Below are 142349 nucleotides of genomic sequence, written 5' to 3' on the forward strand. Positions count from 1 at the left end.
CTGTCTCAGAGTGGGTTTGTTAAGATGATGAAGTGCAGTAGGTCTGACTCTAATATAACAACAGTCTTCCTTATAGGAAGAAGAGAGCATGAAGAGAGATGGCCTTGGGAAAACATAGACACTCAGGGCAAAGACCAGGTGATGACAGAGGTAGAGGCTGGGGTGACACAGCAGAAAAACAAGAAGCATGTAAGACTGTCAATGCCTGGTAAAATGAAACAAAGAAGCATTCCCTTCCCTACAGGCTCCCATGGGCTCCGATTGACACCTTGATTTTGGACTAATGACCCCCATGGCTACAAGCAAACCAATGCCTGTGAGTTTACATCATCAACTTTGTGGTGCCTTTGTCAGCACCTCCTGGTAAACAAATGCAATAATGCTTTCCATAATTTGGTAGGTTTGTTGTTACTCTTAATAAAGCCTACATTTTATGCATTTGGAACCCTCTTTCAATTTTAAAAGCAAAGTGGGGGAAAGAAAATTTAATGACTGATATTTTTTATTATAAATCACCTTAGATGATGTTATGTAACAGGAGTTACAAAAATCATAGCTGATAGGGACTCTGAAATTCAAAACACAGCTATAGGGGTCTCTCTAGAGTCCTGGGTCACTCTATTTGCTGAGATATAGCTGTGTCCTAACCCTGTACTAACTTCCTCTTCACTTCTAGCAAAGGGCCTCCTGTTCTGCCACTCATACACCCTCTCCTTCCATCACTATGCCCTAGTTATTTTCAGTCTCATTGCCTCAAAGCTTTCCTCTCTATATATGACATTCTTTCATTTATTCTTTCATCAATCATTTCCAGAGCATGGCTCTGGGATCAGGCAATGAACTCAAGAGGGAAAAAATAAATAGGGGCCATCCTTGCCCACAGGGAGTTCACCGTCTAGTGAAGCAGAAAGATAAGAAAGTTCATTAGAGTGCAAGAAATGACTTGATAGGTATAGACTGTCAGGGGTCTATACAGAGTCGGCTGTGAGAGCATGGGGCTAAGCCCCTCACACAGACTTAGAAGAGTGGGGACTAGGAAAGCAGAAGTGTGTGCAAGTCCAGCAGAGAGAGAAGGGGGACAGGGAAAGAGAGAGAGAGAATTTGAACATAAAGGAAGAAACTCTTTGCAGATCCAGAAATGCAACTATGGTGAATTTGTAGGAACCTTGAGATTGAACTGGGGGATGATGGGTAAAAGCTACATTAATGGAACCCTGTAAGGAGCCTTGTAACCAGGCAGGCAAAGGCCTGGCTGGAGGGAGATTAGGAAGGAGGTTACAACCAGGCAGGCAAAGGCCTGGCTAAAGAAAGATTAAAGGCCCACTATGCTGCCCTTGTAGATAAGAGTGAGAATTTGTGGAGTGAGGCAAAGTGTGATTAGCACGATTTAGTGAACTATTTAAGGACCAGCTCAGAACTGGGAATTTTAGAGTGTACCAGGACTCTAAAGAGGAGGAGCTCTCCTCCACTAACCTGAGACAACCAGTCCATCAAGCTGAGTGCCACTGAGCCTGATTCCATGACTCCATGTCCTCAGGAGACTCGCAGGCCTGAATCCAGAGGAGAGGAAGTCCCAGAAGTCCCCAAGTCGAACCTGCTGGCCGCTGCAGGAGAGGTACCCGCTGCTGTGAGCCTATTGTCTGTGGTTCTTAAGAATGTTTGCTTATGCTTGTGTGTTGCTTTGACATAAGTGTGAAGTAAAACTTATATACTCAAAACCAATTCGCTAAGTTTGTCATTCCTCCCAAGTCAAAACCTGGTAAGGGCTCGAGACAAACCCAGAGGCCCACAGACCATAAAGCAACAAAAGAAGGTAAAAGACAACAAAATAAGAGTTCTGAACTTGAATCTGCACACAGGAGAATATGTAAGAGAATTAAAGCCGTTTGCTAGAAATATTATCCTAGGAGTTGTAAAGTATAAAATGGGGTCCTCATGCTTAGGTTCCAGTGACAGCCTTCTACTGTGTCGCAGATGGCCATTGTCTCAATGTTAAGTTCACATGCCAAAAAGGTGAGAATGGTCCCTGGGGTCCTTTTATATGAGCACTAAGCCCATTTATGAGGAGTCCAAACTCATGACCTAGCTAACTTCAGAGCCCTACCTCCTAGTGCCATCACATCACACAGAAGTTAGAAGTCCAACATGTGTGGGGTTGTCATCAGGCACATTCAGGCACTTGAACTACCTACACATTTCCCCATCAATAAGTGCTCAATATGCACAAATATTTAGACCTTGATATATGCCAAGTTCTATTCCAAGTACTTTAGATGGGTTATTTAATTAAACATCACAATAGCTCTATGAGTTCTTACCAACATCACCATTTCATGAATACAGAAACTGAAAGCCTAACATAGTCTTTTGAGACTTTCTCTTAATGATGGAAACATTAAAAAGTAGAGTCACCAGTTGTAGGGGATGCTGTAGCCATGCCTGCTTAGGGGCTGGCTACAGGCCTGACCACGCTCTGTAAGTAAGGCTTTTCCCTATTAAATTCCCTTGTATTTTTACCTGGCTCCGGATTTGTAATTTCCCACATTAACCAGTTGCTAAGCAAATGGGCCAGAGGACAGGAATGACTTACCAAGGTCAATGAGGTCTATGTATGGATTATCTACAAGGTCTGAGGGTTCTATACTTTAGGGGAAAAAACCCATTCCTTAAGAGAAACACCTCTTCTGCACTGTTTTCTTGCAGTGCTTCCCCTGGCACCAGTTCCTGGCAGCTGATTGAATACATTAAATCAGCCAACAGGAAAAAGCCAAACTCTATTAGTCACTCTGTAAAAATGCTAAGACTATTTATTTATTATGAGTTATTCATAAACATCAAGACAAGACTATAATTTAGCACCACCTGCAATGATTCCTGAAAGTAGCAATATTTTATCAGGACGATCTGATTAATTAACCTGTTCAAACAGAACTCCAAACCAGGTGACAGGGGTATATTCATCTTAATCTCAAAGACATCCTTTTTGACCCATCAAAGAGGAACAAACCAGCTCATCTCAGAGAGTCAATTAAAACTATCAGATGTATACATTGCATCCATTCAAGAACTGCTGATGATCTATTAATATTTCCTTTTAAAAAAAACTAAACAAAGTATTTAAAACTTTACCATCTCAGTCACATATGTTCAAAAATATTGAACTAGAATCCATGGTGGCAGAAGTCCCTGACTTGTCCCCAATGGATTTCCCTGGATGTAGAGACTTGGGCATCCAACACCTGGAAAGAAATATGAACGGATCTCTAGGGCACTGTGAGTGTGTTCAGGGTATTTAGTGTCAGAACTGTGTTCTCTTTGTGAAATTTCAGACTATGCATACTTTTCCCTACATAATATACATGCTATGTGTCAATAAAAATTATCAAAAATGAAGAGATATCTAAAAGGAAGAACTCATATACTCAACTGAAGTATCAACTGGAGATTTAACTAAAGATGCCACTATTCCAACAATTCTAAGTCCCAAGGACCAAAGAATGGGCAACTCATGTTATACAAGTCTCGGTAGACTTACTCATAAAGTAAGAATCAAATCTGTTTCATATGCAGATAAAATGTGACTATATAAAAGGTACTAAATTCCTATGTACATGTATGTATGTATACATAAGTGGAAATATTTGAGCATCACTGGCCTTTTGTTTGATAATCTGTAGTATATGAGAGAAGAGTAATCCCCCAAGATAGGGTAATTCTGTTAAGTATATATGCATATATATGGAAGTTTATAAATGGTAAGTTTCTATATTTGTTTTCAAACACCCTAGTGTTCTCTATCTCCTCTTCATTCCTACCCTCTCATTCCTCTCCTCACTTAAACTTTTGCTCCTTCATACCATCTGTGTTCTACTATCCACCTTTAAAAATTCCTCCTTTAAAAATCATTCTTTACTCTCCTAAGGTAGCCCCTTTGTAGTTTTCTGTCTTCTACAGGTACTCCAAATTAAGCCCACAAATTTAAAGATTTAAAGATAGGATCCATACATGAGAGAGAGCATGAGTGTTTTGTCTGTCTTGAGTCTCAGCTACTTACCATACTCAGCATGATTTTTTCAAGGTTCATTCATTTCATACAAATTTTATACATTTATTTTTTTCTTTATAAAACTCCATTGTGTGTATATACCATATTTTATCCATTCTGAACCTGCTAGAGGAAAAACTGGGCGGATTCTTCCACATACAGGCACTTGTAAGGAGTTTCTGAATAGGACTCCAGTAGTGCAAGAAATAAGATCAAAGAATCCACAAAAGAGATCTCATGAAACTAAACTGCCTCTGAACAACAAAAGGAACAATCAATCCAGTAAAGAGGCAGCACAAAGAATGGGAAAAATCTTTGCTAGATACATGGCTGACAGAAGATTAGTGTCTGGAATATACAAAGAACTCAAAAACCTTCTAAAAAATCAAGAAAACAAATAACCCTATTGGAAAATGGTTGGTGGAACTGAGCAGAAATGTTCACAAAAGAGATAGAAATGGCTACAAATGTTTAAATGGTGTCCAACATCCTTATCCAGCAGGGAAATGCAAATGAAAACTACTCTGAGATTTCATCGTGCCCCAGAGTGGCCAATATCAGTAAAATGAATGGCAACAAATACTGGCATGAGTATGGGAAAAAGGGAAACCCTAACCCATTGATGATGGGAGTACAAACTGGCTCTGTTACTATGGAAATCAGTGTGGAGCTTCCTCAAAAATGTAGAAATAGATTCTCCACATCACTGAGCTCTACCACTTCTGAGCATATTTCCAAATGACTCTATACCCTACTACAGAGATAACTGTTGTTAATAGTCATTCTGCTCTATTCACAACAGTTAGTAAATGGAATCAGGCTAGATGTCCATCAACTGATGAATGGATTTTTAATACATTTTCTGAAATTAGTGGATTTCCCAGCCACTCCCCAGGAAGTAAGTTAACAGATGAAGGGAAACAGAAAGAGGAGCTTTCTGTCTCTGGATAAGATGTCCCACAGTTGTCTGTTGAACACATGCATCCTTCATTTTCACCTACAACTACTTTCCAGCTGATTTACTCTAATGATCAACTATTTTAGTTAAATGGTTTATGTGACTCAGAAATTTTCAAGATCTGTGACCAAGTCTGCCCTCATTGGGCTTCCTGGCTGGTGGCTGTGAAAAGCTATGTTGGCAGATGAGCATACCAGATCCTTCACTGAGGAGTCATGGCATTAAGTGTAATGAGACTGTTCTTCTGTAATTTTTCTATCCCCTTGGCCAGTTGTATCACAGCACACTATTGAATCCAGAACTCTGACAAGCAATCATACAGAGTGAAACGGTTCCTCCAAAGCAAGTGTTAACATTGGTTACAGAGGCCACATGTGTGATCCAGGAACAGCAATCCTCAAAGGACCCTCATTCACACTAGGAACGCTTGAGCCCCAATTCAGGTGGCAAAAAATACATGAGGAAAAAAGACAGCTCCAAGGAACTCAGAGGAGGAAGACAGCAGGAAAGTAGGAGTGTGCAGAAAGACTGAAATAAAGGGAATGATGCTCTCTTGAATGACTAGATTATGGTCGCTGTTTGCCTTAGTTGGGGTTTTTATTGCTGCTTCAACAAAACACCATGACCAAAGAGCAAGTTGGGGAGGAAAGGGTTTATTTGGCTTACGCTTTCAAATTGCTTTTCATTACTAAAGCAAGTCAGGCTAGGAACTCAAATACAGCAGCATCCTGGAGGCAGGAACTGACACAGAAGCCATGGAGGAGTGGTACTTACTGGCTTGCTTCTCATGGCTTGCTCAATCTGCTTTCTTATAAAACCCAGGACCACCAGCCCAGGGATGGCACCACCCATCATGGGCTAGATTCTCCCACATTGGTCACTAATTGAGAGAATGCCTTACAGCTGGATCTCATGAAGACCTTTGCTCAACCCTGGCTCCTTCCTCTCTGATGACTCTAGCTTGTGTCAAGTTGACCCAAATACTAGCCACTACAACTGACACCTTGCCAACTTGACACACAAGTACATCACTATTAAGTCACAACCTTTCCTTTCTTATTCATCCCCAATATCTAAATAACTTTAAAAGTTCCACAATCTTTGTGAATTCAAATACAATTAAAACCAGTCCCTTTAAAATAGCCAATCTCTTTTAAAATCTGGTCTTTGAAAATTTGAAGTCTCAAACCTACACAGATACAAAAGAATTGGAATAACCGCCTGTATCTTATCAGACCACCAAGCTTTAAAGTTAGAAATCAACAACAACACAAATTTCAGAAACCCTAGAAAATAATGGAAATTAAATAATGTGCAATTGAACCATTCCAGGGTCAAGGAAGAAATAAAAAAAAGAAATTAAAGACTTCCTAGAATTCAATAAGAATGAAGACACAACATACCCAAACCTATGGGAAACTTTGAAAGCAGTCCTAAAAGGAAAGTTCATAGAGCTAAGTGTCCACATGAAGAAACAGGAGAACAGTCACAATAGAGAAATAACAGCGCAACTGAAAGCTCTAGAACAAAAGGAAGCAAACACTCCCTGGAGGAGTAGACACAAGGAAATAATCAAATTGAGGGCTGAAATCAATAAAGTGGAAACTAGAAGAATAATACAAAGAATCCATATAACAAAGAGTTGGTTCTTCGAGAAAATCAAAATCAACAATATAGACAAACCTTTATCCAAACTTACCAAACAGTGGAGAGTGAACATGCAAATTAATAAAATCAGGAATGAAAAGGGGGACATAACAACAGAAACAGAGAAAATCCAGAGAATCATCAGGTCATACTTCGGAAACCTGTATTCCTCAAAATTCGAAAATCTAAAGGAAATGGACAATTTTCTGGATAGATATCACTTACCAAAATTAAATCAAGAACAGATAAGCAATTTAAACAGACCTATAACCCTTAATGAAATACAAGCAGTCATCAAAAATCTACTAACCAAAAAAAGCCCAGGGCCAGATGGATTCACTGCAGAATTCTACCAGAAATTCAAAGGAGACCTAATACCAGTACTCCTCAAATTGTTTCACACAATAAAAGCAAAATGGACATTTCCAAGCTCTTTTTATGAGGCTACAATTACCTTGGTACCCAAGCCACAAAAAGACAAAAGAAAAAAAGAGAATTACAGACCAATATCCCTCATGTACATCGACACAAAAAATATCCAACAAAATACTGGCAAATCGAATCCACAAATACATCAGAGAAATCATCCACCATGATCAAGTTGGCTTTATCCCAGGAATGCAGGGATGGTTCAACTTATGAAAATCCATCAATGTTATCCACCATATAAACAAACTGAAATAGAAAAACCACATGATCATCTCACTAGATGCTGGAAAAGCCTTTGATAAAATCCAACACCCCTTCATGACAAATGTCTTGGAGAGATCAGGAATAACAGGAACATATTTAAACATGATAAAAGAAATATACACCAAACCAACAGCCAACATCAAACTAAATGGAGAGAAACTCAAGGTGATTCCTCTAAAATCAGGGACAAGACCTGGCTGCCCACTCTCTCCATATCTCTTCAATATTGTACTTGAAGTCCTAGCTAGAGCAATAAGACAACAAAAGGAGATAAAGGGGATACAAATTGGAAAGGAAGACTCAAACTTTCACTATTTGCAGATGATATGATAGTTTACATAAGTGACCTGAAAAACTCTATCAGGGAACTCCTACAGCTGATAAACACCTTCAGTAAAGTGGCAGGATACAAGATTAACTCAAAAAAAAAATCAGTAGCCCTACTATATACAGAAGATAAATGTACTGAGAAAGAAATCAGAGAAACATCACCTTTTACAATAGCAACTAACAAAATAAAATATCTTGGGGTAACACTAACCAAAAAAAATGAGAAAGACCTGTTTAGTAAGAACTTTGAGTCTTTAAAGAAAGAAATTAAAGAATATACCAGAAAATGGAAAGATTTCCCATGCTCTTGGATAGGTAGGATCAACATAGTAAAAAGGGCAATCTTGCCAAAAGCAATCTACAGATTCAATGCAATCCCCATCAAAATCCCAGCACAATTCTTCACAGACCTTGAAAGAACAGTACTCAACTTCACATGGAAAAACAAAAAACCTAGGATAGCCAAAACAACCCTGTACAATAGAGAAACTTCTGGAGGCATCACCATCCCTGATTCAAGCTCTATTATAGAGCCATAGTTCTGAAAACAGCTTGGTATTGGCACAAAAATAGACAGGTTGACCAATGGAATCCAAATGAAAATCTTGATATTAACCCACATACCTATGAACACCTGATTTTTGACAAAAAAAAAAAAACTAAATTTATACAATGGAAAAAAGAAAGCGTCTTCAACAAATGGTGCTGGCATAACTGGGTGCTGGCATGTAGAAGACTGCAGATTGATCCATATCTATCACCATGCACTAAACTTAAGTCCAAATGTATCAAAGACCTCAACATAAATTCATCCACACTGAACCTCCTAGAAGAGAAGGTAGGTGGCACCTGTGAACAAATTGGTACAGGAGATCGCTTTCTGAACATAACCAGTTGCTCAAACATTGAGATGACAATTAATAAATGGGACGTCCTGAAACTGAGAAGTTTCTGTAAAGCAAAGGACACAGTCAGCAAGACAAAACGCCAGCCCATAGAATGGGAAAAAATATTCACCAACCCCACATCTGAAAGAGGGCTGATCACCAAAATATACAATGAACTCAGGAAACTAGCTACCAAAACACCAAACAATGCAATTAAAAGATGGAGTGCAGAACTAAATAGAGAATTCTCAACAGAGGAATCCAAAATGGCTGAAAGACACTTGAGAAAGTGCTCGACATCTTTAGCCATCAGGGAAATGCAACTCAAAACCACTCTGAGATACTCCTGTCAGAATGGCTAAAATCAATAACATTAATGACAATCTATGCTGGAGAGGATGTGGAAAAAGAGGAACTTTCCTCCATTGCTGGTGGGAGTGCAAACTTGTACAACCATTTTGGAAATCAGTATGGTAGTTTCTCAGGAAAATGGGAATCAGTCTACCTCAAGATCTTGGGCATATACCTGAAGAATGCACACTCATACAATAAGGACATATGTTCAACTATGTTCATAGTAGCATTATTTGTAATAGCCAGAAACTGGCAGCAACCTAGATGCCTCTCAACTGAAGAATGGATAGAGAAAATGTGGTATATCTACAATGGAGTACTACTCAGTGGAAAAAAGCAATGGATTTTGAAATTCGCAGGCAAATGGATGGAACTAGAAGAAGCCATCCTCAGTGAGGTAACCCAATCACAAAAAGATAAATATCGTATTTTGATTTTTAGACATAGAGCAAAGGATCACTAGCCTACATTCCACACTGCCAGAGGAGCTAGGAAACAGGGAGGACCCCAAGAGAAGATTGCATAGTCCCTCGAAGAAGGGGATGGAGACAAGAACCCCTGACCAAATTGGATCCCTGGGTCAGCGAAAGGAAGGAGAGTCTTCATCCAGTTGCTGTTCGAAGCAGCAACAGACACCCTAGCTAAGCACTGAACCATACTACTGGAATTCAGTTGTGGAGAGGGAGGAGGGTTGAGCAAAGGAGCCAAGATGGGGATGGAGAGACCTGCAGAAACAGTGGACCTGACCTACTGATAGAATGGAGACCCTTGTTATAAAGCTGGGAAAACAGCATTGTACCAAACCAATCCCTCTGAATGTGGGTGCCAGCTAGGAGCCCAAGACAGTCTATGGGACCTCTAACAGTGGAGCCACTCTTTATCCCTAAATCACAAATGGGACTTTGGAAGCCCATTCCCTATGGATGGATACGATTGCAGCCCAGATACAGCCAGGAGGGTCTAGATCCTCCTCCAAACAATATGACAGACTTTGAAGGTAGAGGGCCTCACTACTCCCTGGGGAGGAGTCGGGGGGGGGGGTTGGGTTGGGTTGGGTGGGAGGAGGGGAGGGCGAGGGAATGGGGGGATGGGGGGATGGATGTGTAAATATGAGTAATTTAAAATAATAAAATTTTTTAAAAAAAGAAAGAAAATTTGAAGTCTCTCAACTGTGGGCTCCAGTAAAATACCTTCTTACTTCAAAGGGGAGAAATCAGGGCGCAGTCACAATCAAATCAAAGCAAAACCAAATTCCAATCATACAATGCCTGGGAATCAACTCACAATCTTTTGGAGTCCTCCAAGAGCTTGGGTCACTCCTCTCACTCTGTGCTCTGCAGCACACACAGCTTTTTTCTAGACTCCAGCTGGCTCCACTCCATATCTGCTGCTGTTCTTGGTGGTCATCCCATGGCACTGGCATCTCCAAAGCACTGGACTCTTCTGCTGCAACTGGGCTGCACTTTCACCAGGAGCCTCTCAGAGGCTCTCTTCATGGTGCCAAGCCTCAACTTGGCACCTTGACCCCTTCAGTCCTCAGTCTTCAACTGCTACTGAGGCTGCACCTTCATCAGTGGCCTCTCCTGGCCTCCCACAATGCTAAGCCTCCGCTGTTCTCTCTGACACCTTCATGCCTTCAAAACCAGCACTACCTGCTGACTCTTACACAATAACAAGTGTGGTTGCCAGCATGAGATACAACCATGGCTGCCTTTGGAACACAGTTTCTCTGTGTTCTCAGGAAAACATTTTCCAGAAGATTTCACCTTAGTGATTCTGGTCTCTTCTTAATCACTGATAATTTCTTAGCTCCAACCAATCAGCATCAAGTATCCCAGAAAAAAAAATTTCACTTTAGTGGTCTGGTATCTTGTTAACCACAGCTGATTCTTCAGCCCCAGCTAACCAGAACCACAGATTCTTAATTCAAAATAACAAATGGCCCTGGCAGAGTCTTTAACCTTCCTTTTGAAACTTCACAAGCCAGGCCTCCATCTTCTGCACTGCTCTCAACATTCTCTTCCAAATTCCTAAAGAACATCCTACAGACTCTCAACACTCAATGGTTCTTCTGGCCCAAAGTTCCAAAGTCCTTCCACAATCTTCCCTGCAACATAGTCATGTCAGCCACAGTAATACCCCACTACAACGGTACAAATTTGTCTTAGTTATGGATTCTATTGCTTTTTGGACAAAACATCATGGCCAAAGAGCAAGTTGAGGAGGCAAGAGTTTATTTGGCTTATACTTCCATATTTCTATTCATTATTGAAGGAAGTCAGGACAGGAACTCAAACAGGGCAGGATCCTGGAGGCAGGAACTAATGGTGAGACAGTGGAGGAGGAGTACTGCTGACTGGTTTGCTTCCCATGGCTTGCTCAGTTTTCTTTCTTATAAAACCCAGAACCATCAGCCCCAGGACAGCACCACCCACCAAGGACTTCCCCCTCCATCGATCACTAATTGAGAAAATGCTTTACAGATGGATCTCACAGAGTCATTGCCCCTGCCCCATCTAAAGGCTCAGCTGATGTTTGTATCATGTTGACACACAAAACTTGCCAGTATACTTGTTGTCCTCAAGCATTGTGGTGGTTTGAAGGAGAATGGCCCCCAATGGCTCATATATTTGAATGTTTGGTTTCCAGTTAGTAGGCCTGTTTGGGAAGGATTAGGAGGTGTGGCCTTGTTGAATGAGGTGTGACACTGGGCATGCTTTGAGGTTTTAAAAGCCCATGACATTGCCAGTTCGAGAACTCTTTCTCTGTCTATATTTTCTCTGTTTTCTCTGTCTTTGTTCTCTCTCTCTCTCTCTCTCTCTCTCTCTCTCTCTCTCTCTCTCTCTCTCTCTCTCTGCCTTGAGGTTGTTGTCTTAACATGTATGCTCTTAACTACTGCCTTCCTTCTGCTGTGATCCTCCACATAATATTTATGGACTCACCCTCTGAGACTGTAAGCAAGTCCCATAATTAAGTGTTTTCTTTCATAAGTTGCATTGGTCACATTAATAGAAAAAGAGCACAGACAAACATTAAGCATGATTTTTTTGTTTCTGCAAAAATCATTAATATAAGCAAGCTGAGAATACTGTTGGCTCCTCTACCATATGCTTAGCCCAAACCTATCTGCACTGTAGTCTTCATGATGACACATTGTGCCAAAACAAAGTGGAAACCTGGAAGTGGAAGCCTTGGCAAATAGTGAGAGTATGTGGACAAAAATACTCTCTTTTCTGGTTTCACTGAAGCTAGCTTGGTTGGCAATAAAACAGCCATAAGTTCCTGGACCCTGCAGCTAGCAGAGTTCTCAGAATGCTTCATATGCAGAAGATTGTGTCCTTACTGAGGACAATTGTGCTGGGGTCTCAAGCACTTTGACAAGTCTCATAAAGGATGTAGTATTCTTTCAATAGCAATGCCAAGATATTTCACTAATCTGCATCAGGATTTTCATACCTGATAAAGAACTTCACAATTGTAGTTTGCAACCTATAAGTGAAATCAATTGACTGTCACTCAACCAGCATTTCCCCTTAAATGAGACAGACAGGACAAGAAAATATCAGAGCATTGGATACAGACAGAAGAATTATCTCATGAAATATTTATTCATGGCTCTGAGATCTACTTATGTATGTATGTGCCTACGTATGCATACGATGTGTTATGAATATGTACAATGGGTTATAATACAAAATGTCTTACAACGAGTTACCACCATTAAAAAAGGCCATTAGTGCAATCATTGCCCTCATACTGTAAGAACACTGCAGTCCAAGAAGCAAAGTAACATAGTTAGTTAGTGGTAATGTTATAATTACAATGTAGTCCCCCACTTTTTATCGATTATCTGGCACTTAAGCAATTCTTCAAAACCAAACTTACACCTGCCTTCTACCTCTACAAGCGGCACATTCCTGCCTAGGGCTTGTTTAAAGATGCATTTTTAGTAATTCCATTCATAATCTTAAACAAAGTTCTAAGCTAAATAGTAATGCTGACCTTTGTTGAGCTCTATGCCAGACAGATGGGGAGCCTGAGGCAAAACATCAAGGTGCTTAGTTGTTTGTCTTGTAAATTTCCTCACTAAATGTGACAGAAGGGAATATAGCTGGAAGGTCCATGAATGTTTATTAAAGAAGGTATGTGTTAAGACAGCATTGCTGATAAACCACACATGTAGTCCCATTTGCTCCTTTATGATATAATTCTCTTGTAGGCACAGCTTAAGGGTTTCTTTTTTTCTCTTAAAAGGAAAAAAAAAAAAAACCTTACTTCAGCTACAATGATGATGACCATACCCACAACTGATGAGATCTACCCTAAATAATAATAGCATGACCCTCAAGGTTCAAATTTCTTTTAAATTGCATAGAATTCATTCAAGAGATTGGAATCAAAGGAGAAAGATATACAAACAAAAATTCTAATATTTTCAATTAATCTGTGTGCTAGGAAAGGTTACCAAAGAGGAGAAAAAAGAATAATGGTTTTCTTCTCCTTCCCCTCTTCCTCCTTCTTTAAATATTTAACAAGTAATTGTACAAGAAGCTTCAAAATACTTAAATTTAACTCTGAGCCTTCAAGAAAATATTTATGCTCATGTTTCTGAAGATAAATCCTCTAAAACAATAGCCAGCACACAGGAAAGTGCATTCTGACAGGTATTTCAAAGAAAGGCATTTTATTTTTGTTTTGGTTTTATTCCCTAGGGAAAGTCTGTGAGACATTATATTTCTTGGAAGATTTCTCTTCCCTGGGGCATTCCACATATACACAATAATAAAATGAAACAGATACTATCCAAAGTATAAGGAGGGTGTGGACAGAATGGATCAGAATCCAATGGCACCAGCTTGAGTGTTAGGAAAGCTTTCCACTGTAGTGCCCCAATCCACTGAGTTTATGTTGTGACCAGAGGAAAGAATGGCCTACTACAATTCCTAACCTTTGCAGATGACAAAGTGACTAGATTAATATGTCAGAGAGAAGACATTGCATAAATCCGGCACCAATGCATCTCCAATGAAAGAACATTCTGATTTAACCAATATCTTTCTTGCAAATATTTTAACTTTGTTACTTGTGGCATTCATAATAATAATAATATTAATAATAATAATAATAATAATAGCACATATTTCTGAATTACTTACTTATGCCCGTCATTGTTCTAAGGACCTTGCATGTCTTAACTCACTCAATTCTCACTGTTAGTGGATAAAATAGACGAAGGTAAGCTCTAAACGATGGAAGATTTCTATCTTCTCTAGCTCCACCATGTAAAATTGTATCTGCTACGTGCATAATAGATGTTCACTGAATGTTTGCTGTTGAAACTCTCCACTATACAGAGGACAAAAGTGAAACATAGAGAAGTCTCTGGTCCAAGGCCATCTTAGTTACATTTTCCTTTGCTGTGATTAAATAGCTTGGCTACAGTGACTTCAGGAAGAACATGTTTACTCTGCCTCCTAGTTTAAGAATACAATCCATCCTGATGGGAAAGTGCTGGCAGCAGGAGCTCCAAGCAGCTACTCACACTGTATCCACCAGGATAAGTACAAAGTGAATGAGAGAAAGAAGGCTTGTACTCAGCTCATGTTCTCTCTATCCAGCCTGGTGCCCTAGCCCATTGCATGGTACCCCTCACATTGAGGGCAGGTCTCCCTACCTCAAAGAAAGTAATCTAGATATTCCTTCACACACAACAGAGACTAGTCTCCCATTTGTCTCATCCATCAAGTTGACAGTCAGGCTTAACCATCATGTGTAGATGTTGAAAAATCAGTTAACAACTCAGACGTACGGGCTGATGGTGGTATTCAGTGGACTCAGTGGTGATTGGGAGCTAGATATTTCCTGGTGGTATGTGCTCTGCAGCACACACCCTTTCAATACTTGATGGTTTCTAATTTAAGAGGTCTCATTACAGAAAATTATGAAAGTTAGGAAAAAAGATTTCTTTTCTTCAATAGGCACAGTTAGCATTTCAGAGTGGTTCCACATCTCTGAATAAATTCCTATGGTTTAATTACTGGGTTAAAATGAATGAACTCAAAGATATATTTTTGGAATTGACAAGACACAGCCTTCCTGTTCTTATTAAAAAGCAGGCCCAGCTCATTGTGATTTCAAATTGCCATTTCAGTAGCAGCTAACGAAGTTGAATGATCCTCATAAGTTTATTAGCTGTCCAAATTTATTCTTTTGGAAAGTGTCTATTCATTTTGATTTTTTGAGAAGTTTCTACACAAGTACTCTATTTACATCGCTTCCACCCTTCCCCCTCTCCCTTCCAACTCCTCCCATGTCCTGCACTTTCTCTCAAATTCATGACCACTTCTATAATCATTTGTTACATACATGTATAGACCCCCAAAAAAATCTCCTGAATTCATTTAGAATTGTTCATGTTCATTTAATGCTGACCACCTGAGATTGGATAACCTATCAATAAGGAAAATAATCCCTAGAAACAAACTGACTGCCCTCTCACGGCAGCCACTGGTTGCCTATAACTCTTCCTCTAGGCATAGGTCCTTGGCAATTTTCCCCCTTCCTCACTAGCTTGTTGACATGTGTCCTCGTTAAGCAGGTTGTGTTTAGATAACTGAGCTTTCATGGGTATGCAACCCCATCCTATTCAGAAGACACTATCTCTCAGAAGAGAGCATCCTGTTGTGGCTCCTACACTCTTTCTACCCTCTCTTCAATAAAATCCCCTGAGCCTAAAGAATAGGACTTACATTATAGATGTAGAAAGTGGGACTGGGCATCACACAATCACATGGGCTCTTCACCATGACAAGCTGGAGATCTATGTAGTAGCCTCCATCTTCTGCAAAAAGAAGCATCCTTAATGATGGGTAAGTATTAGAATAAAGTTAGGAGCAGTATTTATTCAGGAAAGTGGTAGAAGCAGGCTCTCCTCTAGGAGTAGTTGGTTATGTTTACATAGCAGGCATGAATTTTCTCCTATTGAGCAGGCCTTAAGTCTAATTAAACAGCTTTTTGTTGCCCATAAAATGAAAATGCCACTAACACACCATTGGGAATATCTTGCCAAGGCAATCACGCCTGTGGCGAACAAGCTTTACAGCTGGGTAGGACTACTGGTTGCTTTTCTCCCTTGGCAGCTTACACAGCTCCTTCTGGTACTATAAGAGATTAGTCCTCAGGGAGGAGGTGTTCAGGTCCACCTCAGCTCAATTTCTCTAAGTTCTGTGTCTGAAGTGTGTGGTGTCAGCATTAGGGTCTCATCTTCAAGTCCCTGTAGGCACTTTGTGTCTGAAATGAAACTCTAGCATATGGAGTGGAAGTTAATTTCCGGTTGAACTCTTGATCAAATTTAGTTGATTTCAGGTCAGTTCAGAGAGTTAAATCCATCCTTCAGTTACTCTGTGTTGATTACTTTCCATAGAGACTGGGGTTGATTCCAAACCACTTGTAACTGGTGTGATAGGTGCTTTAGTGGTTGGTATCAAAGCAAATCCCCTGTTGCAGCTCCTAGTTGAGGCTGGGAGTAGAAAAACAACACTAGGCAAGGGACCTGGTAGGTTCTCTGAAAATACATATTACTATGGCTGGGCCACATTCATATGATGCCGTCAGGTCTGGGGAAGCAGAAGTGGAATGAGAGTCCTGACTTAGATAAACCAAGAAAGCAGATAGAGGCAGCTCCTGATTGCACTTGGGTCTGGAGTGGTGACATGGGATGCTGATTTTCAGTCAGTCTCAGTAAAAGGGTACATAGATGCAACTCCAAACTCAGATTGAGCCTGGAAAGAGATGGTGTGGGAGGAAGAAACTATCTATTCATATTTTTTCTCTGTTTGTAAATTGGAGTTGATTTGACATTGAAGTCTTCTTAGATCATTATATATCCTGAATATCAATCTGTCAGTTTGCAATTTTTTTCGTTCTATAAATTGTCTTTAGTCTGTTGATTAATTGTTCCCTTTGTTGTACAGAAACTTTTGAGGTTGATGTAAATCTATTTGTCTATTTTTACTTTTATTAGCTATGTTTGGAGTGGCCTTTCTTATCCAAAACAAAACTCATTGCCTGAACAAGTGTTTCCTCTATGCTTGCTTCTTGATGTTTTATAGACTCACTTCTTACATTGAAAAGAAATTAATGCAAGATTAGAGAACACATGCCATGTCACCTGAGGCCAGGTGGGGATCAGAGGGTCATACTGCAATAGGGGCCATACAGACCTGAGTGGCCATAGTGACATCTGGCCCATGATGCAGCTGGGGGCCATGTCTGGGTCTGAGGCCCTACCAGAGCCAGGGTCTGTGTTGATGTTCCTGGCTCCTAATATTGTTGAAGGCCATGCCAATGCCAGGGGTCTGAGCCACCACCTGGAGCCATATTGGTGTCCAAGGGCCATGCTACCTTTGGAATCATGCCTCCAAGGGCCATGGTGACATCTGAGCCTGGGCTGATGACGAGACTATCTAAGTCCTACCACAGCCAGGGTCTGCATTGATGTCCATGGCCATGGTAACACCAAAGGCTACATAGATGCCACAAATTATGCCCATGTTAGTGTCTGAGAGTTGTGCTGACACCAGGACTATGCCGATCTCAGTGCTGTGCACTGCCACATGGGGCCATAGTGTCATGTGGGCCCAGGATGCTTGCTGCCTAGAGTCATGTGTGGGTCTATGGCCCAGTAGCAGTCAGGTTCAGAGTAGATATCCATGGCTCCTGTTACCACCGATGGCTGTGTGAAAGCCTGGGGTCTGGACAGCCACCTAGGACCATATTGGTTCCCAAAGGCCTTGCTAGCACCCAGTCCATACTGATCTGGGTGACTTGAACTGCAAGTAGGGCTATGGTGAGGTAAGGTGATGGAGACATCCCATTTAGGACTAAGTGTCCTGAGGTCTCTCACTCTGCACACTGTCTGGCTGTAAATATCTGTACCCATTTACTGCAGGAGGAAGTTTCTCTGATGAGGGCTGAGCAAGGCACTGAGCTATGAGTATGACACTCACAAGTGGGCCTTAGGTCAAATCAGACATTTGTTGGTTACTCCCACATGCTTTGTGACACCATTACCTTAGCATATCTTATAATATGTATATCATTGTTGATCAAAGGTTCTGTGCTGGCTTGGTGTTTATGTTTCTCTTTTGGTAGAGTTGAGCATACATTTCTAATAGATATTTTATCATATATGTATATATCACTGTGCTAATATATTATGAACATTGTAAGCCATTTGCACAAAATAGATATATTTTAATGGGATGCAATCAATTTAAAAGTAAGTATGTGCCTATAAAAGATGATCTTCTCCCTAGAGAAATACACTTTAACTAGAAAGGAAAATGAGGAATGAGCCCATGAGATGCAAATGGAGGATCTGCAAATCCCCTGAAAAGCTCCTCAGGGGTGGGAGGAGGCTTTATGAGAGTGATACCTGCCAGTAAGGTAGCAGATTCAAGACACAGAAATCTGACTATCATCAAATGCCCAAAAGTGAAGTTGCAACCTCACCCTTTTCTTATTTGCCTGCTTCAAAGAGCTGGGCTTGACTGAAGGTGTATCACTCATCCTGCTCTTGATAAGTTTTTTTGTGATATCTTTGCATGTTTCCCATAATTTTTCTTTAAAATTTTGTAATCAGAATAATTTTACAGAAGCTGACAGTTAAACAGCCAATACATTATGATTCTAAGATTCAGTCCCAAAGCATGCATTCAAAATTCTATTATACTTGGTTATATTTTACTTTTAATGTTTAATAATTTCATCCTTACTTAAGATAAGCTTTTATATATCCTTTTGCATATACCCAAAGGAGTGTTGTACTTCCTGAGATACACACACCCCTTTTTAAAATTTTACTTTATTATTTTGTGTGTGGGTGTTTTGTGTGCATGTATGGCTGCGTACCACATGCATGCAATGCCCTGGAGACCACAAGATGTTGATCCTCTAGAACTGAAATTCTGGATGATTGTGAGTCATCATATGGGGGCTGGGAATTGAACCTGAGTCTTCTGCATGAACAACAAGTGCTCTAATCCACCAGACCATCTCTCCAGCCCCCACTTTCCCTTTCTATTGAGCTACTCTGTGTTTGTAATTATTACTCCTACTGCATTTTAGTCCCGACCATCAATATTTCCCTACAGTAGTTAAAAACTCTTTTTTTTTCCTGCACAATCTTGCCTTGTCTTGATAATTTTTCACACAAAAGCCAATAAAAGACAAGTAATGGATCCTAAATCACAAGTTTATTTCATATCATTCTCCCAAACCAGGAGAGATTATTCTTCCACAAAAAAGACAATTCAAAACAGAAATACTAAGTCATTAAATAATGAAAAGAGTAGCCAAGACAGGGACTGACGTGATCGTGATCGGCGTGTTCAGGGTGGTATGGAGGTCTGGGAAATCTATGTGGCCTCTGGTAGTGGATCAGTACTTACCCCTAGCAAAAGAATGGGCTTCGGGAGCCCACTCCACATGGAGACATACTCTCTCAGCCTAGACACAGGAGGAGAGTCTAGGCCCTGCTCCAAATGATATGACAGACTTTGAAGATTCCCCCATGGAAGGCCTCATCCTCCCCAGGGAGCAGAAGGGGTTTGGGATATGGGGTGGGGCTAAAAGAAGCTTGTTTCTAATTTAAAATTGGTCTAATTACAATTATTAAAAAATTCAAAAAAAGAAAAAGAAAGAAAATGAAGACAGGGACTGAAGATATGGCTCCAGAGATAATCGAACTTTTGAATTTGGAAATGGAAATGAAAAATGGGAATTTTGAATTTCATGCTCCAGATACATATGGTAGAAAGAGAAAGTCAATTCCCATGAATTGTCCACTGACTTCCACTGCATGCATACACACACAAACTCGCACATAAATACACATACACACACGAAATAAATGAATAAACATCTTAAGAAAACATACTAAACAGTCTTGAACAAAGAGGAAAACCTCTAAATGACTAATACCTTCCAATTATAAGACTTTCTTTTAGAGCTACAGTCAACAAGCAGAGTAGCACTAGCTAAAAATGATATTATAGCATGCCCACATGTATACACACATATGTATGCACTTAACCAGTGGAAGAAGATCTAAGTTCCAGAATGGAGACCTTAAAGCACAGTCAAGTAATTTATAACAAGAGTGAAAGCCAACTAAATAGGCAAGGAACATTACTTTCAACAAACAGTGCTGAAACTAGCTGCTCACAGCTAAGAAATCAGTTACACCCACCCACAAGTCATATATGAAAATTAACTCAAAATTAATGCAAATGTAAAAATAAAATTATACAATTCCTTAAAAGCTGGGAGGAAAGGGCATCCTCCTTCAGTGTTGATGAGAGTAAAAACTAATACAGCCACTCTGGAGATCAGTATGGAGAATTATTGAAAAAAATGAAAAATAAATTTACTCTAGGACCCAGCTATACTGTTCGTTAGCATATGCCCAAAGGATTCAACATACTACTCCACTGGTGCCTGCACAGCCACATTCAAGCCTGCTCTATTCATAATAGCTAGAAAATGAAAGTAGACTAAGATGCTCATCAGCTGATGAATAGATAGAGAAATGGGGTACCTATACACAATGGCATTCTATTCAACCAGAAAGAAAAATAAAATCATGGAAATTGCAGATAAAGGGATGGAACTGGAAAGTATTATTCTGGCTAATGTATAGATCCAGAAAGAAAAATGCTGTAAGTAAATAAATGGCATGAGTAAATCTCACTTATAATCTCACTTAAAATTGCACTGTATATACATGTAATATATTTAAATGGAGTTACACACATATAGTGTATATTTCTAATTTAAATAAAAAAGAAAAATAAATAAAAATAAAAAATAATCATCATTGAGTATGTATTTTAATTCTATGAAAAGATAGTGACAATTTGCTATAAATCTTAAAATAAACCCAGAAATCCCCACCCCAGATGGGGAACACAAGTAAAAAAAACAGATCAACATCCAGTGGGCTGAATTTTGCCTCCTTCTCTATTTTTTCATGAAACAAACCTAACTATATGCCCTCTAATATTCTATCATTTGATTTTCCTTTGACAAATATTTCTAAGAAGCTCCCTCTCCATGCTAATCAGCATCCTGGCTGGAAACAATCTGAACATTGAGATTAGCAATTAAAGGCTAATGCAATAATTTTATACCAGCTGGTAGATGCTGACCGACCATCATTAACAGCTTCTCCCTATCTCTTTAGCCAGGAGATTCCAATCTGTAGATAATTTGGATGGATGAGCCTGAGTTACTGGGTAATCCAATGATCCTAAATCTGGCAGTGCTAAAGAAATAATAGCAACATCCTCAAATGACTGGTAGTAATCTTTTCCAGTGTAAAGCATAGGCCTGAGAAATCCTTCCATGTTCACTCTTAGAGGGAATCCTCTGGAGGAAGGCCTGTCTAACCCAGAAAAGAGATGTGTTTATTCCTTCAAACAAGCTCTCTGGGGACAAGCAGCTGTCAATACAACTAACGTCTAACCTGCCCCAAATGGAGCAAAAAATCAATCCCTTTGCTTCCTATGCCCTTTAAGAGTGTGCTTAGAGCATTAAAACAGCCAATAAAAGATTGGAGATCGGCTGTGTTATTACATGTCAGCTGTTTGAGCTACATTTCATAATTATTTTAGTCACACTTGCAATAGCTACATACAAAGGTACCCTGGGGTACCACAGCATACAGGTGTCCACGGCATCAGGAAGCTTGTGAAGCCACAGAGTGAATGAAGTAGGCCAAGAAACCAGTTGTCTGTGTCAAAAGTTCCCTTCCCCTTTCCAGACTTTGATTAAAGTGTACCCAATTATAAACTACCCATGAATCTTCTAAGCACAAAGGGACTCCAGGGAAACAGCCCAGTATATATTTTACCTCTCAAATGCTGAATTATGTGTGCTTGTAAATTCTCAAAATTAAAAAAAAAAATTAGAAGCTAGAATAAGTTGAATAGTCCAAGCAAGTTTTATACACCTAGCCATTTCCTAAGGCAGAAGGGGTGGGAGGTGCTTGTTACATAATTCCAAACATCTGAACTTCCCATTCTGTCCCATTCATAAGAAATCTGGCACCCGTGGCCCATTGCTTACACTAGCTCAATGTGTGATATTTTACTTCTATATTATGTCTTTTCAGAGTCTTTTTGTCACCAACTCTACTTTTAGATGGAGGTGAGGTGTTGTCTTTTCTTTTTTAAAACAGAATTTAGAGCTTAGCCTCTGCAGGTGGGAGCTTCTTAGTGGTATTATAACAGAAGCACTCAGGTGCCCATGCTCCTTCTACCAGGGGATTCATCTCAGCTCTAATGCTCATCAGGAAGCTACATTTACGTCAGCCTCAGAGAAAACAAATGGTACATTTTGGGGAAAAAGAAAGACAGCAGTCCAAAGCTTTGAGAACAATTGGAGTATGGGGTGAAAGAGTAAGAACAAACAGCTAGTGCCCCTACTGTTGGGCTAATGATAGTGAAGAGATGATTTTTCAGACTCTGTGGAGGTAACTGACCCCGTTGGCAGATATACTCAATAAATAAAAGAATTCTTTTGTTCTCTACAAAAATAAGAATTAGTGGTTATGTCTACTGAGCATATAATATAAGCAAATCTCTAGGACAGTGGTTTTCAACCTTCCTAATGCTGTGACCCTTTAATACAGCTCCTAATGTTGTGGTGACCCCCCACCATCATAAAATCATAAAATGTGTCTTGTTGCTGCTTCATAACTAAAACTTTGCTGCTGTTATGAATCATAATGTAAATATTTTTGGAGCTAGAGGTATGCCAAATGGGCCATGACCCCACAGGTTGAGAACCTTTGCTCTAGAAAACAATTGTAGAGGATTAGGGGTTTTTAAGCTCTCAAGAGGATAACCATACTTTATGTAACAGAAGAAGATATGGCCAGACAAGACAGGAAAATGGACCTGTGTCTTCCTTTTCACTCCTCATTTTCTTAGTGAGAAAGAATTAGAAGTTTCAGATAGCACCTTACCATATCACAACTTGTTATAATAAACGCATGTGGTTTTCATTCTAATGTATAAGTTCGGTCATTGTGCGATAATATTATCTTCACAAGTTTCTGAATTAAAGGCTATCTCCAGATAGAGTGGGGGAGACATAAAAGTATGCCCAACGATTCTTACATTCCGCCGCCGCAGACTGACCTGGAACTAGGTGAGTGAGCTCCTGCCCACTCCCGACCCCAGACCAGAACACCCCACCACCCCCATCCCACCACCCCCGCTGAGCCTGCCGGCTTGGGCCAGACACGCCCAGAGAGGGAGGAGCCCCCTGCCCCACCAATCTGCTAGCACCCCATTCTTACATTCCGCCGCCGCAGACTGACCTGGAACTAGGTGAGTGAGCTCCTGCCCGCTCCCGACTCCAGGCCAGAACACCCCACCACCCCCATCCCACCACCCCCTCCTGAGCCTGCCGGCTTGGGCCAGACAAGCCCAGGCAGGGAGGAGCTCCCTGTGCCCCAAATCTGGTAGCACCCCACTCTTCCATTCCGCCGAACGACCAAGAAACTAGGAACTAGCGAGGAGACCACCAGGAGCGTCGAGATCATCTAGAGTTGTGGACATCGAATTCCTAGCCCCCACACACCACTGGGCCACAAGAGGAGATAGAGAGAACCCACCCGCACCCACTAAAAGGATATGGGGAGAAGACAGAATAAGATTTCACTCAACAACACAAAGACCAACATGACACCACCAGAACCTAGGGACTCCACTCCGGCAAGAGCTGAAAAGCCCAACACAGAGCATGAAGATGAGATGGACCTCAAAAATTATCTCAGCAAGTTGATAGAGACCTTTAAAGAGGAAACAAGAAAATCCCTTAAAGAAATAGAAGAGAAAACAAACAAAAAATTAAATGAATTGGAGGAAAAGACAAACCAAAAAATTCAAGAAATAAATAAATCTCTTAAAGAATCCAAAGAAAGCCAAGAAAAAACATCCAAGCAAGTGAAGGAAGCTCTTGAAATAGTTCAAAACATGAAAGCTGAAATACACACAATAAAGAAAACACAGAATGAGACCATGTTGGAAATGGAAAGGTTGGATAAACGATCAGGAACTAAAGATGTAAGTGTATCCAACAGGATTCAAGAGATGGAAGAGAGAATCTCAGCCACTGAAGACTCGCTAGAGGATATACATTCATCCACCAAAGAGAACCTCAAGTCCAACAAAACCCTAACACAAAATATCCAGGAAATATGGGACACCGTAAAAAGGCCAAACCTAAGAATAATAGGTGTAGAAGAAGGTGAAGAAATACTGCTCAAAGGTACAGAAAACATATTCAACAAAATCATAGAAGAAAACTTCCCCAACCTACAGAAGGATATGCCTATGAAAGTACAAGAAGCTTACAGGACACCAAACAGACTGGACCACAAAAAGAAGTCGCCCCGACACATAATAATCAAAACACCAAATCTACAGAATAAAGAGAAAATATTAAGAGCAGCAAAGGAAAAAGGCCAAGTAACATATAAAGGCAAACCAATCAGAATCACACCCGACTTCTCAATGGAAACTCTGAAAGCCAGAAGGTCTTGGATAGATACCCTACAAGCACTAAGGGAGCATGGATGTCAACCCAGACTACTGTACCCAGCAAAACTTTCAATCACTATAGATGGAGAAAACAAGATATTCCACGACAAAAACAGATTTAAACAATACATATCAACAAATCCAGCACTACAGAAGGCTCTGGAAGGAAAACTCCAACCCAACGAACATAACTACACTCACAAAAACACTGTCAGTAGTTAATCGAATTTCACCAAACACAAAAAGAAACAGAAGGGCAAAATCCACACGCAATGATACCACCAACAATAAATCCAAAACTAAGAAGAACCAATGAACAATGGACGTTAATATCCCTGAATGTCAATGGTCTTAACTTACCCATAAAAAGATACAGGCTAACAGAATGGATACGAAGACAGAATCCATCCTTCTGCTGTTTACAAGAAACACACCTCAAATTCAAAGACAGGCGATACCTCAGAGTAAAAGGATGGGAAAAGATTTTCCAATCAAATGGGCTCAAGAAACAAGCTGGGGTAGCAATACTAATATCTAACAAATTAGACTTTAAACTGAAAGCAATCAAAAGAGATAAAGAAGGGCATTTCATACTCATCACAGGAAAAGTCCATCAAGACGAAGTCTCAATCCTGAACATCTATGCCCCTAATACAAAAGCATCCACTTTTGTAAAAGAAACATTACTAAAGCTCAAACCACACATAAAACCACACACACTTATAGTAGGAGACTTCAACACCCCCCTTATACCACTGGACAGAACTACTAGACAGAAACTTAACAAAGAAACAAAGGATCTGAAAGAAGTTATGACACAACTGGGTTTAACAGATATCTATAGAACATTCCATCCAAACACAAAAGAATATACCTTCTTCTCAGCGCCACATGGAACCTTCTCAAAAATTGACCACATAGTTGGCAGCAAAGCAAACCTCCACAGGTACAAAAGTATTGAAATAACCCCCTGTATCTTATCAGACCACCATGCATTAAAGCTAGAATTCAACAGCAATACGAATTGCAGAAAACCTACATTTACGTGGAAAATGAATAACTCCCAATTGCACCATTCCTTGGTTGAGGAAGAAATAAAAAAAGAAATCAAAGACTTTCTAGAATTTAATGAGAATGTAGACACAACATACCCGAACTTATGGGACACCCTGAAAGCAGTGCTAAGAGGGAAGTTCATAGCACTAAGTGCTCACATGAAGAAACTGGAGGAAAGTCACATTAGAGAATTGACAGAACAACTGAAAGCTTTAGAGCAAGAGGAAGCAAACTCACCAAGGAGGAGTAGACGCCAGGAAATAATCAACCTGAGAGCCGAAATCAACAAAGTAGAAACTAGGAAAACAGTACAAAGAATCAATGAAACAAAGAGTTGGTTCTTTGAGAAGATCAACAAGATAGACAACCTCTAGCCAAACTAACCAAAAGGCAGAGAGAGAGCATGCTAATTAACAAAATCAGAAATGAAAAGGGAGACATAACAACGGACACTGAGGAAATCCAGAGAATCTTTAGGTCATACTTTGAAAACCTGTATTCCACAAAATTGGAAAACCTAAAGGAAATGGACAACTTTCTGGATAAATATCACTTACCAAAATTAAATCAAGATCAGATAGACAGTTTAAATCGAACTATAACCCCTAATGAGATAGAAGCAGTAATCAAAAGCCTCCCAACCAAAAAAAGCCCAGGGCCAGATGGCTTCACTGCAGAATTCTACCAGAAATTCAAACAAGAGCTAATTCCAGTACTCCTCAAACTGTTCCACACAATAGAAGCAGATGGGATATTGCCAAACTCTTTCTATGAGGCTACAATCACTTTGATACCCAAGCCTCACAAAGATATGACTAAGAAAGAGAACTACAGACCGATATCCCTCATGAACATCGATGCTAAAATACTCAATAAAATATTGGCCAACCGAATACAAGAACATATCAGAAAAATCATCCACCATGATCAAGTAGGCTTTATCCCAGGGATGCAAGGATGGTTCAACATACGAAAATCCATCAATGTAATCCACTATATAAACAAACTTAAAAAGAAAAACCACATGATCATCTCACTAGATGCTGAAAAAGCCTTTGACAAAATCCAACATCCCTTCATGATAAAGATCTTGGAGAGAACAGGAATAACAGGAACATATCTAAACATGATCAAGGCAATATATACCAAACCAATAGCCAACATCAAAGTAAATGGAGAGAAACTCAAAGCGTTTCCTCTAAAATCAGGAACAAGACAAGGCTGTCCACTCTCTCCATATCTCTTCAATATTGTACTTGAAGTTCTGGCTATAGCAATAAGACAAGAAAAGGGGATCAAAGGGATACAAATTGGAAAGGATGAAGTAAAACTTTCACTATTTGCAGACGACATGATAGTCTACATTAGTGACCCGAAAAACTCTACCAGGGAACTCCTACGGCTGATAAACACCTTCAGCAAGGTAGCAGGATACAAAATTAACTCAAAAAAATCAGTAGCCCTACTATACACAGATGATAAATCCAATGAGAAAGAAATCAGGGAAACATCACCTTTCACAATATCCACAAGCAACATAAAATACCTGGGGGTAACACTAACCAAAAAAGTGAAAGACCTGTACAATAAGAACTTTGAGACTTTAAAGAAAGAAATTAAAGAAGATACCAGAAAATGGAAAGATCTCCCATGCTCATGGATAGGTAGAATTAACATAGTAAAAATGGCAATCCTGCCAAAAGCAATCTACAGATTCAATGCAATCCCCATCAAAATCCCAACACAGTTTTTCACAGACATTGAAAGAACAATACTCAACTTTATATGGAAAAATAAAAAGCCCAGGATAGCCAAAACAACTCTTTACAATAAAGGATCTTCTGGAGGCATCACCATCCCCGACTTCAAGCTCTACTATAGAGCCATAGTTCTGAAAACAGCTTGGTATTGGCACAAAAATAGACTGATAGACCAATGGAATCGAATTGAAAACCCTGATATCGACCCACGCACCTATGGATACCTTATTTTTGACAAAGGTGCTAAATCTATACAATGGAAAAAAGACAGCATCTTCAACAAATGGTGCTGGTACAATTGGATTCGGACATGCAGAAAATTACAGATAGATCCATACCTGTCACCATGCACAAAACTTAAGTGCAAATGGATCAAAGATCTCAGCATAAATCCAACCACACTGAATCTTCTAGAAGAGAAAGTGGGAACTACCCTTGAACAAATTGGCACAGGAGACCACTTCCTGAACATTACGCCAGAAGCACAGACATTGAGGTCTGCAATTAATAAATGGGACCTCCTGAAACTGAGAAGCTTCTGCAAGGCAAAGGAAACAGTCAGTAGGATAAAACGACCACCCACAGAATGGGAAAAGATCTTCACCGATCCCACATCTGACAGAGGACTGATTTCCAAAATATATAAGGAGCTCAAGAAGCTAGCCACCAAAACACCAAACAACGAAATTAAAAAGTGGGGTGCAGAACTAAATAGGGAATTCTCAACAGAGGAATCTGAAATGGCTGAAAGACACTTAAAAAAGTGCTCAAAATCATTGGCCATCAGAGAAATGCAACTCAAAACAACTCTGAGATACCATCTCACGCCTGTCAGAATGGCTAAAATAAAAAACACCAATGACAATCTATGCTGGAGAGGATGTGGAGAAAAAGGAACACTCCTCCATTGCTGGTGGGAGTGCGATCTTGTAAGACCACTCTGGAAATCAGTATGGCGGTTGCTCAGAAAAATGGGAATCAGTGTACCTCAAGATCCAGCCATTCCTCTCTTGGGTATATACCCAAATAGGGCATGTACTTACAACAAGGACATATGTTCAACCATGTTCATAGCAGCATTGTTTGTAATAGCCAGAACCTGGAAACAACCTAGATGCCCCTCTATTGAAGAATGGATTGAGAAAATGTGGTACATTTATACAATGGAGTACTACTCAGCAGAAAAAAGCAATGGAATCTTGAAATTCGCAGGCAAATGGATGGAACTAGAGGAAACCATCCTGAGTGAGGTAACCCAGTCACAAAAAGACAAGCAAGGTATGTACTCACTGATATATGAATTTTAGACATAGAACAAAAGACTACCAGTATATAATGCTCTTCACCAAAGAAACTAGGAAACATGAAGGACTCTAAGGGTTAAATGGTCCCCAGGAATGGAAATGGCATGAACTCCCGAACTAATTGGGGGCATGAGGGTGGGGGGGGGAAGGAGCTGCTACAATAAGAGCAAGAGAAGAGGAGAAGAGGAGAGGAAATGGAGGGGCAGAAACATTGAGTTGGGGGAAGAATAGAGGAAAGAGAGCAAGATGAGAGAAACGATATCAGAGGGAGCCACTGTAGGCCCGAGAAGGGATCAGGAACCAGGGAGATCTCCAGAGACCTACAAGGATGACACGATCTGACAATCCAGGCAATGGTGGAGAGGATAACCTAAAAACCCTCCCCCTAAAATGAGATTGATGACTTCTCTTTATGCCATCCTAGAGCCCTCACCCAGTGGCTGATGGAAACAGAGACAGACATCCACAGATATACAATGAGCCGAAATCGGGAATTTAGTTGAAGAGAGGGAGGAATGAAGAACGAAGGGGTCTGTACTAGGATGGAGAAACCCACAGGAACTGTTGGCCTGAACAAGGGAGAGCACATCGACCCCAGATGCTGTCCAGGAGGCCTGTACAAGACTGATCCAGACCCCAGAACATAGATGTCAATAAGGAGGCCTCTGCACTCCAGGGAGCCTCTGGTAGTGGATTAGTATTTTTCCCTGGTGCAAGAAGGGACTTTGAGAGCCCATCCCATATGAAGGGTTACACTCTGGCCCTGGACACATGGGGAAGGGCCCAGGATCAGCATAGGAAGACTTGGTGGACTTTGCTGAGCTCCCGTTGAGGGCCCTACCCTGCCTGGGGAGTAGTGGGTGGATGGGGTTGGGGGGATGGGCTGGGGGTGGGGGAGAAAGTTTGGGGGTGAGGGGAGGGAGAGGGAGAAGGGACTTGAAATAAGCTTGTTCCCTAACTAGAACTAATAAAATAAAATAAAATTTAAAAAAAAAAAAAAAAGTATGCCCAACATAAAACACTCCATCTTGCAGGACCCCAGAGCCTACAGGGGAAGGACTAGCCAGCCACACAGAGAAGGCACTCTAGAAGCTCACCCACCTCCTAATGATGTGTTGGCAGATTTTCAACTGTCTGAGAGAACTCTTCATGAACTTCAGTAATTTAATGACAAAGATGTGGTTTTGATTCTTGTTTCAGAACAAAACCTATGAGGAAAAGGCCAACTTTTCAAACCCTGTTTGCTATAAGAACAAGCAAGGATCCTTATACTGGCCCAAGGAGTGACTTGCTTCATAAACAGAGCCAGCCTTGGTGATAAGTCACAAGCTCTGGGTAGCTGGAAAGTCGAAGCCTTGCAGTGGATAAGCCATAGTTCTGTTCTACTTATCCTGGGCTGCCTCTTCTCCCCCCCTCACCCCACCTCTGTACTCCCAGTTCTCCAGTTATTAATGTTCACACTTTCACAGGCAAAAAGTAATAACACTATGGTTATCTGATTCATTAGATGAACCATGTTACTGATCCACCTGTGAAATGAAATAATAGATTCGTATCTGGCAAGGTTTGTATAGCTGGTTTGCTCAAACCTAAGCTCCTGGACCTTTCTAAAAGGATGGAGAATTACATTGGTGAGCCTTCCAGGAAGTATGTGTAGAATCCTGTGAGGTGCTAGCTAGGCACTAGGTGCATGAAATGCCAAAAAATTTCCAGGCTTTGCCTTCTACAACCCTTACAGGAGCAATAAAAAGCAGTGTGCACTAAAGAAATACTTGTACCAAATAGACATATGAACAGAGGCTAAGAGTTCAAGGAAGCCAGTGAAGCAGGCAGATCTCCCGTGGTGGTTCATCAGTTCTAGCTGTTAGCTCCAGAACTATTTATATACTGTTACCCTGTGTTCCTTAGGAATGCATGCACTTTCTTTAGCATACTTTCACTATCTACAAGAATTGTAATAGCTCAAATCAAGCATAATGGCACCATTACTACAGGCTGAAGGGCCGTTTTTCTTGGTTTTATCCTTAGGCATCTCCACTATTAATCCAATATCCATGAAGTCTTTGGTTTCATGGTGATGTGAAGCAATAGAGTTATATATGTTGGTGGATGAATAGAAAGAAGTGATTCTAGATTGTAGACTTTGAGAAATTAGAATAAAATAGGAGAAATAAATGAGAGTGGTCAAGAGCTCTTTCAGAAATGTGTTAATAATGGACCCCAAACTACTATCTGTGCAATCATGGCTCAATTTATGTATTATATGTCATCTCAAAAATTGGATAGTGAATCAACATTTGAGCCGAATTCTATTTCAAATGTACCCCAAGGCAATTTAAAGAAATTATTTAGAAAATTTTCCTGTAAAGCAGGCACTCCTTTATAACGTGAATAATAATGTCCTGGTTTTATAGCTTGTAAGTTAGAGTTTTATCATGTTTGGGTAATAAAAGGCAAAGCGCACATCATATTTTATGTTTTTAAAAAACAGAATAGTAGTTGAGAAATCACAGTATCCTGCCATGTTTTGTATGCATTTTAGTCATTAGATTCAAGAGATCCATAGTTCTAGTTTGGGGTAAGCTTACACTGAATAAACTAGTGTTCCAGAAATAGCTAGGTGAGGAAAAGGGCCAAGTCTGCTCTAGAAAAGCCTAGTTAAAAAAAAAAAAAAAAAGATCATGTCAGACAACATTAAAGCACACACCCTGATTTGAGTTGTCAGTGTGAAGCATGGCGTTCCATGTATCTAGAAGTTCCCAAGAATTAAAGTCTAAGAATCTGGCTCATGAATCATACTGAAATACATTCAAGTGTGTGCACTGTGTAGTCTATCAGCAACTTGAGTGGCCTGTTGAATAATGTTAAATAGCCAAACCTCATCAATGAAAGGGAAAGACAAAGAAGGTGAGCTCTGCTGGGCTCTTCATTCTGCTCTTTGCTGGGGAGGCTCTGTTCAGAGCAAAAAAATCATCTACCATACCACTTCTGGCTTAGACTTTACATTTTGAAACATAGTGAAAAAAGCAGGCAATGTGGGAAATGGTCAACGGTTTTAGCTTTATCTCATGCAAGATTGTTCCACTGAGCCACAATACGCTCCCACTTTCAACAGCATTAATGCAGGACTCTGACTCCTCTTCTCTTGAGGTGTCTCTGGAACAATTCTGAGGTGCTAGAAATGTAAAGTTTCCCTTTGAACTGAGGCTAGGGGATTACATAAGCCCCAGGAGACCTGAGCTCTAAGCCTGCAATTGACTTTGAAACTATGAGACCTAGTTCTATATTTTTAGAAACACATGTTCACATGCTTCCTAGAAAATTTTCTATATGCAGTGCACCAATTTTTTTAAAGCTGTAGCACAAACAAAAGCATAAAAAGAACTTGTCTCTATGTGGGCCTCAGGATAATCTCTAGACCTTGAGTTTCTCGGCTGGTAACCAGTAGGCTGTAATACTTTTACCTCATGTTGCTATTTTAAGGTTTCCCACTCCAATGATTTAGAGAACTCCTTAAAACCACAAATCACCCATATGTTCTCCAGGATTTAACTTCCAATCAATAGAAATCAGTCAGCAAAAAGGATACTCAAAATCAAAATATTGCTACTTAGAAATTGCAGATAGCTCTTCTGCAAACTAGAAAAAAAAAAAACATGTTGAAGAGGAAAAAAGCCTGTGTATCAAAATTCTTGTTCCAGAGATACATCACACCAAAGTAGGATATGAAAACAAAAATTCATATAGGATAATCCTCTATATATTTCTTCTTAAAATTTTTCTTATGGTAACCATTTTATGCATCAAAGAAAAACTAGGGCACTTAAAGCCATTCTTTTTCCCATTTTTTATTGATTCTTTGTGAATTTCACATCATGCATTCCAATCCCACTCATTTCCCTGTCCTTCCATGTCTACCCTCTACCCTTATAACCTCCCCACAAAAGAAAATAGGAAATATTTTTTTAAAAGTCTTGCTATGGAAGCTGCAGGTTGGTGTATTACACAGTATACCCTTTTGTCCAACTAGCGTTACTTATAAATGTTCATTGCAATGAGTCATTTCTGGTTCAAAACTTCTGGCTTCTGCTACTGCTACACCTAGCCCGCTACTTGCCATGAGAAAGGAGAGAGACAACACTTATGGCTCCAAAGATTTTACTAAATCACCACATAAGTGGGTCACTGATCTATCAGGTCTTCAGGACATGGCTTGGGAGACTTTTTCTTCCTGACAACCCCAGGCATGGGCAGAAGTGGAGTTCATAAGCAGAAAAATCACAAATATTTGTTGCCAAATTGCAAGTACAGTTCTCACCAATCAGGATTTAGAGATTAGGGGCTTCCTTGAATGTTCCATCTCTGTCAACCCATGTACAATGCAAGCCTTTCAGTCCAACCAATCAGATTCATTTGTTCCTTCTCTTGTTAGGGGCAGCCATAATGTTTCTAGAGAACTAATGATGCATAGCTTAACGACTACTTCTATGGTTTAGGGAGGAGATTATTCATCCATTGGAAAGATCTCAGGTCCCCTAGAGCTTGGGAACCTGAACTTTATTTCACACTACAGGTATGAAGTCAAAATGGCAGTACTTAAGCCAAGGTGCTTTTGCCTGCTCCCTTTACTACACCATCAATAATGGACCATCATCGAGACTCCTCTCAGATATCCTTCTATTGTGCTGAGTCATGGAGATCATGCAGCTTTGGTTCTGCAGGACAGACCCCTTCACATACTCCAGCAAATCATAGATTGGGTAGATGTTGGGGTGGGCCAGCTCAAAGCCCTGGATCTGGGTGGTAACTGAGTTGGTCAACTAGCTCAAGGGGCAGGATCCTGAGTGCTGCATTCTGAGTGCTGCATTCATTAAGGGACAAGGCCATCTCTCCTTCATCCACATCACCATCAGAGCCATTTTGTGGAAGCTGGTAAGGGGTTGGTCCAGCTCAGCACACAACTCGGACATAAACATGGCCTCAGACGTCATCTCAGACCACAGACATCAACACAGACCTCTGCTGCAGAGGGGCCATGGACCCAGATGTGGCCCTTAGTGGCAACACAGGTCCAGATATCACCATGGCCTCAGATGGCAGTACAGGCCCCTCACATCAGGCTGTTCCTCCTCTCCCTAAAACCATTCTTAATATTAAATACTCTTTTGGACCATAGAACCTATTTAAAGGTAAGCACAAGTAACATTACTATAATAATATGCTTATGTGTTTAAGTTAAGTACCAGCACTATGTATTAATATGCTCCAGATGCTTCCAAATATTGGAGAAAGATACAGGAATATAGTTTTTGGAGACATTTTACTAATACTATTTCCTTTGTGTAATACATAATCTACAAAGGTTTTGAACAGTGCAAAATGATTGTCATTTCAGGATTGCTATTCTATTTCTCAAAACAGAAATTTGCCCTCAACTTGAGGCCTATCTTCATGGAACTAGGAAAGGATGTTGATTCCATCTTATTCGACATCATGTTCATGCTGGAAATCCACAGCTAGGTATGTGTTTCAGGGCAGGTGGGCAGCTCTACAGACATACAAGACATAAAAGGGAAAATCCTTTATTTTTGAGGAATGATGGTTTAATTCATTCAGACTGTTCTCTATCCCAGATAGTCTTAAGGTCTTGCAAAGATAAGGGCTGCCTATAAAAACTAGAAGATTTATTTTCAATATTGCTTTGGGAGCAAAAGAAACTGCCCTAGAACCAAGGAGACATGACCTGAAGTTGGGGAATGATGGCCCTCATATCATTTTCCAATACAACATGGTAGTGTCACATCAAGGAACCCAGACATGAAGTAGTTCTGGCAATCTCATTGTTTTACAGCAAGGCAATAGCTGCAAGGTGCTAAAGAGCTATGTTGGCAGGCTTCAGATGTCAAGAACAAATATTGGTACTTATTGTAGTGGTCAACAGCAACAGTCAGGCCCCATCACAAAGTCTGGCAGAATGTGTCAGGATATGTTCTGAAAGAAAGTTAAATGAGAAAGTCTTGTCTGGCTGCTGTGGAGCCCTACAAATATTTGGCTGTTGAAGATACCAAAGATGTTAGGTGGGAAATAGCCCTAATATAATATACAGATAGATATAATTTATGTGTAAGGTGATATATAAACTATGTGTAATACATTGTTTTTATAAGCAAAATGATAAATAAAATCATAAAAGTAAATTGACATATCTGAAAAAGGTGTTACATCAGACTCTAATATACTACCCTCTTCCTAAGCAACTCTAGTTTGTGTCAAGAGTACCAAAAACTAATCAGCACAGAGGCTAAATAGGAGGTGTGACCCACTGTATTAACTTTCATCAATTGGTGTGTCTGCTCAAAACCCCAAAGCAAAATTCCAGGACTACTTCTAAGATGTGAGGATAGGTCACAATGTTGTTAGCCAGGAGAACAGAAGAGACAGAACCTCCCAGAGACATAAGGAAACAAGGCAACGAGAGGCAGCAATGCAAAACCAGATCACAAAGAAATATCCCACAGGTGCCAGACACCCTTGCAGATCTGAAATGGGATGCTGGCATTGGAGCATCTGGGATGTTGTTGAGGGTTGTATCAGTGATGGGGATGAGCACCACCTGGGGAGGATAATGGGGTAAAGGGGAGAAGTTAAAATGAGCACAATGAGGGTACACAATACCCTCATGAAATTCCCAGTGTGTTATCCAACATGTTGCCATAGTAGCCAAAGGATCTCAACATCCTGCCTGCTTAGAATGTCCTCAACTTTTTTCCCCCTTCTTTCATTCATTCCCCACACCAGCCCCACCAGGCCTCAGTCTTAATAGATCTTTGATAGCATCATGAAAGAAGCTAGGAAATTTTCAAAATCGAAAGACAAAGGCTGAAGGGCATAATGCAATCAAAAGGATGGGTGCAGCCTCAAACCAAGGATTTTATTCTCCAAAAGAAACAGAAGGGGGAGGCAGATAAAGGGAGGTGAAATGACAGCAGGCCTCTCTCCCTCATCCAACCATGAAGCTTTGAAAGAACAGTGGGAGGGGACAACCCTCTAGGTTCAGACAGAAAAGGTAAAAAGCATCACATTTGAAAACATCACTGCTAGTCCTAAGTTTCAAATTAGAGCTGCCTTTGATTGCAAATGTTTAAACTTATATTAAAGGGAAATGGGCATCAAGGGGATTGCTTCTGAAGCCAGGCTCAGCATGAAGTAATAGGACAGTTCCCTCATTAGAATGAAATAGGGACAAAGCTATGATGGAAACCTTAAGGATCCAGTACTAACACCCTAGTGTTGCCATTTTTGACACTGCACTGACCCCTAGAGGCTCTCCCTCTCATTCACAGTGCACTCTGGCACTCCGGCTAGTAGAAAATAGAAACACAGAATCATGTGTAGGGTTGCTCTGCTTTCCTACAATCAAAGTGGGTGTGAAGAGTAGAAAATGGAGCAAACCCCTATCTCACTGAGTGCTAGCAATTAAAACAAAGTTAATAGAAGTAAACTTTGTGAATTTCTCATACGCTGAACACCAGCAGTTAAGCCTACTACAGTATTAATCAGACGGATTGAAATGAGCACTTGCATTTTAAATGTGTTTCTTTGATTCCCAGCCTTCTGTGACAGCTGAGACCTCTGGCCAGCTGCCAAGCACTCAGACCCTTCCCAGTATTGGGAAGGCAGTGGGAAGCCGTGGTACTCTCGGAAACATATTGCTTTGTCATCTACCACCATGTTGCTTGATTTTTTTTTTTTAAGACAAGAGGGCACAGAATCACCAAAATGCTCAGCTATTATATGCTGTTTAAACATAACACCATGTGGGCAATCACACTGTATCATTGCTACTGAGGGGCTGGGGTGTCGCATCAAGACTTCGCAAGAATCTTGATGGAACAAGTAAACTCTTGATTTTGAATTCTCAGACCACCCAGGCATCTGTGCCCATGCAAAGAGAGCAGAGAGGGAAACACACATGGAACATTGGGAGAGCTGGAACTCTCACTGTACTAGGGAGATATGGGAACAATCCTTTAATGGGAGTATATTTTCAAGGTGACTGTAAGAGTTTAAGCTTCTTGTAGCAGAACAATAAAAGGTCCAAAAAGGTTTGGAGCATAGGCTCTGAAATTCTGACAGTCTGCATCTGCAGCAGAAACGTTGCAGCCTTGCTGTCTGGATAAAGAAGAATGGGGATGTATATCAAGTCTTTGGAGGAAATAAACATCTCAAAGGCAATGGCACCATACTCCCTAAACATCACACACAGGCTCTTTTATTATTAAGCGCCCTGATCTCCCTAAAGAAGTCCTGTTCTTCTGAGACATATCTAGCTTTAAAGTGGTTTTTCTTGTGCGTCTGGCCCTTGGCTAGGGGATAACTAATTGGAAATTGGGTAGATGAACTCCTCAAAGAGAGGCCAAGTGCCATGAAGAGTTCATAGGGTCAGTGGAAGAAGTCAGATGGTGTCTGGGCTCTTCCCTCCCAAATTGTCTTCGTCTGAACATGAAGGGGTGCCAATGAGACTCCTAATCAATTTCTCTCTGGGTAGTTAGTGACAGTATCCCCAGGAAGAGAGCTACTCTAAAGTGTTCTCCTCCACAGTGGTAATCGTTAGCATCTCAAACACAGTTAGACTCTGCAGAGGAAGACACTGAATTTATTGAAAATTGTTGAGCCTGAGAAATAAATCTCAGGTAAATCTCTTTATCCCTGTGAACTCTGTATAAAGTACTTTTAAACCTATATTCTACAATGGCCAAATATTCTTCTTTTTTTTCTAAATAAGTGCCCACAAGAAGAAAGGGTTATATATAATGTAGACAGTTGATTTGATAACAAAGAATTAAAACATATGATGTAGTTAGAGAACCACTATGGTTAGCCAGTTGCCTACTTAGTGGGAATCACAGTTATGCCTTTGACATTGGCCCAAGCACTATTTATCAGGAAGTTCAGGCCATCCTTACCACTAATGATCTAGCCATTGATTAGGGAGCAATCTGACTTAATGGATGAGTTAGCTGAAATAATTGGATTGACAATTTCCATAGGTAAGTTCACTCACACACCATCTTGTGACCATTAGGATGTCAGATTCAAAGAGCAGCATAATTATTTACAAAATATTCCAATTTCCAACTGCAGTTGTCACACAGAAAGCATGGCAAGAACCTAAGCAAAAGAAATCCATAAATATATAAGCCCTATTGAACGATCCACCTCACTGCTGGCAATCTTCTCTTTAAGACACTCACATTCCCATTGACTTAAGGAGCCTTGCTACAGTCTCTGGGTAGACAGAAATATAATGCTTATGCCTTAAAGGACATCTGCTCACCCACTTTAAAAGTATCAGATCGAACACTAACTGTAAGATTTCATGGATACATGAAATTTTTGATAAACTCATAGTAGAAAGCAAATTTCTTAAAATTCCAAAATTAAGATATTTGGACTTTGGTTTGTGTTTCATTAGTTAGGCATTCTTTGCTCAGGGGATAGAGGCACTTCTTGCTCCACTTGGCATTAGCAGGTAAAAGCAAAAAGAGAGAAGGCACAGAGGAGGGCACATGAGCAAGTGTCCCCACCCCAGCTCGCTGCAGGTGGAGTTACTCCTTTAATGTAGACCTTTGATCTAGAAATGGCAGTGTGTTGTATTTAAAGAGGCCTTGAGACCATCCTACAATCTGTCAGTGTTCAAGGGAGTTTGAATGCAGGACCCCCAAACTCTAAGGCTATTAAAGCCCGTTCCCCTATGACTGAATATTTTCATATATCTGCATACATTCCCAGTGTAATGTTATCGTGTCTAGATTAATCCCAACCCAGTGCAATGTAAATGTAACATAGACAGTGGTCTTACTGTATTATTTAGGGAATCTCTACAAGAAAAATGTCTGTAACATAGACATGATTTTTTTTTTGTAAACCCACAGGTACAAAACTATGGGTACAGAGAGGCAATGATCTTCCAAAGCCTAAGGGAAAGTAAACTGTCCAAGAATGCTTTTTCATCCCCTTCAAAATATTGGGTCAATATAAAATGGTTCTGGCATAGTAGAAAGCCTGATAAAGTGTTAAAGATTGGTATTCGTGTTGTTGAAGTATTAATGATTTGTATTCAGTTCAGAGGCAATTACCATTTTCCATAATCTCCGGTCAGACAGAAAGGTTTAGTTTAGGGGGTGTGATTATACAAAACAAAGTTATTGACAGAGTGAATGTGGGCGGTAGAAACACTACCAGCAGAGGTGATATGCCTCTACTGCCATAGCTTTCACATTGCTCTTCAGTAGATGCTGGGGGTTAAAATGTAAGTTATATCAACAACTGTGAAGATCATTGATTACATGGATGCAAATAGCTTGCCTAAGTTCTCTTACGTGAGAAGAGAAAGTGGAGTCAGTGGAGATTAGGAGTTAGGGGTCTGTCTCTGCCATTTATCAACTTTGTTGTCTAAGTTATTTAAGTTTGTGTGCACTCATTCCCATCTGTAAATGTCACCTCTCCACAGCTGCTCTATGGGCAGTAAGTTCATATTTAAAATATACTTAAAATAGTAGCTGATACATTGGAAGATCTGTACAGTACTTTATATAGGTGCATTGAATCCAAACACATTGAAGTGCTTACTTAGGTGTGTGTACATGTGTGCACATGTATATACATGCATGTTGAGGCTGAAGGATGACTCCAGGTATTGTTCCTCAGAAGACATACACTCTGGTTTTTAAGAGATGGTTGGTTCCTCACTGACATGGAACTCATAGAGGTAGCTCAGCTAGCTGATCAAAGGGCCCTGGGCATCTTTCCCACTCTAACAACCTGGGACTAGATCATCAACATGAACCAGCATACCTTGACTTTTACTTGGTTCTGATGATTGAATTTTCCTCATGCATGCACAGCAAGAACATTCTTCTATAAGGAAGACATTGTCACATGAACAATAACAAAAAAACTGTATAAGCATATTGTTCCATCCTCTGTTACTATAATCAAATACCTTAGGCTGACAGCTTACAAAGAAAACTGTTTGTTTAGCTCACAGTTTAAAATCTAAAACATATGACACTGACTCTCATAAAGATACTTTGCATTCACTACATCACAGCTGATTCCATCATGAAAGAGACCTGTGATGGAGGGGAGATGGTAATGTGTGTGTGTGTGTGTGTGTGTGTGTGTGTGTGTGTGTGTGTGTGTGTGTGTGTGATCTTATTTCTCTCTTCTCATAAAGGGGCCTCCATCCTGATGACCAATCCAAATCAACTGCTGAGGGTCTCACCTCTGAACACCATAACCAGTTTATCTTTCCACCCTGTTAATACCTCACAATGAGAATTAAACTTCACTGTGAATCTCTGAGGAGCCAAACCATATTCAAGCCATGGCAATTGAGCATTAAGGCCTATGTCCTTGAGTGTGAAAAAAAAATGTGGGCACAATGTAGAACACAGTAAATCCTGACATGTGCTTTTAGTATGTTTATGGAACTCAAAGAGTCCATTGACTCTAGATAAAAAAAATCTTTGTGTTAAATTGAAATTATATGTAGTCAAAATATGCTGACACGATGAACTTTATTGCAAATTCCAACAATGTCACCAACTAAGATATGGTATCAAGTATATAGGATATTAAAAGCTAGATTGGATTGCCAAAAGTGAATACGGTTCTAAACCCCCATCTGGATTCAGAGACAGAAACTTCAGAAGTAAGTACAAATGAAGTCATTGAAGAGTGTTAACCTGACTTTTATCCTTAGCTGATAAGCACGTAAAACCAGATAGCATCAGAGCAAAAACCATGTGCGAAAGCACAAGGGGGATGTCTTAGGGTTTCTATTGCTGTGAAGAAATACCATACCCACAGCAACAAACATTTAATTGGGTCTGGCTTTCTTATGGGTCAGAGGTTTGGCCCACTATCGTCATGGCAGAAAGCAAGGCAGAATTCTGGCAGATATGGTGCTGGAGCTGAAAGTCATTATGTCTTTATCCAAGGCACCAGAAGTGAACTGAGACAATGGGCATGGCTTGAGCATATGAGACCTCAAAGCTTACCTCCACAGTAAGCTACTTCCTCCAGTAAGGCCACACCTACTCCAACAAAGCCACACCTCCTAATAGTGCTACTCCCTTTGGGGACCATATTCCTTCAAACCACCACAGAGGAGAAGGCCACTTGCAATCCAAGGAGAGGTCTCAGAGCCATCCCACTGACCCAGTGAGCTTGAACTCCCAGCCCTCAGAACTGTGATGATACAAATGCCTGTCTTTCAGCAGCTCTAGGAAATTAATGCTTAGAGTAGCAGAGACAGTGGAAGCAGTCACTGCATTTTTTTGGAATGGCAGCAAAAAAAGGTGAAGATCTTTGCTTTGTACTTGATGTCAAGCTATCAGAAAGCCAGGATGAAGCAGTGAATTCTACCAATTGCTATCACGAATTGTACCTTTTAACTTTCTTTTAAAATGCTATAGCCTATGAAGCACTGAAATATTATAGCTTTGATACTTGTGAGTATCCTAGTGAGCTAGTAATAAATACAGACCTTTTTGTAGCCAGACGTTATGCAACTGTGTAAGAGGGACATTTTCATAGGCAAAAACACACAAAGATGAATAACATAGATGTGAGTACTTATGTATGGAAGAAACTGCAGCTGGCCTTTGTCAAGTCTGGTCAGAAGCAGAAGTTGTGTGTTTCCTGTACAATGTTTGTGTCATCGCCATATATAAGGGAAGGTAGGATCTATGAAATATGAATGCTAACAGCACATTGATTCAGGAAATCATAGCTCAGTTCTCTGAGCAAATGTTGTTGCTTTTCCTGTCTGAGAACACATCTTGAAATTAAGCCTTTTGTGTTGCAGAGCTAATGGGAAAACAAGAGGACAAAGAAGGGAAGAGGAATGAAGAGAGACGGAGCCCCTGATCCATCATTATACTCAAGAGCCACATGTGAACACTGGAGAAGACTGAGGACAGGCTGTCTGAATGAGTGCTAAATTTCAATAGATCCACGCAAAGGTTGTATTAGAAATTGAGCGGTGACTTCCCCCTGGTTCCTGAAGCATATTTCATTTTAAGTATTTAGTGGACGTTGATGAATGAGCTTGCAGTGCTCACCTTAAATTCTCCTCAGTAAAAAACCAATTCAGAAACTAGCTTGCTTTTACTTTTTAATATTATTCTTAGAAAGAATACAACATCCAGGGAAGATGTGAAATTGATGACTTATTCTCAAGAGTCTGGGAAGGTTTCCATTTGTCCTGCCTGGGTCATTGCCTCAGCTTGGCACATCTAAACCTGACTTATCTGACAGCTAGCAAAAAAGGAGGTAATGATGCTTTTTTCTCTGACCAGACTAGAAAAAGTGAAGCACTGAAGAAATCAAGCAAGCCACTGTAGGAAAGATGTATGATGAAATTAAAAAAAAAAAAAAAAATCCTATCTCCTAAGTTACCTAAGTATGGTGCATTGCAACATGGAACTGTTGTCCTTGTTTTCTTTGAAGCTTTGACATGAGGCTTGGTTTACACATGTTGTTTCTTTATCTTTTAAATAATTAGATAAAAGCTGAGAAGCCATTGATAACTCACGGCAGCTAGAAAAGGAAGTTATTCTATGGAGTTGTAGCCATGTTGCCCAGGCTCCACCAGGTGGCGCCACACTCAAGTGTGTAGAGGCAGTGCTAAAAGGGACACAGTGAGGGTGTGTGTGTGTGTGTGTGTGTGTGTGTGTGTGTGTGTGTGTGTGTGTGTGTGTGTGTGTGTGTGTTCAAATGAAACAGAATAAGTTAGGATGGAGATGAGTTTGCTTCCCCTAAAGGAGTTGGATGGAGTTGGGGAATCCTGGGTGGATATGGTCATAATACCATGTGTATGAAACTCTAGAGGAATAAATAAAAAAGAATACTTCCATGCCAAGTCCATTTTCTCACTATTAGAAAGAAACCTTTTCCTCATCCTAGTCCTCCTCTTCTCAGTCTCCATTCCCACTGACTAAAGGTCAACCATACTTCTCTCTCATTTAGGGACTTAAACAAGAATGTTGCCAAGAAGGCTACTCTCTCACTTGAACACAGCCCACTTTTCTCTAAGACAACAGTGACTCCCCCAGGTGATTATTTTGGCAGGAAGCTATTCTGATTCCCAGAGAGCTAACAGAAAACATAGCATAATGAAAATGAACCCTGGCAACACACTGCCCAGTTTCAAGCCCTTGACGCTCTGCCTGCCAGCTGTGTGGTTCCAGTAAACTAGGGCTCAGTGTCCTTATCTGCAAAAACCAGACGAGCAGTAGCTCTTTTGGGTCACTATGAGTTTACACTGAGACTATACAGATGTTTGACACTATTAATTAGAGTGTAGTAAGCTAGTCTCTGGAAGTTCCTGAGCTCAGACATGGCTGGGGTGTCTTGTCGTGGAAACAGACAGTCAATGGAACAGAAACAGGAAAGAGAGCAATGCCCAGCTTGGATGCATTTGATCTGTGTCACTTCCCAGACAGGAAGACCCTGTCACTGCAGAGGTCACTTCCCTTTCTCAGTACATTTTTTAATGAAATGACAGTGTGGCCCTATACTATTCATGTCCCTTTCTTTTACTTGTAGCTTCATACAAAATTCTTAAATTAGCTCTTTTGAAAAAAAAAACCGCATTCAGTTCAGTGATATTTTATTTTCTAGATCAGTCTGACAACTTCCTATGATTTAGGATCATAGAGAAAACAATCAAATTTCAGCATTGTTTTTTCCTTATGTGTTAACTGCAAACCTTTGTCATCACAAAAGAATAAGAAATTAAAACTGAAATGTATGTGGTAAGGAATATTCTCTCAGGACTTGTAAGTTCCACATTTGATGGCCATAAGAAAGATCTATCCGGAGGGTGAACACAAAATGAGAAAGACCAAACACCGTTTCTCAACTCATTCAGAAAACTCCAGATCAGCTGCATATAGCCGGTCTGTCTGTGGTATAGCAGATGGCTTAACACAGGGCCCACCTGCCCCTATTTACTTAATTCTGAATCACCAAGAAATTCTAAACACAACTGATGAAGCCCCAAGATAAGAAAAGGGTCACTTTGTGGCAAGGGCAGAGGGTGAGAGTACTGAAATAGACTACTGGGAAGGGGAGGAGTGAGGGGGAGGGGTTTGGGCATTTTGGGGTCAGGTAAAAACCTGGTGCCACGAAATCTGCCAAGAATCTATTGGGAAGATTCCAGCTTAGACTCCTAGCAATAGCAGATACATGATGTGAACTGGCCATCTTCTGTGACCAGATTGGTGCCTAGCCCAATTGTCATCAGAGAGATTTCATCCAGAAACTGATAGAAAAAACATGCAGACCCACAGCCAAACATTAGGCAGAGTTCAGTGAATCCTGCAGAAGAGGGGGAGGAAGGATTGTAGGGGCCATGGGTCAAGAACACACACACACACAAAAAAAAAAAAAAAAAAAAAAAAAAAAAAAAAAACTCACAGAGCCAACTGACCTGGGCTCATAGGGATTCATAGTGATTTAACTGACAATCAAGGAGCCTGTATGGAGCTGAACTAGGCCCTCTGCATATATGTTACAGTTGTAGCTTGGTTCTCTTATGGAACTCCTAACAGTGGGAACAGGGACTGTCTATGACTCTTTTACAGAACTTTTGGACCCTACTCCTCATACTGGGTTGCCTTGCCCAGCCTAAATACATGGGGAGGTGGTTAGTCTCACTGCAACTTGATATGCTGTGGTTTCCTTATACCCATGAGCAAACACCCACCCCAAAATTATTGTACCTAATGCCCAGATCTAAGTTACAGAGCATTAGTGGCACAAAACCCAAAGGTGAGAGAGGATCAGACTTCAACAGAGAAAGGGTTGTAAGGCATCGATCTGATTATTGTATTTCAAGCAAACAGAAGTAGGAAGAATCTGAGACGAAGTCAGTGCAGGCGGAAAGGCTTGGGAGGGGAAAGAGGAGCCCTCAGAGTTGTGGGTCTCCCAGCATGCCTGTCCCTTCCCAACCCTCCCCAGCCATATTCAATCACCAGCCTCTAGGATGCATCAGTCATCCTTGCCCTGGGGTACCTGATTTCTGGATGTTTGTTAAGAATTTGGTTCAGACACTAAGTCTCTGAAAATGGTCCTAACAGTAAGTCCTTTCACTCAGTAACGGGGTGGCAGTCCCCCAATGGTTCCTGGCCATGATGATGGGAAGTGGCCTTTGTTTATGGAGTCATTTCCTGTTTTCATGGCTGTCTCTAACACAATCCTCAGTATAAATTAAGGTTAATGAATGCAACACGAAAGCATAATGTGGGACGGTTAAATTGCCTCTGTGTGTAGTTGACTTACGGGGAATCTGATATATATATATATATATATATATATATATATATATATATATATTCAAGCTTTTCCTTTGTTTGATCCTCTTAGCAATAAATCAACCTTCCAGAATATATTAATATTAGTTGTGGTAAAATATAATATAGTAATGACTTTTATTAGATGAATGGAGTGAACATCTTTGGGGGAGGTGGGTCGAGATAGGGTTTTTCTGTGTAGCCCTAACTGTCCTGGAACTTGCTTTTGTAAGCCAGGCTGGCCTCAAACTCACTGAGATCCATGTGCCTCTGCCTCCCAACTGCTGGGATTAAAGGTGTGCACCACCACTGACACCGGACTTGGAGTGAACTAACACACTAATTAATCTCAAATACAATGTGGTGAGTAACAGAAGCTAAATACATATATACACAGCCTGATTCCATTTAGATGACATTCCAGGGGAAGTACAACAGGAAGTTGGACAAGTCTGTGAGGCAGGAAATGGGTAGACAAAATAGCATGAGAAGGTTCTGGAAGGGGTAAACAGCCATGTGTAGTCACAGTGGAGAGCAAATGACTACTTGTCAGCACTCAGAACTGAGAATCAATCCCCCAGAGTCTTAGTCTATAATTTTAAAAGTAAATACACATTTTTCAAGTCAGAACAAATGGTGTTTTGCCCCCTCAGGTAGACAAGAGGACTTTAGAACTCTGCACCCACATACCCCTAAACACTTCAGAGATTAACATTTATAAAGACAAAATAACATGCTCAGACATTGCCAAGAAGCCTTTAAATGAAACACTCTGGGACAGAGTTCATCTTAACTGACATTTGCCAGGCATTGTAGAAGTCTCAGCAATATGCCTGGCCTCAGTCCACTCGATGGGGCAATAAAGAGCCTCACCCTTCTTCCCCAACTGTAATAACCAAAAATGTTTGGGTGTTGCCCAACCTCCCCTCAGAGGGAGGGAACAAGTGCCCTAGATTAAGAATCACTATTTTAGACTGAACTTTGGAAATATTTTATATAGTTAGAGGTATCAAACTGTGTCGTATGTTTTAAAGGAAACTGGTGAGTTTTCTAGGACAGTGGGTAGGGAGAAGAGAGTGGAGAAAGATTGATTCTGACTTTGATGCTGACTTTGGAACCTCAGGCCTTCCCATGTGCAATTACTCCAAAGTATAGCTTTGCCATAATATCTAAATATTAGCTTTTTATCAACAGCGAGGCCCCTAGGAGCCAATAATAATAATAATTTTTTGTGTTAGCACAGCCAATCTGATAATAAAATCCTTATCACAAAATGGGGTCGCATGCCTTTAATCCCAGCACTTGGGCAGCAGAGACAGGAGATTTCTGTGAGTTCAAGACCAACCTGGTCTACAAAGTGAGTTCCAGGACAGGCTCCAAAGCTGCACAGAGAATCCCTATCTCTCAAAAAAAAAAAATTAAAAAATTGTCTAAAAATGTGCCTTGGCCAAGGAGAGGGCTGGCTTTTGTTGTTGGCTTCTTGGCGGGGAGGAGCAATGGTGCTAGCGCCTGTCTAATGACACTATTTTTTCAGGTGGGGCCTAAGCACAGTGAATTTTAGAATGAGCCAACCATATCTCAGAGTAACACTGTAGTCATCAGCCACTTGAGAAAGACAAACTACCTGGTTTATGGTGAGACTCTGAGTTCATGGTAACAGTCAACCTGGACACAAAATTCAATTACATGAGCCATCAGTCCCTCAGTTAACATTTTCTACACAGAGAAGCCACAGTGAGAAAACACTACAGGCCACAGCTTAAGTGACCTCTCCTGGTTCACACTGGCCCACATGGATCTCTCCAGTACCAGTTGAGTATTAGTTCTCACAGAGGATAGTGGAGTGCCCCCAAAACCTCATAGATGCTCCTTGCTGTGTCTCCTTGGTGGGTGCCCATCTGTACTCAATCTCAGTAATACACTGCAACTATAAACATGATACTTTTTAGTGGAATATTTTCAATCCATATAGAAACCTGTCAAGTTGAGTTGGCTTTGAAAATTCCCTGGACTTGAAATTGGTGGCAAAGGGAAGATGGTCTTATACTCGCCTGTATCTTCAAGTTTTCAAATGGCAAGTCCTAAAGGAATTTACAACATTGTTCATATAAGAAACACTTGGAGATCTGTCAAATGTTGTCACATCCAATGTGACAGGAAGACTCATGCTGCTGAGGAGGGACCGATGGAGGAGAGATGCATTTGGCAAGCTATTTGAAAAGGGAATGCAGCGCCTTTGGGCTTAAAAAAAAAAAAATGTAGGGCTTGGGCAGAGTGAAGAAAGGGAGGTATTTCTACAAATAAATGATGAAATATAGAAGCACAGTGGTGAGGAAAATTTGGCACAAAAGAACAGTTAAGCACCTCAAAAGAGAAGATGGAAACAGGTGCTGTGGTTGACTCCCCAACTGCCACATCACACCCATGATTAATCTCAGCCATCAGGGTAGTTCCAACCCCCTTTCTCAGTGACTGGCTTGGCAGTGAGCATGTTTCCCAATTCTAGCCAATGAGATACAAAGAAGTGGGGACAGCAAGGTGTTTGAGAAATTAATTCAGTGCTAACACAAAAAGATTAAAAGCTGTAAGAATGAGCCAGGAGAGTGGACAATGTAAAGAGTATATGATATGAGAGAGAGCTGGTGACAAAAACAGAAACTGGAGGCAAGCCTGTCAGGGGTGGCACAAACCTTTAATCCCAGTACTCAGGAGGCAGAGGCAGGCGGATCTCTGTGAGTCTGAGGCCAGCCTGGTCTCCAGAGTGAGTTCCAGGACAGCCAGGGATACAGAGGGAGAGGAAGGAGAGGGAGAAGGAGAGAGAGGGGAGAAGAAAGAGAGAAAAGAAAAATTGGAGGCAGAAGTGCAGATGATGTCATCACTGCATTCCAGGCAGGGGTTAACACTGCCCTGTGTGTGAGCAGCAGCTGTGAACAGCTGTGAAGTCATGACAATTAGAAGCTTTCCTGTTGCCAATTAGAGTTCAAAACTGAGCCTTCAGTTCATGTGGCAGTTAGCTCTTGTTTTCTTAAGAAAGCCTAAAGCTGTGTATGCGAGCAACAGTTATTTAGAAACAGTATGCAAAATATTGTTAGGATTGGAGCGAGGACTTAAAGAGGTCATTGGGAACACGGGCTTCTGCTGACCTTTCATGCACGTGTCTTGATTTTGGTCACACAGGAAAAGATGAGAATTTTTTTGTTTTTATTTGGAAATAGGAGCTAAGTTTAGCTTGGTGCATTTGAATTAAAGAGTACTAAGTAATCATGTTGTGTTTTATAAAGCCCCTAGCTGTTAAGTGCATGTTTTTCTTCCCTAAATCTCCCAGATTCTAAATCAGGGAAACTCCTAGTATCTAGGATTATCTTCCTTCTTTCACACTAGCTGGTTTCTGCTTTTGTGTTGATTTTAAGAATATGGCAACAATTATAAGATTAATTTTCTATTACATGGCTTCCCAAAATCTGTATGTTGAACACTCACTCATAAGCCCACAGGGCTACTGGGGCAGGCAGTACCTTTAGAAGCCTAGAAGAACCAAGTCACTGGGCATGTCACCCTTGAAGAGGAACTCTGAATCCTGACTCCCTTGTTTCCCAGCCATTATGAAATGGACAATCTCCTCACCACTTGTCCCCCACCATACATACGTGTCCCAACAACAAAGGCCCAAAAGCTGAGGCCTTCATGACCAGGACAGCAAGTCAAAGCAAGCCCTTCCTGCTTGTAAACTGATTATCTCAGATATTTTGTCACCGTGGTGGGAAGCTGACACAGTGACAATTCACTGGGTGAGCTTGTTTTTAACTCACTGAGTAATACTGTTTCTTGCAGGTGTTTGTGTTTCAGTGTTAGGTGGCTAATCTATCCCCTTCTTACAGAGGGACAAAATTCAAGTTTGTACCATAAAGTCACATTCGTGTTTTTTCTTTTTCCTTATAATCATAGTCACAATACTGTTTGCTCATGTTCAACATTATACTAGTCACCCCATAATTAAAGAAGACAGAGGAGGGAAAGAAGGGATCTTTAGAAGCTGGAAGGAAAGTCAGCAAGTAAAAGCTTCAGCTAAACAAGACTAATGACCTGAGTTCAATTCCCAGATCCCACTGTGGAAACAGGGAACCAAATCAAAAGAGTTGTCCTCTGACCTTCTCACATATACCAGGACATGCATGCAGAAACATAAGTACCTGAACACACATGCAGACACTCATACACACAGACACTCACACACAGACACACTCTCACACACAAATACACATACACATGCACACTCAGACACACACACACACAAATGTGACCTTTTATTGAAAATTGTTTTTCATACAATATATTCTGATCATGTTTTTCCCCTCCCCCAGCTCCTCCCAGAGCTCCCCTACCTCCTCATTCACCCAGCTCCACACCTCTATCTCTCTCTTGGTTTTTCAAGACAGGGTTTCTCTGTGTAGCTCTGGCTGTCCTGGAACTCACTCTGTAGACCAAGCTGACCTCGAACTCACAGAGATCTGCCTGCCTCTGCCTCCCAAGTGCTGGGATTAAAGGTGTGCACCACCACCTCAAGGCCATACCCTTTCTCAAACAAATAAGCAAAGAAACACCAAACAAATAAAGAAAACAGGCACACATACCTGACCCCCCTAAAAATTAAAATAAAAACTATACACTCAAAAGACCAAAAACAAAATATACCCAACCAAAGCAATTTGAGACATAAAGTATACAAAAATGTCACTGAGTTCATTTTGTGGCTCTACTGCTGGGCATGGGGCCCACCCTGAAGTGTGGCTAACACACCCAGTAAAATTCCATTGAAGAAAACTAATTTTTTTCTTTGCAAGTAGGTATCCATTTATAGATAGCTTCTTGGTTAGGGGTGAGGTGTTAATTGTAGGTGTTCTCACAAGTCTCTATTGTCATACAACTAGTTGTTGGGACTGAGGTCTTTTTTAAAGTCACACCATGCTTTACCATCACTTTGACACCTCCCTAAATCGTACACATACAACCCCAACTTTGGGTTCTCTCTCAGTAAAAGGGGTATATACCCAGTCAACAAAAATCAAGGGAACTCTCCCAAAAAGCAATTTCAGCACTTTAAAATCACCTGGGTCTTTTTGGGGTTTGGTTTTGCTTGGGTTTCGTTTTGTTTAGAAAGTAGTTGCTACCATTCATAAAATATTTTAGCATATGTGGAATAAGAGATAAGCTTGCAGTATTCATCCACTGAATTAAGGTAGAAATTAAGATACAAATGAGTTTGAATGTGTGATAGAGTGAAATCACTTGCCCAACCTTGATGGTTCTTAGACCAACCTTTGATGGCTCATTGTGTTTTATTCCCTGTTGAGAATTCCACAGGAGTAACAGAAATGGCCTCAGAAGGACATACAATCATAAAAGTATGCAAGTTATGACAACACACTGGCAGCCTCCTTAACTCCAGAAATAAAAGGAAGCTCTTTTGGGGAGTAGTGTCCTTAAATCTCTTTCAAAATAAAAGCATGTATCCCAAGCTTAGGTTTATTTACAACTTTGTACACACCAACTACTCTGCTGACTTGTACATAGTAAAACACTTATATATAAAAAATCCCCCCCAAAATGAGATGAAAATAAATTTTGAGTCAAATATTCCTGCTGTCAATAAATGAGTTAGTAATACCCTACTGCATACCAACTTAAGTATTCTTTCACTGGGGCTTATGGTTCGGTTGCATCTTGCCACAGAACTCAGAGCATTGGCAAAACCTGAAAATCTCAGCAATAGTACACTAAACTCCACATAAAAAATAATCCCCAACATTCTGTAATGGAAGAACTATGTTTAGGTAGGAAATCATCCTTGAAAAGGATTTTTCAGTGAGAGTCCTCCATTATGAAGATTTGGCCAGTCACACCCAGGAGCAGCAGCATCCCTCCACCTGGCATCAGCTTTCAGGGAGCAAGAATTCAGTACCCACAAACAATGTGTTGCTCTCTGTCACAGAGAGGTAGAGGCCTGGGCAGGGACAATGTGGAGGGGAAATGCTTCTAGAAACATACTGCTGTATTCAAATTCATGTTTATGCCCCATGTTTATGTCCATAAACCATCTATGTATCTGGGTCTTAGATTCCTTAAATCTTCAATGAGAATAAAAATATGTATCTGTTATACAGTTAAAAATGCAAAGATGGTGATGAAAGTGTTAAGTTGTAAAAAGTTATATAAATGTAAGAATAAATAAAAATTTTCCTATTTATCACCTCTTTAAAAACTAAACTAAAAGATAATAATGAAAGAGCACATACTCTGTACAAATGAAGTATTTTTGTCACAGACTGTGCAGTGTGCTGACTAATCACCTCTATTCCCAATTTCAACCCTGCAGGGCATACCCTGGTGTAACTGACAGATGCTCCCTCCTGTGGACTCTGTGCAGCAACTGAAATGTTCTGTGTATGGGAGATATATATATCCCAGTGGCACAAGTGAGCAGGAGGACAGGCCTGCTGGAGGCTGGGAGGCAGGGGGCTCCGGAGGTCACAGCATCATCTCCTGACTCTAGAGGACTCAGGCAGACACAACAGAAGGACTGAGCAACTGCTTCAGTAGCAGTGATGGTGTTAAGAGTTATGCTCTGAAAGCTCTGGGGCCCTGCAACCCAGTCTAAAGTCCTTAGTGTCCAGGAAGTCAGGGCTGTCCTTCGTGGGCTAAGTCATTGACGATGACTTACACAAATATCTTTTAAAGCTTCAAAATTTATTGCTGTACATTTCCTCGTAGCATTGACTATGGAAATAGTGCAAATATTTATTCTGAACTCTATAGCATTTGAAAGACCACAAAGCTTTTGATATCTTTTGCAATCATTTATGAAGATCTATATGAAACTTGTATTATTTTTAAAATTTAAACATTATGACATTCAAAGAGATTATATAATGCTTCTAGAGGAAAAAATTTTTTCTGGAAGCCATAGGGCACAATCTGTCTTGATAAAACTTGTTTTTTAACTGCATGAGTCTTTATTCACTCACAAAGTCATTCAACAAATTCTTAATGACAAGCACATTTCCAGGCATTGTTCAAGATCCTGGGGAGGGCTTAAAGATGGAAGGACACCAGCTCTGCTTTGATGTTGATTACAGGTCATACTAGAGACAGACATGCAAAACATTTTTAACAATACAATAAAGTGCCTCCACAGAGGTATTTATGAAATACAGTGAGAACTTGGACAAGAGAAAGAGCATCTGCCTGGAGAATCAGGGCCACAGCATGGAAGAGACAGCCATTGGGCTGACACCTGTGACCAGGAACTTGTCATGTAGACAGGCAGGCAAAGGGAACAAGAGGGGCGCAGACACCAAATCCCAGCAGAACATCAAAGCAAGTGGCTTTTCTTGAGGTGAAAGGCAATGGGGACAGTAGCAGGGTGAGGCTACAGCTACAGGATCATTTAGAGTCTTTTGACCATTCTTCCTTTTTTTTTTTCTGTTTTGAAACAGATTAGGTGCTTGTCTGACTACGTGCAATCCAAGCTAAGTTCTGGGGCTGTACCAGGGAACAGCCTTGCTCTCAAGGAGCTTACATTCTACTAAAGAGACAAAGAATCAACAAATCAAATACATATTTCAGAATTTTCTATAGAGAAATAGGGTACTGGAAATAAGGCTACAAAGACAGGGCTACTGACAAACACCTCTCAAAAGCAACAGGGATGACAGTGACAGTGTTTTCCTGAGTGCACCCACTAAGTGCCAGGCATTGTACCAAACACCTTGCAAACAGCATCTCGAGGAATCCTCACAACTCTATGAGGTAGGTATTGTTATTACTGTTTCACCAAGGAGGAATAAACTCAAGGAGACCGAGGGCCCTGACATGTCACACAAAGGCCAAGTCTAGGATGAGACACAGGCGCTCTAACTGCAAAATTCACATTCTGCCATTTTGAACCTGCATTTAAAGGCTAGTGAGGAACTCTGAGCAGGGAAGGGGCATGATCACCTCTGCTTCTTTAGAGAATATCTCTGGAGACAAAAGCAGGGAATAGAGAGGAAAACAAGGGATAGTGAACAGTTTGGGGGAAAGGAAGCTATTCAAAAGTCCAGAAAGAGGGAAGAAGGTTCCTGTGAACGAAGTGGTTGTGGAAGGAAGGATGTGAGGGGTGTGGTTAACTCGGTACTTCTAGAACACTGACAGAGGCTACAAACAAGGGAATGAGCAACATCCAAAATCATTCCTGCATTTCTGTCTTGTCCAGCTGAAGCTGACTTTGAGCCAACTGAAAAGTCCAAGATGGTGATTGGTTTATGGTGATATAATAATGAATTTAATGTTGGACATGTCTATGGGTATACTGAGAACATCACAGCCTCATGTGATGGTCACTAAGACATCACTTTATAATGGCTTTTACACCTTGTTTCTACCTGAGCAAAGTATACAAGGAAAAACTACCAAAGCTTTGTAGTATGTACACTGTCAGTTTGCTCTCAAAATGTCTGTTTAAAAAGTTTGTATCATGGGTTGGATTGTGCTGTAAAAAGAATTATGATTGCCAAGATATGATACCAAGAAGTGGTAGCATGCAAAAAGTCAGGGTCTTTGATAGGAGGAGAACAACTTTTGGAAAGTCATTCTAATAGCAGTACTAGCTCTTTAAGGGATTATCAATGTTAACTCTAACACACTTACCCAGAGTCACTCTGATGTGCCCCTGGCAGTTATCATCTGGCTATAATACTCCCAGAACCTGCAAATCTGACCACTCATCTACCAGCAGGGATGTTTCAAATAAACTGGGGTCCTAAGGCTCAGACATAAAAACTTAATAAAATCAGAAATTCCAACAAGTATTGTTAATGTTTGGCAATGATGTTTCAAAAGCAGAGCAGCCTAGACTCAGCCAGTCATGCAGCTTTGACAATCCTGATGCTCCCTCCTTCCCTGGGAATGAAAGGGCACTGGAGGTACTGGTAATAAAGGGTATAGGTGACACAGATTCATAGATGGTCAGTCACAACCTAGACCACATTACTTCGGGTCTAATTTTATTTTGTTCTATATTTTGTGCTGGGACCTGGACGTAGGGACTCATGCATGCTTAGCATATGTGCTCATTTAAAATGAACATGAATACAGCACAGGTCCAGTACATAAACACATAAACTGTACCTACAGAGCCACATTATTTTGAATCCATTTTTCATAATTTCCTTATAGCCACTCCCTCTTGTCTTTGGCTCAGATCAATTTAAGTATGTTTTAATTTAAAAACTCACCAAATAATTTAATGCCAGTTTTAATAAATAAATATCAAGCTATATCAGTGGTAATAAAGTTAGTTTCTAATAGAAGAAAAATTAATAGTTTCGTGGGATACTGATTAGTAAAGCATCACAATGTAGCTCATTAAACAACTTTGGGAGGCTGCCTTTCATGGTGGGAGAGGATCTCAAAGGCTCTATTGACTTAGTAAGCTTAGTGGCTATTAGAAAGGGAAAACACTCTAGTCAAAACAAGTGTAGCTTCAGGCAGCACCTACAAGGGGGTCTTGTATACCTAACTCATGTCTTAGGGAAGAAAGAGCCTTACTTTGTAGCACTATTCAAAGTACTAGCCACAGGCAAGAGAAGAAAACTGTATGGTAGGCGACCCTGTGAAACTCTGGTGAGGCAAGTCCTGTGAAGAGAAGCCTGCAGGCACACTGCAGTACACCAGCAACTTCCCACCACCTCCATTTCCAAGCAAAGGCCCAGGGTCACATTTGAACATGGATTGGGAATGCTATCCAGGAGCTATTCCTGCATGTGTTCTTTAACAGAAGAAGTTCCAATCAGTCTGTGAATATAGTCATTTATTTGTCTTTACAGTGATGATGGAAGAATGTACAGGTATCTTCTTTCAATAAAGTATAAAAATCTGTTTATATACAGAGAAGTCACAATAATCTTTAGTTGGGAAACTTATTTGGTACTCCTGATCTGTTATATTAAAACTGTGGGGGAAACAAATATCTCATGTAAGTGCTACATTTCCAGTAGATTGCACCTGGCATCAGAAGCTCCACTTCATTTTAAGGGTCCTGCTTGATATTATAAAAGACTAATTTTAAGTCCTAGGACTCAAAATAAATGTCATTTGGAACAATAGATATATACATCAAAAATACATCTAGAAAGGCATTGGTTAGTGCTATTAAAAAGCTCTATGTGCTCAGGTACACTTTTTTCTTACAGGCGAAACCCGGTGGAAATGTTTTAATTCCATTTCTAGCAATTTGCTCTTGGGGAAGTTCAGTTGAAAGTTACCTGTGAAGACAGAAGAACAATGATTTCTTAGGTGAAAGGTCAGTAAGACTCACTTTGAATCCCATCTTTACAGTCCTGGTAGAACACTGAGCTCCATGACTGGATGGGGATGGCTGAACACTGATGATTTTTAATACCCAGTTCACTGTCAAAAATCATATATATTATTGCTTATATAATATTTCTTCTGATCTACAATAGCTAAAACAGCATAAAAGGGAAACTAAAGGGGCATGTAAATAAAATATCCTAACAGACAACAGCCAAACCCAAACATATTTTTGAGAAAATTCTACTTAATAATGATTTCTTATACTTCCACAGTGATTGACTTCACTTTATAGTCTTTGCAGATGTGCTGGAGTGTTCTCTGATTACCAGAATGAGATGATGCTGTGCAACTGCGAACTGAACAATTTGTGTCTTTAATACAGTTCATTCACAGTGGCAAGTTTCAACACATTTGTGTTTATCACCATCTCCTTTTCAAAAATCTTCCTAAAATGCTTGATAACATGGGTACTCATCTATAAGTGTAAGATTAAGTATTACAGAAGATCTTGGCATGTTAATTAAATAAATAACCTAAATAAACAAATGTGTGTCATTCTTGCATATATAGAATATTAGAAAAAGCACCAATCTGAGGAGGCTAGCATGCTGAGAAAACCGAAGGTTAGAAGACTCCATCTGTTATGAGCCATGTGAAGATGGACTGCCCCACCTGTTATCTAGCTATGAGGTAGAGCCCCACCTCTTGTACACATAAGGAAGAACATGGAATCAGATTGTGAAATCATGCTCCAGGTTCTTAAAGACTTTGTGTGCATACAGGGTAAACAAGGAGGTTATGTGGATGTAAATTTGGATGCTTAAGAAGTATTCTAAGTCTACCACAAGCTACAAGTCTGATGGCCTGGTCTAATAACAATGCCTTGTTGAGGTCAGAATATAATATTCGTAAGTCTATGCTTATTGAACATATAAAAATAATGGCACTTTTAAAGAATTAATTAAAATTCAATCACTCTTCCATACTCAGTTTGTTACTACTGAGATGCATGTACATTATGCGAGGCAATGAGCAGGTGCCAGCTCCCATCCATAGAGGGGTGCCTTAATACTTGCTTGCTGGCCAGGCATTGGTGGCACACTCCTTTAATCCCAGAACTCCGGAGGCAGAGGCAGGTGGATCTCTGTGAGTTCGAGGCCAGCCTGGTCTACACAGCAAGTTCCAGGACAGGCTCCAAAGCAATACAGAGAAACCCTGTCTCAAAAACACTTCCGTGCTACTATAAGCTGTCTGAGTGTTTTGCCCAAGCAATTTAGAAGGTAAGCACCAAGGAAGCAAAGATCTAGTTTTGTCTTGGCTACAGGACTCCTGACTGCCTGTGTTGATTTCAGGAGTAAATTTTGAAAGAGCAGAAAACAAAACAGAAACAGAACTAACAAAAGAGATGACATCTCAGATGACATCTTGACAAATGGCCTAAAATATGGCATGAGAACAACAGCCAAGCAGACTCATTCCCTCACTGGCTCTAGATACACTGTGGGCCAGGGCTTCAGACCACAGGAACATGCTCCAGTCCTCTCTCTCTCTAAGAGACATAACACATACTGAATGAACTCATCAGATTCCTGAAGTGCAACCTCTCAGCCTGGAAAACAAAGTGCAAAACATAAACACAGTGTCTCTGTACCCTCAATGAGTAAATACAGGTTTAAATAGGACTAACCCAGATTCCCCCAGTAAGGAAATAAAATACTTAAAACTGGACTGAACTGGATCTAAAGTAAATGGATAGTCAAGAAATTACATGACTGGATGTTTGCTTTCCCTGGACAGGTAAAGAGCAGACATTATAGTTACTACTTGGTTGCAATGCCATCGTGGTATTGGGCACGATTAAAGTAAGGGGAGGCACTCAAGGGAAGGGAAGGTGGTGCTGGCAATTAAACCCATCTTCTCTCAACTCCCTACTTGTGCTCTGCTCCTTTAGTGAATAGGCCCCCCAGTTAGTAGCTCCAGGGGAAACCCATTCTTCCCTCTTCTGTCTCAAGCTCACTCTCAATCAGCCACCAGTCAGGATGATTCTACCACCAAACATGTCTCAGAACTACCCTTTTCTACTTGCATGTCCTGTCACCTTCAGAAAGTCACCACTGTCCCTTATTAGACTACCACAGCAACTTCTTAACTGGTCTCCCTGCCTCCAAGCTTTCTCTACTCCAAGCCAAATAAGCAACTATGATCACATCTTCTGGGAAAAGTTCTGCACTATGACTCATGGGTCTTCCTGATTAGGCCTGCTGCCCAAACATTCCTCCCTGCTCCCTAAGCAACAGGAAGTCTACTTTCCAACCTCTGATCTTCTCTCTGTAGAAGCCAACCTTCTCTCTGCTAACCCTTTTAACCAAGCCACTTTCTACCTGTGCTCCGCTTGACTCAATTCTGCTTGCCTTTCAGGAATGAGGCAAACGACCCTTCCTCACAGTAGCTTTGCTGACCTTTCACATCATAGTCTGCTCTGCTGGGTCTCCCTCTGACTTTGGTTTCATGAGGGAGCAAGCCATTGGCATAGGGGAGGCAGAAATCAAAACAAATCTTGGCAAAACATAAAAGAGAGGCTGAAAAGCAAGATGATACATTAAAGCCACAGAGTGTGAGTACACACATAAACAGAGCCCACATTTGCATCTTCAAGGTAAATTCATGTTATACTTGTCAATGCTCTTCCTGTTCTGTCTGTGTCTACCATGTAGTATGAAGAATCGACTAAAGGGTAAGATTTTGCTTATCTTACTGCTATAATTCTAAGGAAGGCATAGCATCCTGCAGAAGGCAACAGGAGACCAGCAATTTCCAGGAACCCAAGAGTCCTTTTCTCCTTCCTGTTTTCTCTCAGGACACCATAGGCATCTTTTTCCATTGATTAAAACAATATGAAGTAGACTAAAGATCCCTTCACGTGGCTACTATGTCAAGAATGTCCTCACCAAATCAGGACAGATGTGATAACTTCTGAGTCATTAAATGCAGAGGGGTCACATGAAGGACCCATGAGGGGAACAAGTACACTACTGAGACACAAAGGGAAACCAACAAGAAAGCAAACACCTTCCTTCTGCCTGTCTCTGCACTGGTGTTTGCTTACCTGATCATATTCTTAAGCGTCATCTCCACTGTCCATATCAATGTCTACCTCCTCTGTGTCAGCAGCCCGGGACAGGATGTCTGCCATCAGTGCTTCTTCCAATTTCTTTCGTACTTGTTGGACTCGCTCTTCCTGTTTCCTTTTCAAAATTGGAAGGAAATGAAACTGAAAATTCAGTAAGTAATAAAAATGAAACCACGCTGAGTGTCGCCCCATCACTTAGAAAAAGCACAATTTCTTAGACTTCCCAAGTGCTGCCTCTATACACCCAAACCAAAGACTGAAAATTTCAACAGAAAAAGGTTTAAAGAATAGCTAGCTGTTCAAGGGTAGTTATCTCTGGTCTCAAGAGATTCTGGAAGGAAGAGATGAACTTCCGTGACCTTTTCTTCAGCTTCATGAATTTCAAGTGTGGGACAATTTGGAGTGAAAACTTAAGAAATAAGCAGAAATAACTTGTAAGCAAAGATATGAGAGGAAGATAATATGGAAAAGGAAGGGAGAACAACTTCCTAGGTGAAGCGTCAACAGAGACATGCTAGAGGCACAGCAGGCTGGGCTTGCTCTGCCATTCTGTGGCTGAGTCAGGAGAGAGCAGTACTGGGAAGCCAGGTCCACACAGAACAGCCAGGACTACCAAAGGCCATGACTGGGGACAGACACCAAAGAGCATCTATCTCTCCTACTGAGATGAGCCGAGGAGCCCAAGACCATTATCATGAGCTTCTCTAGCTTGGTGACAGCAAGATGACCTCAAAAGTGACAACAGTTCCACATCATAAAGAAGACCCTAAACCATTAGATGAAAAACAAAACCCAGGATAAAGAGGCTACTATAATGTTCTATAGCTCGGTGAAGTACAGGAGTCGGGGAGGATGAGAGCAGCTCCCTGAGAACGCAAGGAAACGGACATCTAAAAGCAAGTAAGGAAACCAAAGTGAGAAGTAGAGAGACAAAGAAAGAGGTGCAGGGGCTAGCTCCATAGAGAATAGACCATGCCCTCCTGTGTGAGAAAACAAGGGATGATGAGATGATGCAGAAGCAGAATAAGTGAAGGAGACACAGTAACAAGGAAAATGTGGGACTGCACAAAAGAAAGAAAAAAAAAAAAAAAGGTGGTTCCTTCCCATTAAGGCAGACAGCCGTGTGCAAACCTGGGACAGCAGACAGGGAGAGGAAACATTCTGAGGACTCCATCAGATCCCTGGGAGACAAGCCAGCTGTGGAGTCCCTTCTGTTCTAAAACCCAGGACTGAATGGCACTACATCCAAGGTAAGGAAGGTAATAACCACCTATAGTCATGAAAATGCTGTGCATTTCTTTATGAAAAGAATTAGCACAAAGGATTCCTAAGAACAGACTTCCAGTTCCTGAGTGAAGTTTCAAATCAGGCAGGCAGGAGGAAGGCAGTGCGGGGTCAATCTGACCTTTGTAGTCTCTTCCCATTAAACGAAACCTGAGTTCAGCAAAAGCTCATGTAATGGAGCAGACTCCAGAAGAAGAATTTTATTTCTCACATAGTTTGTCTCCTCTCTGGCCCAGTGACTTGAAATTTATGGTAAATGACATATCAGTCACACTGGCAATCTCACTCCTAACAACAGAACAGGATAGGCACAAATGCCAGAATGACCCATCAGGAGGGGGTGGGCGTGGGGGTGGGGCACACTGCATTTTGTAAAGATGTCTATCTTGAGCTCTATTATCTGTCACTGAGTTTTTTTACTTTGAACATGACTTCCTGCTTTATACAACAAGCCTGCTTTCTGTAGGGGTGGGCAGAATTGTGTGATGTTCTCCAAGAGTCCCCTCATGTCCCATATATACTCCCTGTATAATTTCTCCCAGTAAGGGTGATGAAATTTGTGGAAATGATGAGATAGCACTCTATAATTGGTTACTAATCCAAGAATCATTTATTAATCACAAGAAAGCTGAATCTAGTGAACCTAACCCAGTCAGAAGTGTCCTGAAAGAAAACCATGAGGGCACACAGAAACCACGTGTGGGAACTGCAGGCAACCCTTAAAAGGACAGGGCAGCCCTTGTCCAGCAGTCAACAACTGAACAGGGGAGGGGTCTCAACCCTGCAGCACACTATGAAGTTCATATCAAGTGTCTGAACTTAAGAGTCCCACACTCCAGAAGGAAGGTGGTCCAAACATCACTGATCTCAGCCTACTGAGGCTGAGCAGAGCCCTGGCTGTCCAATCACAGGACTATGAGCTTGTGAATGACTTCAGCTGTGATTATGAGAATGCTACTAAGTATCAGAAAACAATTACACTCATGATTGAAAATATTACAAGTGTGCTTAAGAGGTACAGTTAATGCTGAGAGTTTTAGCCAAGTGCTCATGAGGAAAGCAAACACACTACAACTAGAATGACAGAGGATTAGCAGGCCCCTGTGCAAGAGTGAGATCTTCAGTTAGAAGCTCTGCAGAAGCAAACACCAGAGGCAGCTAGTGGAAGAGCAGCAAGTCTACTCATGTTCACGTCCTCTGAAGCTGTGCCAATTCAACAAGGAATGATACTTAATAATTCCTGTTACACCAGTCACATCAAACAATTTGTTAGACAACTAGCCCAAATCCCAGTCGAGATTTAAGACCCCTCTACTATCGAAAGGTCTACTGTTAAAGCCATTGGCATTCCCAGTACCCCACTTCAAACCCAAACAACTTGGTGGAAATTCTGTTCACTCTCTCTGTGTTTATACCAAGAATGGGAAAAAAAAAAAAAAAAAAAAAAAAAAAAAAAAAAAACCTCGTTTCCCAGGTAATTATCTTCCTCAAGGTCACAATGATCCACAAAGCAACCTCATCTCTTTCTTTGATTTTTATGTTTTGTTTTTTAAAATTCTTCAAAAAAAGTTGATTGCAAATTTCAAGAAACCACAGCATATGAATACAACCTTGAACTCTGTTCTCTTTTCAAAAGAGATTATTTTAAAGCTCAAGAATGGTTTCCCAATTATAAACCTAGCTAGACTCATACATTTAGGAACATTTCCATATCAATCTTTTACAGACTTAGATGGAAACAAATACAAACAGAAAACTATTTTAAATTGGATGATTCCAAACTGCCATCTGCTGGTTTCATCTAGAAATGATACTCCAGGAAAACTGACTTAGATTCAAATAGAAACAGTGAAGTACACATACACACTGCCATGTTTTTAAAAGCAATGCAGTAGACTGAGGCATCATTATCATCAATACAAAATGATGGTACCAAATTTCAAAAGTTCCAGAAAGTAACCTCATTATGATCTTACTATTCAGTTTGTTACTTCTCTGACATAATAGTTTGCTTATACATCAGGGTGTTGTCAATCCAAACCAGGTTTTCCTTTTACAGTTCTTGCTAAACACCTGCTTTGTGGCCCAGCCCTAGAAAGAATGAAAGATAAGCCGGGCATTGGTGGCACACGCCTTTAATCCCAGCACTCGGGAGGCAGAGGCAGGTGGATCTCTGTGAGTTCGAGACCAGCATGGTCTACAAGAGCTAGTTCGAGGACAGCCTCCAAAGCCACAGACAAACCCCGTCTTGAAAAAAAAAAAAGAAAGAAAGAAAAAGAAAAGAAAGCATGAAAAATATTTATAGAGGTAACTATGTTCTCTCTTATTCCTGACTCTGTTTACCTCTGTGCTCTGTCTTTCTCATTTGTTTCCCATCTTGCTCTACTGTATGAGTATGTGTGTATATGCGTGTGCATGTGTGGATCTATGTGTGCAGGTGTGTGGGGGATTGTGTATTTATGTGTGTGTGCAGGGATGGATGTGTGTCTCTGGAACAATTCAAATATTTACATGTAACAATAAAGCAGATATAAGTAAACCCCTACCTGAGCTTGAATGAAATAAATATAACTAAATTGAACTTTAAAATGCAACTGAGCCTTAAGGCAATGAGGATATCTATCACCTGCTCTAAAGAGGGGCCAGTTTGCAGACAAACCAATAAACAAGGAATCACAAAGGCATGGTGAAAAACTAAATGGTGTGGTTTGGGAACAGAACACCTGCCTTGAATGCTAGAGGCCTGGGTTTCAATTTCAAGCACCACAAGAGACAAATCAAAACTACAAAGACACTCCATAAAAGGCCTGAGGAATGAAAGGGGCTCATTAGAACAGGGCTCCAGAGGAACAAACTGGAAAACCACTGCCTTGAAAATATGATGAATCTGCTGACAACATTCTTGTGGCGATCACTCTGACACAAATCCTACTTTCAAGAATATTTTTCTTACATAGATCCTAATCACATTCCATTCATTCAGAAAAGCTCTGTGTCTTAGTTAGAGTTCCTATTGCTGTGATGAAACATCATGACCAAAAGTAACTTGGGGATAAAAAGGTTTATTTATACACTTCCGTATCACAGTTCATCACTGAAGGAAGTGAGGGCAGGAACTCAAATTGGGTAGGAACCTGGAGACAGAAGCTGATGAGGAGGCCATGAAGGGGTGCTGCTTACTGGCTTGTCCTGATTCCTTGCTTATCATGATTTCTGAACCCAGGATCTCCAGCCCTGGGTGGCACTGCCCACAGTGAGCTGAGCCCTCCCACATCTCAGTCACTGCCCTCCAGGGTTACCTACAGCCTGATCTTACAAAGGCATTTTCTGAATTTCGATTCCCTCCTTTCAGATGACTCTATTTTGTGTTAAGTTAGCATAAAGCTAGCCAACACTCTGTAAAACCCAAAATATGATTTCTGACAAATTCATCCCTTATAATAGGGGATTATTTTTTTAATCTAAAAGGCTTGGAACCAAAAGAAATTTACTTTTTTTTTTTTTTTTTTTTTTGGAGGATTTGCCTACACAGAGATTTTTTGGATATGAGACCTCAGGCTAAACACAAAGTTTACTTATGCTTCACACACACTTTATCCACTTCCTGTGAGGTAATTTCCATGGCATTTTTAATAGCTCAGCACATGAAGCCAAGTTTCATAGCATTAAGCAGTTCATTTACGGTATCATATCAGACATCAAAAGGCTTCAGATGTTGAACTTAGTTTTAAGTTTTTAATATAGGATAATCAACTGTACTACCTGTGACACTGAACATAAGGCTTTTATAGAATTTACCTACAGGCAAAACTGTTTAAAGTTGTATTGAAATGCCTTACCTAATGTCTTCATCTGTGACAATGAAAGCTTTGCAGAGGGGTTGAGATGTGTTAAGCCAGACAGCAGGGTTCTTTTCCACAGCCGCAGAGACTTGTCCGGTGATTGGTGCAGAGCTTGTGTGCAGAGCACTGGCCACAGCAGATAGAAGGGTCTCATCATTACTCCCAGGACCGACTCCTGCAGTGAGAAAACAACAATGCTGAAGGGGAAATGCTTCTGAGCCAGTGGGCCGGCCACTGCCTAACATAACCAGTATTCTTATGCTCACTTAGAGTCATACAGGTAAACCTAACACCTAACAAAGCAACAAAGAACAACACATATCCATTTAACAGTCACTATACACCAAAGACCTGACATTAAACAGTGACAAAACAGCTAAGAACTTTAAACAAAACTTCAGTTTTAAAATACATTTCTTAAGGCCGTAAACTTTTAAAAAGTTATGCACATTTTCTCAAGGAGGATAAACTACTTAAATAATCTAAAACTCTGTAAGATCACTATGCTATACTCAAGTACCCGTACTAACATAGCCTGGATCAATTTCTTCCTATAGCTTTTAATATCAATTTCCAGAAGTGTCTCTATGTTTATTAACTTTGTTCTGAGGCTTCATGGAATGTCAATGCAAGCATGGCATACCCAAAACTTAATCAGACATTCAAATAACCAAAAAAAGGTTAAGATTCCCAGAATCAGTGCAAACCCTCATGCATGTAGGGGCCTCTCACCACAGCAAATTTAAGGGAACTTATCAAAGTTCTGGATTTATTTAAAGCAGTAATTTCTAAGAAAATACAAGTATGAGATAATAACACAGCTGTACATTTGGAAGATTTTTGAAAAATCTATACTAAGTCAAGATTGAAGACTGACATTCTAGTCCTTGAAAAATAATGCAACTCTTGAATGAGGCATAACCATATGAAATGACAGATAGACTGGCCACTGAGTCCCCTACCCCAGAATCCACTAGGAAATTTCACAGGCCACAGTGTATTCCTACTACAACTTACAGCAGCGGTTTGTAGAGATACAGGAGATTTTGGAGTTGTTCTTTTAGTGTAAGAAGATAAGAGAAAGAAAATTCTGGGTGAGATGCTGCTACTTAGGAGGCAGGAAAACTTGGGGAACCCTTTGTTCATCTGTAGTTAGTGCTAAAAACAGCACACAGTTTAAAGGAGATGAGGAGGCTAAGATGGAGCCAAATGTTCACATAGAAGAGAAAGAAATGCTAGGTGACATACTATTCAGAAACATCCCTATGACATGTTTGCCATGTATGTTTTCCCTCAGTTTATAACACAAGAGACAGGCCATCCAGCCAAGCACATTGTCCCCCAAAGCAAAGGCCTGCTGGTACAGGTCAATTATGAATGCACAGTACCTAATTCCAGTGCCTGGCACACAGTATGTACTTAATAAGCATCTATTCAACTAAACTTAGATGTTACCTTGAAGGCCTTTGGGTAGCTCCATGGTTTTTATAATTTGTTCTGTTACATCCGATGCACTAAGTCCTTGCAGTCTCTTCTCCCAGAAAAGCTGTAAGGCAAAATACCAGTTAGTTACGTATTTGATGCTTCTGAATGGTGCAATGCAAGTCATTTCAGTAGTTTCCTACGGTTTTCTCATTTTTTTTCCTTACAGCAAGCTAAATTAAACTCCAAACAAGAATTTTTCAACACATCCTAACTCCTTCAGATTAAATTACTCAAAAAGTGTTGTTTTGATTATGTGAACTCAAGTGTTACAATATTACAGGTTGTTTTGTGTTACAAGCTATATAAATTGTTCATAAAGTATCTTCAAAAGAATGTAATGATTTGAAATTTTAAAAATTCATTTGGCATAAAATGCTAATGTTAAAATTTAACAGAGAAAGAACAATAATATCCAATATGTTTATAGAAACATGATTTTCCTAAGACAAATGCATGTTTAGCCTTTTGGTACACTTTAGAGGGGAAATACTATACTCATTGTTGATATAAATTTTTCCAAAACACCTTAATACCAGTCATGAATTGCTTTCTCCCTGTTGCACAAGTCCCTGGGTCACCTACCCACTCAGTGGTCCCAGAACACTGTTCTGGTGTTAGTGAGCACTAAAGACTCTCCCTGCCCTGAGGTAGACAATTGTCGACTCAAACACAACAGCATACTTTACACTATATACTTTTGGGTTTTATTCTTATGTCTCACTGAATGTGTCCAGCATGCGGCATATTTTCTGAGTTCCTATCACATACTATTCTTGTCTTGTGGATGCATATCCTGCTTCTTTTTTAATATATATTACATTTACTACAGACAAGGAAAAAACAAAGAATTCTATAAGACTCTCTTCCTTCCTTTAATCCTAGATAACAGGACCTGTTGCAAAGTTGGTGTTGAATTTGTGTAATGAGCAAAAATGGAAGCAACAGAGCTGAGGCAGTGAAAGACACATGAGCCAATGTGGAAATTCTAGATCCACCACCTGTGAGATGGACAGCCTTGAGCTTGCATCCCTTTTACAGCTGGGGAAGCAACAGCTATCACACAAGATTACTGTGGAGAGTAAGGTAACATATGTCAAGAACCTATCATACATAAGTCATAAAACTTACTATATTTACTTCGAGCAAGATTTAGCTACTTTGGGGGCCTTGGGGAGTTTAATATAGTAAAGTTATCAGATAACCACCCATCAGACAAATGAGAAGATATGGTAGTATAATTCTCCTTCTGGCAGAATAATATGTGTTTATAATAACCTCAAAACTAGCACCGAGTAACTTCCAACAGAATGCCCTAAAGACCTTTTGTATAGTTATATTGTTACGTGGTCTTACATATGCCTGCAAGTAATGGTCTCAGTAGAAAATGTAGCCAATTAAGCAATCAATCAATACTAGGAAGATGGAAGTATAATAATTAGGAGTTCAGTGAAAGTATGGTAACTATCATAAACATCCTGTGAAATCCTTTCTGCGTTCTATTTATGCTCCCCAAACTCTATGTTGTATTTTTACTATCCTCAGTCAGTTTATAATTCACCATCACTGCAGAGAGTAGGGAGGGGGAAGTTTCTTTTGCTCAATCAATGGTTCTCAACCTTGCTAGTGGTGCAACCCTTTAATATAGTGCCTCATGTTGTGGTGACATCCAATCACAAAATTATTTTTGTTGCTACTTAATAACTGTAATTTTGCTACTGTTATTAATCATAATGCAAATATCTGCTATGCAGTACATCTGATATGTGGCCCCTATGAAAGGGTTGTTCAACCCCAAAAGGGCTCATGACCCACAGGTTGAGAACAGTTGTCCTAAATGTTTCTCCAGGTCTTCATGAAGTTCAGGTGTTTACTAGGACTAGATTATGTTCATCTGGCGTTTTCCTCAGTTGATTCATGTTCAACAACAGTAATATTCAAATCACATGTCTTTCCAAATCTGTAAGTTGGCCTGGTTCCCTTTCTGTGCTGTGATAAGATATCCAGACAAAAGCAACTTGAAGAGAGAGAGAAGGTTCATTTAGCCTCCAATTCTGGGTTACCATCCTCATGTCAGGGAAAGTCAAGGCAGGAACTTGAAGCATTAGTCACACCCACAAGGAAGAATAGAGAATGGATGCTTGCCTACCTCTAGGATTTAGCTTTCTTTTTCTCCACTCTTAATATAGTTCAGAGCTCTCAAGCCAAAGGAACGGTACTGCCCACAGTGAACTACATCCCACATCAGTTAACATAATCAAGACAATCATCCACAGATATGCACACAAAAATGATCTAGACAATCAGATGTAGATAACTCTTGGGGAGTCTCTTCCCCAGTGATTCCAGATTGTTTCATGTTAACAAAACTATCAGAGGAGGCCCCATTTCTACCTAGCTACCTAGACTATCAATACATTTTGTAAACACTACCATTATCCTCAATTCTAACATGAAAATCTAATTTTACCTGCCTAATTCAATGATTTTCTCAACTTAATCTTGCTGCCTGCTATGACACCAAACGATCAATAAATATAATACTTAAGAGAAACCTGATTTAATAATTGGGTCAAGTCCCAAAATCAATGCACTACCACCTTGGGTTATTAAGTTCCTTTCTAATCCTTACCAATGAAATCCCTAAGTGCCTCTAAGATCTTCTAGTCACACTCCAGAATACTAAAAAATCAGCTCCCACATGAACATCACTTTCTATTGCTCCTGGTCTCCACAACAGCCTGTCAGATAAACAATCTGACTGTGGGGAAAATATTGGAAGGGATTAAATGTCACTCGTAAGAACTAAGTGTGGGGGACCGAATATGTGGGGTCCCAGGTTCTGGCTGTCAGCAGCGGTGGCAATTGTATTGTTAATTAACACCAGGCTGTACTGTCTACCTGGCCTGAGGGTAATATGCCTCTTATTTTGGAGCGAAGCAGGCTAGCGGAGAGGGAGGACAAAGGAGAAATGGTTGCCTCATGGTACTAGCATGGTGGTTAAGGGACACCAGAAAAGATGGTTAATAAAGGAATGGCTCTAGTTCCACAACATGGAACTGAGAGCTCTCTGAAGATGACAAGATGCCTGTGTTTGGTCTTTATCGCTGTGGGGTTGCTGGGAGCTTCCAGGTTCACACACCCCCACTCAGGTAGAACCTCATGGCTGTCGTGGGTTAAAGCTGAGACAAGCCGGGCCACGACAAATTGGCGCCCAACATGGGGCTGAGTACGGGACAGAAGCCATGGACACCACGAAGAATCCGGCAAGGCAGAGGCTTGGACACTGAGGAGAGATATTTGTCGTGGGCGAACTGGTTGGGGAAAAAGCACGCGAAGAAAAAAGAAGAAAGAAGTGGCCGAATGTGGTGAGTCAACAGCGTTAAGTCAGGAATAAAACTGTATATAATGGTAGAAATAAAAAACAGATATATGTAATATAAAATAGAAAGATGTCAGCCAGCAGCTGACGAAAAAAGGTAAAGCAGGTTATTTAACCCTTAAAATGATGGAAGATGGGCAAATAGAAAAATGTCAGCCAGCAGCTGACAAAAAAAAGGTAAAGCGAGTTATTTAACCCTTAAAGTAATAAAGATGGGCAAATGAGAGAATGTCAGCCAGCAGCTGATGAAAATAGGTAAAGCGGGTTATTTAACCCTTAAAATAAGAGAAAATGCACACAGTAGGTGTGAGACTGAAATGTTCAGTCAGGTGATAAAGTAGTAAAATGTAAGGTGTTAAACGCCGGAATGAAAAATGCAGGTAATTGTAAATATGAAACAGAAATACTAGCCAGAAGTAAAGAGAAGTAAGTTAGCCTTGAAAGTAAAAATGTATATAGATAGAGAAATCAGGCCAGGTAAACAGTACAGCCTGGTGTTAATTAACAATACAATAGTGGGCCGGAGTTTCCTGGCGCCACTGCTGCTGACAGCCAGAACCTGGGACCCCACATATTTGGTCCCCACAACTAAGCACCTGAAATGTCATCGATGGGCAATGTTGGAAGAAGCATTCTGGTCACTATGAGGTCTATGATTCACTGCATCTTCTTCTCTTAGGTCCTGGTTATTATGTATATTAGGGCATTAGTCAGGCACAACTGCCTGCACTTTATCTACCCTGGCCTTCCAAAGGGGCAAACATAACGGTGTGTCACAAAAGCCATTTCTTTTGTGAGATGAGCCACCACATATGTTTATTGAAAGTAAAACTAATCTAAAACACAACTGTATCATCTTTGCTTTTTTTATTTTGATTTTTTTAATATTTTGTTTATTTTATAGCATTTTTCTTCCCTTTTAATATTTATCTTCCTTTTTATTCTTTAATTACTACTCATATTTACAAATCCATCCCCCCATTCTCTCGCCCTCCCTCCTCCCATGTTCCCCACCAACCACCCCCCAATACACCTCCCAACTCCTCCCCAGGGATAGTGAAGTCCTCCAGGGGGGACCTTCAAAGTCTGTCATAACATTTGGGTGAAGGCCTAGGCCCTCCTTGCTGTATCTGGGCCGCAATAGTATCCCTCCATAGGGAATGGGCTCCAAAAGTCCTTTTGTGCTCTAGGGATAAACAGACTGTCTTGGCCTCCTAGCTGGCTCCCACAATCAGAGGGCTTGGTTTGGTCCAATGCTGTTTTCCCAGCTTTATGACTAGGGTCTCCATGCTATCAGTAGGTCAGGTCCACTGTTTCTACGGGTTCCTCCAGACCCATCTTGGCTCTCTGCTCATCCTTCCTCCCTCTCCACAACTGTATTCCAGTAATATATAGTTCAGTGCTTAGCTGTGGGTGCCTGTTTCTTCTTTGAACAGCTACTGGATGAAGGCTATAGGAATAGCAAAAGGTAGGCATCAATGGCATCCTCTCCACCACTGCCTGACTTCTTAGTTGGGGTCATCCCTGTGGATCCCCTAACATTTTCCCTATGGCAGACCTCTCTCCAAACCTGTACTGTCTCCCTCTGTCAAGGCATCTCCTTTCTTGCCCTCCTCTATTCCTCCCCTGTCTCAGTCCTCTTGTTCTCCTCCCCCTCCCCTTCTTCCCTTCCCAGCTCCTTCCTCTCCCCACCCCAGACTCCCACTTTGGTCAGGGATTCTTGTCCCCATCCCCTTCTTTGAGGAACTATACAATCTTCTCTTGGGGTCCTCTTTGTTTCCTAGCTCCTCTGCATACCACCCTGAATGCACCCGAGGTCATCTCAACTTTGCTTTTTAACTGCTGAGGTTTAACTTGGCTTTGGGGGATATGTTAACTTGTCTGTATAACAGTATCAAGAAGAGGAGGAAGAAACAGGAATCACAAGAAAACTCAAAACCACACACAATTCTGGAGCTTCAGAAACTGAGTTGCTAAAATATTTATCATTCTACCTGCCCACCACCCTGAGAGCATTAACTCATACTCTGAAAACATTTATATTCTTTGAGAAAGTCAGAAATATGGGGATCCACTGAGTCCTGAGTGGATGAGTATTGCTGACATGAGCATGATCATGTCAAAACCTCCAAGCCATCATCAGATACATGGAAATGCCAAGGCCTTCCCCAGGGCAAGCTCAGGAGAATGTCAAGGTCTTCCCCAGGGCAAGCTTAAGGGAATGTGAAGGCTTTCCACTGGTCTAGGCACCAATGTTGACAATGTGCAGAAAATATCAATCAGGATTTCATCCCCTCAGATGACTGTAGCCTGAGACTAGTTCCCTACAGAGACCTCCTTGCTACCAAGATTAACTTATCCATCTCCTCATTATGATGTATATGATAAACACACTGAATTTCTGGGCTGCCAGTTTGCTCCATCAGAGCAGACACGGCCTGCCCACCTCCTACCCCCATCTCTGCTTCCCTGTAAATGTGTCTATTGTTTCTTCATTCCCAGTTGCCCATAAGGTCAATCCCCAAGCTGTGCAGGTTGCAGCACAAAAAGGGGTGGTTTACAAGAAAAGGGCAATCAGAGAATCAGTTCCAGCTCAGGAAGTGCTCTTTGAGCACCCATCCTATGCACAGTATTTTGGTAGGTTCTGGGGTGTTCATATAATGGCTAAGGAGTTCTGTTTGGTGAAAATAAGACAAGGGAGACTGCAGAGACTGTAATAATGCTAACATAACATTAACCTCAACATCAGAGAATTGGGGAAGAGGTGGCTCTAAAAAACGTACAGGAATATTCTATAGCAATGCCTAACCATAGAAGTAGCTTAAGCATTAATCAGCATTCCTTAGTGGTTTTACACAGAGCAGTATATCCTAAAGTCTGGCTCTCAGAAACTCTGCTCTATAGGGCTGGGATTCATCAATTAATTGTTGGTTTTTGCTTTTGTTGTTGTTGTTGTTTTCTAAGACTCTTATGTGATTCTGATATGGGCATAAGAAGCCTAGTTTAAGCCGTGGTAAGAGAAGAGCAGTATCCACAGAGGGGTGATGTACTGTCAACATGACAATTGCACATTTTAGCCGCAGCTATGACTAAGGATAGAAAGCTCCAATTATCCTCTTCACCTCAGAGTCTCCTCCCATTAATTCTATGTAGGAAGATGTGTTAAAGTAGTCAAAAGTTAACTGAATGTTTAGGTATAAGAAAGGACTCACCCAAAGTTCATCTGTGACAGCACAACTATACTCAGTCACAGAACCTCAGTGGCATAGGGTGAACAGCAAGAGGAAACAACCAACACTTAGCGACCCACAGCCCAGCCCTGTGCTAAATGCTTTATTACAGTAATTTAGTGACTCTTTGCTGTACCATTTATGGATAAAGAAACTGAGGTCTGGAGGGGCTCAACAAGGAGTGAGAAATGCACCTAGAATTGCAAGAAGGTTAGGATAACTAAACAGTCCTGCTCCAAGCAACAAAAGGAGGAGGAGCACTTAGTGTCTGCTCTCCACTGGACCACACAGCACATGCCTTGTACTCCTCTATATGACTTCCAAGATGAATGATAGATTTATACCTGTTAATAAAGCTAATGAGTTAGTCTGAAACCTAAAGTATGGGATCCATTACCCACTACCTAGTACTTTAAAGTACTAAAGTACGGGATCCATTTAAGGAACCTACAGGCAAACCCTGTGCAAGTTGTGTCTGATGTCTGCCTTCTCCTTATGCAGAATAAAGAGGCCCAGGTGAGTGAGACTTTTAGCTAAAACTGGTGCCGAATTTTAGGGAGATAGCAAACTATTCTTTAGTTAGCTCACAAGATTTTTAAAAAATATTATTATAGTCTCTGCCAATACGCTTTCTTAGACCCAGATACAAATGCCAATCATTGAAGTCAACAAAATTTTCAGAGAATGGAAATTTCAAAGTAAGACTCTCCCTCTAAGAAAACATTCCCAGGAACATGATGCTGACAATGTATATGACTAAGTATTTCTTAGAGCAAGTGGGGATAAAGGGTGGCTCACTATGAACATGATCAGAGAGCTTCCAATTTTACTCTGTAAGAATACTGTTCTAGATTACCTATACCAACATCTATTTCTCATAACCATGGTAGAAAGAATCTGTACCAATTATACCATCATTTACATCTACAATTATATGCAATTTGGAAAATACTTGTGTCTATCTATATAGTGTTAAAATTTTACTTGCCATAAAAATACCTTCCATATTTACTCAGGACCTCATCTTGACACTCAACTTGGAAGATACAAATATCTAACTTTGAATGGCAGAGTGAGGAGGAGTGGGCCTTAGACTCATACCAAGCTATATTCTAAGCTTTGGTTTGTCAATTACTTTATAAATTTGGCAGCTATCCCTCTATCAGTATCAGTTTTCTCCCCTATAAAATGTAACAATAATAACAATCTCAAATGGTTATAGCAACTGAGTGCAGTTTTCTAAACACTGAGCAAATCCAGGACATAGCAACTACCAGTTCACTAGTATGCCTGCTAGCAAATGTGGATCAAAAATTAACAGGTGGTCATCTTAATAAAAGTTAGATGGTAGAAAGAAGACAAAAATCAGTTTTGAAGGTGCAATAAAGATTGTTCCTGAGCACATGCACAAGAGTCTGCCCTTCTCTCCCAATTTTTCTGCTGGGGATTTCTTACTACTTCAAGCATCTTTAAATTCTCCATCCTCTTGCTCTCATTCAAGCAAACGTCCTCCAATTGGGCTTGGTGTATTTAGGAATACCTGGGAAGCAGTACCCACTACCTAATTTGTGAGTCTACTAAAAAATGAAAACATGGAACCCCTTATTTAAAAAGTTCTAAAAATTCCAAGGCACCAAGAGCACAACCTCAAACCATGCCCAGGGCTCTTCCTTTTAATAAGGAGCTCTTCCAAACACATGGCCCTCTGCAGTTGCACACAAAGCTGGTAGTTAGTGGTATAGGGCAGCAGTGGACACAATGGATTGAGAAAGAATGAACAGGGGCATGCTGTAACATAATTTCATCCTGTAAAATTTTCAAAAAGACAACAGAAAACCATTCTGTCTGGACCTATACAGTAAAAGCCGCCCCCCATCTCCTCGTTAAAATAACCCAAGGAGTTTTCCTCCCCATAGTGCCACACTGGAAGGAACACTGAAAGGAGGGCACTACCAAGGCTCTGCACAGGTAAGCCATGTGAAGCCTACAGAAGCTTAAAATCCTGTTCTACATAAGTCCAACGGATGGCATAGGCAGTTTTTAATTAAGAGAACCCAAACTGTAATCTCTTGTTATTTTTAGTCTGTCTACTTCTACACTGTGATGATGGTAAACCCTCAAAGAAACCTCAGCAGAGCTGAGCTTGTGTACAGAATGGCAGGCAGGAGAGAAGCAGGGTACAGGCAGTTTCTGTGCAGAAGGCATCAAATAGTTGGAAAGCAAAGCCCTCCTTAGCCACAAGGGCCTAAAACAGGGTTCCCAGTCAGGATTCCTGACAATTCTGGTGCAACTTCAGCAGCCTTTGGGTGCCTGGTGCACCATCCCATTTCCAAAAACCCCAAAAATGTCAGAACCTCGCCAGACCTCCCACAGTGCCAGAGGAAGAGGGAGTAGCAAATTGGCTTAGGCTGGAAATTCTGGTCCAGAAAGAGGACAGAAAGGTGGGGCATTTACCACTAGGGGATCCAGATCTCAGAACAGACAGCAAGAGCACACTAACCCTCTACTCTGACGGAACCCCTGGTTCCATCCTGCCCTTTCTGGGCCTGTCAGACCCACCTAAGCACCTGAGCCGGTTACATCTGTGTGCATTGCCAGATAACTAGGTAATGATCAGGGAGCCAGTCAGTGCAAGTAAGAGAACATAGAACTGAAGTAACAAACAAACTCAATGGGATTGTTTGTGGACTTTTTGTTTTATTTTGCTTTGTTTTGTTAGTTTTTGTCTTATTGGTCTTCTGCCCATTTTTTTTGGATTTCATTTTATGTGTTTCTTGTGGATTGCTTGTATTTGTTTTTGCTTCCTGTTTTGCTTCTTTGAAAAAAGGGAGAGAGAGAAAGAACCTAATGTTAGGTGGGTAGAGAGGATCTGAGAGGAGTTTGAGGAGGAGAAGACATGATCAAATATATTGAATGAAAAAATTTAATAAAAATATTTTTAAAAGTTGGAATTCAGTCCATTTCTAACTAAAACCATGGCTATAAACAGCAATTATTACGTTTTGGGGGAGAAGGGAAGTTCAACACAGGGTTTCTCTGTAGCTTTGGAGCCTGTCACGGACTCTTTCTGTAGACCAGGCTGTCCTCAAACTCACAGAGATCTGCCTGCTTCTGCCTCCCAAGTGTTGGGATTAAAGGCATACACCACCACCTCCCAATGCCATTTTAATTAATAATCATTAATAATTCAAACACACTGTTTGTCATGTTCTGTGGGCTATTCTGTGATACTAGAACCACTCTAAGATTGTTTATTTTGGAAGATATGAGTTCCAAATGTCTGAAACATTTGAAGACATGACACATATACCAAAATGTGAATACATGTATAGACTTTAGAAGGAGCTCTCCTACCCACAGCACCACAGAGCATGCCAGGGCCACAACCTGATGCAGATGGCTACTGTGAAAGGTGAGACTCCTACTAGAGTGACTTCTGGTGTTCCAGTACAGACATAGTAATAAAGCAAAACAGACAAGCTAGCTGGTCTTGAACATGCTGCTTTACGTAAATCCTACTGTGTAGCATCAGTTCCTCAGATCTAGCTAAAACCCACAGCAAAAGCATCTCCTCAAACCCAGCAATGCAGAAGAGAAAAATGTGTTTTGACCCTCATAAATCATCTTGAAATGCATTTTTCCTTTTGCAATACAGTCTCCACTGGAATAAAAATTAACTGAACACTGGAAATGTGCTGAAGTTCAGGAGTGAAACTAAACAAAAGTCTTCTAAAACTATCTCAAAACTTTACCTCTTTCTGCTTATTTTTAACACTAGGAGCCACATAATAGCACCTAAGCTGATGGGCCTGTGAGACTTGATCCCATGGCTGACTAGAAGTACCAGGAACTGAGCCTCTGCAAAGTTCTCCTTCCACCTCAGGTGTGCCATTCAGAGAAACCAGTGTCCTGCTGCCTTGCTGAGCCTGTCCCACACCCAGGCTCCTGGTCTCTCCTGCCTCCTCCTGGGCTGCCTTACCCAATTCCCACATTTGCTGTCATCTCCCTTCCTCTCCTTGGGTTTCTTTCTTTAAAAATACAAGCTCACTTCAACTCTGACTACCTAGAACATGTCCTTGTTCGTTCTGCTTTTCTCTCAAACCACTGCTTTACTCCCAGAGGAGGAAGCCATCTCACTTCCTGGCCTGCCATTCTTTCTCTTCCTTCAAACCCAGACTCTGCCCCCACCTTCTATCATAGTAGCACTGACTTTTCTTCAGATCACAGAACCTTCTAATTCCAAATCCAATTCTTGTCCCAAGACCCTTTGTTACCTGTTCCCATTGTCAGGGGACTTAGGAAGGTCTACCTTTAGGAGAAAAGAATTGTAAATAGCATTCCAATAAAACACTTAAATCCATAGGAAAAGATATAACTTTTAAAGTATGTAAGGAGAAATGTACTAATACTTTATCAAGCAGAAGAAAAAAAGCTACCTTAAAACCTCACTTTTTAATAGTTTTAACCTACTATCTTTAAGTTGGTCAAGAATATGATGGTAACACTAGTTATTCACATAGCAACATGCAGTATAGCACAGATGCTGGCATGAAAATATCCATGGGTGAATCTATAATCAGAGGAAGGTGGGGTGACAGAAAGAGGGCTAGTTTGGCAGCTAAATGTTTTAATCCTGGCCCAGCACTAAACACATGTATTATCTTAGGGCTCTCTTAGATGTATTTTCACAAATAAGTGTCACTTCCAACACAGGTTATTAAAACACTGAAACCTATGAGGATTCTTTGATAATACAAATTTTTACCAAGTTGCTCAGAATTTTTTTAATGACAGGCTTATAAAACTTCAGTGAATACCATATTTATTTCATAAGGCATTTACTGAATCTAATCAGAGAATAAAGGATCCCGGGACTAGGAATGACACTCAGCAGTAAAGTACCCTCCAGGACTGCACATGTAGTTCAGTGGTAGAATGTTGCCCTTGAATTTACAAAGCTCTGGGTTTTACCCCAAATTCCATCCAACAAAGTAAAGAAGGGAGAAAAAAATAAAAATGTCTTGTCACAGAAAATGTGCACTTTACATTCACCAACTTTTAAAAAGTTAAACACATAAGATACTAGGTTACTATTATATAGGCAAATGATGTTTCTACATAAAAGGAATCCATTGTACAATGTTTAGACTACTCTATTTAAAATCAGTTCCATTTAACATCTGAGCTGCCTGGTTATAGCCAGTTAAGACAACTTAAATACCATGACATGCAGCAATCAAAGGACAAACATAAACCACTTTGTGTTTTCTCAGTGTCCTAGGAAGAAAGGACTAGATAATGATGAGAAACTTATGGTACAAACAAGGTAAAGCTTGATTTATGTTGCTGCAAAAAAGCATAATGTGATCTTATGGTAAAGCTAAACATATAACAATTTGGTCTAAAAAAAATCAAAGAACAAACATAAAGGGGAATGCAGGGCTGATGAAGATGAAGGCATAGTAACTACCTGCTATAGTTGTTTCTCTAAATTTTGCTATGACTACTCTCTAATCTACACACAGCAGGATATATTCACCCAATGTCTGAAAAACTAAAATCTTAAGTTGCCTATGAAATGAGACCAGCATCCACAGTGCTAACATTTCTCAGGTGCTACTACCACTGGGTTTAATCCACAACACAGAAGGAAAGAGAGGAGGGGCAGAAGGAAGAAAGATACATAAAGATCATCTTGAACCAGAATAGCAAAACTCCAAAACTTGCACTATTATACATCAAGAGGTTTTGTGAAGCTGGTAATTATGGTACTGCAGCATCAGGAAGTAACAGACAAAGCAGGGGAATAGAGCAGAAAGCCCCAAAATAGATCCATCTGTACAAACAGATCAAAAGAACAGAACAAAGGAATCCATGGGGCTGGTGGATGGCTCAGTCAGTAAAGTGCTAGCCTGATAAGCACAAAGACCTGATTTAGATCCCAGGGAAAAATGCTAGGCATGATGAATAAACAAGGAAGCCAAATGCTGCCTTTCACCTACGTAAGCATTTCATCTATGACCAAGATGGCAAAGCAGAGGAATGAAAAAATATTTTTTAAAACAATTGTGCTGTGTCACTTGGATGTCCTTATGTGAGAAGTAAATCCACCTTTCATCAAATACAAGGTCAATTCTTGGTGAACTGTAGATCTAAATGTAAAGCAAGCTTTCAGAAGATAACCCAAAGGATCACATTGATAACCTTCAAGTAAACCAATAGTAAGAAGAAAAAGAAGTGATTGAAGTTTTAACAAATAAACACTATGTAACCACTACCTCGTCAAAAGATGGGGTATCATCGGCACCCAGGTCTCTGCACCCTCATAGCCTCAGCCATGAGCATGTTTTTCTCAAAAGATGATCTTAACAGAATAAAAAGGTAATCTACAAACTTGAAGCAAATATTAGGATTTATATGCAAACATACACAGTGAACTCTTTTAATCAATGATTAAAAAAACAATCCATTATAATATGAATAAATCCTTGCAAAGGTGTCAGTGAGATGGCTTGGTCCATAAAGGAACTTGCTGCCAAGCTAATAGAGACCTGAGTTCAATCCCTAAACCCACCCTATGGAAGGAGAGATCTGACTCTGGCACTGTCCTTTGATCCCCACAGCTAGTTATGGCATGACACTCACACACACAAGGAATAAAGTAATATACAAATTAGAATCCTTGAAGAGGTCAGAAAGGATCACCCACATGGCCAAACCACAAAATGGTTTATTAGTGCCAGTACTTACCAAGAAAATGCATGCATATCAGAACCATAAAGGATACCACTGAGTATACACCAAAATGTTTACAACTCCAAGGACTAACAACACTGAGTGCCAACAAGAACCTGATGTGAACTTCACATATTTGATGGACATGTGGGTGTGTACAACCACTGAGAAAAATATTCTGTGGTTGAACACATACTCTATGACCCAATAGTTATACTCTGGGTCATATACACCTAAAATTAAAAACCATACTAGAGCATTCACTTGCAGCAATGTAAGAATTACCAGTTTAAAAAAGAAAAAGAAAAGGAAAAAGACAGAATCTAAAATGAACAAAAAAGTCAATAAAGAAAAAATAGCATCAAAAAATGAAATTATCCTTATAGTGAATATGCTAAGAAAGTTAGGAGCAGATGATCCTAACAACAACAAAAACACCACTCAAAATCAAAAACATGATCATCAAAATACAAGCTATAAAGGCCTAGAGATTAAAAGTCAAGAGAATCGTTCACAAAATAAAGGAACAACAAAATCCATTATGAAAACAAAAACATAGGCAAATTAGAGGAAAATTCTAAGCAGCCAACTTACACAGAGAAAGATAAAAACTTGGGGGATTCAAGAGAAAAGGAAATTTTGAAAGACAAGATTGAAGAAATGCTCCCCAAAAAAAGGGCAGGAATCACCTATGTCTCCTGAATGAGAAGATCTGAGAAACACACAGGGGCATTCTTCTTTGTTTTGGTTTTTGAGAGAGTCTTCCACACAGCAGGAACCAGCCTTGGATTCTCTATCCTCCTGCATTAGCCTCCTGAGTGCTGGGATTACAGGCATGTACCACCATGCTGGCCTCGCTCTGTCTCTCCACCTCTCTCATAAAATACATGCAGAAGTATAAAATATATATGTATACTTACTTTTCTAATGAATTCCTTAAAAATCATATATAAAAAGTCAGAAGCACAATCAAGCTATGAAGGCATGTGCTAGCCTCTCCACCAGAAACCCCGAAGCTAGAGGATATGAGGCAAAGCCCTTAGTAAGGAAATGATTTTTTTTTTTCAATCTAGCCTCCTCCCATCAGCAGAAAAATGCCTGTGTCCGAATAAAGCCGTTTCTAATATGTAAGTTTTTCAAAAACTTCATCTCCCATCACATTTTCCTAACAAGTTTCTAGAGGCTTGATTACTAACTGAAGGAGTATTCTAAGATAAAGATGGAAATGCAGAAACAAACTCTGGCACAGAAGCTCAGCAGAAGAAAACCCAAGGCTCCAGCTGCGCAGCAAAATCCAGGGGCTAACCCAGCTAGCCGCAGCAGGAGCAAAGACAACTCTTGAAAAACCCAACAAGAAACAGAGTATGTTCCTGATAGGCATCTGTATAATTATACAGAAAATGTGGCCTACTACTGTTAATGTTACAAGAATTACATGGCTTGCCCCATCTATGAATGTTTTTGGTCCTAAGAAGGCAAACTATGACTATTAATTCAACCATTTCCCTCAAACTGCCATGTCGGGAGCACAGCAGCAGAGAAGGGAACTGCATCCATCTACCATTGGAGGAACTCAAACAATAGCACCAGGAATTAACTATGCATGCCTGTGAAGTGCTTTATTGTTAAACACAGAGGTAACTAACTATAAAGGGAAGGACAGGAACAGAAAACAAAGGCTTCTGGGAACCAGAATAAGACACGACAAGCTGGAGTAACTCTTGATGTGAAACAATTTGACTTTTATGCTAATTTTGTAATCTATATTTCAGTTATTTATAGAAATTTTGTTAATGTAATCATAGCTTGGGGTTAGGAATTTTGCTAAGTGGTGGGGCGTTTACCCAGCAAGACAAAGGCCCCAGGTTCACTCCCCAACACTGGGAAGAAAAATCTTAGACATCCTCACCTAAGGGTCTGGGAAAATAAATAGTAGGGAAGGGATGAGTGAAGAAGTTATGAATGCCTTCACTTTTAATTTACATAAAATGTTTCAACTGCAACCCTTGCCTCCATAAAGAAAGGTAAGTTAATATCTCAAAACTGTTTTTGGGCCCCAACCATCATCTTTTACTATCCAGACTTTCAATGATTATGAAGATTATTAATACTCTAATATTTGGCTTACTGTTTTATTATTTATTAAAACTACTGAGCCATCCTTTAGTATTTCCATATTCCTATTCTTATTAGTCTCTCAGTTCTTTTGAAGACTCCACACAGAAGCAGCTGATCAGTCAATAATCTTATCAATTATCTCACAGTTTTATCAGTTTTGTCCTACCTTCCTGTCACAGTTGCTGCAATGATCTTCCACCCCTAAGTCAATCCTTATACCATGCACAATCTATAAAAAGCTCTGTCTGTGATGTCCTCCCCATATTTCTCTGCTTTTATTTTTTTAATTGAATGTGCATGGGTGTGTTGCCTGCATATATATTTGTGCACCACTTCTATGCCTAGCACCCTCTGAGTTCCAAAGAGAGCATTAGATATCCTGGAACAAGAGTTACTGATGGTTATAATCTGCTGAGTCGGTACTGAGAATCGATCCTCTGGAGGGGCAGCAAGTGCTCATAAGCACAGAACCATTGCTCCAGCCCTACTTTCATAGACCATGTGATCTCTTGCTCCTATTGTTCATCCCATTTATTCACAACATGGTATACAATATGAATGTTTATCTAGCTCACTTTATCACACTAGATGGTCAACTCCAGGGCAGCAGGGACATTATCTTGTCCACTGCAATATCCTTGTTGTTTAGGAAAGTGCCTAACACAAAATAATGTACCAAAAATGATATAAGTGAATAAATTAAGGAATTCCATTCAATTGATTCAAAATGCTCATGAATTACTGACATAGAAACTGCAGTAATGATCAGAAAAGGAGAAAGAAGAAACACTCAAGCAGGTCTCTAAGTGCAGACTTGATGAGTCAGGTTTTCAGAACAGATAAAGTAGCATTTAAGTGTAGACATCAGGGATCAATCTAAAAATGTATAAAATGTGACCAAGGTATATAGGTTGAGAGAAATGAGCAGACCACTCAGAAAGCCGGAAACCAAGTTTTCAGTGTTATCTGGGTGTAGGAAAAAAAGGAAGGCCAGAGAAGTAAACAGAGAGATGAGAAGCATTTTGGGGAAAAAACATGACAGGTAAAGACATCTGCCATTAAACCAAGGACCCAAGTTCAGTCCATGGAACCTGCATGGTGGATGGAGAACCTACACCTGCAAGCCATCCTGACCCCCACACAAACCCCTTGGAGCATTCTCCCCAAATAAATAAGTAAATAATTGTGACTTGGAGGGGAAGTCCCTGGGGGGTGGCTAGGGATATAGATCAATTGGTAGAATGCTTCACTAATTTGTGTGAGACCCTGGATTCAATTGCATCAACAAGCATGTGATTCACACCTATAATCATGAGATAGAGACAAGAGGATCAGAAGTTTAAAAGCCATCCGATATCATAAGTCCCAGTCTGGTTTGTCTCAAAAAAAAAAAAAAAATGGAGGGCACATAGCATTAAGTCATGTTAAGGTGCTTTAAATTTACCCTGAAAACTAAAACACAGCCTCAGAGTTTGAGCAGAAGACTTGTCCTGGCTGGTGTGTTGTTAACTTGAACAACATAGAGTCATTTTGGAAGAGGGACTCTCAATTGAGAAAATGCCTCCTTAAGATTGGGCTATGAGCAAGTTTGTCGAGCATTTTCTCCATTAATAATTGATGTGGAAGTCTAGCTCCCTGTGGGTGGTGCCATCCCTGGGCTGGTGGTCCTGAATTATATAAGAAAGCAGGCTGAGAAAGCCATGAGAAGAAAGCTAGTAAGCAGCTCCCCTCCATGGCCTCTCCATCAGTTCTTGACTCCAGGTTATTGCCTTGACTTCCTGTCCTGATTTCCTTCATGACTGACTGTGATGTGTGATGGGGACGGTCTTTCTGTGTATAAGTTTGTCTTATTGGTTGATAAATAAAGCACTGTTAGCCAATAGGGAAGCAAGTTAGATGGAACTAGGAGAGATTCTGGGAAATGTAGGGAAGGAAGAGAGTAGACATGTGATCCCAGGAAGAAAGGACGCATAAGACCAGTGTCCTAGGTAAAATAAGTCCTTATAAAAATATAGAGATTAAGTAGTTATGGTTGATAATTAAGACTGAGCTAGCAAATAAGAAATCCTAGTCATTGGCCAGCATCACTGTAACTAATATAAGATTCTGTGTGTTATTTGGGGCCCTAAAGCAGCAGCAGAACCCAGGCAGCTGGCAGAAAGAGTTATCGTTACAGATGTGGAGGTGTAACCTGAAATATACAAACCCTTTCCTCCCCAAGTTACTTTTGGTCATGGTGTTTTATCAGAGGGGGAATAAAACCTAAGATGAGTATGAAGAACCAATTGACGGAATAAGACAGAATGCAGAAGGGAGCTAAAACAGTCACTGTGTAAAGAGGGGTGCATTTCCTATTGGTTTACATCACCTCAGAACCACAGTGCACAGTGAGTAATGGCCTGTACTGTTTCTACTCCATGTTTCAGTAACTACTGGTCTCTGTTCTCCATGACATTCTAGTGTTTGGGTCTGTTTGTTGGTTTGCTTTAACTAAATGTGAGAATACATATGGACAGATGCTTTTTAGTACTAAAACTTCAGTACTAAACTTCTCTTTTTGTTTGTTGTTATTTTGTGGATCTTATTTTTTGTTTATTTGTTTGTTCTTTGAGACTATACAGCCCTGGCTGTTCTGAAACTCACTCTGTAGACCAGACTGGCTTTAAATGCACAGATATCCTCCTGCCTCTGCCTCTGGAGGGCTGGGATTAAAGGCATGTGCCACCAAGCCTAGCCAAGAGGTTCTTTCCCAAATTCTTAAATTCCTGATTTCCACCTCAACCTTTCAAACTTCCATTTCATTGTGGAGGAGCTGAGGACTTTGCTTTCTTTCCACTGGGAAAATGTTTGCACTACCTTCCTCTGTCCTGGACTCATACTGAAAACCTCTCTGTAGACACGATGGAATTGTTCAGTTTTGTTGTAAACTGACTCATCAAGCAATGAACTACTGAAAGTTTCCTGGTGTGTGGTGATAAGAGCAATAAAATAAAACTTAAAAAGAACTTGTTTAAAGAGGGAGTGTTAGGGTGAGGCCAGTAAGACTTAGTTAGCCAGTAAGAAGGCTAACAAGATGGTTTGTGGTTAAAGATATAAGAGCGTCAGAACACACTCAGGTTTCTGGTTTCCCAGAACAAGATGAACAGTGGTTTTAATGAAATAAGGCACAAACAGGAACTATCTGGTTTGACAGGACAGTTTAACAAGTAGACTCAGAGGTGCTTATGATATGTCCATGTGGACTTAGCCAAACAAGTGACACTCAGGAAACAGAAACAGAGTAGAGAATCCTTAACATAGGAGACAGGAACCATGGGGGGCGGGGGAATCCATGGAGGTTACTCACATCAGAGGATGCACAGAATAGCCTGGGAACACAGTCAGGAGACAAAAGGGAGGGACTGAAAACAGGCAAATAATGGCAGAGACCAACATCCTACCCCCACCCCAACACACACACACACACACACACACACACACACACAGACACACACACACTCACACAGGAAGGGGGTCAGAGGCAGAAATAGTAACAATGCCTAATACTAGAGCAGATCACGAGGTAATTTAAGGAGAATATTTTATCCTTTTAACAACCTCAGTAAGTATAGCAAGAGCAGTTTCAGTGGCAGAGCAAGAATCAAAGGCTTTTGTCTTAGAGATACAAAAACTAAGTAAAGGTAAACTGCAAGTATACAAACACCATGCAAAAGTTTGGCTAAAGAGAAGAAAAAGAATAAATGATAAAAGTGCATACAAAGTAAAGTGAATGTTTTAGTGCATAATTTGAGTACACTGAAATGCTTTGTTGTAGAAGTCAGTTTATACAGTTTGATGCAAGAAGCAGATGACTGAGTCTACAAATAAGGTCTCTGAGAAAGTCACAGGATGAGCTTTTACCACAGAAGGTAAGGTCACGTTCATGTTCATCTTTGGATAATAACAATCAACAATACAGTCAAAATCCTCTAAGTGTTCTTCTTACAAAGGGAAACACTGATGTCAGTCTATTCAACTTCAAAATATTCAATAAATATAAATGTGAGGCAGGCATCTTTATAAGTAACATGACAAAAGACAAAATGAAATAAAGGTGCTTAATGGTGGATAGTCTTTTGATTTGTTATAATTCAGTGGAGATCAATTTGATGGAATGTATCAAAATCATAAATTCAGGATAATTACATTTCTGAGAATTTAGGCCAGGAGACCATTGTAACATATAGGAAGAGGTTTAATATGTAGAAAAAACTCTCTGGACACTACCTTAAACTGGGGAGTAGCCAGGGAAATCATAAGCAAGTGTAATTTACAACTGTTAGCACAACATACAGTATAGTTAACTTACAAATTACAGGAACATATCAGATAAAACACAAAAATGTATGTAGTGTTACATGAGACTTTTCAAAGTACATAAATATATAATACCATTATGCTTCTCAAAATGCACTAAAGTACTAAAAGAAAGTATTTTAAATGGCTAAAAAATATTTTGATTACATTAGGCAAAAGAAATTGAGTAATTTTTCCTTTGTCTATTCCACATTTCTTTCTCTTATAAAGAAAGAATAAATAACATAGTTTAAACTTCTAAAGGTCAGCATTTAAGGAATCCTTTACAACATCTACTACTTTCAGCTTCTGATTTCCAACTAAAACCCTCATTTCTAACTGACTTTTCTACTTGGTCTATGCCTATCCCTGATGAGCAACTCTACAAAGCCGCTCTCACCAGTGCAGATCCCTTGCTCTGCTGGCTCTCCTACTAAATCTTCAGTCCTCTAACTTTTCCAAAGCTCACCCCATATTTCCTAGCTACCGTAGCCTTGCCTTCTTGACCACCCATAGCACCAGTCTACACTATTTATCTAGCACTCTGTATAAGACATCTTCCCAGAATTCCTTAGAGTAACACTTGAAACTCACACAGAACATGTCTTATATGTTCTCTGCCTAAGCAGCCAATTCTTCTGTCTGGAGAAGATAAAAGGAGTATAATATCCTCTTGGGGGATGTTTCTCAGTCATAAAGCCATTATAATGAGACCATACTAGAACTGTTGATGCTACAGAGGAAAAGAATGCTAGAATGCCTGCAATGAGCAGTCATTTTCTGGATTATAACAACTCAACACTGAATTAACTCATAGACCTTTCATATACAACTTTAAATGTACTTGGTTTTAATTTTTTTCTTTAATCTGGGAAGTTTCCTCTAATAAAATTTAAGCAACTCATTCTAAAAGAAAAGGCTGGCTGACTTCCAGGAAGGAGTAAAGGAAAGTTACATATCCTTTAACGAAGGACTAGAAAAACAAAAGACAAAATAGATCAAGAAGGATATTCAAGCACATATCTTTACTGGCTTCAAATACTAACTCCTACAGGAAAACATGATTATTCTTCAAGAAAAACAATGTACAGAGACTCAATATCACTGAAGGTGCATCGGCCCTGTTAGTTTCACAATTATTTCAAAAGGAAATGAAAACTCAAAACTGAAACTTCTTCAACTTGAAGATAAAAGGAACACACAAGAGACCAGAAAGCATCAAAGACTGGAGTATTAAAGAAGACACTCAAGACTGTGAGCTATACACATATTCAAAGAAGTAAATAGGAACGACATCCTTAATAAAATTGCAATTCAATTAGATTTTTTAAAAACTTGAATGTATCTTACATATCTAAATAAGGCACTGCAATGACTCCACTGGGAGTCACAATCTGACAGAAGACATCCCTCCATCTTTTCCATCTAATGAAATGGTAAACATGCTGCTGCTACATATGAAAATGACTGCTACTTACCCTGTTATAACCAGAGTCAATACATTCCATTTCTACTTTACAATCATAACTTCTGCACAAATAACTGCTGGTTAATAAATTCTGTTTTAATGCATTTTTAAAATATGCTAGTTTGCACATTTAAAGATAATGCATTTTAAAGAGCCAATCCATATAAATTCATAGTTTATACTTTACAGAATTCACATTGGATAATTGTATAATGACCTAGGCATAAAACACTTGTTCTGTAAACACAGGACTGCTAATTTGTCTTCTTCTCATCTATCATGTCAAACCTACTGAGGTGAAGCTTAAATTAAAATATAAAAACTTTATTCTAATTCTAGGCCTAAAATGCAACACTCATACCACTCACTTAAATACCTTAGTAAAAGAGAATGATATATTTAAAGAATATCTGTTACCTATGGGAACTTTAGAAATACAAATCTCTTTGCCTAATCCATTCACTGCTTAATAAAAATAACTTTGCCAAATTGAGTAATGGACAATTTATATTGCTGACCTTTTTTACTAGATCTAATAATAAGTAGCAAAATTAGAATTATTTTTGTCTTTGTATATTTTTATCAACCATCTACCCAACAATGGTTGAGTTGTAATCTTCTATATATAGATACCAAAATATAATTAAAACCAGCATCATTTTACTAACACACCTGTATCTAAAACAGACTTTTTAAGATGACATGATTATAAAAATGATCTCTTTATTATCTTCATATTGATGACACAGCACTCAAATCTTACTTCAGCTCTTAGGTTGAAAGATAATGTCTTGGTATAATCAAAAAATCCTAAAGATATTGTCAGGTTACACAAGAATAACAGGAAAAACAGCCATGTTTGCAGAAGTAACTTGCTAAATAATTATAATAACTCCTGCCTACAAAGGAAGAGCAAAACTTCAAAAGATTTGTGCTAGAATGATGCTAAAATTCTTTGAAAAGAGACAGAGGAAAAGGGACACACACTTTTCATCTGAGAATAATTCCATAAACCATAATAAAAGAGAGAAAACTCAAAACTGTTCAACAAAGCAAAGAATGAGAGGTACCATTCTGTTCATTTCAGCTTTAAAATTCTTGGATACTGATCTCTATAGATAGGTACACATCCAGCACGACACAGTGATAACTGCTTTTACAATCTGTGACTGCATTCAGGCCCAGTAAGCAATAAAATTACTGATAAAATGACCAGAATTTCTTAATTATCTTTAACTAAAGCTCACAGGTTTATAGTATGTGATTTGGCAAAGAAAAGATAAGGATAAACTCTATTAAATAATACCTGTTCTCAATAGGACAACTCAAATTTCCAATGTAAATGATGTCATTAGAGGTTATACTCTACATCTGTCTTTTTGGTTTGGGGAAGCATTTTAATCAGTTATAAACATTCAATTTTTCAAATAATAAAAACTTTTTAAGGAAACAATTTTTAAGTCATCAAAAAGCCAAAGGACAGATATTCAAGACTACATAGCTTATCTGCAAAAGAAAACAACCAGAGAACAGCTTGATAAAGACAGGCAGAGTTCAAGATGGCAGAATCCCTTCCTTGTTGAACTGAACTGAACACACTAAAACCACCAGCAGTTTTGTGTTTCTCCTGTACATGGTAGTAAAACAGAGGGGAAAGCCTCACACAGAAAGCTGAATGGCCCAAAGAAAACCTATGTGTTGACAAGAACCTAATGGCACATGCAGGTACGCATCTTTTATACTTGATGTGATACACTTACATGGCCCCTGTTGAATCTCTTGGGGACCAACAGTAAAGCAAGTTTAGAACTTCAAATCTTGAGACATCTATAGCAAGATGCTGATCCAATGTGGCTCCAAACATCTTCTGTTTTCCTGGCTCACCTGAAGAGGAAAAAACACTACAGACGATGTGGGAACTGAATTTCTTTCTGTAGTTTTTTTCTAGAGCAACTGTCTGAGAGATTTGGCCCAGTCCTTTGTGAAGTTTGGAGATGAAACACTTGAAGGACTAGTGAAAAACAAATTCAAATGAAAAGACGGAGTAGAAAATATTTGAGCAAAAGATACTCATTGTAGGCCAATCAGTGTTTCTAACCCGTTAAGTGGGAGGAAATAGAGAAAAGAGAGAAAATGCAGTGTTTCTCCTCCACCTCCTCACCCCAGCTGTGACTGAAATTCATGGAGCACCTAACTTCTGAGCACATGAGGGAAGGAGTCAGGGGAGCAACCTGGAAAGCTGAGAGTTTGGTACATTCTCCATCCCTGGCTGTATGACCTTGTTAAGCAGCAGGGAGGACTTTCAGATAATACCTTTGTTAAACACAAGTTTCTGGTGGATATAAGTTGAAGAAATATTGAAAGAGAAAATGCATTGAACTTATACAAAAACAGAACTCACAGTAATATACCCATTCTGGCAAATTGTATCTAATTCCGTTTTTTTTTTTTTTCAAAAGGTTTGGGATAGATTCTTTGAAATTAGAAATCAGAAACAAAGGGGGAGAGAAGCAATTTCCAAATAATAGAAAATGTGTTCAAACCAAATACAACGCAAGCTGCACAGTTCATCATTCAGGAAATACTATCCCTAGAAACATAATCTTTAAAAACTAAGATTAGCACAACATTATGACACAGAAAGCATAAACTGTTGCCAATAATATTAGCTAGATTCACTTTAATTAACTTCCAAATTATTTTTTTTATTAAATCTTATATTACTACAGTTATTCTCTATAAGAGCCCTGGACATAAAACTTTTTTTTTTTTTCAAATTCATTCCAATTTAACCAGAATTTATTTGAATGATGCCTGGTTAAAAAAAAAAAATACCAGAATTTTCTGGAAAGTATGAATGGAGGACAAATCAGCCCCTTACCTGACGTGGCTGTTCGTTCATCCGTTGTGGGTCTGACTTTACTTTATTATTGGGGTGGTTTGTGACTTTGGTGACTGGTTGCTTGAAAATTGATGCAGTTTGTCTAATTGGCAATGTCGTGTTCAAGTCTGGTTTACCCTGTGAATAGAAATGGATTTTCATTAATATTATTTATAAACAAAATTGAATCAATACCCTTTTAAATTCAAAATCCATGACTTTAAATAAGATTACTCCAACTCTCAGTCTGTGTCGGCGCTTTAAATATTCTAAAGGTACATTTAAAATATATTTGTTTTGTATGTGCATGTGCCTGGGCGTATGTATGTGTGCCACATGCATGCAAGAGAATGAAGAGGTCAGAAGCAGCACTGGGGTGGCCTGGAACTGGAGTTACAAACAGTTGTGAGCAACCGTGTAGGTGCTGAGAACTGAACTCGGGTACTCTGCGAGAGCAATATGAGTTCTTAACTGATGAGCTATCTCCCCAATCCCTCCAAAAGTACATTTTAAGCACTTTATTATGTATTAAGTTTTTTCATAACTAAGATATACTGTTAATTCTTTGTGTGATATTAATTATCTAATTAACAGAATACTAAGGATATTTAAATGAATATATCTGAGAAGGAATAAAAACCTTAAGACAGCAATTGGGATAACAGTTATTTCTACATTCTAAGACTAAGGACAAATATTAGCATTAAATGATATGAGCATTAAAACTTAATTTGATTGATTAGCAGTGAGACCAGACTTAACATAAAATCACATTAAATTACTGATCCCCATAAACATAATTCATTTTAGAAAACACTGATAAAATAAGGAGACATGCCTAAATAAAAACATCAGAATTTGAGCACCAATGATAAAAAGGAAAAATTTCACACATGATTTCATACATCATGGTGCAAACAAGCAAAGATTCCATAAAAAGTAGTGCATAAACTTACTTTCCCCACATGTATACGGGTAGTTAGTATGTATATGAAAACCAATATATGTCATGCACTGACTTGGGTCTGACCATCAAGTGAGGCCTACCTACTTATGCATGTGGAAATAATTCAAAAGGAGGAAGAGGAGGAGGAGGAGGGGGGAGGAGGAGAAAGAAGGAAGAAGGAAGAAAAAGAAGGGAGAAGGGAGAAGGGAGAAGGGAGAAGAAGAAGAAGAAGAAGAAGAAGAAGAAGAAGAAGAAGAAGAAGAAGAAGAAGAAGAAGAAGAAGAAGAAGAAGACAGGCCAAAACACTTCTGATGGCAAGTATTTTGTATAAGGAGTAAACACCCTGAATTCCTGTTTGGTTTGCTGAGACAATGTCTCATTACATATCCCAGGCTTGCATAGAAACACATTATGGAGTTCAGGCTGCCTGTGACAAGTATGCACCCAGCCTGATAGGCATTCCTCATTTATGTGTCACATTTCATGCTTTTCGGGAGATTTAAAATCAAAGCTTCGAAAAGCCATGTGACATGTTTATCAAGTTTGAATCATCCAGTAAATAAAATGTCAGACATGTTTTTTTTTTAATAAAGTCAAATTGTGAAACAGACTGTTGTTAACTTCATATGCAATACCCAATGGAATGATATAACAAAAGGGTAGGGAAAGATTGTTATTTTGATTCTGACAAAGATGTAAAAGCCATACACTGAGAACAATCCATGCCTGACATCTTTATGTAGAGGTCCACTCATTAACTTACACTTGATGAGCTTATGTTTTTACTACTATCTCCATATGGAATAGTAATGTGTACCTCCATACTACCAAAGAGTGGTCTCAAATCTGAGTACACATTGGAACCACCCAAGCTTGTTAGAAGAGAAGGATTGGGCTTTATACCCGGAGCTTCTGATCCAATAGGCATGAAGTAGAGCCAGGGAATTAGCATTGGTACAGTGCCAATGTATCCTTCTAATAGTGAAGGATGCCCATGTTTGGAGAAGCATTGGTCTAAACACGGATTACTGATTGGTGGCAGGTAGTCCAAGCCTAACTGTACATGTGTGCTGTCAGCTTTTAGGGGCCTTTAGTGGTTTAAGTGTGGAATCCACATATAAAATCTTCTTCCAGCTTCTCTTAAACACTGAATGATGGAGAAATGGTCAGCTGACCCTGGTTGAGTTAATTAGTCACAGCTGCCCACAAGAGGAACAAGGTGTCCTCTGGCATTCCTGGACAACTCACATTTGCATTATCTGTATGAGCCACATAGGTATGAAGTCTGTGGCCACTGCTTATAGAATATTAGCAAGCCTAGCAGGTAAGCATCACCTGGCAGCTACAACTTCACGATTTGGATCCATTATTAAATGTGCCTTTTCCCCATGACAAACATTCCTCATCTGTATATACTGTGCATTCTTGTAATTACTTTATCTTAATTTTTCCCAGTGGGTGTGCTTATCCTTGAGAGAAACATTTGCTCAAATGACTCTCACAATAATAATTTCTGGCACTTAGCTTTATCTTAATAATCCATCACTTCCCAAATTCAAGGAACAGGTTGCAAAATAACCACCAAAGAAAACCACCTTTAAAAACTATGCAGTTTAAGTCAGCAAGGTGCCTCAATGGACAAAGTAGCTTGTGGCCAAGACTTGTAGGATGACTTCAATTCCAGAAGCTCCATGATGAAATGAAAGAATTCAGTCCCCCAAAGGCCATGAAATAGGAATGGCCACACATATGCACATGTGCATACACACACAGAATAAAATTTTAATGAGGATCAGGAGACTGCTCTGTGTGTATGCATGTGCTTGTCTGTGCACATGTCTTGTGTGAGCACACATGCACAACCATGCCTGTGTACAGAGACCAGAGGTTGACGGCAAGTGTCTTCTTCTCTTAACCTTACTTTTATGGACAAGGTGTCCCACTAAACCTGAAACTTAACAATTTGCCTAGACCAGCCAGTCAGAAAGCTAGAAGCCTCCTGTCTGCCTCTCTCGCATGGGGATTCCAAGTGAAGGACAGACTTGGCGCTTTTTTGTGGGTACTAGGGGTGTGCAATCTTAAATCTCCTGTGGTAATTCTGCAGTGCATACAGGGAATCAAACATTTCTAGTTTACAACATTTAGAACATCTAAGGCCCTAAACAACAAAGTCATCCAACCTAAGGCAATGTTCAGTCTTCAAGAATCCTAACCTAATTCTTCAGGAAGACAACTGCTGCCATTAAGATTATCATGGTGCTGGCACAACAGGATTCGGACATGCAGAAGATTGCAGATAGATCCATATCTGTCACCATGCACAAAACTCAAGTGCAAATGGATCAAAGATCTCAACATAAATCCAGCCACACTGAATCTTCTAGAAGAGAAAGTGGGAGATACCCTTGAACAAACTGGCACAGGAGACTGCTTCCTGAACAAACACCAGTAGCACAGACATTGAGATCTGCAATTAATAAATGGGACCTCCTGAAACTGAGAAGCTTCTGTAAGGCAAAGGACACAATCAGTAAGAGAAAACGACAGCCCACATCTGACAGAGGGCTGATTTCCAAAATATACAATGAACTCAAGAAGCTAGCCACCAAAACACCAAACAGTGAAATTAAAAAATGGGGTGCAGAACTAAATAGAGAATTCTCAACAGAGGAATCTGAAATGGCTGAAAGACACTTAAAAGTGCTCAAAATCCTTGGCCATCAGAGAAATGCAACTCAAAACAACTCTGAGATACCATCTTACAATCAAAACACCAATGACAATCTATGCTGGAGAGGATGTGGCGAAAAAGGAACACTCCACCATTGCTGGTGGGAGTGCAAACTTGTAAGACCACTTTGGAAATCAGTATGGCAGTTGCTCAGAAAATGGGAATCAGTCTACCTCAAGATCCAGCAATTCCTCTCTTGGGCATATACCCAAATAATGCACATTCATACAACAAGGAAATATGCTCAACCATGTTCATAGCAGCATTGTTTGTAATAGCCAGAATCTGGAAGCAACCTAGATGCCCCTCAACTGAAGAATGGATAGAGAAAATATGGTATATTTACACAATGGAGTACTACTCAGCAGAAAAAAACAATGGAATCTTGAAATTTGCAGGCAAATAGATGGAACTAGAAGAAACCACCCTGAGAGAGGGAACCGAATCACAAAAAGACAAACATGGTATACACTCACTCATATATGAACTTCAGACATAAAGCAAAGTATTACCAGTCTACAATCCTCTTCACCAAAGAATCTAGGAAACAAGAGAGACTCTAATGGAAAAATGCATGGACTCCAGAGAATGGGAAGGGGCAGGAACTCCTGAGCTATTTGGGAACATGAGGGTAGAGGAGAGGGAGCTGCCAGAAAGAAAGAAGAGGAGGGGAGAGGAGGAAATGTAGGAGCAGAAATGTTGAGTTGTGGGAAGAATAGAGAAGAGCAGTATGAGAGATACCATATCAGAGGGAGCCATTATAGGTCTGAGGAGAGATCTGGCACTAGGGAGATTTCCAGATATCTACAAGGATGACAAGAACTGACAATCTAGGCAATGGTGGAAAGGATAACCTAAATGCCCTTCTCCTATAATAAGACTGATGACTACTTTTTATGCCATCCTAGAGCCCTCATCCAGTGGCTGATGGAAGCAGAGGCAGACACCCACAGATATACACTGAACTGAACTCTGGAAACTAGTTGCAGAGAGGGAGGAATGAAGATCAAAGGGGTTGGTACCAGGTTGGTGAAACCCACAGAAACAGCTAGCCTGAACAAGGGGGAGCACATGGACCCCAGACTGCTGTCTGGGAGGCCAGCACAGGACTTATCCAGAGCCTTGAACATGGATGTCAATTAGGTGGCCTCCGCACTCTAGGGGGCCCCTGGTAGTGGATTAGTATTTTTCCCTGTTGCAAGAAGGGACTTTTAAGAGGCCATCCCACGTGAAGGGATGCACTCTTGGCCTGTACACATGGGGGAGGGCCTAGGCCCGGCCTAGGATCATGTGGTGAACTTTGGGGAGCCACCGTCATAGACCCTACCCTGCCTGGAGAGTGGAAGGTGGATGGGATGGGGGCGGGTGGGGTTTGAGTAGGAGGGTTGGGGGAGCAGATGGAGTGGGAGAAGGGATTGACATGTGAAGCTTGTTTCTAATTTGAACTAATAAAAAAAATTACCATATGACTATATGTCACTAAACAGTATCTTGTTTGGTTAATGTTTATTTTCTTTAATAGAACAATAAGCTTTGTTGTACAAGAACAAATATGGCACTAGTGGATACAGAAGTAATTACAACTGTTTGTGTACACAGCAGTCTTAGACTCACACTAGAAAAATGAAGCAGAGGCTACTCTTCACTATCACCAATTACCAATCTTTTTTTTTTTTTTTTCAATGTATGTTTGTTACCCTTATTTTTGATTGGCCTCAGACTTAGAAATAGAAGCTTTCAGTGTGGACAGCCTATATCTCTTGGCCATCTGTTCCTGGCTCTTTTCTTTGGATTCCTTCATTTCATTCTCTTGGCCAAAAGTTCAGCATATGTTGCAGCCTCTTCGTTTTTTCTTTGTTCGTTGTTTCTTCAGAGCAATAAGACAGCGTTTGTGTTGTAGGACACGTGGAGAAGTAAGACACTGAATCTTGGGTGCTTTGGTCCTGGGCTTCTTACCTTCTTTGTTTAAAGGCTTTCTCAAAACATACTGGCAGGCATCATCTTTAGAGAGATTAAAAAGCTTTCAGATTCTGCTAGTTGTTTTAGGTCCCAACCAACAAGGAACAGTAGTATCTGTCAGTCCAGTAATAACTTCTCTCCTTTTTTCACAATAACCAAGTTGAGAACACTCAGATTGGCATCCATGTGCATCCTCGAACAGACTTGTGCTTCCTCTCCAGTTCTCCTTGGTCTAAAGCAAGAATTCCCCTTACTCAACAGCAGGCGCACTCTGCCATGGGTCAAAACGCCTTGTTTAATGGGAAAATGTTTGTTATTCCCGTCACTGATTCGGACCACATAACCCTTCCACTCTTCACCCAGAGCATCAGCAGCTACTTCTGTGGCCATGCACTTCTCATAGAATGTACAAAGCTTGTGTTCATCATCTACTTCAATGAGTTTCTGGCAGCCGGTATCGAGAAAGAGAATATTCAGCTTCATCTTCACACAGTCAACCTCCTAGGAGGCGCCATGAAATCTTAAGTCCACAAAGACTGGAAGTTTAGAACATCTGAAATTACTGTTAAAAATGTTAAGTTTGGCAGGGTAGTGGTATCACGTGCCTTTAATCCCAACCCTCAGGACACAGGGGCAGACAGATCTATTAGTTTAAGCAGATCTCTGAGTTTGAGGCTAGTGTGGTCTAGAGCAAGTTCCAGGATAGCCAGGGCTACACAGAGAAACCCTGTCTCAAAATGAAGAAGAAGAGGAGGAGGTAGAGGAGGAAGAGAAGGAGGGAGGGAAGGAGGGAGGAAAGAAGGAAGAAAGGAAGGAAGGAAGGAAGGAAGGAAGGAAGGAAGGAAGGAAGGACAAAAAACCCACTAAGTTTGATGTTTATCTATGTATTTATGCTCTTGGATCAATAAAGAAAAAGAAGAAGAACTTGCTAAAATATTCAAGATAGATTGTTGGGTTCCACTGTCTAGTGAGATAGTTCACTCCATCCTATTTTAAAGAATCCTAGCCTAATTCCTAAAGAAGACAACTGCACAGAGTAAGATATTAAAGAATGTGCCTCATCATTCTTCTCTTGATTTGCAAGTATTTTTAAACATCTTTTCTTTTCCTTTTAACTGCTCAACCAATTTGACTATTAATTTTCTTATTCTAAAACATTCTCTTGGGCAATATGCAAAGTAGACTGACCAGCTTCCCAGAAGCCCACAGTAAATTGTATTACTACCCTCCCCTAAGGACTGCCAGAGTCACTTAATTCATGGCCATCTGTTACCTAAGTTTTCCTAAACCACAGGAACTCTGCCATAAGCTTGGGCATTAAAAAAAAAAAATCACCTTGACATGAACCACCATTATAGCTGGTCACAAAATCAAAATCATTCTTTTTAAATAAAAAAGGGAAGTTCCTTTACATTACAAACTAGCCCAGCAAATTCACTTCAATATTGTAAAGAACCCAGCTCATGAACTTGAAAATTCTAAAAATATGTTACATTTAAATCTAGAATAAAAGTAATTATGGTACTAAATAACACAATTAGTAAGCAGATTTCTTCTTTTTCTTTCAATGACCTTCCACAAAAGCCTGGAATATAAGACTTAAGAACTATGCAATAAAGGGGACTGTGGAGGGGTTGGAACAAGATTATCCTCAAGTAGCAATTTCAAATTCCACAAAATCAAACACCACCAATGCAAACTGTCTAGCAATTCATCACAGCTTTTTAAAAGTAGATAGATACAAGGTCTGTAAAGTTGGCTCTGTGGCTAAGAACACATTACTTTTGCAGAACACTGGTTCAGTTGCCACCATCTACCCAGTGACTCACAACCATTTGTAACTCCAGCTCCAGGGGATTCAACACTCTCTTCCAACCTCTGGGGTTCTTGCATACATGTAGTGACCATACACTCATGTATATAGGCAGGCAGGCATGTCCATGCAGGCACACACACAAAACAGGGATGTAGAGATGGCTCAACAATTAAGAGTGCTTACTGCTCTTGCAGGACCCAAGTTCAGTTCCCAGCACCCATGTCAGATGGTTCACAACTGCCTATAACTCCATCTCCAGTGGATGTAACACCGTTTGCCATGTGTATGTGTCCTTGGGAGAACTGTGGAAACAGTGACACAAAAGGCTTTTCTGTATGACACAGTGACCTCAGAATCTAGGTCTATAAAACTGGGCTAACACCTCAAGACTTATAAATTTTAATGAAATTATCAGAACTGAGTAATATAACATAATCATGTGAATGCCATAGCACACAAAACCATGTCCTCAAATCTACCTCCATTATTAGTTTGAAAGCCAAACCCAGGCCTCATCAGAGGTTTGTTACAGAGGCATCCGTGTGAATCCTGAAAAGGTGGATAAACTTAACAATAAACTGAATAAACTGCTCATCAGCAACCTTACAATTTGGAGTTTTTTATTCCTAACCATATTTGTCTACCCAAATTTCTAAATACATGACTCAAACTAGTCAGAAAGATGGAATGCTACTAATAATAATTAACTTCATTCACGAGGGTAAATATCCTCTACCCACATTTGTTAAGGATATTTCTGTACATAACAGAAAACTATAAATTCTTTGGACAAGAGAATACTAATTGACCAGTTTTCTTTGCTACCTCTTATTTTTTTTCTTTTATTCATTAAACTGCCTAAGTCATCATCACCTCCGTCTGGACAAGTACAACAGTACCAATACAGAGCCTGGCTTCTGTTTGTGGTCTTTTGCAATATGTTCTCCACATGTACTACGACCAGCCCATGACTTCCTGCAAGGAGCTTCAAACAGTAAGTACTCTGCACCATTCCCTGTGCTGGCATAAAATCCTGAGTAGACTCATCTACTCCTCTTTATCCTCAGCTGGGTACCACTCTCCACTCACTCAACTCCAGCATCTTGACCCTCTTTCTGTCCTCACATACTGGGTGCTTCTTTTCTTAAAGATTTTTGCACTGACTCCTCTGCATAGAATGCTTTTCTCTCTAGTTTTTGAAGACTGACCACCTGTCATCCAGAACTCAGTCCAAAAATTACCAGCAGGGAAACTAGTTCTCATCATTCAACCTAAAGTATCACCCCATCATTTTTGCATTATTGAGCTCATGGCATAGCACCTGCCATTTTAATGGGTGACTTACCACTCCACTCAAATATGATCGCCTGAGACTTTCTCTACAGTATTTCCAAACTGAGAATCATGCTTGCGCAGACTTTGACAATTCCATCCAATAAGCTAATTGGAGGCAAAATGCCACCACACATTTGACTCAACACTGTACAACTCTAGCCTGAGTGGTCTTTGTTTTCTCTCTTGAACTTAAAAGTACTAAAGGAAAAAAGTTTTAATTAAATGTAATCTGTAAATTCTGTATCAAATTTGTTATTAAAAGGAATATTGTCTGCTCGTTTAAAATGTAAAATAAACAATACGTAGACTCACCCTATCATAGAGCAACATGCCGATCTCTATTAGGTTTTTCAATTATTTGTATTATTATTGTGGAGATGTGCTTTCGACAAGGCACATGAGTGGAGGTCAGAAGACAACCCAGTTTCTCCTCTCAACTTTGTTAGTTAGATTGAACTCAGGTTTTAGGCTTACACAGCACGTGTTCACCCTGTGAGCCTTCTCACCAGCTTGCCCTGACTCTTAAACAGTCTTCAGGACCAGGAAGGAAGTTTTTGATCTCCTTGTCACTTCTAACCATGTCTCCATTTTTTTTCTCCCTCAAAAGAACCAGCTTCTAGAGCCCATGGCATCTGGCTACTCCACCCTTCACCCATTTTTCTTTTTCAGTTCATTATGTTTTGTCTTTTTCATCCCAAATTCTGTCCTCCTTTCTAACGACCTCCATCTGTGAATAACTCACCCCAAACTGCATCCCTGACCTTCCCCTGCCCAACTTCACTTATCTAACATTACTGTTTCAGGTTTGTGAAGAACAACAACTCTAGATCCACACCTCAATGTAGCCTCTGAATCTCCATATTCTACTTTCGGTCTGCAGTTCACGTCTCAAGACTGCTTTTTGCCTCTTCTGACCCCCCAAATCTCTATCAATTGACTATCCTATTTTCTTAGTTTCCTGTGCCTTCCACATTGCTCCCTAACTAGTATAGTTCCATGGTCTTGTCATCTGCAACCACATTTCATTTTTGTGACGTCCATGATTTCTACTCTCCCATGATCCGTATTTTTAACCATTCAGAGCTCAACCAACGCCGTGTCTCTTTCATCCCCATCTAGTGATTCTCCATCTTACCTAAGAAAATTTGCTGAAATGCTGTCTTTCCTTGCTGACCAATTTTATCTTTCTCTCATTAGAATCCAATTTGTCTTCTGCTTTCATAAAGCCTAGTGTTCTGAAGCTAACTTAAGATTGGCAAGGTGATGCATACTACCTTTAACATCAATGGATCTCTGTGAGTTCAAGGACAGCCTGGTCTACACAGTGAGATCAGGGGCACTGGAGGTTATGTAGAAACCACATCTCAAAAAGAAAAGTAATTAAAATATCAAACTCAATAAAATTTTGTCCTCCTCTGGCCAGTCCTTCACCAGCAGCCATTCTATTTCTGGAATGTGCTTCTTCTCTTCTTTGCCCTACCTTACTAACTAGTGATATTTTTTCTCCATCCATTTTTTGCTGATTTCATCTACCTTAGCCAAACTCTAGAACATCTCAGGGCTTGATCCTTTATCTCTGTCTGTGTCTGGGATTCACCAGTCTCATTACTTGGAATATTATGTGTGCCAGTGACTTTCCAGCTGACCTATGTACTAGTTCAGTGTGCCCACTGCATAGGGCATCCGCATCTGAGTATTCCAGGAACCGCAACTTGGCACCATCAGTTCACTTCTATCCACCTATTCTCTTTCCCCAAGCTGATCAGAGTAAACAGCAAGGCCATCCACCCCCTCCATCTAAAATACAAGGGCTCACCTCAAGTCTTCTGACATTCTCTATTGATGTACATGAATGGAATCTGAGAGAAGTTATTAACTGGTAATTTATTGGGGAATTATACTCACACCAGGAATCAGTAACCAGATTGGCACTCAGAGTGGTCCAGTACCAGAATGTTTTCCAATGATGGCTCAACTCCTAGAGAGCGCCCAGCTCTCCTTCGCCCTTATCTACACCCATCAACATACCTGTGACCACGCCCAAATGGGCAGGGTCAGCAGTACACATAATCAGGGTCTCTCCCTACAATTCTCTACATCGAATTTGCCAGCAAATCCCCTTAATAATTCCATTGTGTTCAGCACCACACATCTCCTAAGCTTTGGCCATTCCTCACTAGACAAAACTATTCCCTCACTTCCACTTTCCTCCATTTCGTATCAAATTGAGTACTCTGTATTCAATATGGACCCACACTTAAATACTAGTTAGTAACACCTCCATGCTGTTCTAATTCTATCACCTCCCTCTCTAACCAAATACACCTATAGGCACTTTCTCTGTAAGTCAGGAGATATATTCTCTTTGTATTCAATTGGAGTGGAAATCTGGGAAGGTTGAAGCTAAGGGTAAGTAGTTCTTACCACAATAAACCATACAAAGCAATTCATGATGGTAAATGGACCATAGAACCCTCAGACATTTAGTCAGTAACTGAGAAGTCCATAATCAGGTAAACGGTTACTCTAAGCTACATCAAATGGCCTGGCCCATCTTTTCCCCTCACACCTTGCTCTCCTTCCTGCTTTAGAAAAAGGTTGTTTTTCAGCTACACATTCACTTGGTAAACTTTCTGAAAGAGAAACACACTACAAAGTATGGCACACAATTCAAAGTATCCTGGAAGTTTCACATGCACACCCAAGTTACATTCCTCCATCCTCATTCAGGTTTCTTCCAAGCTGTCTTTCAGTATTTAGAGAAAGCCGTTCTAACCACTTTATAGGATGGTTAAAACATACACACAGATATGCAAAAACAGTGTGTTCAGGATTGCATATGACCTAAAAGAACATACAAAAAGGAAGGGGGAAAACTAACCTTGTCCTCCTGGGAGCAGAAGAGGGTTGAGGAGCAGGAACGAAATATTTCTCACTGGATATACTTTCACTATTTACCCACATTATTTCACCTAACAATAAATCCAAATTGTAAAACTTCCAAAATAAAAATAAAAAAACTTCCAAAGACCAGGCATAACTTTCCAATCCCTGGAAACTAGATATATAAAGATCACCAGGTCCATTCCAATTCTGATTTAGTCTCTACCCACCTTGATTTTTCCATGGCATTAACAAAAAACACTTTCTATGCTTCTGTAATACTGTATTTTCTTGACTTTGCTCTTACCTTTGGGAAAGTCCTTTTCAATTTCCTATGCGAATTTTTATTCATCTTGTCTGCATTCTGCAGTGTGAAAAAGTACCTTTCCTATTTGTATATACACCGAACACTACAGGAGACAAATCACTAGGGCAGGAATCCTCAAGTAATGAATTTATGATAGTCAACATGATCCTCTTTTGGAAACCTAAGAAATACTACTGTAACTCCATCAGCTTCATCTAGACCCACTGGTTCTCCCCTTGCCAGCAACCACCGCAAGGACAACTTTACACACACACACAGCTATCTTCCTTTAGAGTAGTGGTCTACAAGCATAAGGGGTGTGTGTGCAAACAGAGAAGCAAGTGGACAGGGAAGCACTAGGCTTGTTCTTTTGATAATAACCCACCGTTATAGGAATGCCTATGAAACCCACAATGCTACAAAAAGCTAGCACTAACCCATTATCAAAGTGGAAGCCTATTACTTATACGTTCCACCAGGCCACCCTGTCAACAGTTCTTCCACCTCAAAATCACAGTACTGAAGGCCAAGTCTCCAGACAGGAACCTCTAGGACACAAACTATAAATACAGCAGTGACTAAAACCACAATTTTGGAAAGCATTAATTCTTCTTGTGACCAGCAGGAACTTAAATCTACTGATTTCTCTTGATTCTTCTCTTTCTATACTTCCTGTGAAGGCATTAATTCAGGGCCACTATTTTTCTGGACTAAAACCGCCCAGTTAGCTTGCCTACTTCCAGCTCCACCGTTTTCCAATCCAGTCTCCATACTGCATATTAAGTCTAAACTGAAGTGCAAACCAATCCACTAACTTAGAAGTTTTTTGTTTTTTTTTTTTAAATTCTACAGCTATTGCTCCCAAGTTACACTACTGAGCTATAAATTATGTTTCATTACTTGGTGAAAATAATTGAAACAAGTATCTTGTGTATGTCTGAGAATCTAGGATATAGTCATATATTACCCAAGTCTATGCCTGTAATCACAATAACATACTAACTACTCCCACTACGAAAGGTTAATTAATGAAGAATCAAAGATGGCAGTTTGGACACACAACTGATCTCTCCCAAAGGAATAGAATGGTTTTATTTTCTAAAGTACCAAGTCTGAGTAAATAGAGGAAGGCAGTGAAAGAACTGTGTACTCCCAAGGAAGTGTCAGTGCTGCTAAGTTAAACTCAGAAAAAGACTTGCTCCATACAATAGTTGTTGTAATTTAAGAAAAGTAGCAGGTGCCGGAAGGTGGTGGTGCACGCCTTTAATCCCAGCACTCAGGAGGCAGACACAGGTGGATCTCTGTGAGTTTGAGACCAGCCTGGTCTACAAGAGTTAGTTACAGGACAGCCTCCAAAAGCCACAGAGAAACCCTGTCTTGAACCCCCCCCCAAAAAAAAAGAAAAAAAAAAACAAACAAGAAAAGTAGCAGGCAAGAGATAGATACCACGCTACAAGGTTCAAGCAGAGGGCTTTTATTAGGGAAAGGGATCAAAAAAAAAAAAAAATGGGAAGGGGGAGACAGACCTCCAGAGACAGGAGCAGCAGTGCGAGTGGGGTAGAGAGGGATGGGAGGAGAGAGAGAAAGGGAGAGAACAGATAGAGAGGATGGGAGGTAGGCAGGGCCCTTTTAAAGGGGAACATATAGTGGGAAATTACGAATACGGAGTCGGGTAGAAATATAAGGGTATGTAATAGGGAAAAGCCTTACTTACAGAGCGACCTAGCCAGCCGGCGTGGCAGCAGCCTGTACAGCAAGAAGCAAAGTGAAACCGAAAGCGCAAATGCATTAACACTACTTCACTCTGACCACGCCCTCACAAGCTTGGTCAGGCACACCTGTAGCCAGCCCCTAAGTAGGCGTGGCTACAGCTTCCCCTACAGGAACACAGTGAATATGCACAGGAGGTGCTCTTAGTGGCTGCAGCTGAGGGTGTATCCTGTCAGAATTCCAAGAACCAGTCAGTACAGATACCTGAATACTAACAGACAGCAACTTGGAAAATATATGGTAGGGCATATTAACATCAGGATATTTGTACTTTAAGTTTTGTAGCTTCACTTCTAAATCATTTATACTACAGTATTAAAAAATAGAAACATAAGGAATTCAGTTTATTGTAGGATTTTTAATGCAAGCAAGCTTCCCAAGTTCCCTAAATATGCTTTGCATTCATAACCTAATGTAGATCATCCCAAAATATCTCCAACTAAATTTTAGAAATTATCTTATTTTTATTTTCTCTCTCCTCCCTTTCCCACCATGTGTGTGCCTGTGTGTGTGTGTATGTCTATGTGTGCATGTGCATACACGTGCCCTCTCCTTCCACCTTTACATGGGTCCTGGGAATATAACTCAGAGCATCACAATTGGCAGCAAGGGCCTTTAATTGCTTAGCCATCTCACCCATCCAAAATTATCACCTTGTCTCTACTGACTCCTTAAAATGTCAAATCCTATCTCTGAAACCTTGAGATATCTTTGAAGTGTGTGTGTGTGTGTGTGTGTGTGTGTGTGTGTGTGTGTGTGTGTGCGCACGCACAAAAAATATTTTACATGTAAAGCTAAGATTTTGCCCTTTCATTCTAAAACTGTGCTGTCAAACAGGGTAAGCACCAGGCATACACAGCCACACATTAGCCACTGGTGTAGCTATAGCTAACAGAATTCCATCCCAGAATGCTGCACTGTGAGAAAACTGCCATCACTTCACCACACCCTAGTTGGTCACTTTCACAACATTGTGAGCCATGTGTCCTTATTAGCTCCAGTGAGATCCACAGTAACCCACTTGGTATTTCAACTATTTTATCACCTTGAGAGATTGAGTTGCCTGCAAATAATTATAGCAGTGGCAAGAAAAATCAATAAAGTATAATGAAATCAAGAATGCAATCAATTTGGGGGTTTAGATTAAGACTAAATTTGAGAAAAAGCAAAAACAAGTATAAAAACTGCAGTGTATGTTAACCCAAAGCCAATGCCCACTCCATCCTACTTACCCACTGGAATGTAATTAAAAAACACTTTGCAAAGATCTTCAAAGTGGTCTTTCCAATTATACTTGAGAATACCATTCATTAGCAATAACCTCTTTAATATAGAAGACATACATCAAGATCACAGTTTATAGTTGGTCAAGCCTCTTTAAAACCTTACTTTGTTGATTATCTCTCCAGTGCTAAAAAGAAGTTTTTAAATTAAAAAAAAAGATGTACTTTAGCCAAGCTTACTACATATACAGATTTCTGTAAGCCGCATTTCCTAGCTCTCTTTCTAGAGTATTATCACAAAAAACAACATCACTCAGCTAAAGTGTTACTCCCAAAGGGAGTCTGCTTTTAAAATTGAAACGACTCCCATCACGGCTACTTACCCAAAACTTTTAGAACTCAAATCAAGGCAAGACCAGGCACCTCACACTTCACATAGAATGTCAGAAAACAATGAAAATAAAAGGCACTTCCAAAGTCGTGTTGTATGAATTTATTAAATAAACATTTATTACCATTATAAATTTCTTGAATCAGGTAGCTAGCAAACAGCAAATATTTATTTAATAGGCTACTGTGTGCAAGGTTTGGGGCTACTGTACAAAACAAAAACAAAACAGAGTCCCTGCTCCCAAGGAGCGCACAGTCTAGCTGAAGCACAGGCACAAACACAATGGCAAAGCACAGCAGTCACCATGGAGGAAGGGACAGGATTCCCAGAGATGAAGGCAATGGAGCTGAGCCTCAGCTGAGGAGTTCGCCAGATGGAGGGGGAGGGGAAGCACATTCCAAGCAGAGGGAACAGCACAGAAGCAAGCAGGTCCTGAAAATGCATGCCATGCTGCAGGGTGAGGAGCAAGCGAGCGGTCCAGAGCAGCTAGAGCAGAGGGGTGCATACAAACTAGAGACGAATTAGTGTTTGCTTTTTAATGAACCATCACTGTCAGAAAGTAGAGCTTCAAATTACATTAAATAAGGCTGAAATGTGATTCTGGGAACAATAGGAGAGTTTAAAAGCACTGTTCACAATTAGGGCTTTCTGTAGGTACTGGGGTGGCACTGTGGCTAGTTTTAAAGTGGCAGTTTTAGAGAATCTGAATTGTCTTATATATACACACATATACGTATACACACATGTACACTAGTGTGTGTGTTTCAGAAAAGGAAAAGACAAGGAGGAAGAGCTTGAACCAGAAAGCTTCCTCTACTGAACACCATGCTAAGCAAGGTAGTTTTGTGTGCAGCAAAGTGGCTGCAGTTTAGGAAAGGAGGACCATTTGGGGGTGGGGGGGATAGCAGGGGGTCAGTATTTTGCTAAATGTTTTTATGTAAACTCCCACTTTGTTTTCACAATAATGCTATGGGAGAAGTTTTATTAGCCTATTCTACAAGACACCTGAGGCCTTCAGAGGCTTCAACTTCAGAAAACTGTCTGCCTGTATCAGATATTACACTATGACAGACCATATCAGCTAATCCACAGCACAGCCAGTTCATCAAGCTCATGCCTGCCTGAGTGCAAAGCCTGAATGACTGCTTCACTTCCATCAGTCAAATCCTATGAAATGCCTCTACTTCTCTATTTTCACAAGATTGTTGTGAGAAAGTGGTGATGGTAAAACAGAGAGTCCTAAGATTTATGAGAATGAAAACCTTTAACAATTGATAACAATATCATTAAAATCATTGGCTTCAGTATCTGCAGTGGTGACATCACCTAGCTCTGACTCAGCACTAGAGGAACCATGAAGGCAACGAGCTGTCTATGGGTCATACATGGCCAGTTGTCCTTGGAACAACAGACCTTTTTTTGTAAAGATACTAAAGCTTTAATCAAATTAGATTAACATACTCCAGTGGACTTCTTTATATTGCTATAAAATAATCAACCAAGCAGCTCCAGAAAACTAAAGCCTAGTGAAAAAAATCTGAGGATGAGACTAATGATGCCTAGGAATCGGTATCATCAAATCTTCAAAGTCAAAGTCACATTGCCCATCTTCAAATTCTGAACTTCAAAATTACCATGTAATTATACATTATGTGGTAATGCTGCCTGTTTTTAGGAAACAGAAAAAAATACTTAAAAAACAAAAACCAAAGTACAATACTTGTTGCTGATCTATCAAAATACTGAAATGACATATCCTGCACAATTACTCGCACTTTCTCTGTTCAAGTACTTCCAAATATAGAAAATCAAATCCTGCTTGTAGTGGGGAGAGACACTCAGACAACAGAGACCTGAATGGCACATGAGACACCTGTGGAGAGCTTGGGACATGCATGTCTGTGCTTGAGTACATTTACCAACCTTGTTCTGGTTGAGAGGGTCATTCCGCAGTCTCTGCTTGTTCTTCTGTAATTTACTAGGCATCATCTTGCCAGTTCTGAAGTCAAAACTGCTGAGGTCAACGGCATTTCCCAGGTACCTTGCCAGCTGCGGTTTACTTCTGAACTTCTTACCACTTGGACTAGAAGAAGAAAAAAGTTGAATTGTACAAAAGGAAATATTAAAAGCCTCTATATAACCCTATAGAAACTTTTTTAACAGTAATTTCTGTTCCTGAATGTTATAAATTATAATTATATGAGCTTAGTTTAATTTTGCAATGATTACAAATCTTGAAGGAATTCCTTAACTTTCTGCAGAAAGAGATACTGTATCATTTAATACAGCTCTCCCCTGGGTGCACACTGGCGCACACTGCACATGCTGCTGCTGATTGCCTTGCTATCACTCAGCTAACTGCCTGAGAACTGAGCACAGCACAGCACACTCCCTGCAAGAGTCTGCATTCTCACCAACTCCTTTCCAAACTGGCTTTGGAAAACACTGGCTTATATACCATGCCAAGAGCTTTAAAGTCAGTAACCAGTTTAAAACATCTGAATTTGGAATTCACATAATCTGGCATGTGTATAGTATCTGTAATAGAAAAAAAAGCCTCAAATTTTGACACGTAAATGCTTTCTACTAATACTAAAACTATAATAACTAGAAATGAAAAACAAGCAAGAACATCTGGAAACCTGTTTATAAAATTCTGACATGACTTTTGTTTGGCAAACTATCTAAAATAAGCATATTAAGTAAGCAGATTGTATGTAATAACAACTAATGAAAAAAGAGGCCATAAATTTGAAGACCTGAGAGGAATATATATGAGGATTTGGAGGGAGGAAAGAGGAGAAATTTTGTAATTATAATAGCAAAAGTAAAAATAAAAAAGCACAGGAATCTAAAGAGAAAAGGTTAAATAAAATAAGCCGATCAAAAAAAAAATTTTTTTTTCGAGACAGGGTTTCTAGGAGCCTACCCTAACACTCCCTCTGGAGACCAGGCTGGCCTCGAACTCACAGAGATCCGCCTGCCTCTGCCTCCCGAGTGCTGGGATTAAAGTGGCTGGCATGCCACACCTAGAATTTAACTCTGCACTAACTAGTCACAATAAGTGAAAAATAATTCAACAAAGAACTTTAAAACAATGAAAAACAAAACAATAAGACATTACTCTGAACTAAAGTAACTTCAAGCTCAAGTCTAAGAAACAATGCATGTCACCTGTCACATTCTACGGTACTCTATCATCACAGATTTTGGACAGCTGGAAGAACTATTAACCTTTGTTTTTCACAATCCCATGACTTAAGCATACTTGGAACACAATTCAAATTATACAAAATCTATCCAACAGATGCCGATTACAATCACCAACAACCAGACCATAAAGGAATAAAATAAAGTAGCAAAAACCAAAATCAAGTCTGGGAAAGAACACATGATCCCATACAGAATACCTCAAACCCAATTGCAACTTATACTGGAAACTCTGCTCAAACCACACAATAAACCATCAGGGTACTTTCAACACCGCCCTAAGCTTGATAAATCACTACCAACCACATGCTTCCCCCTCCCTCCCTGCCTATACTTGATCAGTTATTCCCATCTTTGCCAGGAGCATCACTGCCCACGTGGCACCTAACCCTCCAAGCTGGATGGACACTAACAATCCTTCAGCGCCCACATCCCTCTGCCACTCATCCAGCACTAAGTTCAAACTCTATATGCTCAGATTCCCCAATGGTGACAAAATGCCTTCCCCTTACCCCATCATCAAAAGAGCTCAATCAAATGTACTGTTTGCAGACTTTTTCCTGTCAACTTTGGTATCCTGAATTCCAACCTCAGTCTCTGAAATATGCCATGTACCTGTGATTCCTCCCAGTCTATCTTTCCCGATAGGAATGAACTTATCAATGAGATATCAAATCCTTCAAGCCTACCTCAATTGTCACGTACCTAGGTAGCCTTGTTATCCTCAAATTCAAATGAAAAACAACTGCACAATCTTCTGAAATTTTATTCCATTATAATTACTATATGTTTCCTTGACTCCTATGTTCCAAGAACCAAATACTGTAAACCCCTTTTTCTAAAACTCTCAAATGAGAGTTTTTCTAAAGCTCTCAACTATTAAACAAAGTAACTTTCTGGGAGCAAGAACCCTATCAATTGAGTAAGAAAGAATGCAGTTTCCTTTCGCAGGCACACTAGTATATGAAGCATATACTTAAAATTAAAAATTTCATGTTTAGTCAGTTTAGTAACATAAGGCTTACTAAATCACTCAAATTAATTTGAAAAGTTATAAAGAAATACCGTATTTCTCAGTCATTTATATCACTAGTTTTAATTAAGGTAGAAGCCTTTGTAATCAAATAGTCATATGACTGGTAACATTCTGATAAACTATCCTAAAAATGGAGTGAATAAGGGAATGGAGGGGGAGGGGTGGGAGAGGGAAGAAGCTAGGTTAGGAATGCAGGCTGTGATCTCAGCTACTTAGAGGCCAAGCAAGAGAGCTCAAGCCCAGCCTGGGCAGCTGCTAAGAGATAAGGGGCGATGTAGCTCAATGACAGGATGCTCACACCTAGCACCTACATCTCAGCATCTCCAGTACAAGAAAAAACAAGAAAACATCTTTTCACAAAATAAAAATGACAAATCTCATTCAGATTTCCCCCCTAGGGATCCTTTTAATGCAATAAAAGGTGGAGCTCCAGCGTGGACCTTCCTTCAACTGACTTTCAGAATGTGAAACTATTCAGACAGTATTTTATCAAAAAGATAAGCCCCACTGTGCTTAGCATGTGGCTGAGACAAACAGAAAGTCATTTTGGGAAGAACCAACAAATTTCAAAGTTGAATGTGCAAGAGGTATTTCCTTATGTGTTGAGTCACCTTGAGAATACACCAGCACCTCAGTGTCAAGGCTTCTCCAGACAAAGAGTCATTACACTCCAGTCACTTCTCTCCTCAGACTCCAAGACTATTATGGGCTGCAGGCACAGGTCAGGGTACAGAGCTGGCCCATCAAGCACAAAGCCCAGGGTAAAAGTCTCACATACTCCACTAATAAACTATAGAATTCAAGAAGGGTAAAATGCACATTTGCAATATTAGCACTATCAAGTAGTGCCTCGTAAGCTCTGCTTCACTCCTGTCACACAAATGGGACTCTGCAAGGCGTCTAGCAGATATGTGCCATGCAGAAAACTAAGGCCTTTCTGTAATGAGCTTCAAGAAAGTAAACCTGCCTGGCCCAGGGAATTTTAAGATCAGAGACCTTGCTCTGTAGGAGATGGGGCAGGTAATAGGAGGACAAAGCCCAAGAGAACAGTTAAGGAGGAAATATGCTCGAGACTCCACCATCTGCACAGCAGCAACTGATGCTGTGAATGTCCACTGAGCACATACAGTGACTACATTCCCACCCACCCTCTAAGATGGCTGCTACCCAAAAACACCAGGACTTGCAAAGTGACTAAGCTTTTATTCTAGAATGTCAATGAGTTTTTTATTCTCGAAGTATCAATTCATAACGTAAGTCTACAGTATTGCTTTTTTTAACACTAGTAGATTGGTGAATGATATTAGTCACTTTCAGTTTGCTCTGACCCAAGTTAATCCAGTAACGAAATACTATCTCAGTTTCAACCACAAAGAAAAAATCCCTGTCAAATGCCCCCATTCCTAAACTAACTTGCAATCATGCATTTAATTTCTCTTACCCACGATATAATTAAAAATCAAAACCATGAGTTGAATCTCAGTTCATATGAAGACATTTTCATCACTTGAGCCTATCTTCCTTTATTTCTGTCAAACCATTTAAAGTGATTGTTAAACCTAACTCCACCTTAAAGATTCCTTAGATTTGCATATTTATTATATATTCAGTGTTCTGTCTGCATGCATGCCTGCACACCAGAAGAGAGCACCAGATCTCATTATGGATGGTTGTGAGTCACCCTGTGGTTGCTGGGAATTGAACTCAGGGCCTCTGGAAGAGCAGCCAGTGTTCTTAACCTCTGAGCCATCTATCTCTAGCCCAAGATTCTTAAATATAATTATCCAAAAGAAACTTTACGTAGAAGAAAATATTAAATCTGTACCTGACATGGTAGAATATTTAGTGTCATTTGCACTTCGGTCACATGGTGAACTCACCTGAAACCATCATCGACTGAGACAGACAACTGCATCCTGCCGTGCCACCCTGCCTCCACAGACCTGCAGTATGCAACTAAAACTATCCTCTGATGCCCCTCCACTAACAGCAGGACACATTTTGATGATATGGTGAGCCATAGGTTTAGTGACTGCTACAAAGAAGACACATTCTTTCTTTCTTTCTCTTTTTTTTGGGGGGTGGGGGGTTTCGAGACAGGGTTTCTCTGTGGCTTCGGAGGCTGTCCTGAAACTAGCTCTTATAGACCAGGCTGGTCTCGAACTCATAGAGATCCACCTGCCTCTGCCTCCCGTGTGCTGGGATTAAAGGCGTGCGCCACCAACACCCAGCACATACTTTCAAAGCCAGCCATTGCTGACAACAAGGGCTGTGAGCATGGCAGTCACTACAGTGGAATGATACATAGCAGTCTGTGAAGGACAGGGTCATCTCACAAGGCAGAGGGCTGGCTACACTGCTGAAGAACACATTCACAAGCACAGCACTACCCACCATGATCAAAGCCCCCCACACACACACACACACAAAAAAAATCTATATACTTTAACACTGGAAAAGACTAAACTAATCGAAACATCAATTTTTAAAAAACAAATTTTTTAATGTATTTTATATGTATGGGCATTTTGCGAGCATGTATGTTTGATACCACATGTGTACAGTGCCCTTGTTCCCTGGAACTGGAGTCACAGACAGGCGTGAGTCACCATGTGGAAGCTGGGAAGGAAATGCACTCACGTCCTTTGGAAGAGCAGTCAGTGCTCTTAACCCCTCCCTGAGCATCTCTCTAACCCCTTAGAGTTTTTAAGTTGTTTCTTTTCCTCTTTAAATTGTTCAAGTTGAGTAAATACTCAAAACAAAAGATTTCTGTAACATTAAAAACAACTCCCTGAGAAACCAAATTTTGATCTGAGGCAAAAAAAAAAAAAAACTGTGAAAACTGGAATCTTTTATACTTAAATGCAAACCTTGTCAGAAAACTGCCAAATGATGCTTTTAAAATGAGTACCCCTGCTTCAGAAAACAGTGTGGACTGACAGGATGATGGACTAAGGCTAATCCTCACAACTCCTCCACTCCCTGCAAATGTAAGCTCTCCTAAAAATGGACAGCCCGAGCCCCCTGTACAACATGCCCCAGTGGATTATTACTTACTTTCATATTATTTCTATCTCCAGGTCTGATCACTTATTAATCACCTTTTAACTCATCCTGAGCATGGCCACAGTCAAAATGGTCTCAATCCCCTCAGGTCATACTATCTGCTAGTCTCTGCAGTCTAAGGTATCCAAAATGTTCTTCCTAAAACAGCACCTCAACCATAACAGCTCCTCTTTAAAAGCTGTCAATGTAAATTTAGTTTTTAGGATATATAACTTTTATGTTTTATGTAAGCTTAAAATATATTTAAAACATAAAACTAATAGTGGTCAGGGGATTTTCCCAATTAGCAAGAGAGAGAAGTACGTCAGGCCTGCATTTGAGGCCCCTTTTAACCTGGCTCCCTTCAACCTTTCAACCCTACTTTCCACTTCTCTTACCCCATGGCCTTTGTTCCATACATATTGGTTAATTCATTCTATCATGAATGAGCTGGGCTGAATGACCCATCTTTTACGTGGTCCATAATGCAACACTGCAATCTCCAACATCTCCCCTGGAGACTCCTACTTTTATTAACCTAACTCCTATGTCTACCATGAAGACCCACAGCACTCCTCTGAACCCATGCAGAAAGCACCCCGTGGCAGAGATAAACATGACGTGACTGCTGACTTTTCTTCTAGTTTTGCAATACTGAGTGAGCCATGTGTGGTTATAAAATTTCCATGTTTCAATTTTACCACCACATGCAACCTGCTGAAGAGGTTCTTTATGAATGAAATCATACAGTATTAAATTTGCTTCCAGTACTGAAGGCTGGGTTGGGGTAACAACCTGGGATAGAGCTACAGTCATGCCTCCCCAGCTACAACAGATTGTACCCCTTTCAATTGTAAACAAAAATAAACCTATAGGTCACTCCTTACTGAATGTGTTGCCTATCTCGTTACCTGAGCAAGGACAGTATTACTCCCTGTGTCAAATATTGTGAGGTATATAGAGCAATCAGACCCCACTAATAAATGGGCAAACAAGAACCCAGGGAAAGCTGTCTTGTTCACGTGCACCACTGTTAAGCCAGGAGTTAGAGAACCATCTCTAGATTGAATCTCCAGCTGCCTCCTCTGGAGACTCCTACTTCTATTAAGATCATTGTGTTTTTTATGGACTTCAACAACATCGGAGTCCTGTTCTTTCTAGTTCAAGAAAGTGAAACCAGCCAAGAACGATAGCATGTGCCTGTAATTCCAGCATTTGAGAGGCTGAGATATACGGTTGCCACTACTTCAGAACCAGTCTGAGATTATATGCCTAGTACCAGGACCAACAAGGGCTGCACAAGAGGGAGGGAGGGAAGGAGAGAGGGAGGGTGGAGGGAGAGAGGGAGGGAGGAAGAGAGGGAGGGGGGAGAGAGAATGCAAGAGAAAGCAAGTTCCTAAAGAACCCATGAAGAGAAAAGTTTTTCAGAAACACAAACCAGCACGTGTTACACAGAAAGCCAAATACTGGAAATGGAGGATCAAGGCCAGTAAGAAAGTTACTGTCTTATGGGTTCAAACATGGCAATGAATTTCTTCAGGAACTGTACCAATGGATCCAGTAATTTAGCAAACCACACCCTTTTTTAAAACATGGTTTGGATGATAATATATAAACTGCCACAGCACTATCTCAGTAACCCTGACAGAAGGCGTAATTATAGTACTTAATTGGCAACCAGAAGTACTTCTATTATAACTTGGGCAGTTTCAAGATACAGCCAAAACACAAGCCTTCCCCTGTACATTTAATTTCAGCCCAATTAATAAGTGTCAGGCACGCCCTCTGTTAATAGGCATGGCTTAGTTTAAATATCTCCCCAGGAGCAGACTAATTCAGGGGTTAGCATTATTAGAATCTGTGTGAACAGCTGGGTAAAGGTGTTCACATTACCAGCAGGAGAGTTCACACTTAACCTACCATTACCAGAAATTCTGAGCTCCTGGTTTAAAGGCAGGTATCATATGGGACACCAAAATGTAAAACTGAAGTCTGAGAAGTAACATGAACTCAGTTACACTGGCCCATCACCATAAAATCCACCACAGAAAGTTGCCATCAGAAGTCAAAGAAACTAATGTGCTGCAAGCTTCACACTGAATTTCATGCCTTAGTATTCATAGGATAGCCTCTGAAGAGAATCACAACAGGTGATTCTACATAGTCACTAATACCTTGCAAGAGGTCAACAAACTGCAAACACTCTTTGTAGCCCTAAATAAGCACCAATCTCTTCAATGTCCTTTCCATTTCAAAGAAATCACACCGTAGTCTTATAAAAAGATAATTACGACTAAAGTGTTTAATGAATTTCCTAAAGATGAATTTGTACAGAAAGATGGCTTTCAATTGATTAAATTGGGATTATCTACCAAGAAGCATTAGTATTTAAATTTGAAAAAGACAGGAAGGAAGGAAGAAAGGAAGGAAGGAAGGAAGGAAGGAAGGAAGGAAGGAAGGAAGAAAATTCTACTATTAAAAATGTAGAACAGTCAGGAAAATGTGACCATGAACAGACGGGAGTTCTGTGGCAACATGATTGGTTTCTGTTTGTCTACTCTTGTGTAGTACTGGACCAGCCCAGAGCCTGGAGGATACTAGGCAAGGTTGGAGGAGATGGCTCAGTGGGTAGAGCACCTGAAACACAAGTGTGAAGACTAGAGTGTGTCCCTAGAATCCATGCAAGAGCTGACTGTCCTGCCTGAATCCCGCCCTCTCAACACACTTGGAAGAGGCCAGCTCCACTGGATGAAAAGGCCAGCTCTAGGATCTGTCAGAGACCTTGACTAAATATGGAAGACATAGAGCTATTAAGGAAGAAACCTGATGTAAATCTCAGGACTTCACACCACATATGCATACATTACGTAAAATTCTAGATGTGTACGGTGGCACACGCCTTTAGTCCCAGTACTTTGAAGGCAGAGCCAGGCAGATCTCTCTGAGTGCAAGGCCAGCCAGAACTACATGAGGCTCCATCTTGATGATGATAATAGTAAATAATCAAAAATTCTAGGCAAGAGTTCTACAACAGTCCAAAGCTCTGGTTGTTTTATTTTTCATTTTTTACATATATGTGTTTATTATTCGGTACATATGCAGTGGACAGCGTGCATATGATGACAAAGAGGAGGGTAGAGAAGCACTTCTGAGAGTCAGTTTTCTCCTTTCACCATGTGGGTTCCAGGGATCAAACTCAAGTCATCAGGCTTGACAGCAAGCACCTTTACCTGCCAACCCATCTCACCAGCCTGTAATGTTGTATGTCCAGAACAAGAATCCCATCACATTAACCAGGATGTTCAAAACTCCTGGGCTCAAGTGATCCTGTCCCTCAAATTTCCTGAGTATCTGAGACTAGAGGCATGTGCAATCGCACCCAGTTTGGCTTTTGAAATAGCTTTTCCAGCTATGTATTGGATACATTGGAAAAAGAAAAATACCAGCTTTTCTATAATGCAAAGTTAGTTTGAATAAATACATCACTCCAAAACCAAACAAACTGTATCCCAAGACAAGTTCTGTAAGCAATGAAATACAAACTCTACAATGCTCAACTGAGAATGGAGCTTTCTTCAAGGGATTCAATCCCAGATTTAAAAAAAAAAAAAAAATCTTGTCAGTTACATCTGCCTCTAAGTCATAGGCAGCAGTTCACACAAAGCCTATGTAGACTGCTTACCTAGAAAAGATAACAGTCAAATGAAATCCAAAACAAAGAAATGTAAACAGCAGTAAACAAATGTATCTGAGAGTAGTAGTGTTTTAACTTTTTGTTTTGTTTTTCAAGACAAGGTTCTCTGTGTAGCCCTGGCTTTTCTGGAACTTGCTCTGTAGAATAGGCTGGCCTCGAACTCAAGAGATCTACCTTCCTCACCTCCTGAGTGCTGGGATTAAAGCTGCAGGCCACTATGTCGGGCTAGTATTTTATATTTAGCACCATTACAGCACTGAACTGAACAGCGATGGAGAAATTAAAACAAACCCACAAAAATCATCTTCATACTTTGTTTTCTAGCCAGGCCTGGTGGTACAGAACTGCAATTCCAGCTACACAGGGGGCTGCACAAGAGCACAAACAGCTAAAGGTAAATTCAGTCCGGCTGGGAAACTTAACAAGGCTCTTGACACAAAATTTTAAAAGGGGGTAGGGGGCAGGTTATAACTCAGTTTACAGAATTTGCCCACCCTTTGCAAGGAACAGATTCAATCCCCAACACTGAAAATAAGTTGTCTCAAACAAAGTGAAAGAATGAGTTGGAATACAAGAGCTGAAAAGAGTAAATTAATCATCCCTGTGTCTGAGCAACGAGCAAGAATGTGTTCAGAGTCTGGAGAGACTGCTCAGTGGCAGAATCCTTGCCTATGGATGTACCAGTCTCTGGGTTTGACCAACAGTACCAAGGCAGAAGGGAAAACAATTGTGTTAATATTTATGTTCTCTACCAGCAGTAACTACGTTCCTGTATTTGGATGCATGTGCTTATACACAAACTTTTTTAACCTTTTAAAATTAAATGTTCGCATGTATAAATTGAAAATACTATACGTAAGCATATTTCCCCTACCCCAGGTAAATGACCAATAGGAAGTCTTTCATATTATTCCAGCTTCTGGATGACTAGGACTAGTTCCCAAACACTCAAATATTCCACAGCCTGAAAACCGTTCAATCTGTCCACGCAGAGACCTCCAAACTACTGAAGATAACATGTTTGTCCTCTCTGATAAATGGGATGGCATGGAGGAACATTCAGTTTGTTTATAATCCCACTGTTATCAGTGGCCCCTGACCCTTTCCTGAGCTTGCCACCTATCAGAAATGAAGGACATGAGCAGCGTAACCACAGGACTGCAAGATGACATTGAAGTGAAAACCTGGAAACATTTCAGCTGTATTTCTCAACTTTATTCCTGGTTGGCACTGGGGGTAAAACAGTAACTGCACGGGCTGCTAAAGTACTACAGCACAGCAGCAGCACCTCCCGGCCTTTTCCTCACCAGATGCCAACAGCACCCTCTCCCCAGGTGAGAACCAAAAATGTCTCCAGACACTGCCTCATGTTCACTGGGGGAAACAAATGTCGCTCTAGGAGTCTGACAACTTCCGTTGTCAAAAGATGAGAATGTCCTGCCACGCCAAAGCATTCCACACAGTTTCTGGAGTTACAATTGCCTACTTTCTGTGAAACCTCCTGGATCCTACAAAGTTCACTCAAACTGTCTTCCTGTGGATGGCTAATTCTTGCACATGTGCAAGATTAAACGCACTTATGATGATGAATCTGGGACATGCTGGGACAGGCGCCAACAGTGACTGGGCTTTATAGTTTTGATGAATTACACCTTCTTTTAACCCTTTCATGGAATGACTAACCAGCCCTCCATTAACCCTTTGTTCGCAAACCATTTTCCCGGAAGCATTCTACAGAATGTGCCCTCCTCACCTCTCAAACACTTGTGCCCCTCACTCCACTGAGGTCTAACCTCTGCCAAGGGCTTCGGCCCCCTTCCCTATCAGCTAACGCGGTCCTTGTCATATACCTTCAGGACTCTGTTCCAACCCTGCAACCCCTGCCCAGGCCAGTTCCTGACCCCTGACCCCTACTTGACACTGCACCCTCTCCCCCCTCCCCCCAGGAAGATACCTGAAGTAGTAGACATCGCTCTTGCCAGCACTGAGCCCTGATTTTCGGATCACTTCCTCCTTCTTCCATCCGGGGGGGAGGGCAGGGCAGTCCATCCTCTTCCCGCTTTCCGTGGCCCGGGGTCCCCTGGGCCCCGGCCCCGCGCTCCCCGACGGGAAAGGGACAGGCTCCCGCCGGGGGGCGACGCCGCCACCGCTGCCGACGCCGGAGCCGCCCGCGCCGCCGTCGCCGCCAAGGCCGCTGCCGCCACTCTGGGGACGGCCGCGGGCCCCGGCCACGGCCCGACCCGGCCACGGCCACGGCCACGGCCACAGACGCCGCCGCCCCGGCCGCCTGCTTCCACCCCCCCGGCCACGGCCGCCGCCCCGAGCGCCTTCCCTGCGCACGCCGCTCACCGGGGACGGAGCGAGCGCGCTGCCCTGGCCCCCCTGCTCTATGGCGGAGTCGCCGCCAGCGCCGCTGCCGCCCGCCGCGCTCTCCCCCTCCTCCTGCTCCGGGCAGCAGCGGCCTCCCCCCGGGTGCGCGCGCATCCAGCCCCCTCCCCAGCCGGCTCTGCGCTTCTTCCGTAACCGAGCCCTTGGAATCCCGGAGACCCGCCCCGCCCGCAGCGCGGCGCGCGGGGGACGCGCGCAAGCATCATAGAGCGGGCGCGCACAGAGCGGCCCTCCCGCCCGGGGCGTGGCCCCGGCCGCGCCTTTTAGGTCCTCCAAGCTCTAAGCACCGCCATGTTGTCTCCGCCTCCCCGGGGCCACGCCCCCAGAGCCCACCTGCTCCGCCCCCCCACCCCCGCCGCGCCCTTCCGGCCCAACCCCCACTGGGCGCGCGGAGAGCTGAAGGTTGGTGGAATCTCGCTGACTAGTGTCAAGGGTGACCCGGATACTTTGTTTCAAGTAGGGTTAAAAAGTAGCCACTGTGCGAAGAAGTTACCTGTGCTTGCTTCTTCAGTTAAGGAATAAGCAAACAAACATCTCATTTTGTATTTCCAAACTCAGCTGTTCTTTGAACTCAGTAGCAGTTAGCCTCCTGTCCACCATGGTTTCCCAGGGACTTCAGATTGAAAGAATGAAGCCTTATCCCCATGAAATGGCTGTCAGTGTCCTCCAGTGCTTGGGGTCAGGGCCACTTATTCTAGGATGTTTTAAGGGTATAGGAAGGGAAATAATTGGGGATATTCTCTTCAGTGGTAAGAGTTTGGCTTCTAGATTCTCCATAGATTGTCTAAAATCCTTGAATTCATCTGGAATTGACGGCATTTCAAGGGTCTTTTCTTGTCTTAAATTGCTTTGTCTCACATGAAAATGTCGGTGGCCTCTCACTTGGTAAATACGTCTTTATGTGGAAAATCCAATTTAACCCACTGAACAACAACATCAGGAATATGGGCGTAATTCATCTAAGTCTGCCAACTCATTATTCTGGATTTGGATTGTCATGGAGAGATCAGTACTGGTACTATGTGCTTCTGGGAGTCATTTGTGAAGGTGAAAACTGAAGGAGACAGCCAACCTAGGCATAGAGCTCAAGGGTACCATGTTAAACAAGTGTACATGAGGCCCTGTACTTCATCCCCAGCACTACAAAGAAACAGGAGCAAAATCTCTTTCAAAACAGTAGTGAGACCATAAATGGGAAAATATATACTTTTGGAAATTTTTATATTTCCATTTTGTGCCTCTATCGTGCCTATAAATGTATTTTAATGGAGCAAGTCCCATGCATTTAAGCTCATTATTTTAGCTTCTACCAGATTCAATTTACTAAACTCGGGTAAATATAGCTTAATGTTCCTCTATTAAGAAAAGAAATGCATTTAGGAATTCCAGAAGCTTTATTTTCACATGTGATTTTCCTACTGTAATCCCATCAAGTTTTTTAAAGGTCCCCTTATGACTTGGGGTGGGGTGGGGTCTTGAGCTAGTTGGAAGGAATGTAAAGGAACATAAGATCTAGGGAGTTTCAGAATTGAATTAATGCAGGGTTTCAGAGCTATGAAACCTTTTACAATCCAGTTGGTATGAACCAGGGACCCAGGGTGTTGGCTACTCACATAGTGACCAAGGGTAGATGTCTCTGGAACACTGAATATTGTTCCTTATCTCAGAACAATAAAACTTAAAGGTGGCTACTGTCCTGGGACTGTGCAAAGCAGATTCAACTTTATTGAGGAGATTTACAGAAAAGTGATAAATTAGGTGAGAGTAATCTCCAAGAGTAGGAGGGGTTTCCAAGAGAGAAAAAAAGCCATGGCACTCCTTTGTCTAGAGGATTTCATAGGGCCGTGGCAGAATCTGGACAAAGGCTGAGGCTACCTCTACTGAAATTGACTGATCTGTGTTATTATCATGGGCTGAGAAAATGCAAGAATTGAAAGTTGTATGCATGCCCTGCCTGCCCAGCCAGGAAGATGATCATGAGCTAGCTGTTCACATGATGCTTATCCAATGAGAGGTGGTTGAAACTCCTCTCTATACATCTCTTACTCCAACTTTGTTAGTTATTGACTGGTGACTATTAGTCACTTGGTCAGTGTTAATATTGTCTGTCTGACCTTACATGTGTCTCCAGTGCTGTTAATTAAACTAAGCTTCCTTTGTTCTCACAATTATGTGGCCAGCTTGTAGTTTTACTGTGGCAGACAGTTCACTCTACCACAGCCACCAAAATATAGCTTCAATCTTTCTCAGGTTGCTTCATGTTTAGTTCTTTGTCTGTGGGGTAATCTGAGGTCTCTGTGGTGGAAGTTTTTTGTTGGAAGCAGTCCTTAAAATTTAGTCTGTTACAGTGAGCTGCATAACAAGCAAGAATATGAGAGAAACAATGGATGTCTTCGCTTGGCTCTATTGCTGTGATAAAGATCAGGACCAAAAGCAAGTTAGGGAGGAAAGGGTTTACTTGGTTTACATATTCCCAGTCACAGTTTATTGGGGAAAGCCAAGACAGGAACCCAAGGTATGAACCTTGAGGCAGGAAGTGAAACAAAGGCCATGGAAGAAGCTGCTTACTGGCTTGCTCCTCACAGCTTGCTCAGCCTGCTTTCCTCTACCACCCAGGACAACAAACCCTGAGGTGGCATTATCCCCCACAGTGAACTGTGCCCTCGCAAATCAATTATTAATCAATAAAACTGCCTACAGGCATGGACACAGGCCAGTCTAATGGGGGCGTTTTGTGGTTCCCTCTTCTTAAATGACTCAAACTTAAGTTGACAAGAAACTAGCCAGGACAGGGCGAAGGGGAGGGGAAGCTGGTTTGCTCTCACTAGTCCAGAGCCCCTTGTCCCTCTTATCTGTCTAATCTGGTTATTTCACATCCAACTATAAGACATCTTAATAATCTTCCTCAATTGCCGTTAAACTTTACTCTTTCTTCTAACCCCATCCTCTGCTCTCTACATAACAAGTGTGAGCAACTTGCAGTTTTCACCATGGGACCTTATCATTCATCACCTACATCATTTAGTACTGTCATCCACTAGCTAATACAGGGAGCTAGATCCTGCATTAGGGACCTTAGTCCAAAGCATAGGCTATTGCTTTTAAAAGATATACTCTAAAAAATGCCACAGTTTGGGGGTAAATTATAAATTAAGCAAATATAAAGCAAAGTACTCTTAAGAAGAAATCTATACCTGATTCAGAAGTAAACAAAAATAAAAATGTGTGCACATATAACTTTAGAGACTATTAGGAGGAGTCAAATAACTTTAACTCAAATGAGCAGAAACACAGATAAAGATATTTACACCCAGGGATAGTTACAAAGTAGAGTCTAGTTTGGTGAGCCTATTTTATGCCATTTATCCTATACCATTTATAGAGAATGATGGACACTGAGTTAAAGCTGTTGTAGAAAACATTCTAACTCATATAATCAAATGTTTATAAACTGAATTTGAAGTCTGTTTTTAATGAAATAAAAAATGTGTTACATGTTTCTCAGGGTACTGAAAAGATGTTATGTTTTTCTTTTACCTAATCCATGCCACAGGGAGAGGTGGGTGTGCTACTCATTTTTGAGGGCACACTGTTTAAAATGATTTGTATGGTTCAATGCACTCATCAGGTATCTGATGAGCCCTCCACGGGTGCCAGGCAGGTCCAGCAGCAGCCACTGGGTATATAGCAGTGAAATTAAAGAAGGTGAAATTTGTGAGTGGGTTAGAGAAAAAGTTCAATAATCGCAGTAAAGCCCTGCACACAGGTGAGGGGAATAGCTAATGGCAGAGTGGCACCAAGTATAAAAACTGGGGAGCTTGTGCAGGAGTGGAGGCCTGGAGTGGTAAGGAAGGTTTCTGTGAACAAAGTGAGGGTAATAGAGAAATGGGAGGGGCATCGCACACAGGTTTTGCTAGATGAAACGTTCTTGGAAGAAGCACGTAAGATCTTTCCAACTTTGAGTGGCAGAAGAGTGCAGGTGAAAACAAAACAAAACAAAACAAAAAACAGGGACAACAGAGAAGGTTTAGGCAGTCTAGCAAAACAGGCTCTGAGCTGGGGTCAGGCGACACTTTGACACTTTCTCTTGAGTGACACTGAGACATTGGGGCAGCCAATTGCTGTCTGGTTGAGATGTAATTTCTGATGCAAAGCATTACCACTCTACCCAACGTTCACATAGCATCCTTCGTCAGCCCTTGTTTCTACTTTTAGTTGTTTGAGACAGAATTTTATTATACTCATGCCCTTCTCCCCTCAGAGATCTTGAGGTAGCTTGGATGGATTACAGGTGTTCAGCGTTGTCCCTGCCAGGCCCCATTTCAAGTAGATCATATGTCAGAACATTCTGGTGTTTTCAGGCCAGATTATGGCTCAAAACCACTGTTTGGTATATCAAGTGTTGTCTCATGGTCCTGAAACCCAAAGATCCATTTTCCTTCTCCTAGCAGCTCGTACTTTATACTTTTGTACATTACCCATCTGCACTCACTTACAGATAGTGTTACAACCAACAGAAATTTTAGAAATATAAGTCATTTCTTAAATGATTTTCTGTGACTCAAAATTCACCTCTTCTTGTTTTCACTCGCTTTTCAGATAATTAACGCTTCTTGGTTGGAGCTATTGAGCCCAAGATTCCTCTGTAGTCATTCCAAGTGGATGGTTATTTTTAAAAAAATGAAATCTTTATTTATACCATGTGTACTTGAAAGTGTCGTTAGGCCTTTGACATGCCTTGCCAACAGCATTTTGTTTTCGTTGGAAATTAGGTGAACAGTAGTTTTGCCAACTCAGTGAATCATGAGGCCTGCTAATTAGAGCTGGAGGCCGTCTCTTTGGTTGCCCTCCCACTCTTATGCAATGTCTTACAGTCTGTCCTTACGCTTGGTGGGGGGTGGTGATGATTTTGTCCTCACTTAACACAGATACACTCATTGGCAAAAGTACAATTGTTTTCTGTATTCTAGCTCTTCTCTTGTTATTTTGTCACACCCAAAGACACTAACTCGAGTATCTGCTAGTCAGTGAAGTGCATAGATCTGAAACCAGGCCCCCCCTGGTAGCAGTGAGGTTTCAATCCCTGAATTTGTTCTATGTTTTCATAATGAAATAAAATAACACTGTATTTTTTAAAATCACTTTTCTCACTATTGGCTTACACTCCTGTTCACCTGGTCAACAAAGAGAAAACGTTTGAAAGAGCAGATAGTCTTTCAGGGTGACAGCTGGTGTTTAGTTCTTGCCTGTACACCTGGGAGGTGGAAAACAGAGGTCGTTAAAAATTCTATTGTTCGACAAATGGGCTAGATTTCATATATAATCTGTGGTTTATGATTTTTCTCCTAAAATAAACCAGCAAGATCTTTGACACTGAGAGAAAAACAAAATTTGGTCACAATTTCACAATGGTGGTGTGCTATGATACATGGTATAAAAGGCATTTCCCTAGAATTATTGGAAGTACAAAGGGGTACATGTGTCTTAGGTATTGAGCAACTTTACTATTAATAACTTTCCACTCTTCATCTAGCCCCAGAAGAAGTTATTGTTTTCTTAATTGGAAGACCTCCTTTTGCGGGAGACTTGTTGATCACAGTTGTTTGCCTCCAGGCATCAGTTATTGTCACATCTGCATAACCTGGAGGTCTGTCCCCTGGGTTGAAGATGAGAACAACTGTGATTCAGCAGTGTTTTGTGTCCCTATCTGTGGCATATGCATTATTTGGCAACACCAGTCAGTAGCAAACTTTAGCTCCCTTGCTGACCTCCACTTTAATAACTAGAAAATGTGAATACTTTCTCATGATAGCTCAGATAAGTGCCTCAGAAGAAAAGTGGGAATGCTTATAGGAAAGTGTTTACCTCTGTTTAAAATAAGAGAAGACATGATGGCACTCCCCTCTTTCTTGTGTTACTAAAGTAACAGACATGATTTCAGAAAAATGTGACAGTCATTTTGCAACAATGAAGCAAAGAACACAGAGAAAAGAACCCTGGCAAAGATGAAGAATCAGTGACATTAGAAAGCTACTGAACAGAGTCTGGCAACTATTATCTCCAGACTTCTTGTTATCTGAGAACTTAGGTCATGGACACATGCAGCACAACACACTATTTGATAACATGCAGTTTCCACCCTCAATGACTGTGAAAGCCATGCTGTGACTCAGGCAGTTCTCTACTGTGAGCCCCTGTGTCTGAGACTGCTAGATTAAAGGAGGCAGTCAGATAGGAGTGGGAATGGAATATGTATATGTATATGTATATGTATATGTATATGTATATGTATATATATGTGTATATGTATACATATGTAAGATAGGCATCTTTAGCTAAGTAGTTAATAATATGACTTCTTATTACTTTTTCAGAAATTACCATGCAATTACTCCTGGTTGCATACTCACATCTGAAGATTCAGAACTAAGTATGTCAGCTAAGAAAGAACATGCAACATTTTTCTTTCTGGGTCTGGGTTACTTCACTCAATATGATCCATCCATTTGCCTGCAAATTTCATGTTTCTTTACAATGTGTTTATTATCTTATGTCCTTTGAAGCTGTCACAACTGGGAATGTGTCTATGACCTCTTTTTCTCTGTGCTCTTGGTGTACAGAAACACTTGGTTTGTGCAAATTCTGTATCTTGTCACATTGTTGAATGTGTTTATCGTTTCTAGAAGTTTTCTGGTACCATTTTTGGGATCTCTTAGGCATAATATTTTGTCATCTGCAAATAGGGACAGTTTGACTTCCACTTTTACTATTTTTATCCCTTTAATTTCCTTCTCTTCCTTATTGCTCTAACTAGTGCTTTGAGCACAGTATGGAAAAGGAATGAGGATAGTCAACAACTCTGTCTTACTCTTAATTTCACTAGAATTGCTGCAAGTTGTTTGTTTGTTTGTTTGTTTGTTTTCCATTTAGGATGATGTACACTAGTCCCCAGTTGGAAAAACTTCCTGGGAAGGATTATGGGGTATGGCCTTGTTGGAGATGGGCTCCAACAAGGGGGTGGGCTTGGTGGTTTCAGAAGACCCTTCTAGTCCCAGTGTGCCCTCTCTCACTCCCACGTGCAGTTCAAGTGTGAGCTCTCAGCAGCTGCTCCAGCCACCTGCTGCCTTCTACATCCACTCCACCATCATGAATTCTAATTCTCTAAAACCATAAGCCCCAAATAAACCCTTTCTTTTATATGTGGCTTTGGTCATGGTGTTTGAGCACAGCAATAGAAAAGCAACTAATGCACACCTCACTAAAGCTGGCAGGAAGTGGCTCCTGCCTTCTGATAGCCTCAAGGACTAGGCAGCACTAGTAAGATGATCCTACTCTGGGTTCCCTGTAGCAGTGTCTGACTCACACTCAGTGAGAACCGCTCAAGTCTCCAAGGAATGCTAGGAATGTAGGGACCCATCTATCCCTCCCGAACCATAAATATGACTAAGAATTAAGAAAATATGTTCCTTTTCTTAAAGTAAGTCAGAAGGTTAGCTATAACATAGTGAGGGAGCTACACAGACTGGTCAGTGAATTGCAAAACTTAATGGATTGATGTACTTGATTAGGACTACACTTTCTGTAGTCTCTTTCTCCCTCTTCACTTTAGTTATGCTGTCCAGAATAGTCAAAAAAAAAAAAAAAAAAAAAAAAAAAAAAAAACAAATGCGCTGGGAAAGCACAGTAGAAAGACAAGAAGGGAATGAACTACAAAGATACTTCTTTCCCAAATTCCTCATTCCCTCTATGTCTTCACTGCTACAAGTCACCAGGAGCATGCAGAAGAGAAAGAACTCAGAACAGGAATTGAAAGGCATTTCCACAAAGTAGTGTCACCCGTGAGAGCTGAAAACTGTCCTTTTGAATGTTACATTTCAAAATCTTGTATTAAAGAATATTTGGGTAAGAAGGGTGGAAGATATTCAGGTGAATTACGGTTGAGAATAACCAGATATAATATTTGATTCCATAAAATGAAAAGTCAAGATGCTGCAGTGATATTTCAATAATTGTTTTTTGACACAGGGTCTTTTTTTAAAGATTTTATTTATTTATTATCTATACAATATTCTGCCTCCATGTTTGTCTGCATGCCAGAAGAGGGCACCAGGTCTCATTACAGATTGCTATGAGCCACCATGTGGTTGCTGGGAATTGAACTCAGGACCTCTGGAAGAGCAGCCAGTGGAAGAGCAGCCAATGCTCTTGTCCTCTGTAGTTCATCCCTCCAGCCTAAAATGGGGTCTTTCTATGTAGCCCTGGCTGTTCTGGAGCTCTTTACATAGATCAGGCTGGCCCTCCAACCTAGAGAGTGCTACCTGCCTCTGCCTCCAAAGTGCTGGGATTAAGGTGTGCACCACCACACTGGGTATTTTTCAGTAATGTAAAGGCAGTTTAGGGAAAGTCAGTAATTCATTTTAAAAGAAATACAATTTTATTCGAGGTTTTTGTTTGTTTGGCTTTTTCCTAACTTTGCTTTAACATGAAATCATTGTTGTAAAAATCTCTGAACACAATTTGAAAATAAACCTCTTATGGTCATCATGACAAGCCAGGTGGAGGCAGAGGCAGAGTTCAAGGACAGCTTGGTCTACAGAGAGTTTCAGGATATCCAGAGCTACACAAAGAAACCCTGTCTTGAAAAACCAAACCAAACCAACCTAACAAACAAAAAATCAGGACAATGTGAAATTGTTCATTGTCAAAAATAAATAAAATTTTAGCACTGGTGAAATAGCCTAGTGCATAAAGGTGCTTGCTAACAAGTCTGCTGATCTGAGTTCAAGCTCCAGTTTCCGAATGGTAGAAGAACAGAACCAACTCCCAAAAGTTGTCTTCTGATCTATACATACACATATACAACAATAAAATGTAATGAAAGAAGGCATTCCATTTTAGATTATATGATACTAAATCCTTCAATCAGACCAGTCTTTAGCTGGGAAGCTGGACTGGAGAGTCATGAACCACATTTGGAGGAAGAAGAAAGAGGACAAATGGCCCATTTACTTCTAGGAAGACTTAGCTAAATAAGAAAGGTTGGCTGTCTATTTTAATGATGCTGCAGGAAATCACAGCAAAAAGCTCTTAGAGGTTTGGGGGAAATCAATGATAATTACAAAGATCACTAGGAAACAAAAAATAAAGACCATCATTAACTTCAGGGGGAAGGAAAACACCTATAATCATGGTCATAATTTTAGAGTATTCTACAATACATGGTGATATTTGCATGTTTTAACCAAAAAGTAGGAAGAGGAACTTACAGCAGAAGAGCCCAGCCGAAGAACAGACATTGCTATCCATGAAGAGTGGGGCTCAGGGTTGGGCCAGGAACAGTATATTTTCCTTAGACTTAGTGAAGCATTTAACTTGTTAAAAGCATGTGCATCTGGTATTTTTACTGAAAATACAGCAGTTGGGTGTTGTGTGTGGAGATACCCACCTAATATCCCAGAATGCAGGAGGGTAAGGCAGGAGGGTCAAGAGCACCAAAATTCATGATCTGCCTCAGATGCAGGGGTGAGGGGGAGTCATAATAGGACTTGACATGTAATACTCTCACTCACAACCTCATAAAATAAAAGATAATGGCCATTTTCCCCAAGTGCTTATTATATGACAGTCCTTGGATTAGATGCTTTTCTTGCACTGTATTTAATTCTCACAATGCCATATAGAAAACATTGTTGTCCTCAGGTTACAGATAAAGATAGGAAGGTAACCAGATGTTAAATCACCCATGAGAGACTGCACAGCTAGTAATAACAAAGCTGGAGACAAGCAGTGTAGGTCCATATGGTTTTGAAACCTGAGCCCTTTGGATTACACAGCCTCATGAAACACAGCCTTCCTTTGTTTATATGTAATTTTATGTTTTGCACATGTTAACGGCCCATTCCCTGTGTGGGCTCCATGAACTTGTTAGGTCCTGATTCTGGCTTTTTCGGCTTGTGACTTAACGACATCCCTTGAGTCCCTGGTGTGTAATTTTGAAGCACTGAAGTTTGGGAAATAATGCTCAGCCATAACTCTGAACTGCAGGCTTTTTTCTTCTCTTTTTTTTAAGGTTGTAGTTCATTTGTTTGTTTTCTTAGTACTGGCTGTTTGCTGGTGTTTGGCAGGTTTGACAGTGTGGTGTTGGGGGTGTAAAAGCAATGCTTGTAGGCTCCATGTTAAAAGAGCCAGTAGTAAAACTGTCACTCCTAAAGCGGACAAAGCTTGCTCACTCAGACCCTAGTCCTTCCTGAACCCATGTTTTCCATAGCTCATCAGGGAGTAGCTATGTCAACAGGTGAAAGTCATGAGGATAACAATGGGTGAAAAGCTCACACATTTTATGGGAAATATTTTTTAAAGACATATACACAGTAGTGTTTCCAAGATACATCTAAACGTGCAGGTTTTCTATAGCAAGTACATGTGTTTAAAAAAAAAAACACTTTTGGCTATCTAATAACAATAAAAATAAGGTAAGTCAGCTGGGCAGTAGCGGTGTATGCCTTTAATCCCAGCACTTGGAAGGCAGAGGCAGTAGGAGCTCCATGAGTTTGAGACCAGCCTGGTCTACAAGAGCTAGTTCTAGGACAGCCTCCAAAGCCACAGAGAAATCCTGTCTTGAAAACCAGAGAGAGAGAGAGAGACAGAGACAGAGACAGAGACAGAGACACAGAGAGAACAAGTTAAGTCATGGTTTAAAAAAATAAATAAATAAGGTGGGCCTACCATCACAGATCTGTGAACTTAACTACTCAAGAGGCTGAAGAAGGAGACTGCAAGTTCAGGGACAGCCTGCACCATTTAGTGAGACCTTCTCACAAATAGGAGTAGAAAGAAGGCTGGGATTTGAACTAGCAGTATAGCACTTGCCTAAGATGCACATGGGCCCTAGCTTTAATCCCCAGCACAATGAAAAAATTGGCATTTTTAAACATATAAACTTAAATGCTTTTCAATTTATGATAAAGTCTGGCACACTACGAGTAATCACCACGGACATGCATGTGGGAGCCAGAAGCCGACTGTCTTCCTCTATTGCTCTCCACCTTATTTATTTGTTATTTGTTTGTTTATTGTGGGACATGGTCTCTCCCTAAACCTGGATCCCATCCTTTTGTCTACCTGCCTGGCCAGTGAATCTTGGAGGTCCACTTGTCTCTGTCCTCAGCCCTGGTAATACAGATGCACTCTGAGTGGTAGGTATCTGAACTCAGGTTCTCATGCTTGTGTGGCAAGCGCTTTACCCACTGGATCACTTTAACCTCGATCTTGAGCTAAGCATGTCCAAAAATGTATCTACTGTCTCAACTTCTTGAACTGTGACTTTAAACAAAGTATGCTCAGAATGTACTACCCAAATGAGGATGCTCAGAAGTGTGCCTAGAGTGCTAAATGCTTTGCTTTCGGATATGCACATATATCAGCTGCCCAAGGAAGATGCTGGTGTGTCTCATCGCTTTGGAAAACGCTCGCATGCTCTGTTTACCTGCTGGAGTCAATTCATCTCTCTTCAGCCTTCATTTCTTGGCTGTGCTTGTCCCACTTTTGCACTCACAAATTTGAGAATCCATTGTGTTGGGTTACTGTGACGGCAAACTGAGAGGGGATTTCATAGAGTCCTTATTCTTTCCCCCATAGATCTTGGTTGCTGCATTGCTGTGTCCTCTATATTAGATTCAGTCTTGGATGAAGTTTCCACGAAGGTAACTCCACAATACAGCATGGTCCTGCCATGCTGTGCCACTAGTTGTGGCAGCTGGGAAACAGAATGAGGAAACTGGCCTAAGCACCAGTGTCTCTTTAAAGGCCATGCTTCCAATGAACCAACTTCCTCCTGAAAGGCCCCATCTCCTAAAGCTTCCACTACCTTAATAGCACCATGGGCTACTGGAAGCATGGGACCCAGGCCATCAGCACTTGAGTCTTCTGGGGTCATTTCAGATCCAAATGACAGATGTCACCTCTACATTTGTATCTTTTTTACCCCCCAGGACATGTGTTAGCTGTTAAGAGGTTCATTTGCAATTTGACACCCTGTTAGCTATTGCTATATTTGATATCTGAGGTGGGTACTGTGAGTGCTAGACTGGGACCAACAGCTACTGGAAGCCTTGTTGCAAATGAACAATGGAATATTGTGTATCTTATTTTGCCCATGTAAGAGGAACTTCTCTCTAAATGCATCAACAATTATTTTATCAAATAAAACTGATTAAGCCAAGTGTTGGTGGTGCACGCCTTTAATCCCAGCACTTGGGAGACAGAGGCAGGCGGATCTCTGTGAGTTTGAGGCCAGAGTTTGAGGCCAGCCTGGTCTCCAGAGAAAGTGCCAGGATAGGCTCCAAAGCTACACAGAGAAACCCTGTCTTGAAAAACCAAACCAAACCAAACCAAACCAAACAAAACAAAAAAACCACTGATTATTGGAATCTGTGCTATTTGATAAAATAATTGAAAGTTGGAGTCACGTGCAATGTACTAATGGTCACTTCCATTTCAAGCTATTGTGAGAGAAGAGCCGAGGCACTTTCCAGATGAACTCTTTAACGTCTTAATAATTAAAAGGAATTCTGTTCTACTCTCCAAAGGCAAGGCGTTCACTTTTTCTGTCTCTTTCCATCTCGTTTATTTAAATAGTGAGAAGAGGGAGTCCGTCAAATCAAAGGCTGTGTGGGTTAATGGCCCTGGAGCATTGCCTTTAGCAGGCTAGGCCAAGCTGCCTCTGGGACTGTGTGGGAGACTGTGCTCCAGGTTCTAATCAGTGAACCGACACGCAAGTGCGTTCTCTCTCCCATGGCCCCACAGGCCTGTGTTCTCTCAGAACCAGCTTCTTGCTTGCTCCTGGGTAGAAAAGTCTGGACTATTTCTACTCAATTCACAGAGGACATGACTGCGAAGGACGGAAGGAAAGATGCCTTAGGAGAGAGTCCCTTTTCCTCCGAAATGGCTTTGGTTGCTTATAAAGTTGTGACTGAAAACCTCTTCCACTTCTTTGAATCCATTTCTGAATTAGTAGAATCTGGACGGGGGTTTGAACTTTGAGCTTTGAAAGGAAAAGAAAAAAAAAAAAAAATGTGACTGACTCACGTGACCACATAGCTGGCTTCTGCTCCCCTCACAGCAGCTCAGAGCTTAGCCCTTCCCTCTCTGAATACACACACCTTCAAGATTGAACTCCGCCCTCTCTTCTCCAAAGCTTGAGTATTGTGATGCCTTGTAAAAGGTTGAGAGTTTTACAAGCCTTTGCTGAGACAGACCTGCAAGAGGCAGGAAAAAGTTAAGTCTACCGTACAGTACTTCTCAAGATCAAAAGGGCTGATCCAAAGGCTTTGACTGGAGTTACAGTCTGATATCATGATGCTCACTCACCGGATAGCCTTCTCAAATATTTTCTGAATAATTAATGGAAGTGACTCAGGAAAAGGATGACTTATGCAGCAGCAAGCGTTTAAAACGGACGAGTCTGGACTGCTTGAAGAGCATATGCCTTCTACTGTTACTTAATGAATTAGAGAGAGAGAGAGAGAGAGAGAGAGAGAATGGGCGAGACAAAGGACTCAGTGGAAAGAGCAACTGTTGTTCTTGCAGAGCACCCGTTTAGTTCCTAGCACCCATGGCAGGTGGCTCACAAGTATCAGTAAGTGAAGTTAGTTACAAGGAGATCTGACTCCTTCTGGCCTTCAAGGGTATCTGCAAACAGGGCGTTTAAACACATAGATTTAAAAGGGGGGGCGTGTCTTTAAAAATACAGAGTAGTTCATTGGCATGGGTTTTTCACCCAAGTCTGAATGTTTCTGTTATCATAATCTTAGCTACGTAGACCTGCTAACCATAGTACTCTCCAGGAACATACCAGTCACTTTCAATGAAGGATTCTTTTTTTCTTTTTTTTTTAAATTAAATTAGAAACAAGCTTGTTGTTTTACATGTCAATCCCAGTTCCCTCTCCCTCCCCTCCTCCCCTGCCCCCCACCAACCCCATATCCCATCCCCTTTCTGCTCTCCAGGGAGGGCGAGGCCTTCCATGGGGATCTTCAAAGTCTGTCTCAATGAAGGATTCTTTATAGTACATTCACATTTAGAGAAAATGTCACTAGCCAAGATGAAAATATTTAAATATTCTCATTTAATATCATATGCTTTCAAATCATATTCATTATCCTACATTTCATCAGGTGTCTATCAAAAGATCTGTTATAAACTAACACAGACTTTGTCTTCATATTCAAACAGTCATTATTAGTGAGAGGCAAAAATTCAGAGGAGACTATCTGGAAGCCTAGTGATTTTTAGTTTACCTTTAAATACATTCCACATGAACTAACTAATCAGGAACCAACCCTCCCAACATTCATAAAGGACACCAGAATAACTCCAGGCTATGGAGTTATGAGGGTTTTAAGACAGGAATTCCAGAGGCCTCTTCAGTCCTCATGTCCTAAGATGATTGACTTATCTTTTTTGACCACAGTCTTTTCTTCTGAAAATTCAGGAATTCATCCTCAGATAATTCACTTGAACAACAGCTTTTAATTCAAAAGGTATGAAGTGGGGATCTGTATCAGAACCCTGTTTGCATTTGCAGTTCCGAGGCTTGTCCACCCTTTGGCCTTCTTACAGTCTGTTACTGACATGTTTGAATGAGTGGGTTTAACCCAATGTCCAAGAGGACATTCTTCTGAAACCTCCTATTACACACAGGTTAATTTGTGCTATTTCATCTGAAAGCCTCACCTTCGGTAAGTGCAAGTCTTATTCAGATCAGTATTCAACTGGATTGTAGGTTGGAGAATTCCATTAGTAACTTATTGCACTTTTAAAAATCTTTCAATTAAATCAGTTGAAACATGATACAAATATTGTTGGCCATTTATTGACCTTAAAATAGGACTTTATCTTTAACTCTTAGATCCTGGAGGGTGAGGCATTTGAGAAGTCAGCATCTCACTGGACAAGTGGGATTCTTGATACCTTTCAAATAACATCAAATACAGTTCTCAGCAATCTTATCATTCCTGTGCATTTTCTTTAAATCATCTCCTGTTTCTTTTCTAAAGTTGCATATTTACATAAAGTCTGCACAGTTGGCACTGTGGTTGCATTTTCACAACATCTAACCATGATATGGGAAGGACAACTTGAGTAACCTGAGCTATGTACTCTATCTAGGAAGACAGTTTGCTGGGGTTAAGAAAGCCCTGGTCTGAGAACCAGGAAACCTTGGCCTGCCAAACAGTTCAGTGACCATGAACAAGTATTTAATTTTCCTGGTTTTAGTTACCCTGTCAGTATAATTACCCAGTACCATGGGGTAATCCCCACGATCTCTTCCTCAGAATGGATACTTAGGCATCTAATGTTTCAAAATACTTTGACATTTCTTACAAATCCCTTTCAAAAATGTCATTTTATACTCTTAAGAATCCCCATTAGAGACAAGGTAAGACTTTGGTGAACTGAGAGATAACTGGGGTATATCATTTTAGATGTGGTTACTAAGGGGAGATTACGTGATTGGCAAAGATTATAGCAGAAGTGGAATGTAACCTCAGGTCTTCTGCTAAATTCTGTCTCCCACAGAGAAACAGAAGAGGAAGCACCATTGTTTGGAACAGCAAGTTATATTCAGGGATCACTTCTGTGATAAATATTTCCTTTAGTGACTCAAAGCATAAGGAACTCAAAACTAAAAGTAAATAGGTGAAACAAGAGTAAGGAAATGTCTGGCCTACACACTCCATTGAATTATGGGTAAGAGAGTAACTATGAAGGATTGAAAATAATAGCCAAGCCCCTGTGGGTAGGTTTGAAGACACACTGTGCCAAAATCTGTCATCCAGTTATGGGTCCTATCTCCATTATTTGCTTGCTTGTTTGTTTTATTGCTGTGATAAGACACTATGACCAAGGCAACTTATAGAAGAAAGAGTTTCTTTTTATTGGGCTTCCAGTTTGAGAGGGTGAGTCCATGACCATTGTGGCAGTGAGCGTGTAGGCAGGCAGGCATGGCACTGGAGCAGTAGCTGAGAGCTCACATGTTGAGACAACAACCAGCTGGCTGGGGGTGGGTGCTAACTAGGAATGGCATGGGCTTTTGAACCTCAAAGCCCATCCCCAGTGACATACCTCTTGTAACAAGACCAGGCATCCTAATCCTTCCCAAACAGTTCCACCACTTGGGGACCAAGCATTAAAACATATGAGACAATGGAGGCCATTCTCATTCAAATCACCACAGGTTCTTTTACTGGAATGGGACATGGAGATAAGATGCAGGGAATTAGGGAGAACAAAGTTATGGGGAAAGAGAAACCCTGGGGAAAGGATTAAAAGGAAAAATGCATAGAAAGCACATTACTGTGAACTATATTATAAAAGATAAGACTAGGAAAGGATAAACTCTCCATATATAGAAAACAGTAAAAGAAGTGTATGCCCAAAACAGTGACATGATATAGGAAATACTGACAGGTAAAAGATCTGATGTATGAACTCAAGTCTCAAATAGTCCTGAAAAGAATTGTGCACATGCACACGCTTTAGAAACTAGAGGACAATAGGCTGGTACTCCTATTAGGGAAGTTCTTTTCTACACCTGCTTTCTGTGAAGTTCTACCTATGTTTCTTCTTTTTCAGTGTTTCAGGTTTTATGTCTAGGTCTTTGATCTGCCTGTCTCTGTGTCTCCAGAGTTGAAATTACAAGCAGGTGCCACCTCACACACCTTTTTAAAATATGGGTTCTGGGGATCCTGTTCAGGTTTTTGTGCTCACATTGCAAGTGCCTTAACAACTGAGCTACTACCTCAGCCCCTAAAGAATATTTCTGTAAGGAATGCATCTACAATAGAAGGCTTACAAATGCTGGGTCTCAATGCAATCTGCTGGGAACATGAAGAAACATATGCATGGTAGAAGCCTTCCTTCTTAAACCAAACTGTCAATAAATCCAAGAATTGGCCTATTTGCTTGCTTAAAAAAGTAAAACTGGATTTATTTGCTATTTTAATAAAGGCATTATAGCAAAAACTTTAATTGTAGCAGCAAGCCTTTTCCATTGTTCACTAACTACACCCCCAGAGTTTAAAATGTAATCTTCATTTGTCATGTGTCAGCTTGCACTGTGCATGTTAATGTGGGCAAGTACTGAACATCCCTTTGATGCGGTAAGACAGGTTCTACCCAGTTTTCTTCTGACACCTCAGGGCTCACGGATAAACTCTGCAGATTAAAAGAAGGAGAAAAATCAGAGCCATTTTTAGAAGCCTTCCCTACATTTTTATTCAAGCACTGACCAGTGTAATTATTAATCATATGCCTGTCCTCTTCACAACAATTCCTAAATGATAATGCAAACCTTCTCCAACAAGAAACTGTCAGAGAAAGTACAAATTCATCCGGAAAAACCGAAAACTGATGGTTGTGTGCTTCATGCTTGCAGTGGTGCACAGGAGACAACTCTTGAGAGTGCTGCCTTCCCCCTTGCCCTTTGTAGCTACCAGTCTAGGCATTTGTTTTTTGTGAACACTGTCCTCCCCAGTGTGAGGTCTCACAGTGTACACACTGGAATTAAGTCCATAACTGGCAACGACAGACGCTGAGCCCAGCTGACTTAAAATTCCGGCACAATGATCAGGACGAGAAGGAAAGAACCTAGCATTTCCTGAACACGTACTGCATGGCGACGTCAATGCCCCTGCTGCTTCAGTATGATTCATCCGGGGGATGGTCTGAACAAAGTCCAATTCATAAGGTCTGGGAAGAGATCTCAGACTCTGCACTTTTACCATGTTTTCAGAGTGTGCCGTCTGTTGGTCTCCCTGTCACATGCTGTGAAGCAAGAGCCAAGAGACTTCATACATAATTGTCACAACATATTTGAAAGTTGGTTGTTACTATCTTTTGAAACAGAAAACGGAGAGGTTAAATAATTGTCCATTGGAGAAATGTAAAGATTCTCTAAGAGCAAAGTTCACATTCCTTCCAATTCCCAAATAACACCTCGAAGAAGTTACTTTATTTTAATTTGATTTTTGAACTTTGAGATAAAAGCTGGGAGGATGGCTCAGCCGATAAAGCACTTGCCATTGCAAGCATGGGGATTTAAGTTTGAACCCCCCAGAACCCACCACAAGCAGGACACCGAAACAAAGCTGTAATTCCAAAGCTTACAACGCAAGATGGAAGGCGGAGCCTGGAGAATCCCCAGGGGCTCATAGGCCAGCTGGCCTAGCATAGGCAGTGGTTTAACCCTGTCTCCAAGGCTGACACAGGAAGCTGTTCTCGGACCTCACATGCACATTGTAGTATACTTGTGCCTACACTCACACTCACAAGCACGCGTACACTTGCTCCCACACATACATAAAAAATGATGGAGACTATGGTGAGTCTGTCTGTGTTTCACATTCCCAGCCAGGATGTGAAGCCCAGAGGTAGAACACATGCAACGCCCTGGCATTGATTCCCAGCACTGTAGTAATTATTACTAAATAAATAATAGTAAAGAAATTATATAAACTTTGCTTCCCTCATATTCCACTCTCGGATAAGCAAGAATTTCTCTATGAGGTGCCTACAAAAAGGGCTTTTTACTGGTAATTGGTTGAGTATTTTTTATTTTTTTAAAGTAACCACTTAGGGTCACACTGTAGTTTTGCAAACTCAAATAGGTAGTGATGTGTGTTGTGGTTTTTATCAAAGAAGTTTGTCCTCTCAGGCACAGAGGATCTTAGAACCCTTTAATGCAGTGGGCTGCGATGAGTGGAGTTGCTGGGGGCACATGTACTGAAATGTGCTGGTTTCTCAATGCTAGGGATAGGTTTAAACCTGCATCTTATAACAGGGTGCTGAGGTGCAGTGTCTAATTATGGCACTTTTAATTGTAATGTGAAAGCAACAATAGCCATATCCCCCCCCACACACCCACACTTTTTACCAGGTAAATGGTCTTTATCCATGAGTCCGATTATACAGCATCAATATGGAAAAATGAGAGCTCAATGGCAAAGTGTTTCCCATATCTGGTCAATCAACTTTTTAGTAGAAATGCTTCATGAGAGTTCAGTGAAGGTAGTTATCTATCTTTTCTTTCAGCCAAGGATTAAACCCATAAAGAAAGGCCCATAGGAGCAGATATTTTCCAGAAAACACTGAGAGTGACTTCTTTTAGATCACCAGTTCTTTTCTGGCTTTGAGGAAGCACACTTCTTGTCTGAAATAGTATACATTGTTATAAGTGTCTCTGGGACATCGGTATATTTAATATACTGGTAAAATTACTAATTAATTAGCTGAGTATATTTTGTTATTTATTAATAGAACCTAAAAATGCCATTAATATTTAAAACACCCAGATTTTCTTCCGTATTTATATATTTTCAATAAAATATATTTGTATATGACTTTTCATATTTAAATCAAGTTGTTAAGCATTTTAAAAGACTTTATATGCTGAGATCTCACTATGAAACAATTCACAAAGGGTGGAACTTGTTAGAGCCAGGTCATCCTCTATAAAAAATCTAACTACACAGATACTTAGAAAAGGCAGTCTAGGAAGGAGAGAAAACACAGTGGTTAGGAATGTGTATTGTTCTGACAAAGGCTCTGAGTACCTCTGGTAACTTATTCCTGCCTGTTACTCCATTCCCAGGCCATCTGAAGCCTCTGGCCTCCATGGACACTTGCATTTGAATACACACACACACACACACACACACACACACACACACACACACCATTTAAATAATGAATAAACTTTGAGTGCAGGCACGCATGACCCACAGCATTCAGGCAGAGGTCAGAGCACAACCTCAAGCATTGTTGCTCTTTTTCCACAGATGGTTTAAGTGTTGTAGTAAAGGGAAACTAATGGGAAAGCATGTGGCATTTAGCAGAATCCCTGTATGTTTGTTTCTCTGTTGGACAACAGTGATCACATGACATCAGATTTTTTTTTTTTTTTTTTTTTGAGACAGGGTCTCACTATGTCACCTTGGCTGTCCTGTAATGCTGGCCTTGATCCTGGAGCTTAGAGAGCAGCCTGCCTCTGCCTCCTGAGTGCTAGGATTAAAGGTCTGCTCCACTACACCTGGCTCCTCTTTTTATTATCTATTTTTTAACTTAATTTTGTGTGCATTGGTGTTTTGCCTGCATGTGTGTCTTGTGGGGGTGTGGGAACTCCTGGAACTGGAGTTACAGACAGTTTTGAACTGCCATGTGGGTGCTGGGAATTGAGCCCTATGACATCAGAATTTAAAGAATTAATATTCAATGAGATTGTTCCTAATGATAATCTGCTGTGCTTGTAGACTGGAGCATAGCATAATCATCATCAGAGAGGCTTCATCTAGCAACTGATGGGAGCAGATGCAGGGACCCAGAGCCAAACATTAGGCAGAGGTCAGTGAATCATGGAGAACACAAGGAACCCTGAAGAATGCAGTCCTAGAGAGAGGATTGTAGGAGCCGGAGGGGTCAAGATACCACAAGAAAATGGCCCATAGAATCAACTAACTAGGACTCATGGGGGCTCACAGAGATTGAACCAACAATCAGGGAGCCTGTAAGTGTCTGACCTAGTCCTCTGCATATTGATTATGGTTATGTCGCTGGTGTTCTGGTGGGACTCCTAACAGTGGGAGCAGGGGCTGTCTCTGACATTTTTTTTTTTGCCTGCTTTGGGGACCCTTTTGGGGACCTTTGGGGAGAGAGGAAGGGGTGGGGAGGGAGCACTAGGAGGAGAGGAGGAAAGAGGAACCTCTTTTGGGTTGCAGTATATGAGAGAAGAATAAAAATTTAAAAATGAATCAACATTCAACTATATGCATTTGACAAGGATGAAAAAGAGGGAATTTTTTTTCAGCTTGAAGTTTCTTAAAGATAATCTTTAGGAACTTCAGTCTAATTTACACTCAAATATATATATATATATATATATATATATATATATATATATATATATATAATTTTTGAGATACAGTATCATTTCTCTCTAGGCTAGCCTTGAAGAACTTATTTTTGTATCCAAGGATGGTCCCAATACCCTGATGACCCAGCCTCTTCCAAGTGCTAGGATTATAGGCATGCACCATGTTTAGGCTTGAAATTTGTGTAATTGTACAAATATTCCTGTGACATCAGTCAACCATTTTCCTTTGTCTACTGCTCAGTTGAAGAAGCAGCATTTGCCTTCAAAGTTGGGGGGAAACTGGCTGTCTTGTAGCTCTTGGGAAACATGAGCCTCATTTGCAAGTAACAGCTTCCTGAGGAATTTTCCAGGACACATTCAACAGTCCTTTTGTTTTGAAACCACTTTAAACTCACAGAAGTTGCAAAAATGGCCATGTAGTTCATAAATTTGTTTTCTATTTTTTTCTGGGTTTTCCCTAGTGTTTACAAGTTAACCATAATATAACTACCAAAACCCAGGAGAGAACACTGAGGTAGAATTGTGAACTAGATAACAAACCTTGTTCTCATCTCATTGGCTTTTCCAAAACTTTTTCTGTCCTAAGATCTGATCCAAGGTCCGGACTTTAATTAATCCATAACAATTTTAAAAATCTTCTTTAATCTGTGGTACATCTTTCTTCTTTTGCCTATTGTGACTTTGATCTTTGTTTCCATGAAGGTAAAGAAATTAAATCAGCTCAATATATGTTTTTGTCTTCCGTATTAATTTCTCAAATATTTCTGTGTAAATAAAAATCCAGGATATTTTCTGTAGTAGCTTATCTATTATTTTGACATTACACAAGTGAACATAGCAGAAATTATTACTAGGTGAGGTTTAACTGCCTGAATAACATTCAAAGAACAAGCTACCCCTATTCTTTAATAGGTAGCATCTTCTAGAAAGAACCACTTCACACACTTGCAAAATTTCTTGGTAGTACTTGATATCTAACACCTCATGGAGCAGGAGATGTAGCATTTCTACTTCCAAGTATTGATTGCCATCTACTTCCCAAGAGTCTTTCAGGCTTTTGTGCAAAAGAAAAACAAGCTAAAGCTTGTAAACAATTGAGAATAATTTCACATTGAAACTTTTAAAGCCATTTCAACATTAACAGTCGTTCAGTGTCCATGTGTTTTAAATTCCTTCGGCTATAAACATTAAATGTTCATGAACTGGAATGTAATTTTGAATCATGATGATGGAAACAGGAAAGAACAGACTCTGATGATAAAGTGCTTACTATGCAAGCATGAGGACCTGAATTTAGATTCCCCAGCAACCACAGAAAAGCCAGGGTGGAACACAGCCGTAATGCTAGCATCCAGGAGGCAGACAAGGAGAATCCCTGAGGCTCACTGGCCAGTCAGAAGAGCTGGAGCAACAGTGAGAGACCTTCAGAAAATGAGGCCCAGAATAGTAGAGGAAGATACCGTGTCAACCTTGGGCCTCAGCATGTGCATGCATGGGCGAGCACACCTGTATGTACTCCATGTACTCTCTCTCTCTCTCTCTCTCTCTCTCTCTCTCTCTCTCTCTCTCTCTCTCTCTCTCACACACACACACACACACACACACACACAGGTACATACATTATATGGGGTGGGAGTAGGGCAGGGAGAATGAACAGTTGAGACCTAGGAAGCTGAACTGTTTTGAAATGGTGGTTATCATTCTATGCATATGTTGACTAACATAAAAAGGCAAAAGTGGTCCCCTAAGGATTTTTTTTGGGGGGTTACAGCTTAAAGAGTGTGGTTTATTTAGGTTCTGATTTTTGTGATTACCTCTCTTAAAGCAAACTCCTTTTTGGTAGCAGTTGTGGTACTGCTTTGAGTTGCAGTGGAGTTGTATTGTCTTTCTCTGTAGCTCAGTCTGGCCTGAGCCCTAGCTGGCCTCAAACCTCTTATCCTCCTGCCTTGGCTCCTAACTATTGGGGATACAAGTATGCACTACCACACAAGCAAAAGTAAACTTTTATGTTAGATTATGCTTAGAGAAGAGCTACAAGATAGTAGGATTATCACAAAACCTGATCACCCCTTTTTGTTTAGTTAACATCTTGTATCACTGTAATATATAGCTTAAAACTAAGAAACCAATGTAAATGAAACATTGTTTGTTTTTTTTTAACTATAAACCTGAGATTTAATTTACTTTTTCCATTAATGCCTCTGTCTGCTCCAGAATCTAACCCATAATTGCATTTTGTTTCAGTATTCACCTTGGAATGAATATTGGGTAATTTCTCTCAGTTTGACTTTATGTGGTCTTTTCTTATGAATTTATTGAAGTTGGGATTTTTTTTTCTTTTTTTTTTTTTTGGTTCGGAATTCCACACAAAGAATGCTGAGCTATGCTCTCCTGAGTGCTCCATTTCATAGTTTGGTATCCACGTAATCACTTGGTGAAGATGATGCCAGTGGGCTCCCTTTCATGGTGTGGTATCCACATGTTCATTGGGTGAAGACGGGGCCTGTGTGCTTTTCCATTGTGTTTCATCACTGTTCCTTTCTTTTTAGCCTTTGTTCTTTGGCATACAGTCACTACAATGAGTCAGCAAAAGAGAGAAAATGGGGGTCAGTTCCTGAAGCAGGACTTAGCTACATACATTGCCTAGAATTCTTATAGAATGAAAATTTGTCTCAGGAGAATTTTTTTTCTTGGTTTTATTTTCGAGACAGGGTTTTTCTGTGTAGCTTTGGAGCCTATGCTGGCACTAGCTCTGGAGACCAGGCTGGCCTCAAACTCACAGAGATCCACCTGCCTCTGCCTCCCTAGTGCTGGGATTAAGGCGTGCGCCACCAATGCCCAGCTCTCAGGAGAACTTTTTAAAGTTAGTTCCAGAACAGCCAAGTTCTGGACATAGAGAGACAATGTCTAAAAAAAAAAAAAAAAAAAAAAAAACAGTAGCAACAACAATGATGATCTAAAATTATATAGGTATCCAATTCTTTCATTGATGGTGAAACAAAACTACCTACTGCATATGTTTTTGTGGGTTCTGATAATGTACAAAGCATATGAGGCATCCACATAAAACAGTTTACTTTCTATAGGAGAAAGAGGTTAAAAACAAGCCAACAATAAATAGTCAAGGTAATTACATATTGGTATGAGTACAGTAGCCAAACTGCAATATATGAGAGATTATGATCACTCAGAGGAGAGCTGAGAGATCAGTTTCACAAGGTCAACCTGAGATGCTGATTTCTAAAAGGGAAAAAGAACAACCTGATTTTTTTGAAACTCTGGTGGCCTAGACACAGGAAATGGCCCTGACATAGTTATTTCGGGTGTCAACTCAACAGGACGATGCAGAAGCCAGATATTTGGTTAAATGTTGTTCGGGGCATATTTTTAGGGTGCATTTTCAGATTAGATTAACGTTTGAATCAACAGACCAAGCA

General features: G+C 40.5%; 1 protein-coding gene and 1 pseudogene across 1 annotated transcript; both read right to left on the bottom strand.

The window, feature by feature from the left end:
- Positions 1-54835: 54835 nt before the first annotated feature.
- Positions 54836-118148, bottom strand: Mbd2 (methyl-CpG binding domain protein 2). Its single transcript, XM_027402636.2, is given in 9 exon segments — positions 54836-55310; positions 58469-58607; positions 63616-63793; positions 65074-65164; positions 89250-89387; positions 106534-106693; positions 117550-117838; positions 117841-117890; positions 117892-118148. Coding segments are annotated over 8 exon segments (1221 nt in total). The 5' UTR covers positions 118080-118148; the 3' UTR covers positions 54836-55310; positions 58469-58480.
- LOC100756482 lies at positions 94416-95649 on the bottom strand (annotated as a pseudogene).
- Positions 118149-142349: the final 24201 nt, after the last annotated feature.

The sequence above is a fragment of the Cricetulus griseus genome, chromosome 2, assembly GCF_003668045.3.
Source record: "Cricetulus griseus strain 17A/GY chromosome 2, alternate assembly CriGri-PICRH-1.0, whole genome shotgun sequence".
Taxonomy (NCBI): domain Eukaryota; kingdom Metazoa; phylum Chordata; class Mammalia; order Rodentia; family Cricetidae; genus Cricetulus; species Cricetulus griseus.